Source organism: Erigeron canadensis, chromosome 3 (genome assembly GCF_010389155.1).
Source record: "Erigeron canadensis isolate Cc75 chromosome 3, C_canadensis_v1, whole genome shotgun sequence".
Classification (NCBI taxonomy): domain Eukaryota; kingdom Viridiplantae; phylum Streptophyta; class Magnoliopsida; order Asterales; family Asteraceae; genus Erigeron; species Erigeron canadensis.
The window spans coordinates 2,819,456-2,951,547 of NC_057763.1; the positions used below are offsets into that span (position 1 = coordinate 2,819,456).

Here is a 132,092-nt window from a genome sequence, read left to right on the forward strand (position 1 = left end):
ACCCGTGACATAAGATGGGACAAAACATGATTACAAAACACTTAATACCCCTATAAGTGTCGTTGTAAGTCCCATAAATCTAGGAATTGTACTTGTAATGCAGTTACTGATCGTTACTTACTTTTTGAGTACGTCGTTTCCAGTAGATCAAGTGATGAAATGATGGTATTTCAATTGGTAACTAGCCTTAATGAAATTAATTGTTAAATGATTATACATTGGGTAATTATATTTCTTAAGGATTATTATCGAAAATACTGATTTTTGAGCTCAAATACTGTTTTGTAGATGGCAATAAATCCTTCACAAATCGGCTTTCAGGTAGATGCTAGAAAGAGAAAAACTTTCTAGAACCAACTTCAATGATTGGTATCGTCAGCTGAGAATCGTTCTAAGAGTTGAAAAGAAAACCGATGTCCTTGAAAATTAGATGCCCGCTATCCCTGATGCCAGTGCCACTGCTGCACAGTTGGCAAAATTCAATACTCAGTACGATAGACATAATAAGGTTGCTTGTTTGATGCTAGGCAGCATGACTCCCGAGCTTCAAAAACAATTTGAAACTTATAATCCGTATGATATGATCAGAGAACTTAAGTCTATGTACGAAAAGCAAGCAGGAGTTGAATTGTTTGGAAAGGCCAAACTATGCATATCATGTACGAAAAGCATGATTTGAAACACGAGTATGGGAAACCGGTGAGCGCTCATGTACTTAAGATGAAGAGTTACTTTGAGCACTTAGAAAGGCCAAACTATGCATATCCTCAACCTATTGCTATTGGCATGATTCTTAAGTCCCTTTCAAAGGATTTTGAGAGTTTTGTGCGCACTTACAATATGCACAACATGAGCAAAACTATAGCTGAACTTTATGCCATGTTGATTGAGTTTGAAGAAATCTGAGATACCCCAAGTTCTTATGATCAAGGGGGAAAGGTTCAGAAAGGAAAACAACCGAAAGCTAAGATCAAGGTGCTTCAGCCTCCAAACCTAAAAAGACCCTTCGGCCAAAAAGGAGCATCCTGCTAAAGACCAGTCTTGTCATCACTGTGCTGAAGTGGGATATTGGAATAGGATAATTGTCCTAAGTATCTAGCTGAGTTGATGGAGAAAAAGAAGCAAGCTAGTTTAGCCAATTCTTCAGGCATCTTCACAATTGAATTATATTCCTTTTCTAAGCGTAATTCGTGGGTTTATGACACTGGTTGTGTAGCTCATATCTGTAATACTTTACATGGGCTTAGAGGAAGGAAGAAACTGAAGCCAGGAGCTTTACAACTGTTTGTGGGCAATTGTCTACCGACAGCTATAGTATAAATAGGAGACTTTCATTTAGCTTTACCTACTGGTTTAGTTATTGTATTAGGCAGTTGTCACTATGCATCATCTATTACTAGAAGTGTAATTTCAGTTTCATTGTTGAAAGACAACGGATTCATTAATGATTATGGTATTTCAGTTTCTAGAAATAATGTTCATATTTTTAATGCTATTGCTTGTAATGGTATTTATGAAATTGATATGCGTGGTTGTGATTCAAATGATTATTCAATGTATAATGTTAGCAAAAGAATCAAGCCTAACTTGGACTCTACCTATCTTTGGCATTCTCGTCTTGCTCATGTTGTCAAGAAATGCATTGAAAGACTTCAACGTGAAAGGATCTTACAATCAAATGATGAAGAATCATTTGACAAATTTGTGCTTGTGTTTCCGGCAAGATGACAAGAAAACCTTTTCCGCATAAACCGGAGAGGGCTAAAAAACTACTTGGACTTATACATACTGATGTATGTGGCCCATTTAGACATGTGTTAAGGAAAGGTGCTAGCTACTTCATCACTTTTACGGATAATTTCAGTCGTTATGGTAATGTTTACTTGCTTAAACATAAACATGAAGTCTTTGAAGAATTCAAAGAGTTAAAAACGAAGTAGAAAATCAACTCAGTAAAACTATCAAGAGTCTTCATTCGGATCGAGGTGGAGACTACTTAAGCCAAGAGTTTAATGATTATCTAAAAACTTGTGAAATTACTCAACAGTTTACTCCTCCATATACTCCACAACATAATGGAGTATTTGAGAGTAAATCGAACCTTGTTGGACATGGTGAGATCGATGATGAACCTTACGACTCTCCCATTTTTATTTTGGGATTATGCTCTAGAGACTATTGTACGCATTCTCAATTTGGTTCCAACCAAGAAGGTTGACAAAACAACGCATGAATTGTGGCATGGAAGTGTCCCTAATTTGTCTTACTTAAGAGTGTGGGAATGTGAGGCACTTGTGAAGTGAGGTACGCCTGACAAATTTCTACCTAGATCAGTTAAGTGCATCTTTGTAGGATACCCAAAGGAAACGATGGGTTACTACTTCTACTTTCCTACCGAAAACACTGTTAAAGTTGCTAGATATGCTGAGTTCTTTGAAAAGAATCTCATCACTTAAGAAAACAGTGGGAGGATTGTCGAACTTGATGAGACTGAAAAGGAAGATGTGTCACCTTCTGAAAACACTAGCGATCATCAACTTGGGGGGGGGGGGGTGATGTTCAAAGTGATGAACCACAAGTTGAAGATGACGTGATTCCAATTCATAGGTCCTCAAGGATAATACGTGCTCGTGAAAGATTGAATCTTAATATTGAGACTGAAGAACACGTATTGGGAGAATTAAATGAACCTCCTAATTTCAATGCTGCATTATCAGATCCAGGATCTGACAAATGGCTTGAAGCTGCGAATATTGAAATGAAATCTATGAAAGATAATCAAGTCTGGAGTTTGGTTGATCTTCCACCTAATGGTAGAACCGTTGGGTGTAAGTAGATCTTCAAGAAGAAGACCGACATGGATGGAAATGTACACACCTACAAAGCTCGTCTCGTGGCGAAAGGCCATACTCAGCTCTATAGAGTTGACTATGAGGAAATCTTCTCTCCCGTAGCGGAAATTAGAGCTATTAGGATGATCTTATCCATAGCAGCGTACTATGACTATAAGATATGGCAAATGGTTGTCAAAACCGCTTTCCTGAATGTTTATCTAGATGAGGACGTTTATATGGTACATCAAGAAGGTTTTGTTGATCCAAAATATCCCAACAAAGTGTTCAAGCTACAGAGGCCCATTTATGGACTAAAGCAAGCATCAAGAAGTTGGAATAAAATGTTTGATGAGGAAATCAAAATGTTTGGTTTTGCTCAAAATCCCGATGAGCCATCTGTATATCGCAAAGCTAGTGGGAGTAATGTTACTTTCCTTGTCTTATATGTAGATGACATATTGATAATAGGAAATCACATTCCAATGTTGCAAGATGTAAAATCCAATCTTGGAGAGTGTTTTGCTATGAAAGACTTGGGAGAAGCAGCATTTATTCTCGAAATCAATATCTATAGAGATAGAAGTAAACGGTTGATTGGACTAAGTCAAAGTGCTTATATTAATAAGATCTTGAAGCGATTCGAGATGGAGAATTTTAAGCGTGGTTTCGTACCCATGTAGGAAGGACTTGGCTTATCTAGCAAACAAGGTGCCTCTACACCTGAGGAGGTAGAACGTATGCAGCGGGTTCCTTATGCTTCGGATGTGGGATCTATTATGTATGCGATAAGATGCACTAGACATGGCATAGCGTTCGCGCAAAATATTGTTAGCCGATATCAGCAGAATCCAGGTGAAGATCACTGGACTGCTGTGAAGAACATTCTTAAGTACATGTGGGCTACTAAAGATTTATTTATGGTGTATGAAGGAAATCCTGATGCAGAGCTCAAAGTGACTGGATACAGTGATGCTGGATTTCAGACTGATAGAGATGATACAAAATCTTAGTTTTGTAAGAGCAAAATCTCAGTGATGCTGGATTTCAGACTGATAGAGATGATACAAAATCTCAGTTTTAAATGGAGGCGCGATGGATTGGAAGAGCAAGAAGCAAACCACAGTTTCTATGTCTGTGACAGAGTCTGAGTACATTGCTGCCTCAGAAGCCGCCATGGAATAAGTCTGGAATGAATGTTTATTTTTGGACTTAACGTGATGCCCTCAAATAACACACCTTTAGATATGTATTGTGACAATACTATGCAATCATCATTGCCAATGAACCCGAAGTTCAGAAAGGTGCCAAACATTATAGTAGACGATATCACTATGTTTGTGAGCAAATCAAACCAGGAGAAATCAAGTTACTCAAAGTTCACACAGATTATAAATTAGCTAATCCGTTTACAAAGGCTTTTTCAAAAGGAAAACTCGATAAGCATGCCGAGGGCATAAGACTTAAATTAGCTAGTTATATCATATAAATGTGTGATTGGTATTTGGATTAGGGATGTTGAACAATTATTATTTTAATAAATGAATTAAAGTACTTGGTATGTTTGTTTTCATTTCAATATATTATTGTATCCTATATTTGCATATTTAAATCCATGAATATGTAATATTCTAAATGTCCATTGTTGATTAACTATATGGGAATATAGTTAAACTAAGACAAATCTGAGTGAATGGTAATATTCTTAAGAATATTTGAAGATGATCCTACCAAACTCACATGATATCCATAAGATGCGTGTTGGACTACCCCACTTAATGAATCATCACTTTGTGGATCGACGTCATTAAGTGAAATTCGTGAAATAGTTGCTTTATTTATCCTTAAACTTGAGATACAAGCAGGTTATGCATGTATGGATTGCATTTTCTTGATATAGTTCTAACTATCCTGAATAAGGTAGTAACAAAGGGCTATTTTCAGAAATGTAGTGAAATGACATGACTAACACATGTAGTCAAAATAGGATTTATTCCTTCAACTTGCAATTGAAGAATGATACCATTTGGCGCACTCATTGATTAATTAAGATGTTTGTATGGTCATACCCAAATGAATTCCAGATGTGTCTCGATTAATTTGGTAATCTTAGTTAGTTGTAGAAATGAAAAACAAAATCGTTGAATTATGAAATGACTTTGATCCATATTCATAATTAACAAAGGTATCTAAAACAAAGGGATAATAAACACTGAAACTGTTTCAAAATACTTTAAGAAACTATACTTAAATATTTCTGGGAGCATTGGCGTGCTGGTAGACGCTAACCAATGTTATTGTCTTTATTATAAAATGCTCAAGTGAGAGCTATTGGTATATGATCACGTTAATATAAACGCATGTCCAGAAAATGTTTAAGCCTACGGGGTCACACGAAATGACACGTATACTCTATGTAAATATGTTTACGAAATGATTAATAAACATACAGTAAAAGTTAAATAAATGACTATTAATTAAAAGAGGGGATTTAAATGTAAATCAGGAATTAATGTTATTTCCTAATTTCAAGGAGGGGGGGGGGGGACGGTTTGGTGAGGGGATTCGTAATTCCTTTCAAACTTGCTCACCAAGTAATAAACCCAAACAATTAATCACTATAAATAGGGGTTAAGGATTTTTACATACACATACAAGACAATTAGATTTGTAATTATTCCTCTCTCTTTCTCTCTCTCTCTCCCTCTCTCTCTCTCTCTCTCTCTTGTTCGATCAACTACAAGAAGAAAAAGGGTTTTCAGGTTCTTTGTTTGGTTCGACTTTTAGGAGAAAAACACAAGGGTTTGCGAGTTCGTGATCGGGTACTAGAACACATACATAGGGGTATCAAGTGTATGCTCGTAGATGGATTTTACTTTAAACCATAATCAATAATAATAATAATCATCATCATTATTACTATTGAAAGCTAAGCTAAAAGGTACACATTCACTTTTATACTTTGTTAATTAATTATATTACATATGATTATTTCCCCTGCGTATTCGTGTAATTGTTCTTGATAATAGTTATAAATCCTAACATAAGAATACATGCAATAGTTCTCATGTAGAATTAGTAACAATCTGTATTCCTGTAAAACTAGCAACTATATGTAATATTAGGCTTTAATATCTCAATTGCGTTCCTGTCTTCTCAACTCTTAAGTGAAAATTGGACTAACCAATTATACTGGCAAAATGGCAATTACTCAAATTAAATTTTGATTTTGTGTGAGTCTGATTGTAATTGTAATATCTAATATGAGTAATATCCCATTTCACTTGAATTTCTTAGGTTTTCAAATTGGCTTGTACAAATCAATAGAAAACTTACACCCACAAAAAGAGTTTTTTGGGTAATTTTGTTATAAATATTAAAAGCCAATAAAGTAGGATGAATATCCTCTAAAGTTGTGTTTAACTTTACAGGTAAAGTAAGTTACATCTTGACCTTTGGATTAAAATCAAAGGTCAAGATTCAAATATGACTTTTGAATCTTGGCTTTTGATTTTAATCCAAAGTTCAAGATGTTAACTTTACCAATAAAGTTGAGTTTTAACTTTAGATAATCTCAATCCAATAAAGTATGGGTGTATCAGTTATGAAACCGAAGCTGTATCCTCTTTCTTTCTTTCCTTTTCGGCAAGCAAAGAATGACAGAATTGTATTCTTTAAACGGTATTGGGTTACACTCTAAAGGCGAATTTTCTACTCAAAAATGTGTTCTTTCATTTGTGAAAATAAAGTGGTACTGGTCTATAGATTAACCGAATAGTGTTTGAATATATAAGATTGTAGTCGATAAGACGATAACTCAATGAAAAACTAATATGCAATACAGCCCGTTAATACTCTTGGGCTTAGCTAATCTTATCCAAAACACATTGATCGATATTGGCCCAATAACCTAATGTTATCCACAGCCTATTACAAATGTTAATAAGTCCAATACCTAGTTAAGTTTAAACCAACAACTCAACAAGAACTAAAGCCTAATGTAGATAACTAAATAATCATCACAGCTAACTAGCATGTTACCCATACAATGCGGCGGTTTTCGTGACGGTGACGGTGTGGTGGTGGGGGTTGGCTGTTGCTGGTAGTGGCAGCGTCGAATGAAGTTAGATAATTGATGTAAAAGGTTAATGTGGATATTTTAAAAAAGACTGATAGTGATATATACCCATTTTGGATATTTTAGTTATTTCCCTCCATGTAACTTTCAACATAAGGGCTATTTTCTTTATTATATAATATAGATGATTCAAGCATATAAACAAATAAGCATGAAGAAAAGTGGAAATTTGGCTATATATTTTTTTGTATAAAAAGTAAATTATTGAGTCTTCACTTTTTTTTTTATTAATTAAGATCATAATATGTGACTGTTTAACCCCTAAATTTAGATATCGAACAATTCAACCCAATTCAATTATTACTACAGTATTGTTATTGTTATTGGTAGTATTATTTGTTCTTGTTGTTGATGATGTTCATTCATGTTAAATAAGGGTTCCATTTAAGTACGGTAGAATGCACCGTATTATGGTGTACTAATTTTTAATTAAAACTTAACTTTTTTCTGTCTCATTATACTTTTCAATGGTTTTTAACATATTTTAATTTATGCTATTGCCCTTATAACAGTGTATTATGATGTACATGATATAATTAAAATTTTCGTTTTGTCCATCAAACTTTAAATGCTTTATTTATTTAAGCTATATAGATGGTTTTGAAACGGGTCAACTCATTGTAGACATGCTATAGAAAAAATGACCCGTCAACATGCAATAATTGGCAAATGTTGAAAGATCACAAATATTTATATAATATGTTTGATTTTCCAAGTGCAAGAGTGAATGAAGCAGCAGCCCATGAGAAATATATGAAGTTTATCTGTTCTTTGCAGCCACTATGCAAACTGATCAACTATTTAATGCATTGCCGATCGACCGGTCATTTTCTGCATCTCGTCACATTTTCAAATATATATGCTATATTGGGTACGTGTTTGGTATGATGGAATGGAAAGGGGAGAAAGGAATGGGAAAGACTTCTCTTGTTTGTTTGCGACAAAAAAAAGGAATTAAAAAGGAGAAAAGGGAATCAATTCCATTCTCTCCATTCTCTACAAATTGTAGATAATGGGTGAGAATGGAAAAAAAAAATTTTTTTTTTTTGAAGAAGTTATATGTAATAAATGTATTATTATTTAAAATTTTATTTTTTATATATATTGATTCTCTGTAGGTACCAGACAACGGAATTCATTCTCTTTCCAAATACTCATTCTCTTTCTCACTATTTCCATTCTCTATCACATTTTCATTCTCTATGATTCCTTTCTACCAAACACCCGTATAGTTTATAATTTGTTTTTTCTTATAGCTATATGCATGTTGTCATTTATTTCTTTAAGCCAAATGTAATAAGCTTACACGTAATATTGGTAGTCTATATAGATACTAGTGGTCAGGCCTGTCTAATGGACGGGTAGTCTCAAAATATATTAATCAAAAGCTAAAAAATTGGATTTCAAATATATTAAATAGATATACCGAAATCAACTTGAAAATTTACTAGCTGAATAGCCACTCCATCGGTCAAAATACTCCAAAAATTATCCGCCCAACGAAGAAACATACGAAAATTAACTCCATATAAATTTTGATTTCAGTTTACCCTTTTTTTTTCCAACTTTAGTTAAATAAAAAATTTACAGTTTCTTATATTCTAAAAGTATAAAGTATATATATAAAAGTATAATTAAATATAAATTAGGTTAAAGTGTAAATTGGTGATGAAAAATCAAAAAGTGTAAGTTAATTATTTTAAATTGGGTTAAAGTGTAAATTGGTAATGGGAAACTAAAAAGTGTAAATTAATTGTTTTAGATTGGGGTTAAAGTGTAAATTGGTGATGAAAAACCAAAAATTGTAAATTAATTTAGATTAATATTAAAAAAATAGAGGATTAATAAGGAATGAAGATTAGACTCAAAGAGGTGGATTAGGGGTGTCAAGTATACCTTAACCCCTCTTTTAGTTATATTATATAGATTGATAGATAGATATACCATTCCTAATTTAGATGTAGGCCTATGGTTAGAGGCTAACGAACTATTCGCCGGAGCCTAATTAATGACCTCTTTGGTTTGGACATACGAGCCGCAGCCATATCATAAGGTTGTAGAATGTAGAGGGCATCAAGATTAATTGGTATACCAGATGACACATATCTGAACCATCTCTGAGACAATTTTTTCTCGACATAAATACGAGAGAAAATTTATTACACTACGGTCCATGTCGAATAACGGCTTCCTGCTGCTCTGATGTCATTTCCTGAGACCAACTTTTAGATCCATCCTCAGACCCTAAAGTAGATATCCTTCCTCGGACCTCCATTCAAGGCTAATAACAAATACGTACACACAATCCACCCCCTAAATAGTGTGAAGCAATTATTGTGATACTTTACACCAACTGGAACCGTCAACGAGTTAAAATCAATAACTAATATCTTCTAATACGAGGTAAACCCCCTTGAATTTAGGTGTAACTATACACTTAAACAAGTGGTGCCATCCACACTCACAATAATATATAATCTTGTAACAAAAATTGCAGGAGAGGAGCCGAGATCACCTCCGGGTTTCGAAACATCCCGCAATGCACCTTCCATAAATCGTAACACAACAATTATCCACCCACCGCCAGGCAACTACAAGCAATAGAGCCGTTTCTCAGGGAATACCTTCAGCGCATAGATTTGCGCAACGTTCAATCTTGGTTGATATACCATGAATATATGACGATAATAAAAGTGTAGACGAAGAAATATAGGCAGAGCCACCTCCTCAAAGAGCATCGAGAAACAGAACGGGACCAGAGTACACATCAATGACGCACTGGAGAGGCATTTCACCAATAATAGCTAAGGGGATTAGCAGCAAGCTCCACACTTACCACCCCCTAGCGGTATGTCCATGCTACGGGGAAAAATATAATTCGGCTGATCATATGCGACCTCGTACTTCATTTACAATCTGACACGTACTTCATTTGCGACCTCACAAATTCATCTAAAGCCCTCGTATTTCATTTGAGACCTCATATTTCATTTGTGACCTCGTATTTCAATTGTGACCTGTTAGAATATATGAACATAAACACATAACAAATCACGAGTACGCAGTGGAATAGAAATGTATATGCAATCTAGTCGAAACCGAAAACCAAAACCTTAGTTGCCGTTGAACAAACTAATTACAATAAATGCTATATGATTTAATATTAATATAAACATCACTTTGAAAACAAAATCTCAAAGTCTAGATGTCTTTGGTTTGTTGTTTTCGACCGAGAGAGAAAAGAAAAGATATTTTGGGTTTTACAAATTTAATTATTATACAAAACCTTTGAACCTTAATCCTTATTATTTTTTTTGAAAGGTGTATTTCGACTTAGACATGGCTGAAGGCAATTTTAAACAACTATCGTTGAACCTCGCGAGATGCTGAGCATAAGCTGCAGTCTCTTAGCCCCCCTCCTTGTAGAAAATTTCTAGATGGGAAACCCATGTATTGTGTCAGCCGAGACTCGAACCCACAACCTTAGGAGAAAACCCACCGGGGCCCCACATAGTGAAATGTGTAAACACCCCTGGCCACTGAGGTTTAAGCCGGTGGTTCCTTAACCCCTATTTTTAAGGATTACGAGTAATATTTAAGGTTTAATTACTTAGTGACCAAGTTTGTAAAGGATTAAGAAAACCTCTACAATTTTTGGCCCACCCCATTAGTGTAATTAGGAAACTTCCTTATTTCTAATTTTCACTTTAATCATTCTCTTTTAATTAATTAATAAACACTATTAATCTTTTAATAGTTTATATTAATTATTTCATGATCAAATTAGTCAATATATTACTTTAATACATTAATTAATTACATAGAGTTTACGTGTTATTTTTGTGTAACTCTGTAGGCTTAAATAATTACCGGACATGCATTTATATAACGTAATCACATACCAACATGACCTTGTATTTTAATTGTTAACTCATATTTCATTCGTGTCCTTATATTTCAGGTGTGACCTCGTATTTCAGTTACTACCTCGTATTTCATTTCTGACCTCGTATTCCAGTCATGACCTCATGTTTTAGATGTGACCTCGTATTTTATCTACTACCTCGCAAATTCATTTAAGACCTTGTAAATTATTTGGGGCCTCGGATTTGAGACCTTTTATTTAAATCCTCGTAAAAGTCAATCTGGTCAAACATCTTCTCAAAAACAAGTTAATTTTCAAAAAGTAAAACTCATTATTTGGTCAACTTAGGTCGTAAAAGTCAATCTGGTCAAACATCTTCTCAAAAACAAGTTAAATATCAAAAAGTAAAACTCATTATTTGGTCAACTTGGTGAAACCAGTAAATTTTGATCAAAGTCAAACTAGTAAGTTTTTGGACAACTTGGTGATCAACACTTGGTTGCACGTTATGAGAACACGCATAGCTTCTATAATGAATGCATACTTTTATATGATAACTTGAAACAATTGTACTGCATACCGGTTACTTTCCTTTTAGACACTTTGTGTAAAATAAATTGTTGCTAGCATTCAGCTGAGTTTCTTCGTAGCCCCAATTTTGTACGTCTTCTCAGGGTGAAAGGATTACTCGTTGTTTTCTAGTGCCGTATGATTTCCATCTTCTTGGCTATACATTGTCTGTACTATATGATGCAATGTGTGGTTCTAAATTTCCGTGTGGTTCCGTTAGTAGCTAGGTATACCGTAAGGGCACAATATTCTGTGTAGATTTGTCATTGTGCTTCTATTGTACGATCATTAGTAAGTCTATAGCCTGTTTTTCTATGTGGATCTATTATGGTAACTTGCATCGGTACAACTTATAGTTTTTTAAAACTTATGAAATCATCAATCATTGTGTTGACGTTTTTGAGTATCCTTTGAGGTTGTCAACTGAATGAAGTTAGAGAATAGCATGGTGGCTAGCAGATTGTGGACTTTAGGATTGGTAGCTGCATTACCTATATATTTATCTTACGTATGTGATTATGTTTAGATTATGGTATTATGACTGACTTTCATCCCTTGGAAATGGAATAATAATGGATCCTCTAACATTAATGACAATATGAAATTGTTCATTTTTAAATGTTTGTAAATGAAGATTCAGAGGTCAAAGTCAAAGCTTTGAGATCTCACATTGATATTTTTCCGTTGTAGTCTCTTGATCGGTCTACTATAGGTGGATAAAGATTGTGTCGAAAGCAATAAATACTTTTATATTGACGTTTACTGTTTGACAAAATTCTTACCTTATTTAATCTTTCTTCTTGTGAGTTAGAGATTTCTTCGGTTAGACCGGCGACCATTCATCATTCGTAACACAATGCAGATGAAGTCGGCTCAACCGGTATATAATTTTTTGGTTTCTTTTCACATGTCTTGAGTTCGACTTTCTAGTTCTAGAATGACATATATGTGGGGTTACGTTTTTTTCAATTATATATATTGCGTAGTCGGTAGTCAAGACTAGTACGTGTAAGGTCTCACCCCTGAATGTCTAATAACGAGTTATTATTAAAAAATAAAATTTGACCATCATCACAATTTAATACATGTGTTTTAGAAAGTACTTTTTTCGTGCAAAATTGATAATTGAAAGTGTAACTATATTAAAGATATATAACGTTTTATTTAATATTTTTTAGACACGTAAGAAAATATATTTTGCATGCTTTGGGTTTTGAGCCTCATAAATTCTTCAATGTGTTTGTTAGGATGTGAAACATGCTAGATGAGGTCACCACCTTTTTTCATAGCATGTTCGTGCATCTCCTTGTGTTCATGTCAAAAAATGATGTGGGGACTAAAAAAATTCAATAAACACTCGTATATGATATGTTTTGTGAACACAGATCGTAATCAATTTATTTTTATGTGAGTTTTATTTCTCATGATGAAGATAGATTTATAAATAAATTATATCTACCAAATATTAATGAAATTCTATAAAAGTAAGTAGGCAACGGTTAGTAAGAACGAAAAAGAAAATGAAGAGAAAATGATGAAATCTCAAAATAGAATATCAAGGAGATCATCTTAATCAAAATGCACGAGTATTTTCGAGTTATAATCCCCAAAATGCAGGATATGAAATCTCTAGTTACCAAAAATAGTGAAGTTATAATATATCACATGATCTATATATACATAGATGTCATATCTGTTATATGGAAATTTGGAAAAGTATAAATATAAGATATTCATATAAATATTCTTTTACCATCAATTATATATATATATATATATATATATATATATATATATATATGGCTACTATAGCCAAGAGAAAAAAATCATTTTAAAAGTAGATCTTGACCATTGAAAATATAAAGAAAAACAATCTAAGCCCTTGAAATAAAAAATCAAAGTCATGGTTTTATAAATATAGAAACTTGGTCAAATTCCTGCATAGTCTACGTGATTGACCCTTAAACATAAAATTTAGATTCAAATTTTACTAATACATGGAAAGTATATTATGAGTTTATGTTGTCTTGAGTTCATAATTTCGCATTATAGATGGAAATAAAATTTCGGTGAAAGAAAAGAAATAAATTATTCAAAAATTTCATGCTAATCAACTTCACTTTTTATTATTATTAACTACATTGGTGCTCGCACAATGCAGCGGCGGTAACGGCGACGGTGATGGTGTAATTAGTAACGTAAAAGTAATTTTATTGCGGTCGAAGATGTGATGAATTGTTGCGTGAGATATGAAAGGTGAGATGTGATGAATTGTTGCGTGAGATATGAAAGGTGGGGGGGGGGGGAAGAATTTGAGTTAGGGTTTTTGCAATGTGTTTCTGCATGAGAGAGAGATAAAGGTTGAATATTTTTTCAGGGCATTTTAGTCACAATCTATAAAATATAAATAAAGATATATTAAGATGGATGGTAAATGTATTATTTCAAGTTCTTAAAATTAAGGAGGGGAAGGGGTTTGTTTTATAAAGGAGTATAGATAGTTTTAATAGTAATTGTGTTTTTTAGACAAAGTTTCTTAATGGTAATTACCTAAGTGATGGTGTAATTAGTAACGTAAAAGTAATTTTATTGCGGTCGAAGATGTGATGAATTGTTGCGTGAGTTATAAAAGGTGGGAGGAGGGCAAGAATTTGAGTTAGGTTTTTGTTATGTGTTTTTGCGTGAGACAGAGATAAAGGTTGAATATTTTTTAAGGGATTTTAGTCACAGTCTATAAAATATATATAAAGATGTATTAAGATGGAGGGTAAATGTATCATTTCAGGTTCTTAAAATTAAGGAGGGGAAGAGGATTTGTTTTATAAAGGAGTATAGATAGTTTTAATAATAATTATGTTTTTTACACAGAGTTTCTTAATGGTAATTACCTAAAACTATTAAAAACTTTAAATAAAATTAAGTAGATATATATAACTCGGTTTCGAGTATTGGGTTTTTTATCTTAAGAGGTTTTCCATGAGTAGTGGTTGGAAACTCAGCAAATCATTGATTAAAATTGTCTCCAATACGTCTGAATCGAAACTAACATTACAAATATATAAATGCCCAATCTTCATTAATATCACATTTAAGTCTAAGAATGACAAAAATACATGCATCTGATGGAGAATGTGTTACTCGAACTCATTTTAATAGGGGAATCTCTGAGTTGACCGAAGGATGGGTACGGGTATAAAGATGTAATTTCATTCCCCGACGAAGATGGAGACAGAGATGGAAAACCATAGATCCCCGATCTCCATACCCAAACCTGAATAAACTATATATTTTTAATAAAATCACATTATGTTGTTTAAATTTATTAGAATCACTTAAGTATAAAACTTCTTTATTTAAAACTTTTTATGTATGACACTTTATATATCATTTATATAATTTTTTTAATATGGAATTTAACGTAAGATTATTTTATCTATACTACTATATAAAAATTATATACCCCATGTTGAAAAATTTACATTTTTGAGACATGCGAAATTATATATATATATATATATATATATATATATGTTGAAAAGATTATTTTATATATATATATATATATATTGTTGGTAGAACATAGAGAAAAAAATCATTGTAAAAGTAAATCTTGACCAACGAAAATAGCTAACTAATCAATCCTAACCATTCAAATTATAAGTCTATAAACATGGTAACTTTCAAATTAGATTAAATACAACAGTTCAACTAACGAAAGGGACACGGCAAAACATTTATAAAGTTTAAAAGTCAAATTACAAATAAGGTAAGTCTTAAATTATATTAACAATGCAACTATATAAAGACACGACATTTCTTATTAACCTTTGTCAAAATTCCTAATTAATACTTTCTATCTTTATAAATAAGTGGAAGATATTTTCCATAACATTATAAATACCAAAAACTTTTTCTTCTCACTTTAAATCATTATATTAATTTTCTAGCAACAACATGAAGATCGAATGTTTATGTATTTTTAATTTCACATTCATCATAAGATATTATTGTATTATATATTTATAAATATGTTGTTATTCATGTATTTTTATAGGACTTTAAAAACATCAAACACTTCAATACTGACAATAAAAATGAAGTTTCATTTCACTTGAATGACGATATCGACTTGGAGGAGGACCTCACCTTTTCAAGTAATGAGGATTTGAAAAAAGAAAGCGATGATTCATTGACAAGGAAGCAAAAGCGTGAGGCAAACTTGGAAGCAATGAAATCGCACGAGGTTATCGATGTTTTAAGATGTTAATTTTATATATATTCCACGTTTCATTTATTTTATACATTTGTTGTTTTGTTTGTAGCCTCATTTAATTACAAGGCCACATTTACAATCGAACCCATGACTTTTGTCTTTAGAGACAAAGGCTCCAGCTACTGACCCAACCCAGTTGGTTCATAAGGAAAAAACATGATTGATTTTTCTAAACATACAAATTCATACAAGTTGCCTAGAAGTACTTTATAGTGGACTATTCGTTTATTAGTTTGGAGTATTACGAGAAGACAAACTAATTATCATGTATAAATATTTAAAAAATCACACTTTACTAATCACAATTTGACCACCTGTAATAATCACATGGATTGTTATTACAGATAGTTTATGCTAACTAAAAAAATTTCCATGCTGAAGTTTATAGCTAAATGAGAAAAACAATAAATGTTTAAAAAGAAAATGAGGATAAAAAATGGGTATTCTGGTGAAAGAAAAGAAATAAAGAATCAAATGTTCATGCTAATTGGTACTAATAGTCACCTCAATTTATTTGGTGTTAGTGTCTTGCCGTGATACATCTATCATCTCAATTAAAAAAATATATATCAACCATAGATCCATGTTAAATTCAATTATAAAAAAAAAATTTCTTTCTGAAAATCTAATACTACATCATTCTATTTTATCCCAAGAATTTCCTCAAATGTCTATATCAGTCTTTCAAAATCTTTTATGTTATTTTAAAGATCTTGATTGATATCAAACTTGCATTCAATATTCATATAACATAAAATTTTGGATTTTGATAATATAAGTAGGTACAAAATAAAAGATATTAAAATCGGCAACTAATGATAGATTAAATCAATTCCATTTATTAATTGATACTATACTATATAGTAACTGATAATAAAGTCAATAGGTTCGGGTCAATGGTTTTGGGTTGGCGGATAAAAATTTTCAAACCTAACCCAACACACTAGAAGTTACTTATGAAAACGGATGAACGTAATAACGGTTCACTTCACCAAATGTCGACTTAAAATTTATAATGCACGGGTAAATAACTTTACATAGAACAACTACCAGAATAAATATATAAATATAACTATAATATAATTATAACGAGTTTAGGCTAATGGGTTCGGGTTGGTGGGTTAAAAATCACAACCAAGATCTACGAGCCTGTCAACCCGAAGCCAACAACCAACCCAAAAGAAATCGAGTTGGCAAGTTAAATAAGTTGGTGGGTTGATTTCAAGTCACATGGGTCGGTGGGTTGGCAGGTTGACGGGTTAAATAGTTTGGTGGGTTGATTTAGATAATATGAGTTAATGGATTAACGGGTTGATTTCACTAAAAATAGGTTGTAGGTTGTGAGATCAAATGAGTTGGTAAGTCAACCTATTAAAATTGGGTTAGGGGTTGATCTTTTAACCAAAAATGTCAACTCGACCCAACCCAAAAAACTCAAGTTGACAGGTTAACATATCAGAATTCAAAACCCTAACCAAATTTTTGGGTCGATTTCAAGTCGAACTTCGGATAAGGTCGAGTATTGACAATTTTAATACTTATCAAACCGACTGTATATATTTTACATCAAAAAGTATACAAGATTTAAGACTTTATTTTAACATACACTCGATTTAATACAATTTTGTATTTTGGGGTAAAAGTTCTAAGGTTTATTTGATAACCCGGTCACCGACAGGGTATTAATCTAGTTACTTATGTACTATACTTATAGCGGCAGTGGGGGTTGTTACGGCGGCGGGTGTCAGAGGTGATTGCGACAGGTGGCGGCAGTCAGAGGCGGTATCAGGAAAAAATTCCAAAGGAGGCAAACTTAGAAAACTTATGAAAAATAAATTTAAAAGGGGGTAAAATGTTAAAAACCTATAGAAAATTTTTAAAAATTGATGAAAAAATTAAAACTACATGACAAAATTTAAATTTGGAGGGGGGCATTGACCCTTGCCCCCCCCCCCCTTAGTACCGCCTCTGGTGGCAGTAGTGTCGGCAGAATTGGTGGTGATGGGGGCGCAGTGACGGCGACGATGTTGGTGAATGTAAACTAATTGATGTTATAGATTGTAGTGTAGTTATTTTAAAGTTTAGAGGTCTATATTGTAAATTATTTCATTAAGGGTATTATAGGTATATTAGGTGAAGATATTCAGATTTTTAAATTAGTGTATAAATAAGAGGGGTATTATTGGTTTTTCAAAGACTGGAAAGTTAAGGGACAAAAAAAGTTATTTACTTTATTAGGTATTTTGTGTTTTAATAAATTTTAACTAAATTGATAACATTTCTATATAAGTAGATCTCATAATTCTCCCAGCAATTACAAGTTACGTGTATCTTCCAATAACACTAAACCAGCCCCTTAAATTCCATTTTGAACAACTGTAAACATTAAATGGAGTTCGCAATTGTTATCATGGTAATTTTTTTTTTTAATATTTCCATCGTTTTTTATGGTATTTTTTCATAATCTCAACAGCAGGGCCAGAAGGAGTAAAAATAGAATCATGATCTGTATGAGCCTGTGTACCTGAATGAGTATCTGGGCCAGTAGGAGTATCTATATGAATCTGAAGAGGTCTCTGAGGGACTGTAGCTGTTACAGTAGGAAATTTAACTGGTGCTGATGGATCTATAGTGGCTATGGTAGATGTAGCTACTGTTGAAGTTTTACCCTTTGAATCCTGGGTCTTCTTAGGAACATAAATGACTTTGGGCTTAGGGATAGCAAATGATTGAGGCTTTTTGGGCCTCCTTTTTCTTCACTTGGGCTTCTGGAACCCATCTTCTGCCTAAGTCATTAGTGGATCAACCTGATTGGCCCCTGTTGGGCCATCCTTAGTCCCTAATGGACCAACATGTGAAGTTGGTGCTACTGTAGCCATTCGTACATCCATTTCTTTCTGTGTCCTTGGTCTTACACTACAATTATCAAATTTATGTCTGTATATCTTGCAGTGTGAGCACCTAGAAGGTAACCAATGATATTCAAGTCTGAACCTTCCAACATAATCAAATATCTCAGCCTCAGCAAACACTGGAAAATCTTTCTCAGAAGAGAACTCAACCAAAACTCTAGCAAAAACTGCCCCACCTTTCTGATTTTCACACATCTCGACAGTATATCTATCAACAGCAATAGGAACACCAATAGAACTGACCAGATGGCTAAGAATATCATAAGTCCACATAACAGCTGACAAATCATAAATATTAACCCAAAGGGCAACCTTATTTAGAACTGGTTTGTGAAACCAAATTTCAGGCTCCCATTTCCTAAACATAATGGGGATATCATTGAATAACCATGGACCATTCTCAAATAAATGAAACTGACCCTATTCAGACTTGAATTTAAACAGAAAGAAATCCTGGTCATTCAACATCACATCCTCCAAACCAAACTTTTTCCACAAACGATTAGCATGAAATTGCATTAAAAGGGAAAGTAGGACGTTTTCCAATGAAATGACCAACTAGAGTGTTATCCCAAGATTCACTTTGTTTTAATAAAAGATCTCTTGGAATAACAGCTCTGGAGACACCTGAATCAATAACAAAAGGAGGAATGAACCTTAATGTACCTTTCTTACGACTGTTTGTAGCATCCTGAAAGATAGAAGCATAAGAGTGAGGCTGCTGAGTTTTGGGGCTATCTGGATGTCCACCAAGATCATTCGGAGAACCATCATGCTTAGGAACATCATTTGAGACATCAAGAATGTCATTGGCATGGTCTGTAGTTGGCTTAAAATAAGTAGTACCAGGAGGAAACTTAGGAGGATCCGGCATAGGGGAAACATGAGTAGCACCACCTTTTGCATGGAAATCATGCAAAGATGACTCAGCAGTAGAATTATGGCCACCACCATTCGGATCATTCAAATCCCTCTCAACATCAACCTGCAATACAACATTCTTATCCCACGATTCTGTAACAACCCTCAAATTTCGATTAGGATAATTTACTTGGACTTATCTAGGTCTTTATCCCTAGAGGTTTATTAAGAGAATTGACCTTTTAGACATTCAAAGCATAGTGATAATTGCCCTATGGTACGGTGAGATGCCTTAGAAATGCCATAAACAATAACTGTTATCATTCAAGGCAATCTCAAGCAATAAATTAGTTCTAAAAGAACTTAATAAAATACCGTGGAACAAAATGTTTTATTATTAACCAGTCAAGTTATATAAACAATAATGTAAGATTCACAAGTTGAGTTAGCGGTTAAGAATCCTCATGAATGTCCAACAATATAGTCATCGAGCAAATTAAAGTGTAGGTAAGCACAAATACATAATAACCATCATAACCATATAATAACAAACTCTTATGTACAAAATGCATGTCTAATATGAATACAAATATGTTGTTAATGGGATTATGTAACAAATTTTAAAACACAAAGGTATGCATATATATATATACACAACACATAAACATGTATATATATCCCCATATTTTTTTTTTTTGAAAACCTTTAAAAGCTAGTAAACATTAAAATACATGCACCTTTACTACCTACTATTACATATAATACTTACATACACCACATATATACATACTTACACTTAAAATACAAATTTTAAACAAAAATCCCTTTCATTTTCCTTTACAAAAACCGGCCCCCCTCCCCCATAAGCCTTTACCCAATCAAAAATTAGTTGCATGCATTATTCTTACACTTCCAAGGCATTTCATACCCAAAGTCACACTCTAACTCCTTCTTCACACAACTTAATCACTCTAACCCTTCCCAACACACACACAAACACCTTTTCTCTCTCATTTCTTCTCAAATTTTCTGCATTCTCTCCTCCTCTTCTTCTTCTCCATTTCAGTTCAAAGAAAGCAACAAAAAGGTAAGAAAAATCAATCTAAAGTTATAGTAATAATAAGGGTTTTTAAAGGAGTAAACAAGGGTTGATTCAAGTAAGGGTTAAGGGTTATTTTAAGCTTGGATTAAGGTTCATATGGGGCTTAGAGGACCACGAAATTTTCTGCCCAAATTCATCTCCAAAACCGAATGCAAGAAGGGTATAAATCTTCATCTCTTTGTTTAATCTATCTTGTTTTTGTATATACTAAAAGATCTTTATCAAAGACCATGTTTTTCTTTGATTTTCCTCTTGAAAATACACTTGATGAAGGCAAGTTGATAGAATCTTCTTCCTCATGCTCATGCATGTTGAAATCTAGAAGAAAGATTCAAGGATTCAACTAGTTTAAGACCCAAAGGTGTTGTCATAGGTTAAATAAATTTTAAAGTGATTTTTCCTTTGAAATATGGTCATATTTTTATATATTTTGATGAATATATTTCTGGAGTTTTCCATAAAAATATGTTTTAAGTTGTTGAATTGATGATGGATAAAGATTTGTTGTTAAAAAGATGAGATGATTACATGCATGCTTGGATTTGCACTAGTTTAAGTTGTTTTGATTTGAGATTTGAGATGGGTCTTTAATTGATGATTTCATATATATTTTGATGTTAAAATACATGTTAATAATCTGGGATTTATGAAGTTAGTACAAGAAATAAGGATTTTATAAGAATTCAAAACCAAACAATGCATAAAAGTCACTAACCGAAATCACAAGAACACAAATATAAATTCATCACCTTCATCACATGATTTGTCCATAAAATATGAAATAAAATCTGGAGAAAACACTAATGAAAGATTAAGAGATGAATTAGGATGAACAAAATGTATTGGGTTTGCCAAAATAAGTATTGGGTGAAGCCATAAAGTAAAGACATGCATTGGGCAAACAAAGTAAGCTGACAGAATCCATCTGCTGTCTTTGAACGGGAAAACTGGGCAAGTGAGGGCATTTTCAAGAAAAACTATCAAAATAAAAGTTGTAGAAAAATGAGTTAAGATTAACCTCCAACTGGAATTACTCAAAAATACTGAACCAAACGAAAGATATGATTTTTCTACTGAAACTGGTCAAAACTGTAATTTTGTATGAATATTTTATAAACTTTAACAATTTTTATCTCCTAATCCATAACGTTCCAGGAAGTCATACTTGGTGGAAAGTAATTTCAATGTGTTGTGAACTTAAAATAAAATCATGGGATTTTTCTAACAATCAGAACATCAAGAACTTTTATAAAAGTTCTGATGTCGCAAGCAGTGCCCATTCGGGACAGTTTGTGTTTGGATAATTTTTATGGACACCAAACATCATCTAAAAATTCACCAAAAATTCACAAAAATACTAGATACATATAAGTCACTGTGTAAAAATCATGAAGGTCCAAATAATTCGTATTGACCCCAAAATAGTAGCTAACATTTCTTAAAAATAAAGTATAAAACAGAAAATTTGTAAGTAATCTTATAAATGGCATAATGGGCTATGTAATGAACTAAGAACCATAATGGGCTAACCCGGCCCAAATAATGAACCCATAAGGAACACAAATCAGTAGGCCCACTTGGCCCAATAAGCCTTATAGCCCAATAACCACTATGACCCAGTATGCACCTAACCCAAATAAGGTAAAGCCCAATAACTAATGTAAGCCCAAAACATTTAAAAGCCCATGACACTTAAGGCCCAATTGATAATGGCCCATAACACTTAAACGAAATTCATGAGATAAGTGTAATCAAAATAAAACAAAAGTTAATTAAGTGAGATTGACATAAGTAATTATGTTAACCAAGCTATATATTGATATTACAAATGTTAATTCACGCTAAAATCGGTTACACAACAAATGATGAATAAGGATAACATAACTTAATATGATATTTCTACATGATGACCTAAGATGCCAAGTGAAACCACAAATGAAGCCAAGTTACCAAAAATCTAACAACTTATAACTACGCTTGTCATTAAAGTAACATTTTTACACCATCAATCACTACAACCAAAACAATGCGAATGTTGGCAATATACTTGGATTCCACAATTGATAGCAACATAATGAAAGTGGCATTTCTAAGTGATGGCTTAAGATAGGAACTTACGTGTATTAGTCCTATCGTAGGGATAGTCTTGGCTTTCAAATGTGATTGAGAAACGTGACGGATGTATGATGGAGCGATTGATGGGAAGTACCCATCAATTTTATATAAACCCATTATATATTTACTAGACATAGGGATTTCAGTTATCGTCAATTATCATATCATGAATAATACATGATCAGTAACGGTCATACTAACGTGGTTCTAACAGTTCGGTTTTTTGTATTTTCATAAACAATAATTAGACACGTTAATTTATTATTAAATAAATCTTCATATAAAATTGATGGTTTGTTGCAATTGTTAAAGAACAAAAAATAATGCAAAACTTTTTCAATGAAAAAGCTCGTATATATTGATCTATTGCACACATTACCCTATAGTTAGTTAAATAATGAATAAATAATTCAAACTTCACAATTTATAATTTGTTTTGAGGTTTTAAAAAAATAAAATTTCACTAGTAACTTTGAAATTTAAAACTCCATGATTCAAGCACACTGTTCCGTTCCGTTGTTTGTTTTCTTTTTTTTTAATATATTCACACTAGCTAATCAACCCGGGTTTACTGATAAAGGTTTTGCAAATAAACCGAATGATACCAGGATAACTTTAAAATATATTGTCATATTAAAAATTATTATATAAAAAACGAAACTAAACGGAAACAATAGTATTGTAATTGTGGACCACACACGTTAAAACACATTCGGTTGGCAAAAACAAAAACAAAAACGTTATCTAGAAAGAAAATAAAAAAACACCATAGTTTTTAGTCTATTATAACGAAAAAATAGGGTGATTAAAACTTACATAATAATGTGAAAATTTAATAAAAATCTATATTAATGATACATATTTAAGAAAAAGATATTTTGAATTTTAAATAAAAAGATATGATGATGTCATAATTAAATTAAAAAGGATGTGTAGTAATACAATTTAAAAAAAATTTTAATCAACCCGGATGCAATCCGACAAGTTGCAAATATATTTTGTTATAATAAATTCAAAAATAAAATTTGTTATAAGAGGCAGACATTGACCTTAACATTATCAAATATTGAATTCAGTAATGAACAAAATATCATAACTATAAATTTGTAATTAATAAAAATTGTTATAGGTGTTGACATTAATTAGACTATAAAAGCTTCAAAGTATAATAATATTAGCATCATCATCACTATGTAATAATAAAATATAACCTATAACCTATAAAAACAAATCATAATTTACGTATTTATAATCATAAACTCAATACACCAGCAAGGTAAACTAATAGACATGTAATTATGCATTTTAATTTCAAAATAAATTATATATATATATATCGCCGGTAGAGTAGAGAGAAAAAAATAAATATTGTATTTTGATCTTAGCCATTTAAATTGATAAACAAACAAATCTCAACCATTGAAATTAAAAGTCAAACTTTACCTATTTTATGTTACTATACGAATGGATTATTACTGCATGTTTTAATGTGTTCTATATATGTCGTGCTTGATCGAATAGCTAGCTGAACTGCTGAAGAGTACAATGCACCAAGAAGGCAAGAAATTAACATGAAAAAATAAAAAAAAAACACCTAAAAGGTTTTTTCTTTTTTAATAAAAGAAATAATAGTCATCTTTTTTTAACAATCATTTAGGAGATACGTCACCTATACAATATTAAAACTTTGCACATATTTTAGATAACGAGATGTAAATCATTACTTGCAACAGACAGAGTTGTAAATATTGGATTTATCAGCCGATATATCGGTTATCGGGTCTTTACTAATAAAAAAATAAATTAACGAGGCAATTTCTTGTCTTGATCAAACTTTGGTCAAACTCAACACTTATCGGTAAATATCGGACTTTTTGGTCAATTTTGGTAAAAGAAAAATAAATGACCACTTTTTTTGTAAACTGGGTTTTGATCAAAATATTAGGATTTATATATTACTTCAACTTTTTATAGTTAATTTTTAATTATATGTGATTAAAAATTATATGTTCGAAACTGAAACAACCAAATCCTATCATTTGAATCTCAAAATCATCATCCATAAACAAACACATATTCATAATATTTACAATCAACATACCAAAAAACTCAATAAAAGCAAAGGTACACATACAATTTAATTAAGACCTTAATATGAATATACCAAAAAATACGGCCGATCAACGCAACCCTAGCTAATTATAAATCCCCAATAATCAAAACCCTCCCAATTTCATAACTCAAAAAAGCATCAAGACAGGCATATTGGACCTGTTCCGGAGACAGCCTTTCCTCTTCCCAATCACTCCACGTAATCTGCTTCGGTTTATAAAAAAGCTTCTCAAGAAACCTTCTTGTTAAACCCTTCAACCCTTCATAAACAAGCCCAAAGTCACCACACACTTGTGCAGCCAACTCCCCCAAATCCGAAAACCGCGAAACACCAAGATCATAATCATGACCTAACTCGATAACGTTGTCCCAAATCCCTACACCCGTAAACGTATAGTTCGGGTTACGAAGAAAGTTTGCCAGGGATTGTGGGACGTAAGACGAGTTGAGTATCTGATAAATAAGACATTGACTTCCAACGCATAGTTGCAACGTCGCGACGGGGTTTTGGACGTCTATGGTTGGGTTTGGAAGCCGCTCGACGTCCAGCCCGACAATGAGACGGTCGAGACGACCACGGTGCATGTGTTCGATTCTGGAAATCCAATCGTCGACCCGGTTGGGAGATCTGGTTACTAGAGTGATTATGGTATCGTTGTAGAAATTTACTTCGTATTCGTCGTGATCGTAGATCTTGATCGACATATTCGGGTTTAAAGAAAACGGAGATTTTTGTAACATATATATTTGTCCAACTTAATTATTGGGAATATTAGATTTGCTTAAAGAGTCTTTATTTATATAAAGAATTTTTAAGAGGGTTTATAATTAACAGTCGAATTAACGGTTTAAAGTTACCGAATATAATCTATGGGTATTTTATTTACTATTTTCAAACTTTAGTAACATGCACATTTTTTTTTTTAAAGAACGACATTCTAATTTACTACTAAATTACACGTATGTCAGAGATGAAACTCATGACTCTTGAAAAATCCTTATTAATCTACCCCTACAAATGTAGGACTTGAGACCAAGTGGATCCCCCAAAGTCAAATACCTTACCAACGGGTCACTGACCCCATTGACAACATGCCCAATTTATTATTAACACTCTTTTGGAATTTTGGTATTTAAGTAATGTTTTAAAAACTTGGTAACTATGTAAATAGGAAATGATAATCCTACCATTTATTTTGATGTTTTTACCACAATATTGCATTACTGACTTGTACAGTTTACTACATATATTGTACCTAATAATAGATTGATTGAAAACAACGGTACTAATATCATTTCTCATGTAAATATATCACTTTGGACTTTTGGTATCTGAAATATGGTTTTAAAAACTCAGTAACTATATAAAAATATTTTACAGATTATTTCTGGAAGTTACCTTAATGGTTTGAAGATAAAAGAAGAAGGAAAGGAACTCGAAACCGTCAAACCTGTCAAACTTGGATGGCTTACATGGTTTGGTTTTGATCTGGTTTGACAACACAATTCGTCTGGTTTGGTTTGATATATGTTGAAACCAGAAATGACACTTTGGTTTGAGATTTAGTCAAAACTGGACCAAACTGGACCACAGACACCTCTAACCTGTATGAGCCATGTGATGCCAGTACAATCCTTCATCCTAATCCTCATATGATCTGGGCACCTCGAAGGATTGAACTCGTGCCTTTAGAACTTTACATGTGGGCTCTAGTTTAGTTTTTTTAATTATATTTTATTTTACAAATCCCACTTCTATATTACTCTATAAAACAAACTACCTCATCCCCATTAAGTAATTAAGATCTTCAAATAACCATATTACCCTTCTTATTTATTTACTAATTTAAACATCTTCACTTATAATACCCTTAATGAAATAAATTACAACATATATCCTCCAATCCTTAAATAACCATATTAACCTCTCGGTCTTACACCAATTAGTTTACGTTAACCACCGCGCCACCACCACTGTTTCCGCCGCACATCGCCGCCACCACTGGCGTTGTAACCACACCTTCATCATTAACGCCGCATCATCTAAAATCTAGCTCTAAAAATTGCACTTCCTTATTACCCTGATTATGATTTCTTTATTGTAATTGAAGTCCCACTTTCTTCTTGATTTCCAACCCCTGCCTTTTTCACAATTGAGACACAAAACATCTTTTCTTGTTAAGTTCGTTTCATCTTGAATCAATTTATTCATCAAATATGGCGAAAAACACAAAATCCAAAAATAAGGAAAGAAGATGCACGAAGAATATTGCCACATTGTTGTCTTTGATGGGTTTTCATGATGATGACCCTGCTGCTACTATCAAGATCATGCGCCAAAAACTGAAAAAGATTCAAGAAAGGGCGAAATTAACCCGATTCTGCTGTTAGGAAAGTTATAGTCAAATGGGGCGGAAAAAGTACAATGGTTTCTCTCAAACCAGCAGCAAGAATTTTTTCTGATTCTAATGTTGTTGAGCAGATTGCAAATTCAAGAAACACAAATAATAATAATAATGATGATGGCGGCGGGTTGTTCAGAAAATTACTCTTCTTTTTTCTATTTTCCTGCGTAATACGCGAGATAACTATATGGAGTTTTCATATTACTAATTATTAATAGTTATATATGAAGGGGGTGTTTGGTATTGCGCTTACAAAACAAAATCTGCGTTTCGAAAAAGCATGTAAGTATATGCTTCTCCAAAACTGCGTTTCCATAGCCAAAAATCACTTTTTCATACAATCATTTTTTTAGATTATTTGCGTTTTATAAATGTAATAATCAGATAATCATTTTATAACGTAATCCCAAACACCCTCTAAGTAAATTACACAAAAAAGTATCCAACTTTTTCAATTTTAAAATTAAGGTATTCAACTTTTTTTCGATCTATAAACGGTATCTAACTCTCCAAAACATCAAAAATAAAACTTTTTTGACCTCTTTTAAATGCAGTTTTCGTACATGAAGAAGCCACTGGGGTGTTCAAAACCATGTACATCTAAACCCGTAATACAATCCGATTTTATCTAAAATATCCGACTTGTTGAATTCGGATATCGAAATCCACTATCCAAAATTTTGGATATCCAACTTTGAAAATTCATGGGAACCACCGCTCTTATATTCTGCCACAGAAACAACACAAATAAATAAGTCGTCACATAACAATTAAGTAGGAAACTTAAAATACAATAAAGTAGAATATTTGAATTTTCGGATAGTGGATTCCAATATCCGAATATTGCTCGAAAAGTTTGATACTCGATGTTTGGAGATATCCAAATTCTTAGATACAGTTGGATCGGATTACAGGGTCGGATTCGAATAATTTTGAACACGTCTAATGGTTTTTCCATGTACGAAAACTTCACGAAAATCGCAACTAAAAACTATCATTATTTTGAAAGTTGGATACTTTTTATTGATCAAGAAAAACTTAGATACCTTTAATTTTCAAATCAACAAAGTTGGATACCTTTCTATGCAATTTTCCCTTCTATATAATACATGTTAATATATAATTGAAATTATTACTAAAAAGTATTACATATTGAAAGTTAGTAAATATGTATGACATATTGTTGTATAATGACGGTATAAAGTTAAATATACATACTATTTGCTTAAAATGATGATATTATCATTTGAAATGATTAGTTTGTATATGTTTTTAACAAACGAGTTATATATTTGTATAATAACGTTAAGAATTAAATATAGATAACACATTTTTAATTACTATAATAAAATCTTAAAAGAAATTTATCTATAATTCTATACAAAAATCATATACCCTTGTTTAAAAGTTACGTCTTTATCATATAAAAATAACCAATATGCTTTCTTATCTATTTACATCATTCATTTCTTTACCCTAAAATATATATATTACTCCCATTTTATCAATTATCTTACATCAAATACCTACATTATAGAATGTATAGACTCATGTTGAAAAATTAAATTTTTATGATATACAAAATAACCAATATGCCCCTCTTATCTATTTACATCATGCATTCCTTTAAATTATATATATATAATACTCCCATTATATCAATTATCTCATATCCTTTAACTACATTACTCATGTTGACGTCACCACTACCGGTCATCACTACACCGCCACCGTAACATTACGCAAATATCTTTTTAGTTATCTCTCAAATTTTACCATTACTTTTTTCAAAGACCTTTATATTGTGTGGAAAAAGTATTAGTGTGTTATAGTTAAGAAAAACAATATTGGAAACGTGATAAAGGAATACTAAGACACTTAATATAAAACGGAGCATTACCTAAATAACAAATAATTAATTTAAACTAAAATAATCAAAAGATTCATAACTTTAACAATTAATATTTCAACTTAATAATTAAAATATACACATGATAAAGAAAGGAAAGTTGCTTACGCCAACATGTAGTTTTTATATTTATTTATGGTTTATGATATGATTTTAGGGTTTTTTTTCCTAGTTATATAAAGTAAAAATTTTAATATTGTCATTTATAAAGATAAAATAATTAAAGTTGATTTAATGGCTCTTAATCAAAGTTATTTTGACTGACCAAGTTTTTTTTTTTCGACTTTGATAGTAAATATCTTTATATGTGTTTTATATTAATTTATCAAAGTTATATTAATGAAAAGTACATTTAAAACTCAATCAATTTATATATGTTATATCAAGTTTTATATAACACAAATAAAAAAAATATACGGTCAAAGTTGAAATAAAAAGACTAAAAAAGTAATAATAAGTCATTTAATATGAAACGGATGGAGTATTACCTAATACAAATAATTAATTTAAACTAAAATAATCAAAAGATTCATAAATTAAATAATTAATATTTTAACTTAATAATTAAGATATACACATGATAAAGGAAGGAAGGAAAGTTCCTTCGACAACATATAGTTTTTGTATTTATTTATATTTTATGATATGATTTTAAGGGGATTTTTGTCTAATCATATAAAGTGAAAGTATTAATATTGTCATTCTATAAAGATGAAATAATTAAATGTGATCTAATGGCTCTTAATCAAAGTTAGAATTCATCCAAGAGTTCCTATTTGTTTAGGAATGCATTTAAGACATTGTTATATATATATTGGTGGATTGTTTAATATACATTTTTTTAAACATGGTAACTATTAATTTTAATGCATGGTAGTTATTTACAAAACTCCTATCTAATTTACGGTAATAAAATTTACATTTAATTTGTGTCCATATGTCAACACACCTACTATGTCAAATTAAATTAAATGGAACATATGAATCTCTGCATACAAAAACATAACAAGACGTCAAGACCAAATTATTAATGGATCTGTGCATACGTTATTATTGATATACACATAGCCGAATTTTAACCTTATGTTTCTTATTCATATTATAAATGTATATATCAAATTATCAATCACAAGCGCATTTTTATGAAATCAAGATTTATCCAAAATCAAAACAAAATGCTAAACAAACAATAAAATCAAGAACCCATTAGGATTTGAAGCGGGTTTCCACAATATAATCAAAAAAATAGGAGAAAAGTTAAAATCTCTATTTAAGAAGATAAGGAGAATCTGTATTACCAAATCATGTTCAAGCTTGTGATTGTTGTTGCACTAAATTCTTTTGATCTTCTGCAAGTTTCCGTGTGTCTTTCCTGCGTACAAACAAAATCGTTTTAAAAATATAACCTATAAACACCTTTTAAAAGAACATAAACCCCTCCTAAAAAACATAAGATACGAAAATGCACAAAAAACAACACAAACAATTAACATATATTTGTTGTTGTGTCTTTATTGAATACAAAATATATTCCGTGCTAAACCGTATTTTTGTTGAAAGTTTGTGACTTTTTGTTTTGTTTTTGTTTGACGCTTTTCAATTCAAAGCCCAAAAAGATGGTATATTTATATCTACTAGTCCTAATACCCGTATGATGTACGGTAGCTATTTATATTGTATCATAAATTTTTTTTAATGTTTGCTTATATATGATTCGTGAGTAAAAATATATTTCGGTTAAAGTAATCGATGATCGAAACTAAATTATAACAAACAGTAATGATAAATATAATATAATTTTAGTTACAATTTTGGATTTACCTTAAAATTTTAGAACCACATCAAAATCGGAACTTGTAAGCATACCGGATGATGGCAAATAGCTTTATGATTTCGGATCGTAAACTCAAATTATTGAAGTTTTCATGTTAATAACTTATTAATATTAATAACAGTAATAATAGTTGAAAAATTAAGAACAAAAAGTGACAATTTATCAATGAGAAAACGATCAATCAATAATGTTATAATTTCTTTTGTATTAATAGGCCAAGAGTTGGAGTTTAATTCTCAAAGAAATTGAACTTATATACAACTAAAAAGCTAATTTAACTAAATAAATAAATTAAAAGAACACATGTCGATCAAGGATTACGTCACGTGTCGTTTCAAGAATATGTTAATCCTGTTTTAGTTTATTGATAAATATAATGATAATGATATATGTTGATGTACAGTTTACATGAAGTTGGCTATTTGAATTAGATTACAGTTTTGATTTATTGGAGCCAAAAGTGACACCACAACAATTGGAAGTTACGCGATAGAATTTTTTCAGTAAAGGCCTAGAGGGTAATGATAAAGAAAGTATTTCATTTATAATAATAGCAATATATATAGTTTTCCAGTAAGAACAAATTTAAAATGAGAATAGTAAGAACGATTTATGTCCATTTGATGAAATAAACTAAAAACTAAGATGATTAAGGGTATTTTTGAAATATCTAATGAAATTAACGGTTAAAATGTCATTTTACATGCATTTTAAAGGATAAAAGGGTAACTAAAATTTTTTTAAAAAAAAGTTTTAAAAAAATGCATGCAAATTTAGCACACGTTCATGCGGTTGTCATAACAAAAAGCAGTTACCACTTTTAAAATAAAATTGTGCATCCACTTTTAGAATAAATAAGTTGTGCATCCACTTTTACAAATAGGTTGTGCATCCATTTATATAATAGTTTCTGCATCCAATTTGTGCATCCATTTTTATAATAATTTCTGCAGCCATTTTTATATTATTGTTTGCATCCAAATTGTTACAATTTTAGAATAAATAACAAGTTGTGCATCCAATTTGGAAAAGGCGTTGGAAACTTGGAACGTGAAATTGAATCTGGAATAACGATTTAACAGACGCAAATATTTGATCAAATTTGAATAGGCAGTTAACTTTATATAATCAAAAAACTGCTTGTAAAATCATATAAATTAATTATATTTTGTAATTGTCTTAATTACCCTTTTTAATGTTTGCTTATTTATAATTTTCCTATTGGTTCTTACTATTTCTTATATTAATTCTATTCTCATTGGATGGGTCTCCTATATATATATATATATATAGTAAAGTTATTTTGAGAATTTTTTTTTTTGCGAGAACCTTTGAGAACTTTTCAAATCAAGCTCAATCGATGATTGTTCTTTACATGAAAACTGTTTTTTGATTATTTTTTGAATAACTTATGTGTAATTTTAAAGTTTATAATTGTGTGGAGGTATGGTTTATCATCCGTTATACAATTATGCGGAGATTTGGATTCAAGATCACATGTGCACGTATATTGCTATGATCACATGTATGCAAGTCGATCACATGTAATCATAACAATATTCATACACATATGATCAACAATCCAAATCTTCATATAATTGTATAACGGATAATAATCCATGCCTCCACACAATTATAAACTTTAAAATTACACATAAGTTATTCAGAAAACAATCAAAAAACAATTTTCATGTAAAGAATAATCATCGGTTGGGATTAATTTGAAAAGTTTTCAAAGGTTCTCGCAAAAAAAAAAGGTTCTCAAAATAACTTTTCACTATATATATATATATATATATATATATATATATGTATATACGTAAGAACAATTTTAAAATAAGAACGGTGAGAACACTTAAAAACATCATTTTGATGCATTAAAAGTTCATAAAACTAACATAGTGCATAACTAATTATCATTATTTAAGTGTTTAACAACACATTGATCCGTTAAAATCGGTAAAATCACGTTTTTTGTTGGATGCATAATTTTGATGAATGTGCATCCAAGATGGATGCACAAAACAAAAAACATGATTTTTTCTCGATTTTGACATACCAATATGTTATTAAACGCTTAAATAATGATAATTAGTTATACAATATGTTAGTTTTATGGACTTTTAATGGATCAAAATGTAGTTTTTAAGTGTTCTCATGTGTTCTTATTTTAAAACTGTTCTTATTTGATTGCTCCATATATATATATATATAATTTTACTAATATGTAGAATTTGGGATTTTGAGAATATATACAAGCTTTGAATTGATTTTATTTTATTTTTTAATCTTTTTATGTAATTTTATTCAATGCAATAAATTTAGATAAATAAGGTTGGTTTGGGAGTAACTTCGTTTTTAATTTTTTTTTTTTAAACTTGTTTTTTTGCCTTTTTATTTTCTTTTATTTTCCTTCTTTTTTAATTAAATTATTCCAAAAAAGATAATACAAAAAGATAGAAATGAATAATTTCTAATTTAAGTCAGTGAGCTATATAGGGTACGGTACGAACTTTATCCTTAAGATATTAATAAAGGGTAGTTGGTGAGAGTGATAAGTCATAGGGGTGATCAAGTTGATAGGGTTACCGGGTCGACATTTTACAACCTTAACCCAGTTTTCTAGGTCGGTTTCAAGTCGAATTGCGGATAAGGTCGAACATTGACAATCTTAATATATATCAAACCGACTCTATATATATTATATCGAAAAGTGTATAAGATTTAAGATTTTATTTTAATATTATATGCTCAATTTTATAATTAACTTCAGTTTTGAGTAAAAAACTATAAAGTTTACTTGGTAACCCGGTAACCGACCGGGTATTAATCTAGTTGTTACCTGGAGATAGATATATAGAAGATATCCTTAAATTTAATATATAAATATTTTATCAAGACTTAAGTGAAAATTCTAAACTATGATGACTAAATAAAGAAAATGCTAAATTAGAATAATTATATTTTTGTAATGTGACATCATCTTTAATTATATAGAATGTAGGGAAGAATTACAATATGACACAGAAGATTTTTCCTTTATTGAGGAAGATGATGATGATGATAATAATGATGAGTTTGTGATACCGGGGTTATGATAATGATGATGATAAATCTCGTTTTTTTCGCCCTTGAAGATCTGGGTTTTTTTTTATACAGAGAGAATCATAAATGAATAGATGTAGATGAGAGATAAGTAATGATGAAGAAAATGGTCAACCATGTACAAATTTTGTAAGTTTGTGGGTAATATATATTAATAAAATAAAGTATAATGGACAACCATGTACAAATAAAAAGGTACGTTAGTCTTCCCGTGATTAATCCCTTTAAAAAAAATAAGGGACTCATAGTGTAAATTAATTAATTAGGGATAAAATGGTCATTTTGTAACTCTTTTTTTCAATAAGGATGTAAATTTTTATATAGTAGTATAAATGATCTTCAGATGAATTGTAAAATTAAATTAATGAATGAATTTGTGAACAAAACTGAAGTTATAAATAAATTATATTGTATAATATGTATATATAATAACCAAAAACATTTCATTATTAAAAAGTAAAAGATATAAGTATTAATAATTAAGTAGTAATTAAGTTAGATAAATATATAAAGAGTAATGAAATGGTCATGGATATGAATTTCATTTCTAGAAAAAAGAATAATAGTTAAAAGGTCTTGATTTAACATCAAAGATATTATTAAAAGAATAAAGGGTATAATATATATTGAAAAGAAAGTGGTGTTAATACTTAATAAAATAATACGGATGAAGAGACAATATGCTTTTTTGATAATTTTATTATTAAACTAAATAAACATGTTTTATTAATATTATAGGATCATTATACAAAAATATAACCTACATCTTTTTACGAACAATATAACAATTTTCATATAATATCTTATTATCTTTAGCAATTAGTGTATATATTTAAATTTACTACATGATTATATAAAATATAAAATACATATCCTACTAATCTTTTTTATACATAATACTTTTTGAAAAATAATATTATCATATTTCAACATATTTTTTATAAATACCTATTGTTTCGGTCAAAAATTACCTAATATAATTTTAGAAAGGATTTTAGACAACTCAAAAACCGAAGATTTGTAAGTGGGGTTTGGTGTTTTAGGATCTTCAATTAAAAGTAAAGTTTTCTTAAGGATAATGACTAAAACTTAGAATTTTTACTAAAAAGAGTTTTGAGAAAGCATTTGAGACAGAAATGCTTTGAGTAACTAAGAAAACTGTTAAAGGTTAAAGCTAAATACTGAAAATTAAAGCTAGGATCTTAAAGAAAAAACGAAAAGCACAACGACGCCAGAATTTTGTTGACGAGGAAAAAACCTTGATCCAATTAAGTGATATTATGTAAAAAAAACACCTGGGAGGATTCAATCGATCCTTCCTTAGTTCTTTTATTATTTTGGTTGATTACAATACAATGAGAGTGAGAGTGATTTAATCGAACTAATGAACTAGAAAGAAAGCAAGTATACAATGAGTAAGTGTGTGAGAATACAAGTGTGAGAGAAGTTATCATAATCTCGATCAATCACCTCGTATTTATAATGTAAATTCCTAACTAACTATCCGAAAAATTTGGGATCCTCCGTGTGATACTGTTCAACGTGTTGAAGATGAAAAATGGACGTTGAGTCTTCCTTGACACGTTTATTCTTCGAGTTTGTTGCGATATCCAAGGGATTGCACGTTTCTTTTCTTTCTTAAGAGGCTGGATAAGTGTAAATATTTATTTTCGACCGTTAGCTTATTCCTGAATATCCTGAATGATGATCCCTAATTCAGGATCTTGCAAAACATAAAAGCATTATCGTGTACAACAAAAACGCACGTTAGTAATATCTCTTAATCATGATCATAAATATAAAAAATCTGACTCCAAACGGTTATTATGAAAACTTAATATTTTTATCCCGGCGTATTACGGGGAAAATATTCTAGTATATGATAAACTAATATATTTCTCATTAGTTAAGATCTCATTCTCTCTAGACCAACACTACAATCAAAGTTTGACTTCTTATGTTGCTTCGGACTTTTGAGTTAACTTTAATCAGATTATATTCATTGCTAGCTATATACAAGTTATCTCTATTCTCTTTTCTAACATGTTGCTTTAGAATCGAGATTTTGTGATCGTTGTATTTTTTGACTGTATGTATCTTTGATCTTTAGTAACTTGGTAGCGATCTTATATATCAACATATATGCTTTTTTGTTGTACAATAACAAAAAAACTATACAAAATTAAAATGAAAAATAAAAATAAAATCAGTTATGATGTCATGAGCTTTGTTGAAACACTTGTAAAAATTTTATGAACTTGATCCATAAGATCTTTGTTTAAGTGAATTTCTAGGAACGATGTTGTTATCTAATATTAAGGGTATTTATCGGTTTGGTTTTCGGTTTCGGTCTATTTGGTTCAGATTTTTCGGTTTTTTTATTTTTATTATTTAAAACCAAAATCGAACCAAAACCTAATTCAAAATAAAAACCATACCAAAACCAAATTAGAATTCGGTTCGGTTTCTGTTTAAAACTGAAAAAGCCACATATGAAAAACACAAATTCACCATATTTTGTTTATCTAAATTATGTTCAACCAAATTAGGTTCATAATTTTAATTTTCACTAAAGTAGTATATTTATACTTCAAGTACAATATGGATAAATAAGTGATATAACTGAAACAACCAAACTCTTGTTTGTCATCATTATTAAAAATTCTTTATCAAGTCCTTTATTATTTGTTAATTAAATTTTTCTAATTTCAAAAAAAAAAAGTTAATATAATAAACAAATAGACATAAAAAATAGAAAATACATTAGTAACCATCTATACAAAAAAAATATATGCATAAATTATTTTTAATAATACATAATAGTAATATAAGTTATTTGATTTTTTCGGTTTAACCAAATTCATTATTATATACCCATAATCAAATCAAAGGCCAAATATTTAATTCGGTTTCGGTTACAAACCAAACCCAAAACTAAATGCAAAAACGATTTGTTTTTTTTCTTATTTTTTAAATGGTTCGGTTTACGATTTAACCAGGTAAAAAGCAAACCGTCAACACCCCTATCTAATATATAATAAACGAGTAACTTTAGTTCATGATTGTAGAAATATGAAGAAGTTGAAGTTTAATTATAAATATTAAATCAAAACGATAACTTTACATACTTATTTTTATAGGGTGATTTTAATTTAATAATTCAATTTTATATATTAATTATGAAAAATAATTCTTATATTTTATAGCATATCAAATAGTTATATTATTAATATAATTGGAAAAAAATTCTTAAATTCTATATTATCTATAAAAAAACAATTTATTTCTAATAGCATTTTTTTTTGTTTTATGTCATACATTGTTATCAACTTATGATTTTATGTAGATTTTTTAACATATAACGTAATAAATATTGGTTATATGTCATTGAGCGTGTATATCGTTAGTATTTTATGGTATACAAATAAAAAGAATTAATGATATGTATATGGTGCCAAGATTAATCAAGAAATAAAAAAAAAAAAGTAACATGTCATCATATATATGTCTACCAGCATAATACGCGGGATAATAATTTAGTTTATTTCTTTATAAAAGAGAAGAGATGTTGACGTTTAACTAATGATTTAAAACCTAATTACCAAAAGTTAGTATTTATCATTGGTAAAATCATATATGAAAGTAAGAAATTTTAGTTTTAAAAAGCTACCAAATAATTAGACATACAATTAAGTCAATAGTCTTAAACTGTTCAATAAACTATATCAGAGGTCATTGATTTTCAATATGATAATGATAACATATCAAACAAACCATTTTAATATTGTAAATGATGCTTCTGCTTTGGTCATCACAAACCTCGACCGTAATATATATCAGTAGGACCTACATAGATTACAAGTTAGCCAATGATAATTATGTGGTATAATTCAAAATCTTACTCACGAATCCTCTAGATTTTCAGATTAAAATAAAACTAAAAAAAAATAAAATTCAGAAAATGACGTGAAACCCGCCGATCATCTCGAATTCACTAGATATATACCAGACTACCAATACTCGGTACATAAGTAGATTTCATATGGGTTTTTATTGTATATAGAGAAATTAAAATGATAATATTATATGATTACATGAAATAATTTTAACAACTCATAAAATGTGAAGTAAAACTTGGGTTATTAATGTATTTTAACAAACACTTAAACCTGTGAAATATTTGTCACACAATCAAAGTAAATGTACAGGTTAACTATTTTTCTTCAGGCGAGCTTTAATGCAGTTTCAGGTCTATATTTATAGCAAAGTTCAAGCTTATGTATACTTTGGCAGCATAAACGTGGTTGAGACCGTTTAAGGAATTCTTACCAAACGTTTCTTAAGACGAGTTGTCAAATTGATCTTGAGCATTGTGTTGATTTGACTGGTTTGTATCAATCTTAATTAACAACCTTAAGGTACTTTTTTTTACTTTTAGCAATCACAAGTGTCTTACTAGCTTGCAAACAGACTAATCTCAAAAACTGAGTCGTTTTGCAAGCCTAGAGTCAAATCATGTGAACCTCCATGGAACCTTTTATGTACTTTATACGCAACATATATGGATGAGTAATATGTTGTATAAAGTGCATAAAATAACTCATTGTAAGCAGTGCAAAAGTGTCATAAAGACTTTACACTCGGCGTTGATTTAGTCTTCAGATCTGGCAAGACAATCTTCCGGAATCCGGCACTGCAAAAAGTTATACATATTTCACCTAAAAGATATAATTACTTAATAAAAAGCATTTGTATATTTTAGTTTTATATCATTTTTTTTCTTAACAATTGAAAGTTAACTTTATAACATAAAAATACAAAAGCATAAACTTTTTGAAAAAAGAAAAAACCAAAACCAAATCCAACGATTTTGGTTTTATAAAACCAAATGGATTGGTTCAGGTTTCGATTTTAAGCAAAAACCGAGTCAATCCGACTCATGATCACCCCTAGTTTTTACTAGGGTTGTCAATCAGGTCGGCAAGGTAGGGTTGACGGGTTGAAAATCACTTACCCTAAACCAACTCATTAACAGTTTCACGTCAAATTGAAATAGTTGTCATTTTGGCCCATTGACTTTTCGTGACTATTGAAATTTTGACACTTAGTGATTATTATTTTACTAATAAAATATCGAGTTGTTGTCATATGTGTTTTAGCATAAGGTGGCTGATTAAACTGTTATGCCTTAGTTTAGTATTCGCGAAGTGCTAACTAGCTAGTTGATGTTCGGTGGTATAAGAGTGTGTGTGGGTAGTGGCCTTCCCCACCTCCATTCTTTCCTTATCTTTTTCTTTTACACACTCTCTCTCTCTCTCTCTCTCTCTCTCTCTTCCTCTCTTTTCTCACTACTAAAAACAAAAAAACATCATCTTTGTATTGCTCACCAAAATATCAAATTCAAGGCTTTGTGGAGTAATCAAATTATTAGAAAATCATTCCATAACAGAAATCATATCTAAAAGGTCATGATTCTTGGGTTTAATCAAGTGTTCATCCTCTCTCTAGCTTTAAGATAGAATTTGGTTGTTCAAGGGACTTTGGTAAGTGTTTTCATCTTCAAATTACTTTTTTATGTCGCTACAAGTCATGGATTACTAAATATTACAAACTTGGTCAATTCTTGGTGTTATTCAACAATATAAATCAAAAATTAGGTTTTGAAATAGAGGTTTGTGATTTTGAAAGTGGGGATATGAAAAGCAAGTGATTTTTATGCTTAATTTTACTAGAAAAGTTGTTGTGTTAAAGTTTGGAGCGTTGATTTTGATGTTTGGTTGGTCGATTTGAGGTCAAAAACCCGTTTCTAATGATTCCTGGTGTAACGATTTGAAGTTTGGATAAAGGAACAACGGTCAAGTCCCGACGAGCCTTTGTAAAACAAAACGTAATGATTCCACCTTAGTTGGATCAAAACCTTATAAAATGGACATAATAAAGCATTTATAGTAACATTAGGTCAATACTCATAAGACCTTACCTTTTGAGATGTTTTAGAATTAATATGATACGTGTATGATAGGTTTTGGCTATCGTGGACATCGGTTAGACTTTCTTTCGTCTTAGGATTTTAATGCGCGCATTGGGTGAGTTTGTAGTCACTATTACTTTCATGCATTAGTGGTGCAAGATACTCACTGTGTGCTTACGTGCTATGACGTAGATTAAGCTTATGTTGATATTACGTGCATATGATTTTTGTGTTGCTACATGTTTATAGGTAGACGTGTAACATAGTGGTAACAATGTGAATATTGTTAAACGTGTAAGTTGTTGTAGCCTATACTAAGATGATCTTTTGACGTTATATATGATACTTGTTGATGTACTTATATAATAATTAGAATATGATATGTAATATGATAGGTAAACCGAATTCCGACATGCATCTAATGTGTTAGTGGTGTGGAGGGAAAGCCGATGGTATATCATGTATACAAACAACTAATAACTGGATGTAGAGGTTAAATTCGGTAACATCCGCCGTTTTTACTGGTCAACGTTATGAGACTCATAAATTTGAAACGAGTCAAACTGAAATGAAGTAATTTTTGTAATGAAGAGGTAGGCATATGAATAGTCGTTAGAAGCGTAATTTCAAAATAGATAATAAGATGTCAACGAAGTATTTGAACAATACTCAAGTTCAAAGTTTAACTAAACGAATCAGTTCTCGGGAGAAGCCGGAAGTGGACGCGAGAGTGCTAGAGGGGAACAAAACATTTCCTCCATTCATTCCTTCCCTCATTTCTCACACTCATTTCTCTCTCTACTCCTTCTTTCTCTCCTCCCTCTCTCTAGAAGTCCAATAACATCTTCATCATCATATCTTCTTATTTTCTTCTCAAAAATTTGGATTCATCGTCATCATAATAAATAAATTGACTAGTAAATGGTATATCAATAACACAAATCTTCAAAGATTCAAGATTTCCATTTTTATTTGGTGTGTTCTTCATCTACAAAGCCTCAAATCCGAATTTGATCATTTAAGGGACTTTGGTAAGCGTTTTCCATCTTTAAATTACTTGTTTATGTTGTTACAGGTCTTAGATTACTAGCTATTTACAAAATTTGGTCATTTTTTGTGTTCTTGGAACAAAATGAGTAAAATTAGGTTTTGAAAGTCGGGTTTGTGATTTTGAAAGTAGGTTTGTGAAAAGAATGGATGTTTATGCATGATTATATTTATATTTGGTTGTGTTAAAGTTTGGTAGCCGAATTTGGCTTTTAAGTTGGTCGAATTTAGTGTCAAAACCCGTTTTTGGGGAAGAACGTGCCAAGACGCGCCACATGCATTCACACATGTGCCACATTTTTTGTGTAAAACCTGAACAGAGACAAGGCAAATATGCGTCACATGCATTCATGCATGTGCCACATATTTGTCCTAAATACTGAAAGAGCTAAATATGTGCCACATATTTGTCCTAAATCTTGAAAGAGCTAAATATGTGCCACATGCATTTCGTAAGTGCCACATATTTGCTAGTTGTGTATATTTTGTGTTCTAAAGTGTCCTTTGGTATTGTGGCATAGTATAAATATTTAGACTTTATTGTTGGTATACCTTTGTGATTTGATGTTATAAAGTAGGTTGTGATCATCGTGGAAGTTTGGGTTGTACGCATCTATCTTTGGAGGTTCTTTGCTCGTCACAAGTTAGTTCGTAGCCCCTAATATCTGCATGCTTTAGGGGTGGAAAGATACTCGCTATGTGTTTATGTCTTCTGCCGTAAATTTAGCTTATGTTAATTTTATGTGCATACGTTTTTGTGTTTAAACATGTCATAGGTATACGCGTAACGTGATTGATAACGATGTTAATGTAGTTGAACGTATAAGATTGTTGTAGCCTATATTAGAATGATATTTTGATGTGGTATATGATATTTGATGTGTTTATATGATTAGAGATTGGTGGGTTTTCGGTATTCTTAATGGGTGTTGGTCGGGTGGAGAGAAAGCCGATGGTATCACCTGTATACAACAACTACCAATACCTAAAGAGCATATTGGAAACCTATGCCCATTTGGTGATTTAGTTAATTGGAAAGTGTACTCATTGTTAAATGTGAACGTGTTTTTATGTGGATGCATCATTGTTGATTAAACATTGAAAGTATTGTTATGTTAACATCGTGTTGTGTATATGTATAATGGTTGTTGAATGATAAATCTAAATATTGTGGATTGACGAATCCACCCCTGGGTATGATCATATCATCTCGCGGGTAGTTGGGCCTTGTGTTGTTGAATGATAAATGTTGTGGGCTGTTGAACCTTGCATTGTTGAATGATATAATGTCCCGGGTTGTTGAACCTTGCATTGTTAAATGATAAATGTCACGGGTTGTTGAACCTTGCATTGTTGAATGTTATGGTGTATATACGTATATATGTATGTTGTTGATGAGGCGTTGTTGTTGAACATGTTATGTGATCCTACAAATTTACCAACCTCGTGTTGATGTTTTTGGGTATGTTTTCAGGTATAAGAGAAATCGCTTGCAAGCTAGGATTTGATGCCTATAGAGGGACCTAAAGATCGTTTAATTGCATTCTAGATCTTTAGATTCGGGCACGATGTCTCAGTTTGTTTTCCCTTCTAACGGGATTTGTATGTTGTATCTTGATTTGTGTATGACAACTTATAGCCTTGTATAAACATCATGTAGTTTCTCTGTATAATATCCATTTGCAAGCTTGTTTCAGTTGCATCTCACGTTTCCGCCACTGGTGGGGTGTTACAAATTCGAACCATACTCTAATTTAAAAAAACAAGGTACTGTTATACTTGGTGTGGTATATATTCATTGTGATACTTGGTTAATGGACGTAGTTCCCATTGGTGATTCTAGTGTTTTATTTGTTGATGGATTTGTTGTTGTGTATCATAGGCCTATATCTATGGTATTGTGCTATTTTATGTGGTACAATATGTGGTTGATAGTAATGCTTGGGTTTGCCTTAAGGTGATTTATCCTGTCTAGCTTGATTCGTTGTGGCAACTATTGGTTAACCAATGTGAGCACCTACCAAGTGCATTGTGTAACAACCCTCAATTTTCAAATAGGATTACTTACTTATATTTATCTAGGTATCGATCCCTAGAGGTTTGTTAAGAGAATTGACTTTCTAGATATTCAAAGCATAGTGATAATTGCCCTCTAGTTCAATAGAATGCCAAAGGAAGTCAATTGCCTTAGAAATGCCATAAACAATAACTATAATCATTCAAGACAATCTTAAGCTATAAATTAGTTCTAATTGAACTTGATGAAATGTCAATGAACCAAAAAAAAAAAACTTCATTTCGAGAAGTCAAACTATATAAATAATATGGTAAGACTCACAACTTGTGACAAAATCAACCTATCTTACAAATGTCCAACAATGTAATTAATCCAGCACATAAAAGTGCTTGAAAAATAATAATAAGTATATTTATGTCTAATATGAATAGAAACTTATAAACAAAGAGTTAAGTAACAAATTAGAAAACAAATATATAAACATACATACATATATATATATATATACCCTTACATAAAACTCCTACAACTATTATGTTTATAACAAAAGACACATATACTTACACAATCTATCCATCTCCATTCAATTTATACAAAAGCTATCCATTTTATGAACCTAGACATGATTTTGAATCTCATTTGCATACACACTTTCACCTAGCTAATCCATGACCCCCTACCACTTAACTTGACCAATGAGCATCCTCCCAACCCACTCTTTCTCCCTCTCTCATGGCTAAACACCCCCCTTTCCCTCACACACCACATTAGTTAACCAATAGCCACCTTTCCACCACTTCCTTGCTCCAATTACCAAGCCCCCTACTCTTTTTCTTGCCCTTATTCACGTGCTCTCTCCCCCTCCCTCTCTCATTTTCAGATTTTTATCACATAACCCAACACACACACCTTAAGTATGCTCTCAAAACACTCTCCAACTCTCTCAAATTTTCTGCACACTTTCTTCATCTTTTTCGGTTTATACAAGCCAACAAGAAGCTCGAATCTAACTAATCTAATGTAATAATAAGTTTCATTAATCATCCGACAACTAGTATCATGTATGATGGAAGCATAGAGTCGATTTGGAGGCAACAAGGGTACGAAATCAGCCCCCAAAGTGGCTGGTCGGACAGCAACAGAAAAAGGGGCAAAACAACTTCAATCTACTTCTTTTCTTTTGATTGTTGATCATCAAAGGATACCCAAATTGTTCCTTTGTTTGTTCTTCATATTTTCCTTCATTTTGTAGCTCATATTCCCTTCTTTTCAAGCTTGTTACAGCCAACAAATAACTCTTGGGCAGCTATCAAGAACAAGACCCAACAACACTCTTGATCTTCTTGTTTTGATCTTCAAAGGTTGTTAGCTTCAACTCTCTTGAATCTCACCTTACTAATCCTTGATTTCTTAAACTAAAAACACATAGATCTATGCATGCATGCACATTTAAAATACTGATTTTAAAGAAAGAATTAAGAATGCATGAGATAATAATGAATTTAGTGTAAAAGTGTTAGATCATCACATGTATGTTAAGATTTGCACTAGTTTTGGTTGATTTTGATTTGGGATATGAGATGGATGAATAATGACTTTGAATTTGATAAGAAATCTGTGTATTTGGTGTTAAAATCATAGGAAAAGAAGTATCAAACATGTTACAGGTGAAATAAAGTGTAAATTAAGCAATAAAGCCTATTGGTGAGTTGATATAATCAAGAACAATCTGACAGAATTAATCTTCTGTCTTATAACGGATAAAATGGGCATGTGAGAGCATTTTCAAGCAAAACTTTCAAAATAAAAGTTGTAGAGGAACGAGTTAAGAATAACCACCAACTGGAATTACTCAAAAATACTGAACCAAACGAAAGATATGATTTTTCTATTGAAACTGGTCAAAACTGTAATTTTGTCTGAATATTTTGTGAACTTTGACAATTTTTAACTCCTAAACCAAAATGCTCCAGAAGGTAATACTTGGTGGAAAGTAATTTCAATGTGTCCATGACATAAAATAAATTTTTGGTATTTTTCTGAAGGTCATATCATTAAGAACTTTTATAAAACATTTCAAGTCGCACAACAGCAACCATTCTGACCAGTTTTAGTTTGGAAATTTTTAGAGGTAGCAAACAATGTTTAAAAATGAAGTAAAAATTCACAAAATTATAAGACACATATAGGTTGCTACAAAAAAATCAGGAAGGTTCAAATAATTCGTCTTGACCCCAAAATAGTAGCTAACATTTCGTAAAAATAAAGTATAAAACAGAAAATTTGTAAGTACTCTTATAAATGGCATAATGGGCTATGTAATGAACTAAGAACCATAATGGGCTAACCCGGACCAAATAACCAACCCATAAAACCACAAATCAGTAGGCCCACCTAGCCTAATAAGGTATATGGCCCAATAACCAATATAATCCATTAAGCACATAACCCAAATAGGGTGAAGCCCAACAACTAATGTAAGCCCAAAACATTTAAAAACCCATGACACTTTAGACCTAATTGATAATGGCCCATAACACTTAAACGAATTTCATGAACCAAGCAATCACAAGACAAATCGAGAAATATACGAGTTGAAAATAAGTGTAATCAAAATAAAACAAAGATAATTAAGTGAGATAAACATAAGTAATTATGTTAACCAAACTATATATTGATATCACAAATGCTAATTCGTGCTAAAATCGGTTACACATCAAATGATGAATAAGGATAATATAACTTAATATGGCATTTCTATATGATAACCTAATATGCCAAGTGAAACCACAAATGAAGCCAAGTTACCGAGAACCTAACAACTTATAACTACGCATGTAATGAAAGTAACCTTTTACACCATCAATCTCTACAACCAAAACGATGCGAGTGTTCCCAATATACTTGGATCCCACAATTGATAGCAATATAATGAAAAAGACATTTCTAAGTGATAGCTTAAAATAGGAACTTACGTATATTAGTCCTATCGTAGGGATAGTCTTGGCTTGAAATATGATGGAAGAACATAATGGATATATGGTCAAGGAAGCTATAGATGGGAAGTACCCATTTTGGATAGATGAGTATAATATGCGGCATACCAAGGTGAGTCATAGCCCCCTTTTCAACTATTTTATGTGTTTAACTATCGTGGTGAAAAGCATGATATATAAATGAAATTGCTTTTATATACATATATATGCAATGATTCTTGATAATATGATTATGAAATGAAATTGTCTCGTATGTTCAATGTGATAAATGTTCTATGATGAGCTTGAGTTCTGTCAACCCGTTTTCTTTCGGTACACTTCTATTTACTCCGAAAATGGAGGCCTGTAGTTAGATAGTTATGCAACTAGGAGTCGTCCACCCACCCAGAGTGTAACGGTGGAAGGTTGGTTGCCTTTGTGACGACCTTCACTTCCAGTCCGACCATAGCAGTGTTCTAGCTACTTTAAATTTAAATGGTCGTCTACATGGCACAACCCTATTTATGAATAAAGCACTTGATTGACAGTTTGTGCTGTGAAATGAATTATATATTGTTGGACTTGAAAAAATGGTAGTAGTAGTGGCTCAAGCATTTACTCATCAAAAATTACTTGAAGTATGCCCTTGTGGCTAAATGAAATTGATATTATTATGTTGAATATTATGAATTGAACATACGGTTTGGGTATTGGACCCTATATGGAATCTTGAAAGTTGATGAATTTGGTGATAATGGAATATTGATAACCGAATTATTTTAGGTATGATATACGATAAATCGATTGATATATTTTCTCTCATAATGATTTTGATAAATGAAAACTTTATAAGTTACCATGTGTTCTTCCAAGTCTTGAAATGACATTATAGTATTTGGAAAGCTTGATGGTTTGATATGAGAATTTTGTCGGTCTTATGGTTTGGGAATTTTGAAATGTAACAATAATATACTTTCTAAGTGTTAAAATGGTCATGTACCAAGATTTATATAAAAACCTATGCACTCACCAACTACGTTTTCGTAGTTGACACTTTTTCTTCATGGTTTTCAGGAAATAAGCTTAAGCATTGAGGATTTATATGCTTCATAATTATTTGCATTGCACTTTGGAGTGAAAGATCAAACCTTGTGATAGGCAATGGAATCCGCCTTGATCATTGTAGTTTACTATTTCATGTGCTTGTTATTTGGTTCGTGGACTTAATATCCAAGTATGGTGGACGCATTTGTACTTGAAAATTGGTTCACATGTTTGTACATTGTAAATTCTTTTTATCAAATAAAGCTATGGTGAATGTTATTTGTAATCCTTTGTTTTGAATACTCGACTTTCTGTACATCTCATTGTTCCGCCTTACTTAGGGTGTTACACATTGTCAGCTTACCCTCCCTTGTGGAATCCCCCGGAGTAGGATGCGGCACTAAAACCCCCATTGTTGTTGGGAATCCGGTGTAGAGCTCGGGGAGACCGTTTGAGACGGTTCTTATGTGTTTTTATTGTTATCCACGTTATTGTGTGTTCTTGTGGTGGATAATGTGGACGAGCTTGAGCTTTGTTGTTGAGTCCTTCTTATTTAATGTGTTCATACTTCATATTTTGTGTAGTTTTTGTGATTTCGGTGTAGCTTTTGGATGAGATTCTTGTAAAAATTCTGATGACTTGGAATATCTCTTAGTGTGGGACTCCTATTGCTCAGGTATTCGATACTTACCTACTTATAGACGTATTCATGTATATATATGTGTGTATACAAACTAGTATCGAAGTTACGACTCAATTTGAAACTATGTGATCCTACGAACTCACTGGTGCTGACATTTTGAGTATCTTTTCTTGTATACAGGAAATCGCTTGCAAGCTAGGAGTTGATGCTTATAGTTAGACTTAAGGATCGATTGGTTGAATTGAGTAGGTCAAAAAGAGTTGTTTTTGGGTCATGAAATGGGTTGGTGGGTTGACATGTCAAATGAAGGGTGGAGATCCTCTCAAGTTAAAATTAATTTTGTGGGTCAAGTTAAAAGAATCTCAACCTTTTAGAAAATCAAAGGTTAAGATTTAAAGCTAATCTTTTAACTTTGACCTTTGATTTTAATACAAGGATTAGGATTTCGCCAACTTGACTAGTCAAGTTGAGGAACTTGAGGGAATCCCTACCCCTAAATGAATTAGTTTTGTGTCAAGTGAGTCGGTACTAATTAGGTTATTCGGGCTAGCGTGACAGATATACCAAACCGGAGTTAGGTTTTGAATCGGGTCAAAGTATGCACAATCAAGGTTATACTGGCTGATAAAGTTGTTAAATATACGGAGTATTATATTTAAATTTACCTTAATATATTATTATTTGGTTTATATATTATATGAATAAATGAAGAGGTAGATGTTCATTTGAATCCTTAATTTTTCATGAAACCCAAGGACCAAATCCTAGCCATTTGATCATCTCAATCAATGGCTAAAATTGAAACTTATGTCTTAATTGAAAAAAAACACAGAGGGGCATATATGTAAATTCGCTTAATAAATAAAAAACTTTATTTTCCTTTTTCCTCCTTCTGATGGAAACACACACACACACACACAAACACAAACACATACACATACTCTCTCCCTCTCTTCTCCTCCTTAGACGGTGACCACCACCACCACCACCATATCCGACCGCCGCCACCACCACCACTATAATCTTGATCTTCATCTCAAACCATTGGCAACAACAACAACAAGTGGAAGATGATGTTTTAGATTTTATTTGAGTAATATTTTATGTTTTTTATATAAAAAATTGATAAACAAACCATATTTATCCATGATTTGTAGTTTTTTCCTCTTATTTTTGTTTTTTATATGATAAAAAGTTGTATCTTTAGTTGTTGTTGCTTAAATTTTTTATAATGAGTTTTGCCCACAAAGTGTTTGATGAAATGTTTAAACCAAAATGTATGTACTAAATCAAATTTAATTATATACGTATTTACTGATTGTACAGTCAATCATACTTGATTGTACATAGATCTATTTTAAAATATGAATTTGTTAAATTTGTGTTTTGTAACTTTGTTTGTACAATCAAATTTGATTTTGTATTGAGGTTTTAGTTACTTATGTTATTATGCCTACAATCATATTTGATTTTATTCCTACAGTGTGAAAATCCTATAAATAATGAACTACGCATACATTGTGAAAAACCTATTCAAAATCAAAAATGATTTTACGCATACATTGGGGAAAACCTATATAAAATCATATATGATTGTTTATAACACATTGAGACAAAACCAAATGAGTTCCATACAAATAAAACCATTTAAAATCAAAAATGATTTTACCCATAGAGTGTCAAAACCCTATACAAAATCATATATGATTTTATTCATACATCTAGAAAAAAAAAGTGAGTTCGGTATCATTAAACATATTCAAAATCAAATATGATTTTGTATATGCTTCTATACAAATAAACTTATTCAAAATCAAAATTGATTTTAAGCATAAATTATGAAAAATTTATTCAAAATCATATATGATTTTACATATAAATTTAAGACAAGGGAAATGAGTTCTATACAAATAAACCTATTTAAAATCAATTTTGATTGATTTTATGTATACAATGTGAAAAACTTATACAAAATCATATATGATTTTACTCATACATTGTCAAGAAAATATACAAAATCAAATATGTTTTTGTGTAGCACATTGAGTTAAACCAAATGGCTTCCTTAAAAAGAAATTTATTCAAAATCATTTTTGATTTTACTCATAAAGTCTGAAAACTTATTCAAAATCAACTATTCAAAATCAAAAATGATTTTACGCATACATTGGGGAAAAGCTATACAAAATCATATATGATTTTATGATTTTGTATAGCACATTGAGACAAAACAAAATGAGTTACATACCAAGAAAGCCTTTTAAAATCAAAAAATGATTTTAAGCATACAGTTTGAAGGCCCCAGTGATCACACTTCCCCCTCGGATTAACTTTTAGCCCCTAAGGGTTTAGAGTTTAGGGTTTTAGAATACAACTTCTCTAAATAGTATGCATAAAATCAAAAATAATTTTGCAATGATTTTTAACATTATACATGTGAGATCATTTTTGATTATAAATTAAGCTTTAGTTTAGGGTTTGAAGTGGTATGGTTAGCCACGACTTCAAATCATAAACTAAAGCACGGGTCGCAGGCCCCCGCAATCACACTTCCCCTATCGGATTAGCTTTTAGCCCCAAGGATTTAGCTTTTAGGGTTTTATAATGCCACTTTTCTAAATTGTATGCATAAAATCATAAATGATTTTGCATTGATTTTTAACATTATGCATGTGAAATCATTTTTGATTAGCAATTAAGCTTTAGTTTATGGTTTGAAGTCGTAAAAAAGATTTACGACTTTAAACTGTAAACTAAAGCGCGGGCCGCAGGCCCCCGTAATCACACTTCCCCCCTCGGACTAGCTTTTAGCCCCTAAGGGTTTAGCTTTTAGGGTTTTAGAATGCAACTTTTCTAAAATGTATGCATAAAATCAAAAATGATTTTGCATTGATTTTTAACATTATACATGTGAAATTATTTTTGATTAGAAATTAAGCTTTAGTTTAGGGTTTGAAGTTGTACGGTTAGCCGGTAGGCTAACCCTGCGACTTCAAACCATTAACTAAAGCGCGGGGCCGAAGGACCCCGTAATAAAGCTTTAGTTTAGGGTTTGAAATCATAGGGTTAGCCTAAAGCGCGGGCCGCAGACCCTCGTAATCACACTTCCCCCTCGGATTAGCTTTTAGCCCCAAAGGGTTTAGCTTTTAGGGTTTTAGAATGCAACTTTTTTAAAATGTATGCATAAAATCATATGTGATTTTGTATAACTTTTCTCAATGTATGTGTAAAATCATTTTTTATTTAAATAGTTGATTTTGAATAGGTTTGCAAACTTTATGAGTAAAATCAAAAATGATTTTGAATGAATCTTCTTTTTAAGGAAGCCATTTAGTTTGACTCAATATGGATTTTATACGTAGAGTATGAAAAACGTATACAAAATCATATATGATTTTACGCATACATTTGTCAAGAAAATTTTAAATAGGTTTATTTGTATAGAACTCATTTGCCTTGTTTCAAATTTATACGTAAAATCATATATGATTTTGAATAAATTTTTCATAGTGTATGCTTAAAATCAATTTTGATTTTGAATAGGTTTATTTGTACGGAAACATATACAAAATCATATATGATTTTGAATATGTTTAATGGTACCGAACTCACTTTTTTTGTCTAGATGTATGAATCAAATCATATATGATTTTGTATAGGTTTTGACACTCTATGGGTAAAATCATTTTTGATTTTAAATGGTTTTCTTTGTATGGAACTCATTTGGTTTTGTCTCAATGTGTTATAAAAAATCATATATGATTTCGTATAGGTTTTCCCCAATGTATGCGTAATATCATTTTTGATTTTGAATAGTTGATTTTGAATAGGTTTTTCACAATGTATGCGTAAAATCATTTTTGATTTTGAATAGTTCATTATATATAGGATTTTCACCCTGTAAGAGTAAAATCAAATATGAATATAGGCATAAGAACACAAGTAACTAAAACTCAATACAAAATTAAATTTGATTGTACAAAACAAAGTTACAAAACACAAATCTATAGAATCTATATAAAAAAACAAATATGATTTCACACATACAGTTACAAAAACAGAAATCTCTATAATCTCTATACATAATCAAATATGATTATGAACATAAAAGTAAACAATAACATATAACAAATCGAATTTGATGTTACTCATACATTTCCACAAAACAAATGGAGTTTATATCCACAAACCTATACACCAACAAATTTAATTCAGAATCATAAAGTTGGTTAAATCATATTATCAAACATTGATTTAGACATTTCATCAAACACCTTATGCAATACTCAATCAAATGTGATTTGATATTAAATCATATATAAGAAACTTTGGTTTAGACATTTTATCAAACACATTGTATGCGATATTGTACCAAACAACAAAGTCAATTGAATAACTAATAAAATTTAACAAGTTCAAATGTTAGAATAGATCTAATCACATATTCTCAAATTACATTTGATTATCACATGAGATTCGAATTTACATTGAAAAAAACCATATATTTGTATTCAATAAATATTCCATTGTTTATTAACATCTTCAAGATCCATTGATGAAGATGGATGGAGATGACGAAGACGACGATGACAACGATGGTTGTACTTTCGATTGGAACGTTGTGGTGACTTGAAGATGGTGGTGGTAGTGTGGATGGTGGTAATGGTGCTGGTGATTTTCCAAACAAAGGGGGGGGGGGGAGGGGAGAAAGAAAGAGATGTGTGTGGAAGCTAGCAGGTGATTAAAATGATATGTCAAATGACAAAACTACCCCTTCGTGTACTTTTTTTAGTTTTTAATTGACCATTGATCATTTTTATCCAATAGCTAAGATGTGGTCCTTAGATCTCACCAAATTTTAAAGATTTAAGGGAATACAACTCTAAATGAAGAATATGTTTCATGAAGTTCAAAGACAAATTTGTTTTCATCGGTTATCAAACTAGTTAGAATTATGGTTCAAAAAATCTACCAATTCAAATTTAACTGTGTTAGATATTTAATGCTTTATATTTTTTTTATTTTTATTTTTTTAGACTTAATTTCTCCTCTCCTGGCTATAAATGCATCTTCATAACTTCTTTTTTGGTGCCAATCCACTCTCATTACCTTACGTTTCTCCCACCGATCCACCATTCAGCCACCTTGATCTCTGGCCAAACCCATGGCTGGTATCGAATTCAGGGCTGTTCTTATTAGAGTCTTCATGGCTTTGTTTAGTTGCACCTTTGCTTTCGGTTCGTTTTTCTTATCCCCTCCACACAATCCAACTTTATATATCATTACGTTACATATATTTTTAAAAGGGTTATGCTAAAAGCAGCTATTAAGGTGTATTAAATAGAATTACACCAAACATTTGATAAGAAGAGTATCATTATTTTTATGCACCTAAAGTGCATCTCTAAGAATTACATTTAGCATTTTTCAAAATATAATCAAATTAAATACTTTTGAGATTTGAACTCATATATAAAGTATGGTCTATATGACAACGTGTGCCGGCCTTTGTGGTACAGGCCATTAGGCCAAAAGTCTTAACGGATTTTTGAATATGGGGATGCAGGTGGGGCGGTAGTTGGGATAATCACCGGTGCAATGAAAGGACAAACAACGGAAACCGGTTTGGTTCGTGGAGCCGCTGTGGGTGCAGTCACTGGTGCACTCACAGCTTTGCAACTTGTCGATATGATGGCTAATGGCGAACCATTTTCAAAGGTTTAATTTTTTTTGAACCACATGCAAGGATGTTTAAAGTTCTTTTATCCAGATTGTTTATCATATCTAATTTATTTTTGACATACCAAACGATTTCGATAGTAGCATTTTTGATTGCTAAATTAAACCGTTTATCTTCTTATAACATTTTGATAAAGTAGATAAGCATTTTGAAAGTATTTCAAATATACATAATTTTGTGTTAGTTTGTCTTAGAGTGGTTTTTGCATAAGCTAGATTGTATTGAAATGATTGTTTATTTGAGTAAAAAATTATTACATAAGCACTTATTATGTATTTCATTTCAATTTATACACTTTGTGAAAGTACAATGAACTACAACGATAACAACAAACAATTTATCCAAACTCGTTTTCCACAAAATATAAAGAGGTGAGATGTAGATGGTCAAACATTTGTAAAGGTGGAAAAAATATATATATTTTTTAATCCAGCTATTTTATAAGGAAAAGAAAATCAATCTTGAACACTCTATACTACTATTTGACTATTGGTATGAAAAAAGATTTTGAGCAACTAGTATGTACTTTGACCGATAGTCATTATTAACATGTGGTGGTTATATATACAGGCAGCACTGATAGAGAGCCTTCTAAGTGGGAAAGTGTTCACTGAGTGGGTCAGTCCTGCTGTGCTTAAAGCTTATCAATGGCAGGTAAGTTATAAAACATTCCTAAAATATGATTGAAAAATATTTATACACATGGTGGGGTTAGTCTTATGATATTTTGTTTCAATTTTAAGTAGTCAAAACAATAGATTCTAGAATCTTCTTAAGCATTCATAAATGGAATTGTGTTGTTATATTATATACATGTTCAAAACTTGGTTTCGTTTTATCCTTTTTTTTTTAGATAGTATATACCCGGAACTTCATTTGGGTCTGAAAATATAAATTGCCTCTTTCAAAGTTACAAAAATTGCTAGAACTGCCTTTTAACATTGTAATATGATGTATGACGTGGGTAATTAAGAGCATTTATATATAAGCATACTACGGAAATCATAGGCCGTGCAGGTTGCACAGCCTGTGAAACTTATTTTTATTATTATTAAGATACGTTGGTAAAAATAACTAAAGTTGAGTCGCTGTTGGATTTAAATATCGGAGTCGGTAGTTTTTTATTTTTGTCAATCTTGCTGAAATTAAGTTCTCGAGTCGGTAGTTGTAGCCAAGGGGAGGACATTTTTGTCAACCTTCTTCGACGTAGTTTTTATTTTTAAATACCCTTTTAAAATATTCTCAAATATATATCTTTTGCTAAAGTTAAAAAAATATATATATTGAGGCAAAATAAAATAGACCGTTAGCTTTTGTGATGGTGGACTTAATTTTTTTTTGATTATTTCGACTTCACTAACATCATAGAATCCAACTTATATTGTTGCGCAAGCTATAGTTACAATAAAATTTTCACAATTCTAACTTAAAAGAAAAAAAATTGCATCATGAATGAGCTCTCGTATTCTAAACAATAAAGGTTTTGAACATCATGCTCCAAATGAGGTCAATATAAATATATAATTTAAAGTCCTAATGTGTTAATTTTGAGGCATAGTATTTGCAAAAATTCACCTGGACACTAGTCTGGCTGGAGAATTAGTGAGTAACAAATGATACATGGGATCAGGGACTCGGGGAGTATTTATCGACTTTTTCTTTTTCTTTTTTTCTTTTGGTATTTGCAAAAATTTTTGATGATGTGGTTATCTTTGAGTTGAAAGATTAGAGCTATGTGTGAAGCTTTTACAAGAATATATAGGTTGTTTTATATATAAATAATAAGAAAGATTTATAGAACAATATATCAATGATCTCTATAATTATATATCCCGTTCTATTCAAGCATGTTATTTTAGAACTTAGATGAATAAGTAGGAAAATTGAGATACATTTTATTTGTCTTTTTGGGGAGAACTTCTGATAAATCTCACATTTTGATTGCATTTTCAGGATAATTCAAAGGAAATCAAGAAACATAATCCCATAAATTGGAAGTGTAGTTAGTTGTCCTAGAATTTGGAAAAGAATGCCAAATTTGATGTGGATTTTTTTATAATATAAATATATATATACTATACACAATTACGTGACGTTTTGTTTAATTTCCATTCTCAATAATTGTTCTATGAAATAGACGATATTCATTTTTCCAAAGTTAACTTTTACTTGAAATAACTGAAAGTCTTAGAATATGATGTATATTGCAGACTGGTGCTACGGAAATAAGTTTTACAGACATATTTGACGTAGAGGTCAATGGGTCAAGAGGACTATCCGAAGACGCTATAAACGAGCTACCAAAACGTGTATTCAAGAAGCCATCTAAGACAAATCTAACAGATGACGAATGCAACGAGACAAACTGTGCGATTTGTTTGCAAGATTTCGAGAACAATGAAGAAGGAAGAGAGCTACCAAGTTGTAGACACGTATTTCACTTAAAATGCATAGACGAATGGCTTGTTAGGCAGGGTTCCTGCCCTATTTGTAGAAGGGAGGTTTAGCCTTTTAGTGAAATAAAAAAAAATGAAAGGGACTAGTTTCACATAAATTAGAAACTTACCAATGCAAACAAAACTCTTGCACATAAACATATAGCTTGTCATGTGGTTAATTTGGTTTAATGACTTATTTACTATCTTAGTAGAAAGTGTAATGTTATGTTTTTATTTCTCTTGGACTCTATTTAGAAATAGTTAGCTTTAAAATATACATTTTGGGAATTATATATGCATATAATAAGATACACTCCAAAGCTAGTTATATGTTAGGCATGTCAACAAACATACTAAAATGTGTTTGAAAACACATAATAAAACCAAACTTATGCAATTCCATCTTTCACGATGTATGGGTAAAGTGAAATGTATAGTAGAGAATCTTACTCCTAATCTAAGTTAAAGTAGCCGCTTCCAGGAGGACTTTCGGCTTTTTATAAGACGGGATCAAACATTTGACCTCTGGTTCCAAAAACAAAGAATCTTCCTCTTGACCCAACACTATTTACAATATGAGGGTATGGAGTATGTAGTTGTTAGATACCTAACTTGGGTGTAGAATCTCTCACATCTTGTTTTTTTAATCCATGAAAAAGCATGAGGGCCCAAACATTTATATATATATATTAAAATATTAGTATGTAAGGGTTCTACATCCAAGCTTGAATATCTAACAGCCACATACTCCATTTTCTTTTACAATATTTGAAACAAAAATAAACTATTAGATAGGATGATGAACAAAATTTATTGAATGCGTGTTTGGTTGATGTTGTTATATATAAATGCGTTTAGGTCGTGAAATAGAAAGACCATAATTTAATTTGAAGTAGAATACCACAAGGTAGTAATATATAGTGTAACGATTTGCCAACCTAAATGGAAATCAATTTGGTGACGTACGATTATTGTCAATGTTTTTGTTACATACCACCCGTTTCAAGAATTGTCCTTTTACTCACCGCCATCTTGATTGTCATAAATTGAGTAATATGTCATGTGACCATTCTCTAAAAAATATCTAAATGCGTGTATTTATAACTTTATATAAGATAATTAAAGGTGAAGAATATATAGTTCTGAGAATATGATTTCAAGTTATATATGAAACCCAATGAAAATAAGTGAATGGGACATGGTGGTCAATGAGGTCCATGAAAATCATATGGATTATACGGAATGAGTCGATGGGTATCGAATTGTATTATCGGGGTTAAGGTTTCCTCTATTATCTTTTTTACTGTAATTTTGTGGGTTGAGATTTGAGATGCTTCTCTTTTCAAATCCGGTAGTTAAATGTAATTATCTTGTTTGGTTCTAGTTCTCCGCTAGAATTGTTAATACTATCTTTGTTGATCGAAAAAAAAAAAAAAATGAAAAAAGCTATAGTGTATAGGGCGGCCGGTGGCCCTATTTAATTTGCATTCCGAGGTTGCATGGTTTATAATTTTTGTGGCAAGATTTTCCATCATATAATTTCTTGAATAAAATCATATATAGTTCTTGTTTTTTAACTTAACCCAGACAACGATCTAAGATATATGTTAGGATGAATAAGATCATATATATAGTCTATACAAATAAGTTTTCACTTTTCACACGAGTTAGTATATGTTAATGTTACGATGTCTTAATATTTATTAGAGTTAATTACTTAAATGGTACCTAACGTTGCTTGATATTGCTGGTTTCATACCTAACGTTTAGTCATTACAGTACTTGTTTTTTGAATGGTGAATTTCACTTGATCGCGATTCGACAACGGGAGGTCTAGCATACGTTGTCTTAACCAGGTCTGTGCAAGAGAGATCCTTCGAAGCATAAATGCCTATTTCAATAACCAATGAGATGAAAAAACCCTACTAATCTGCCCGAAGACACAACGAGTAATAGGGCTAAACCCTTGCCTCCTCCAAGATTCGATACCGGTAGTTCGTAGGATGTCAATAGCGCGGACCCGGTTAAGACAACGTATGCTAGACCTCCCGCTGTTGAATCGCGACACGAAGCTTCAAGAAAAATTCACCTTTCCAAAAAAAGTAATAACTAAACGTTAGGTATGAAACCAGCAATATGGAGCAAACGTTAGATACCATTTAAGGAGTTAAGAAACACGAAATTACATTTTTACCCCTCACGTTCAAATCACGTGGGGGTGTTTTGACGGCCAGCTAACGGCGTTTTTGGGTCTAGGTATGGTCCGAGTGGAATTTTGACAACGTTGGGTATGATCCATATAATAACTAAAGATAAGGTATGAAACCAGTAATATCAAACAAACATTAGATACCATTTAATTAATTAAGTCATTTGGTTATGTTGATTCTCTCTTCCACATAAGATAGTTTGTAGGAACACATTCGTGATTTACATGTTATATATGTATCTTATTATAGGATCATAAACTAGAAGTAAACATCAATGTTTGGACTAATACATCACAGTATATTGTTTCAGGGGTGCAGGTTCGCATGTTGATATTCAGGTGGACACTAAAAGGAAGATGCTAAACAGCGATAGAGTGCCCTGTCACACTGATGAAGACGGTAGACGGACTTGCCCTGCTTATGGGAAAACAACTTGCGTCAAGGGGGGATGTTTTTGCTCTGCACCTCCCATGCAAGAATCATCGGTTTCTCACCTATTAAGCATAAACCAGAAAGCTGTACTTTATTATGATAATGATGAAATGTAAGAACGAAAGGTTTTGCTAGTCTTTTAATGAGCCTCTTTATCCAAAAGAAACCTAAAAAGGATCGTTTTGTATTCAAAATTATCATATGTAAGGTTGGAAATTTAAATACCAAGCTAAGCAATTTGACTAAAATCAAGGCATGAAGGTATATTAAATGAATCAAAAGCCACTGTATATTGCTTCGTTTTCCCTTCAGCATGCTTCGTTTTCCCTTCAGCTAGCTAGCAAAGCAAGCATAAGATTCATTCGGGTTCCATGTTTAGTATCATGGATTAGGACAAAACTGGTCAATATGATTGCCCGCTCCATGCGCAGCGCTCCACTAGCTCCACTTGCGAGCTTCCAGATACCAAAAGGATTACAATACTTGATGGAAAGACATATACAGAGACATTTAGCCAAAATGCCTGAGAAGTGAGAACAATTCTGACTTTCCTTTTTTGTTGGGGGTGAAATCTATGTCATTGTCACTTTACACATAAACCAAATGAATCTCAAGAGACCATCCCCTGCTCCACTTTGTACACGGTATATTGTTTCATTTTCTCTTAATATTGATTCTTATTATCATTCCGAGTTTCATTCATTTCTTCTTCTTAGTAGCAGATTTCCTCTACCCTTTTTGAATTCTCCTCCACTCTCCTGCCAAAAGAATAGAATTTTCAGCCACGCTGGTAAAAGAACCTTCACATACTTAATTAAAGGTATATTGCCTTTTTAGTAAAACATTTAGAACAGGCTGATGTGATAATTTTAAGCACAAAACAATCAGCATAAGTTTTAGTTAAATAGTTGACGCATACAGCACAATTACCTGTTTGTATCGCATGTATGCAACTCGGCCGCTTAGCTCTTGACCGGTTCTACCAACATAAACCTGAAGATAACAGAGGACTGGTTCAATGATATAAACAATTAACCAAATAGGTGTACCTTAAAACATCTAAACTACAAATTTAACAATCTTTTGAGAATTTTCATTATCTTCCTATACACTCAAGTCTAAAGTCTAAACCACAAACAATAACATTATCTTCCTCTGTTAACTTTTCAAAGCAAAAAAAAAAAAAAGTTCCCAAACCCATAAATCTCAACAACTGAAGACCAAGAAAGCAGTAGGTACATGCAAAAATAGATCAGCACAGTTATTTATGCATCAAAACCTACATAGAAATACAAATTGGATGGCTTCCTACTACCCTAAGATCCATAGGCGGAAGTTAAGTAATGGGCAGAATTAGTACTGTTTGGGTTGACTTGTAAACATTTTTATCTGGTTTTTGATAAATAATTAGCACTATATATGATTATCTTATAGAAATTACAGCGGTATTCTAATCTTGTAAATTATACGGTAAGAGGCTGACTGCATATAGAATATACTCGAGGCAATTTCCGATATATAACCCATGTTTAAAAGCTAAAATGTTAATGTTACCCATTTGATCTATTTGAGCTTGCAACCTGTACTTAAATCCATTCCAACAAAGCACGTGAAATGACTGTCATAGCATAACTGGCTAAGTGCCTGGTAAAGTATCCAATTATATTCCAATGTCAATATAGAGTATCCTACTTCAAATGGAACTAATGTGTATCCAACGTTCAACTAATGCTATTGTATGTATATGACCTCTTCAGGACTTGTAAACTCGTGACGCCACGCCAACTTTGATAAAATGATAACCTATACGGATGTCAAGCCAGCAAAAAGAATATACAGTGGCAATAACTGAAAGTTGGATACGTAAAATAAGAGCATTCAATATATATTTGAATGCATATCTAAGCACTTAATCCAAGGAAATTTGAAACAATCATAATACCAGATTTGTAAAGAAAGTTGAAACAGCAATCATAACAAATCTAGATAACAATTCACTTACTTTCTTTCCATCCGATCCTGTTAGCCAACGGCCTGGAGTTTGACGGGCTGCATGACCCTTTCTTTTTGCACCTCTTTTTGTTGTGGCTTTATTAACACAAAGCTTCGGGTTTACCCAACCTTGAGACGTCTCTTCAGCCTTTAACTTCCTTGAAGATTTTCTGCCGCTTGAGCTTTGCTTGTCGTTAGTATTTGTAGCAGACTGTTTTGTGCTTTCACCATAGCTGAACTGTCTCCTAAAAAGCATAAGAAGTGTGTCAATGGATACATAAGCTATATAAATACTAATTTGATTCCAATTCTTACATACTTACCTATAATCGATATTTGATGCACCGGGCTGGTCAAGATCTCTGTTTAATGGGTTGCCCAAAGGGGAAAAATTAGGCAGGCGACTTCGAACAAGCTCTTGGATCCTTAAATCATCATGAAAATAATAACGATGAGCAGGGAGATAAGAGTCATCCACATTTACGGAACTTCTTTTAGCATGGTTGCTTTGATTAGTTTGTTCAATAGCATCACTTTCATGTTTTATGGGTCCGAAATATTCATTTTTCCAAAAGTCATCCATGGCAAGCGTTGGGACACATTCATCTACGTTCCGCTGCCTTCTTTTCACTGGCCGATTACATTTCTTATCATTATCATCGCTGTCACTGACACAAGGATGATCAGAATCCAAGTCAGAATCAATCAACTGAAACCTTTTAAGAGGAGTGACAGTGAACTTGGAAAACACCCGACTACTGCAGCTTGTCGAATTTTGGTTTCTATTTTCTATTTTATTTAATGGCAACTTTGAACTTGTACAGACAGCATTATTATTATTATGCTGAATATCAAGATGTTCATCTGACATCATCAAGAAAAACAATTAAGCATTAGTCCTTTATTTACTTCACAATATCCTAACGCACTTTTTCATTTGTCCTGATTTAATCAGTGTAATTTAACCTATAACCTAACTTGTCACATTTGCTTTTTTTTGGGTTATTTGCATTTGCCCCAAATTTGTGACTTATTTTGGGACTTATGAACTTACCTATCAATTTCTACTGAATGAGCACCTTTGTCACAAATAGCACAAGGTATCGGGTTCATAGGCAGTGGGCCAGTTTTGGTTGGCAGTTATCAACCTTTTATGACAAAATTACTATTAGGAAATAAGAATAGAAGAAAAAAAAAAAGAGGGGGGAAGAAGAAAAATACCTCCTATAAAAAGAGCATCCGAAGATGATGTGAAACGTGGGAGGCGGTTAAGTTTGGGATATTGAAGAGGATCCGAAGAATGGAGAGGAGTTTGAGTTTGAGTTTGAGGGTCATCAAAATCAAGACCTAAATAGAATGAAGGTGCTTCAAATGCATCCATCATTTCCCAAATCCAAACTATACACTAGAGGCTGGCTTGTTTGTTTTATATGGATTTATTATCAAAAATCATCAGTTTAATTAATTGATAAAACACCTTATTTATAATTTTTTTAGGCAAATTATATTATCTAATGTCTGTCCATCGGACAGATAGTCTCAAAATATATAAATCAAATGTTTTAAAAAAAAAAAAAAATCGAAAGCATAATAATATCTAACATGAACGAATTAATGGGCATCATTATATGTAACACCAATCTAAATTTACAATGAGGTTTAAGACTTGATGGGTTTAGATCTGTTGGTCTGGTTCGGGATTCTGTCAATGAGCGTGTTTAAATTATTTAAGTCACCATATTTGCCCCCTTAGAGTTATAACATAAGCCAAATACAACATTTTAAAGATATTAACTAATAATTTTGTCGTAGATAATGATGTCCTCATTGGATAAGAAAGCATATTCTTCCATGTAAACCCGAATCGAACAGTTTCCGGTATATAACAACAAAACATAAATTGCTGGGAAAAAAAAACTAAAGCATAAAGAAACCCTAATTAATTTACAAAATAAACAAACTCATATCAAAGAAAAATTACATAAAAACCTTTCATGATGACGGGTGGCTATAGTTTCTGTCGTTGCACCCGATGGTTGTGAAACCAAAATATAAGACCACATACACAATAATATCTACTGAATAAATAATAATGTCTAAAAATACATGTCAAATATACATAGTTAGTGCGGATAATTCAAATTTAGATAAACCAAATTTTATTTTTTAAAAAAAATTGAATAGCACAACAAAGTAAATTTTAAAAAATGAATAACAATAATAATAACATAAGAATTCAATATCAAATAATAAAATTTAAACATGAACAAAGTATACGCTTTTTTTTTTGAGTAAGTCGAAATTTTTTTTTTTTTGAGAATGCGTGAAGGTTATGGAACCTTTTTTTTTAAAATACGTGAGGTTTTTTTCCAATGTTATATATATATATATATATATCATATAATCATTTTAGGAAAAATTTTAAGGATAAAAAAATTTGTTTCTTATTTCTTTTAATGCAATTAAAAAAATATAGAAAAAAAAAATAGGAGAATGCTCTATAAAGCTTAACCCCGCCAGTTTAAATAAAACATGAAATAAGCCACAATATAAACATTAAGCAGAATGGACAAATATATAAAAATAAATTTATGAAAAGAGTACCAAACGTTAGATTACATAATGGTATGGTAAAGTAGTTGTGTGTATGTAGATAAATACAATTTGTATGTACTACCTCGAAGAAAATATGGCGGCGGCTTTTTTTCAACTTCCTCTTTATTGCCAAACTTGTTACTTTTATTTATGTGAGGATTTCTCTAGGCTGTATATATAAAGTAATAACTTTTAGAAGAGTTTTTGTAACACCCTGCTTTATAAAAATGTGAATTTCAAAAAATTTTCAAAATAAAACATAACCCCGTTAAGTAAAGTGTGGGAGCATCGTTTAAAAATCTCAATTGATTTCTAATGGAACCAATAAAACATAATAAATGTCTTAAAAAGGTGTTACCAACCAGTATCATCACAATAATGTAAATGAAATCCACAATAAAATTCAATAAAGACAATCAACGTAATAAAAGCCAAAAGGGCTAAAGAAATTATGTCTACTTAAATAGTGCAACTATGGGTAACTAAAGCCAACGTCCAAAGCTCCAATAATAGCTACCCATCTCACAAGCAAGCTATCAGCCACTGATCAATGCCTAACCTGAGGGCACAACACATTTTCACAAAACAAGTGTCAGCTATTAAAGCTGAGTAAGATAACAGGTTAGTATAAATAAAAGGATTGCCAATTAAAACACTTTAATAAATCAACTCATGCATATATAAAGGCACAAACAACAAAACAACATAAACTGCATAATAAGGATTATCAAATCCTATAATGTGCCTAGCAATTCTCCATAGCCACCAATATCTACATAACTACATAAGCTGCATAAATCACCAAAAGGTTATGCCATAATAAACTACATAAAAAGGTTGTGTGAGGCGGCTAAATAGCCAAATACGGATCCCCACACCCGACTTGATGGGTAGACCTTACGGTGGTCCATCTATGTCGTTATGGATAGGCAAAACCAAATCCATGAGTATTCCGTTAACACCAGGTGGTCAACCATGACACCCGAAATACTCTAAACACCAGGTTGTATTCACAAGAGAACCTGATCGGGGTTCCAAGTGACGTCATAGCACACTCCGCCTAAATAGACGTCATGTGGGTTAAGCTTAACTCTTACACCAATGCTCGAGACTTTCACCAAAAGATATATTAAAATATATCACACCAAAATCTACATAATATTTTAGGGCCCTTAAACGTGCACGTGACATGGCAACTTAAATCATGTCTAGTGTACTATGCGTACAAGTCCACATAAATCATTTACCACACAAACAACAAGCTGCATATATCAACAATACAACATTAAAATCATTTCTACCCAAGCATGCTTTAACAACACCCAATAAACCTCCCACATATATCTCACACCCAATATATGCATGAGATAGTTGAAACAACATAAAAGAGGAGTTTAATTATTAAAACTAAGTTTTGTTGTGTCCCCAGGTGTCAAAAGTAAGTTATCTTACCTTTTGCAGCTTCACAAATCATAAATACCAATAATTTACCAAGCTTGTTATGTATTCCAAAAACCTATAAACGAACAATAAATACATAAACCGAAGCGACAAAGCATGCGATATCCAAAATAAAACTTCACACCATAAACTCTAAAAATTGGAATCTCTCATGAAACAACACTTCTGTTGTTCACTTGATTCTCAAAATCACAAACCATTTTTAATATTACTACTTTATATAGTAACAAACAACGGCAACTAAGGACCATTAATATATTATACTGTTATCTTGAAGAACTTATAAAATTTAATAATGCTTTGACACCTTGCTGTTCGACATGAACAAAACCATGAGACCAATTTAACTCTTTATTGCATTTTGGGATATTGAGCAGTGTAAAATATAAACCACTAGACTCTTTCCATTTTTCTTTCATTCTGCATATGTACTTTCAAGACAACAAAATAATACTCCTAGTTACTAGTACTATCCTGTCATGATGTTGAAGCTTTTTTTTTTTTTTTTCCATTACTACTCTCTTGACACAATGCACCCACTATACTCCTCATGTACATTTATACAGTACTATATATATATATATTATTATTATTAAATATATGTGTCATAACTAGACTTAAGAAACAACAGTAAATTACTAATGATATTTTACTTTTGTCGGCACAATAAAAAAAACACAATCCCCATCACTTTTAATATTTAAGTATTTGGGGGTTTCTTTTATCTTTTTGTTCTCTGCACCTATATCTCAATACAATATAAGATGTATTCTATTTTTATTTTTTTTATGACATCAATGACTAAATAAAGTTACCCACAATCAAATACAACGAAATACTGTTACAAATATATAATTATATATTACCCTTTCTTGATAGATCACGATTAACTCCTTCCTCCCCTTTATGCTTGAAATCGGTGACCCACACACAAACCCAAACAAAGTTTCTGTCTCTTTTTTTTTTTTATTCGACGGCTGCAATGAACTAAAGTAGGGATATATCTTTTTCCTCTAAACCTTGCTGGACACATGCACCACAATATCAAAATAAAAGGCTCGGGCCTTTCTTTATTCTCTTAATTGGGCCGACTAAAAATATGAGGCTCCCTAATAATTTATTTGTATTCTACTACATCAACGAAAGGTTAACAAGTTCAGCTAATCACTAATTAGTAGGAGTTTCCTATACCCACACTTCAGGCCCACATGCTACATAATTACGCTTTAGCTTCGCTTAATGCCTAAAAGAAATACACCACAAGACAAGCGCTAGTGATAAACATTTATCGACATTTTAATCACACTAAAAAGAACACATATATGCCGACTTATCTGCACAAAGTTTCTACTTAAATATCACATAATTATCCACATAAATTACACGTATTATTCTACTTAGCACATAGTTATCCACATAAACACATAATTTAACACCATAATTAACCACATAAAATATATGCAACTTAACGGTAGGTTAACATTCACTAACGGTTAAACTTAACGGAATTGAATAAAATAGTTCGGGATGTTACAATTACCTCCTCCTTAGAAGGATTCTGTCCCCAGAATCTACTCAGCAACAAATAAATGTGGGTAACGATCCCTCATCACTGCTTCAATCTCCCATGTCAAGCTTTCTCCTTTATTGTGCCTCCATTTGACCAACACTAGGTCGATTTGCTTCCTACGAAGCTTCTTCTGCTTTCGACCGAGAATCGCAACCGGTTCATCCACCATTTTCTTCTTTGGATCAATACTAATATCTTCCAAAGGAATTACACTCATCTCGTCTGCCAAACACTTTCTCAAGTAACAAACATGAAAAGTGTTATGAATACCATCTAACTCAGGAGGAAGATCCAACTTGTAGGCTTGCTGATTCACCCGCTCCAAGACTTTAAATGGCCCAATAAAACGAGGACTCAACTTACCCCGTTTATCAAACCGAATAATACCCTTCCAGGCTGAGACTTTCAGCATAACCATGTCTCCCTCCTTAAACTCCATAGGTCGTCTCTTTTGATCTGCATAAGTCTTTTGACGATCTCTAGCAACTTTAAGCGCTTCTTTAGCAATATTTACCTTATCAGCAGTTATCTGAACGATTTCCGACCCAGCAAATTGTTTTTCACCAGATTCTAACCAACAACTAGGAGTCCTACATTTCCGCCCTTACAACATCTCAAACGGCGGCATCCCAATGCTCGAATGATAACTGTTGTTATAAGCAAACTCTACCAACGGCAAATGACCATCCCAAGCACCACCATACTCAATCACACAAGCTCTCAACATATCCTCTAACATCTGAATGGTCCTCTCGCTCTGTCCATCAGTCTGAGGATGATAAGCGGTACTCAAATGAATTCTAGTACCTAACTCTTGATGCAATCCCTTCCAAAAGTTAGAGTTAAATCGACTGTCTCGATCTGAAACAATAGATAAAGGCACCCCATGCTTCGACACAATCTCATCCACATATAACTCAGCCAACTTATTAAGTGGTGCTGTCTCACGTGTAGCTAAGAAATGAGCACTCTTGGTCAATCTATCCACTATGACCCATATCATATCATTGCCTTTAGGTGTCCTGGGTAATTTTGTTATGAAATCCATGGTAATGTGATCCCACTTCCACTCTGGAATCTCTAACTGTTGTAACTTACCATAAGGCTTTTGGTGTTCAGCCTTGACTTGAGCACAAGTCACACACCTCTGAACAAACTCAGCCACATCTAACTTCATAACAGGCCACCAATACAATGGCTTAAGATCACGATACATCTTAGTTGCACCCGGATGAACTGAATATCTCGATCTATGAGCTTCTTCAAGTATCAACTCTCGTATACCCCCGACTTTAGGCACCCAAATCCTACCATTCAAGGTCTGAAAACCCCGACTATTCACCACCATTTCAATTCTCTTCTTTTTACCTATTTCTTCATTATCAACATTAGCCGGTAACAAAGCCTCAACTTGGGCCAACTTGATACGCTCAAGCAACCCAGATTTCACCTCGGTAACCATGGAATTAAGTCGACATGCGGGACCCTGTCCTTTTCTACTCAAAGCATCAGCTACTACATTAGTTTTCCCCGGATGATATTTAATTTCACAATCATAGTCTTTTAACAACTCCATCCAACGCCTCTGTCTCGCATTCAAGTCTTGTTGGTTAAAGACATACTGCAAGCTCTTATGATCAGTGAATAAAGTACACTTTGTGCCATAAAGATAATGTCTCCATAACTTCAAAGCGAAAACTACCGCTGCAAGCTCCAAATCATGAGTCGGATAATTCTTCTCATGTGGCTTTAACTGGCGTGAAGCATATGCAATTACCTTACCACGCTGCATCAAGACACAACCCAAACCAGTACCAGAAGCATCGCTATAAACAACCATATCCTCAGAACCTTCCAGCAAGGCAAGAATAGGAGCTTCACACAATTTCTTCTTCAAGGTCCGAAAAGATTTTTCTTGTGAATCTGTCCACAAGAATTTCACCCCTTTCTTTGTCAATTCCGTCATAGGCTTAGCAATACGAGAGAAATCCTGAATGAACCTCCTGTAATAGCCAGCTAAACCCAAAAATGACTTAATCTCTGTCGGTGACTTAGGCTGTTCCCACTTCATTACAGCCTCAATTTTTGAAGGATCAACTTTCAAACCTTCACTGGAGATGACATGCCCAAGGAAATGAACTTCCTTAAGCCAGAATTCGCACTTGGAGAATTTAGCATATAGCTTCTCCTCCCTGAGAACCTCAAGAACAGTCCTCAAGTGCTCACGATGCTCCTCTTTTAATTATAATATATATTATATTATATTAGATTATGTCCTATGTAATCACAATACCCCTTTAACATATTTTCAACTTAAAAAATTATTACGGAGTAAAATCTATAACGATTATTTATCATCTTTTTTTTTATATAAGTGTATTTTACCTCATACGCGTATGATGTGTGCTAATCGCATAACGAAAGGGTCCCGTACTAAGCGGATCTTATATAGCATTTCTCACCATACCACCTCCTTAACTGGAAAATACCGTCGAGGAGAACATACCAAGGCTCGAACTCGAGACCTTGGAGTAACTCCCCTGGGGCCCTGCATAGCAGGTTTAGTGAAACACCCCTGGCCACTAGGGTTTAACCCAGTGGCTTGATTATTTATAATCTGAAGCTTAAATTTAGCTAAGAGTAAAATCTATAATGATTATTACTATTATAATTATAGGGTTTTTCTAAACGAAGCTAAGATGCATTTAATAGTGTACACCTATTATAAAATTGTATAAAAAGATACAATCATTTTATGCACATTAAGTTAAGCCCTAAGAGCTTTACCTAGCGTTTTCCATTTAAAAAGGAGTATTTTATCTATAAGTCTTTTTACTCGATCTTACCAACATATTATCTTTTATAGTGTATTCTCGAGATTTTTTTAAAAGAAGGAGAAAAAGGAGAAAAGGAATGAATGGAAGAGAAGGAGTATATTTTCCTTCCTTCTGTATTATCCCAAAAATAGAAGGAAAGAATTTTAAACAAATTGTATCAAATTCTCTTTTCAATTCTTCCCTTTATTTCATCTTCTTGTCTTAAGTGAAACTCAAGAACACAGCATTAAGAAATTGAATTGACAATGTTTTGTATTTATTTTGAGATAATAAGGTTGGTTTTTATTTAGACAATAGGCTTAAGGATCTACATATAAAAATATACCGAGGACTTCTGTGTAAATAAAAAGAAAGTTGCATGATGTGATTGAGCTAATTAGATGGCATCTAAATAATTGAAAAAAAAAAAAAAAAAAAAAAAAAAAAACAAACTCTCTGCCTATTAAAGGTAGATTTTTATAAGCGCATTTATAAACCTTACAATACAGGAATGAGTCATGTCAATTTCACCCTTCTCATAAGGTTTAAAAGATGGAAAGATATTTCAAGATCAAAAACCTCACAGACGTGTCACTCAAAGAATTCAAACCCAAACTATGTATAAAACCGGAAGTACATCAATCGGCAAGTTATTATATTGTGAAAATAACTTAAATACCCAAAAATCATCTTAGATGTACCAAAATACCTTAGTTTTCTTGAATTTTCACAAGATACCCACAAAATCAAAATTAGATGCCCAAAATTGCAAATCTCATTTGCGATTTGCGGTTTTGAATTTTATGCATTTTTAATTAATCAATTTTGTATTTATAATATAGTAAGTACTACTAGGATATATATTAACTAATATATTGTTAGACTAACTATTATATTTGATTTATTATATTAATATTATTAATTAAAAAATGTAATTAAATGTAAATTGGTGATAGATAACAAAATGTGTAAAAATTAAAAACAAAAGTTACTTGAAGAAATCAAAAGTTATAGTTTGTTGGTGAGTTAATAGAGCAACAATCTTTTTTTAAAAAGATATAATTTAATCATGTTAAAAAGTAACGCTCTTTGTTATGTTTTCTTTAAAATTAGATTTAAATAAGTAATAACAATTTATTTTAAATTTAATGAACTGTATTTATTTTTAAAGAATGTGTTCTTATGTGATTTTAATATCTGAAATTAGCAAATGAGTTGGTAATTAAAATAGTTTATGGGATCAACAAATATGCTTCTAACATCATATTTCTACCATGATTTTTAAGGATTTCAAACATATGATTTTCCAAAAGAAAGCAGTATTTTAGTTTTTCCCTTAGTTTATTTACTAAAAAAACTAAAAAGAAATTAGCTGAATGTATTGAATGTTTTAAAAGAATACACAAAAATGTAATATCTTTATATAAAAATCCTTTTTCGCAACAAATCATTTCCAAAATTCGAGTTAATTATTTTATTAATTTCAACGATATAAATCGAAAGCTGCTTACAACAAACCATTTGCAAAATTCGATGACATATAGTATAGTAATTAAGTGCGTAAGCCTACAAAAGAAAACCTTTTGAAACCAAGTTCTATCCCTCGCCACTTCTAAGGAACATGGTACACTTCTTCCGCAAAAAGACTTCTAGTCAAATATAACTGAAGGCAAAATGACTCAGAAATGTGACATTTAAATATCAAACTTGCACTTTTTTTTTGAAAGGCATCGAACTTGCACTTAATATCTTGCTTATTACTAGATGTAACCTTTTCACTAAACAAGTTCACATTTAGAAGCTTAAGAACCTGATCATCACACTAGACCTTGATATTATGACATAGACTGTAAAACCATCATAGCAACCGATATATTAGCCTTCAGGATGGTTGCTAAACGGTATTGGCATTCTGGTACTGGATGTCAGATGATACAAATACTAATTTGAAACCCGTCTGTATTCGTATAAAGGTTTGAATTGCAACAAGCCAATGTGTTACAGTCAGAATATGAAAGGGCCACCAAAACACATCAACCACCTATCTATATTGACTCACAGTATGCTAGCCACAACACCAACCAGCCATTGTGTATGCTCAGTACGAAATTCCTAGTTGATATGAGAAAATGTTTGTTTTTAACACCACAAACTAATACTTTTCAACCCAGTTTCAGTGCTGCAAATGATTTAGCAACGTCAATTGCTTCATCTACATTATCTATGCCGGGTCCCTGAAAAGAAGCATATAGTGACATGAGCAAGCTATAAAGGATATTAGGCAACTTCTGAACCATTTGGCCCGAATTATTTCCGACATTTTTTATATTTTACCATTTCACCCATGAGATAAAATAAAACCCATTGTCAACCCATTTATAAGTAAAACACTTGAAATAGCTACCCCATATATCTAATTAGAAGCTAAATAATCCATCATACCTGGCCTGCAGCAAGACCACCTTTCCCACCACCACCTTTGCCTTTTAGAGGGTTGAGTGCTGCATCCAGCCAATCTTTAACCTTCAAGTGGTTGCTTTGATCGCTGTTGACTGGCACCCCTGCACAAACTAAGGCCTTCTTCGATTGTTCATCAGTGCTGATAACCATCACTGCCATTCCCTACCCACCACAAAAACCATGTTTAGATAATAAAAGTATTAAGAAAACAACCACAAAGCCAGAGTTTTTAAACAACCCTCTGCTCCATGACTTTAACAACTGCATCACGAATAGCAGCAGCATCCGATCCTACTCCAACATGTGTAATGCAAAAGGCCTTGCCCTCAGAAGCGGCAGCTTCTGCTGATTTAGTGGCAGCTTCAACAGCTTTACGTATGTTCTCCTCCTCAGTTTTCTTTTTTGCTTTATTTACTTGATCCTGAAATCAAAACACAAACAATTACGATCCATTTATAGTAGATATAGTCATTTAGGTGACGTGTGTGAGAGAGCACATATAGTCACTGTAAAGAATAATATCTTACCGAAAGAATAAGCACTTTTGCCTTGAGATCAGCCTTTTTTGCGCTAGGAATAGCAGCGGAGTCTACTTGACCATTTAACAATTTCACTTTCTGGAATAACAAAAGCATGTCAGATATCATAGAATTTCAAAAAATACATGACAAAACAAATTAAGCAGAAGCAAATAAAATCATTGATCAAGTCTTTAGAAGTGACAATCCTGCATTTTCGATTTGGACTGTGCACAGATATGATGAAGATAAAAATGCTACATAAAAAAATATGAATGTTTAATATTAAAAATGGCAAATAAACAGGACCAGATTGCTTGGGTGTGATTTGAAACATGATGGTCTGACTGGGTATACCTAAACACTTCCTATCGAAAACATGAAAATAATCAATGTGCTATTATGATTACAAGTTTCATTATATAGCAATTTATAAAATTTGTATTCACGCAATTATGTAAAATACCCTTCACGTGGCTCTCACCCCATTGTACCAACTGACCTTTTCATTTTAAGAAAATCCTTTGATATTAATTCAAGGATCATATCTATTTGACCCATTAGAGATGATTAAAAAAAAAGAACAAATCGACCTACTCGAAATAAACGCTATAAAATATTCCCCCATGTATTACTATATAATAAAACGCCAACCTCCTTAAGAAGGCTTCCTTCTAGTTTCGATGCGAGGTCAACCTCCTGCTCAAGTTCCTGAGCCTTTTTCATAGCCTCAAAAGCATGATCTGTCGTTACAGCAGTAACTCTACGAATCCCCTTGGCAATTCCCTCCTCGGACAAAAGTGCAAATGCCTTCGCCTCTCTAGTATTTGAAATGTGGGTCCCTAAGAACATTTTGAAGTTCAATATACATAACAAACAAAAAGGAGCTTTGTAAAAATCAGAAAATCTTGAAAATGTGTGTACCTCCACAGAGCTCTGCAGATATGGACAACCATTTTTTATCTTCAGGATCGGCAAGGAGATCATCAACTTGTTGACCAATTGCAATAATTCTAACCGGATCAGGATACACCTTTACCAGAATAAAAATATATTAGCACCAGCCAGACGGAGAATATTCATAATAGTAAGGTTGCAATCAACCCTTTACCCGTAATAATTAACTCTGGATAAGTTTTATCCAGAAAGAGTAAATCAAAGATAAATACACTTGAAAAACATGACCCAAAAGTACCTTATAATGCCAAAAACTGCCTAATTTATTTCCAAAAAAAATAATACAATTAAGATAATATATAAATGTAATCATGATTTATACGGGTCAACGCAACCCGTAAAAAAAGGGGGTTTGACATCTAACCCCCCGTCCCCAAAATGTCAAAAAGATTAGTTACAAATGAACAAATAACTCAGACCACTCACTTCACCAAAAACAGCTCGTAATCCATTTATTCGCATTGCATCAGCAAGGCTTGCCTCCTTCGCAGAAACATCTAACTCAGCTTTAATTTGTTCATTCACAATAGATTCAATTCTGCGAAGTTCCTCCGGCTTTACAGGCTTCCCTGTAAAAGTATGAAAGTAAATATACACAACTGTGGTAGAAAAAAAAAAACAGAAGAAGAAGAAAGTACTAACGGGCATACCATGGGAGAAGTCGTATCTTAGTTTTTCTGGAAGAACAATGGATCCTTTCTGGTCAACATGAGTTCCTAGGACTTCCTGCAAATACATTGGAATGTAAAATCTTCAACTATGACCAATAATAAAGATATGGAAGTGATGTTTTTAGATTACCCTGAGTGCAAAATTTAACATGTGTGTACAGGTGTGGTTTGGAGCAATCCGCTGCCGCCTTTCATAATCAACCTGTAGAAGATCTCCAAAAGGTCAAAAAAGTTCCAAGACAATACAAGCGCCAAATGGGTAGGTATGACACCGGGTTAAAGTGGGTAGATTTGGTTTGTTTGCCCATAACATATTTGATCAAAAACATTATGTTTATTCTTTTTATTTAACCCTTTGTAATATATCACAACCAAACCAACTCATTAATTAGTAAGTGATCAAAATAGCCAGCTCTAACCATAGATACAAAATCTACTACACATAACACATGTCAGCCTCTTTACCTTGCATATAACTTCATCACCAACATGAAACTTGGCAGACCCAGTAACTTTACCCAGATGTATCACAAAACCACCATAAACTTGAACATCGCTCACTACAAACGGTCCAAGAGGGCCTTCGAGTAGTCCAGTATCAAATATCTAGAATCCCACTAAACCATGTTAGATTTTAAAGCACATACTTCTACCACAATATATGGTTCAACAAATTTGGAAAATATCTAGCACTAACCTGACCACCTTGTTCGGCATAGAAACTTGTGCTCTCAAGAACTATACCAACATCAACGCCAGCATCAACATGTTCAACATATTCACGGCCCGTGTAAATCGCTTTTATCACACTTTCGTGGTCCTGAAATTAGTTAAAATGACGGCATACTTCATCATCCCACCTCAAAAGATAATATATTCTTAGAAACAGATTGCAACACCTATGTAATGACTAGAGTAACCTTGCAAAGAGTATCTCTACAAATGCTTAATGATAAGCTCGCAGGATATGTAAGTTTACAGGCTCATCAACATACCTCAAACCATGTATACTTATAACTATCGTTTGTTGTAGCCACGCCTCTATTATGCAGTATTGAAGTAGCTTCTGCATCCATGACAATCGCACCAGCATTACCCTATGAAAATATAAGTGTAATTTTAGTGAATTGGATAAACTTAGCAAGATGCCTGCCATTTTAGATAAAAATTACAGTGAACACAAGAATAATTATAAATCAGCCTCAGTTTTTCATATTTAGTTGGTACAAATAAAAGATAGCAAAGCAAAATGATTAACCTTATTCTGGGCATTCCTGGATTTTTCTCTTGCTTCATCCATAGCAGTATTAAAACCCTCAACATCAACCACAAGCCCTCTTTCTTCTGCCATCAGCTGAAAGAAGAAACTTCAATGTTTATAATGCAATAGATGTTAAAAAAGATGCAACGAAGCAAGGAAGCAAAACCTTCCACACACCTGCGTCAAATCCAATGGAAATCCATAGGTATCCCACAGCACAAATGCATCCTGCAACCAAGATTTGTTTTCAAAAAGAGAATCGAAAAACAGACAACTAAGAGCCTAGAAATTATTGGATTTGCGTCTAATAAAAAAAAATGCCCTTACATAAATAAGCAAATGAAGAAAAAACATCCTAAACCATCATTATATCAAAAGGCGATAAAAAAAAAAAGATAACTTTGAGCAAGTGTAACAGAATAATAAACGATTAAAAAAAAAAAAGATAACTTTGAGCAAGTGTGTAACAGAATAATAAATGATAATAATAATAATAATAATAATAATAATAATAATAAAACAAATACATGCAACATAAAAACTTGCCTGTCCACTGAATGACTTTCCCTTAACATCTTGAACAGTCCTCTTAAACTTCTCAATTCCCTATGAACAACCACAACCACTTAGTCCTTACATAAATCTTGTAGTTTCTTTTTCTATTCCGCTTCTCTTATTAAGATCAACAAATATTTTATAAAAAGAATTCGATCAAGATAGAAAAGAACCCAGTAGATTTGTAGAATTGTAGTCTAAATTCATGAAAAGAACGATTGAAATCAACTCATTCATTAGTTTTAAATCTTAACTCTACCCTTTCTGTGTAAAACAGATGAATAGTATGATTCCGTCGTTAAAAAAGGTTACAAACAATAGATCAAACTTACATGAAGTAATGTCCTTCCAAAACTTGCTTCCTCGTCTGCTATGACCTCTCTAATATGTTCCTCTTGTGCTTTTAGCTCAGGGAAAACATGGCCCATTACATCCACTACAACTTTCACTAATCTGATTATATCATGACAAAGGTTACCAGAAATTACAAATAAAAACATAACAGTTTGATCGATGTACAAATGCATAAATAAATCCTAGTAAAAAATATCATGTATATAAAATTGAAGAATATTTTGATATCTACCCGTTGAAGAATCCTTGCTGGGCTTTCAATACTTCTGTTCCATAGCGTACGGCTCGCCTAAGAATTCGTCGCAAAACATACTCACGCCCTTCATTACCTGTAAGACAAAAATTTTATCATAACGTTGTCTGACACAATTAATTACTGAATATTTACTAAAGAGGTAAACATAATACAAAACCACGGATGCTATTTTTTATGACGGATAGAGAGAAATAATGCTATTAAACAGTAAGGTGAAACAGAGCAGGCCATTATAACAACCTGGACGAGAACCGTCTGCAATAGCAAATGAAAGAGTTCTTATATGGTCAGCAACAACTCTATAAGCCATATCAATTCCGTCTGAATCATCTGGCCCGACTTTGCCTGAATATGGCCTAGCACCAGTTGCCTACCCAAATGCCATCGGAAAAAGTTAGTAATAACACACTGAAAAGGTATGAACATAAAAAACAATTCTTGTATGCATTATTATTTACCTGCTGGATAGAATCAAAAATAGGTATAAACACATCAGTATCATAGTTGCTCATCTTGTTCTGAAGAATTGAAGTCAATCTTTCAAAACCCATGCCAGTATCCACATGTTGAGCAGGCAACGGTTTTAAGGAGCCATCGGCTTCCCTGTTAAACTGTAGATTAAAAATTTAAAACTATTAGAAAATGTACGTTTACAGGAACACAAAGCTACACGAAACAAATTTCAGGAGCTTCACCTGAATAAACACGTTATTCCATATTTCGATCAAAGTAGGGTCGTCATTGTTTACCAACTCTGCGGCCTCACGACCACCAATTCTATCGAAATGTATTTCAGTACAGGGTCCACAAGGTCCAGTATCACCCATTTCCCAAAAGTTATCCTGCAACAAAAATTAACCAAGTAAAAAAGCATGAATGGTTACTCCAGAGTAATGTTTCCGGAATTTGGTAGCAGGCTTGACTCCCAACACTTTTGCTTTTATTCAGAACCAGTGTTGTTAAAGGCGAGCGCCTCTTGCGCCTAGGCGCAAAAGGCGGGCGAGGCGCACCTCCGGCGCCTGAAACCCTAGGCCCAAGTCGACCATGAAAAAGGCAGTCAACGGCGGTCAAAATGGTCAAGATTCGACCAAATCATTCAAGATCCGGCCAAATCGTGGCTAGATTTAATGTTTTCCGGCCAAAATGAGTGACCATAGTCGTTTAAGAAAAAAGAAGAGAGTGAAAATATAAAATTGGGGGAAGAAAAAATTATATTTTTTTATATATGTTTATAATAGTCTAATAATTTTAAGTTTTTGGTTGAAAAGTTAATATTTTTTTTAAGATATTTGGTTTTATAACCGACATCTGATTTTTTTACTATTACTTTTCACTATATATAAATATTTTATATTTATTTACTTAGTGCGCTTTTTTTTTCCTGGTGTGCGCTTTTTTTGCGCCTCTCGCCTTCGCCCTATTTGGGGTCTTTGCGCTTTGAGGTCGCCTTCGCTTTTGACAACTATGTTCAGAACTGTGTAATATATGATCAATTGATCACAATATATACCCTTACAACAATGATCTAAATTTTAATTTTAGATAATTAGGTCGTAAGTCATATTAAGAAATATATATTCAGCAACTAGTTCGAGACGTGTGTTACATATAACTTATGATATGAAAACCTTACATTTACATGATCATGTATATGCATGAAGCATATGATACACACACTCAACTACCAAAGGCACCTATTATAAAATAAGCCCATGGTCCATATTCTATACTTGAAACCAATGTTTTAAACCCGATTCGAACCGGTCAGTGGGACCGGTTTGGCCGGGGTCCGGAGTGAGGTCCGGATTTTAAATCCTGTATTTTTAGCTTTTCCGAACAGTTCAAGCAGTTTTAGGTCTTTTATTCTTTTAGAAAAATTTTCTGAAGAGCAATGCTACACTCACAACAAATTACAAACACAATTTTACAAAATGATGTGGCAACTTGGGTGTAGCAATTACATATAAAGCTATCTTCTCTTTCCTCATTCTTTCTCTTAATTTTATTGGTAACACATCACTTTGTAGAGATTTGTTTGTAACTTGTTAGTAAACTTAGCATTTCTCTTTTTTGAAACTTTTATTATGATGTGTATACTTGAATGCTACTTTTAGTTGTTTATGAACTTCAAAACTTGTATTTTCTTTGGATTATAACTATTCGGTATAATGTTTGAGTTGATTGTAATTATATTTTGATTATCTTCATTGGATTGTAACAAGTTTATTAGTACTTTTATCAAGTAAATAAATAAAATACCCAACCGGTTGGACCTTCAGTTGTGTTAAATAAGCAATACTAATCAGAAAAGAAACTGAATAAACTAGTCAAAAAAATACATACTTTACAACCAAATGGCAAAACTCGTGCAGGAGGCAGATACTTTAGCCATATATTTTTAGCTTCGCTATCAGCAGGAAGGCCCAATTTCTCGTCACCACCAAAATAAGTAGCATATATTCGATCAGCGGGTAGCTTATAAACCTGTATATTGACATTAAATAATTAAATAAGAAAATAAAAACAACAGTGTCATTAATGCACACGCAAGTCTAGTTTTTGTATAATGAGATAAACAACGATGCCATTACCATTGTGAGAAGCTCCCATGCCCATCCAATGGCTTCCTCTTTAAAATAATCACCAAACGACCAATTACCCAACATCTCAAAGAAGGTGTGATGATAAGTGTCTTTACCAACATCATCAAGATCGTTATGTTTCCCACCTGCCCGAATACACTTCTGTGTATTGCAGGCACGGGTGAGCTTGCTCAATTGAGTGTTTGGGTCAGCAGTACCCAAAAAAATCGGCTTATACTGATTCATACCTATATATTACAATACAATCAAAAAAACAAAAAAATTCAATATCTACATCTATACTATACTATAAAGCAAATAGTGTTTCAACTTTCAACTTTCAATTTCAACAATGTACACATAATAATGCATGATGTATCATCACCAATGCCTACAACTTTCTCTCTCCTCCATAAATCATTTTATTTCTCTAATTCTTTTAAAATCTTTTATCTCAAAAACTCGTACATCGATAAATTATAAAAACTATATGGGTGTTCTTAAAATTTCATGTTCTTTCATTAGAGATGTCATTCGATATACTTTCGACGAATTTTTAAATATGAGGGCGGATCCCGTACGGCTAAGGCATTTGGCTATCACACTCTATGACCTATACCCCACCATCCCACCACTACTAACTCCAACGTTCTCGTCTGAACTTAAAAACATCACCACTAAGTGTGAACTCATAATAAGATTCAAACCGTACAGAAAATAATCTAAAAGCAACATGTATTGGGCACAAATTTTGAATTAAAGTCCGCGAACAACAACGATACTCAATCAAGTCAACGGCAAAGTAGGCAAACAAATACTATACAAAATAAATTAAGTCAAACTGAGCTAAATATAGTCGAAAATCGCGAAAAACGAAACGAACCGGCATTAGCGAATAAAAGCGTAGGATCATTAACAGGAACAACAGGACTAGATTTCCAATACACATGATTCCGCTGTTCAAAAAACTCTATAAACGTTTTTCTAACTTTATTCGCCGGCCACTCAACTTCCGCCGCCGATTGAGACCCCATACTGCTATCTATAACCGTCGCAACCGTCGATATATTTAATAAATTACAAACCCTAGGTTTTGAATTGTAATAATAATAATGATTAATAATTGGAAGTGAAAATAAGAAAGGAAATGAACGGCGATTGAACGGTGATGATGATGATAATAGGTTTAATTTGCTAGTGAATTGAGCCTTCATACATATTTGTACGGACGGCGGCGGTGATTTTGGTGTGACGGCGGCGGTGTGTGTGAGTGTGTGAATGAATCTTTGTATAGGCGGATAGGATAAATAAGGGAAGTTGGCCACTAAATTTAATTAATTGGAATAAGGATTAAAAAATTAAGGAGAGTGTGGAAGGATTCTTGTGAAACGACGTGGTATTGTATGAATTGGACCATCGGTCAGATGTTAGGGTTTTGACTTAGAGTGTTAATAATAAAACAATTTTTGGCCGGCCTAATTAAATCGTTCGTTTTATATTTGACATGACCAAATATTTTTCAAAAACATAAGTTTAGCATCCGTTATTATATTTGGGTTCATTGGATTTCAAGATTTTGTGGTTAATATGTTTGGTTAATATCAACACTAACAACGACCTGTCGGGGAGGTAAACTATAAACAATATTACTTTTACTCAAAGATAACACCTTCTTTCATGAGGACATCCGGTCACAAAAAAATAAAGGTCATAAAGTGTAAGGTGTTTAGATATCATAAATGTCGACTGAGAACATGATAATATATACCTATATATTGCGTCCGACTACCTTGGGAGTAGGGAAGAGTAGCCAACATGCGACCCAAACAATACATTAGCACAGGTTCGACGAATACATATACAACAGCAACCATATTGAACATATTAAACAACTTTAAAATGTAGAAACATAATAAACAAAGTCTCCAACAATAAACTCAAACATGTGGTAAGATTGCAATCATGGCAAACATGCATATAAATAGGGATTGACTAAGAATTTTTAGGGGCCCAAGAAAGTTAACGATGGTTGATATCATTGTTTATTTGTTTCTGTGACTGGCTGGGAGGGGGTTAAGAAGAGTTCTTGCACATCCCACTTGTTTTTGTTACTCTCACCACACATACTTGGTTCCATGCATGCATCTATGTGTATTATGATTTTATGTTGATTTTTAATATGTTCAAATGCTCTATTAACTATATAATGTCAAATGTGCAATAAAGTGTGGTAAGTTTGCTACTTTTTTGCTTTTCTTAATGTTGTCAGGTGATACTTGGCCAACAAGTATGGTAACCAAACTCTTTTCCCTTTCACTCTCTTACTTTTGCCTCTTTTTGGGCAGGTGACCTTATGGAAACAGTTTCTCTATCTTTTAGTTGTAACATCCCAAACGTTTGACTATTTGACTTTCCGTTAGTTAACGTTAAGTCCGTTATATTTATGTGTCCTATATGGGAATATGTGAATAAATGCATACATGATTATTATGATATGATTAATATGATGATTAATGAAAGTAATTGAAGTAAAGTTAAGTAGTAAAGTGCTTGTTAAAATGTTAAGACTCAAGATAAAGATTTAAGCTAAGAAAGTTAAGTTTAGAAGTTGAGGGGTCCTAAGTGTAACTTTAGGAGTTGATGGCCAGGGTTTTAAGTGTAATTACGTAACCCTAATTATCACAAAATCAGATTTGCGTGTGTGAGAACCCAAAGCCGCCTCCTTTTCCCTCTCAACGCAATTCTCCATCCAAATCTCTCCATTTCTTGGTGTTTGATTGAAGTTTGATCAAGATCTTTCAATATTGTGATCATCTACAGGTAATATAGGTGATTTCCCTTTAGTTTGTGATCATATGAATCAATTGTATAGATTTAATTCAGGTCTTAGGGTTTGGAGAATGGATTGGGTTGTTGGTAATCATTTGTGGTTAATTGATCGAGTTTTGATGTTAGGAATGGTTATTTGATGTGACCTAATGATCCATTTTGTTAACAACTCGTTCATGGAGCAATTGATGGTGCCAAATCATCAATTAGGTTTTAAAAGAGTCCTTTTCTGGTGTAAAACCCGTTTTTGGAAAAATAGACCAAAAGAGACTAACTACTTGGGGTAATAGTCTAGAAATAGACAAAATTTGAAAATAGTCAAAAAGAGACTAACTACCGGGGGTAATAGTCTAGAAATAGACAAAAGTTGAGAATAGTCAAAAAGAGGCTAACTACTTAGGATAATAGTCTCAAAGTAGACAAAAAGAGACAACCTACCCGGGTAATAGTCAAAAAGAGACTATTATTTGGAATGATGGTAATTAAATGATATGTGACTCGTATATAGACTGTAGGTCAGTTTAGTCTCGTTACACTCGTTAACTACTCCTTTGTTGATTATAGGTAGTCAGAAATACTTGCAAAGCTCGGTAATATACGTTATCATATGTTGTGTGCTTTCACGAGGTAAGATAACATCTTTTGTCACCTGATGGTACAACAAAACACGTTTTCATAAGTTAAACCTTCCAATTGAATATGTATGCACATTTTATGATTATGGCTAATTATGGGAAGTTGCTAAGAGATATTATACTTACCAATTATGATGTATGACATACTTATGCAGGTTGCAAAGATGTGAGGTAAGTATACATGTTATGAAATGATGAAACGTTTATGTGATGTGATGATGAAAATATGCAATGATTATGCGAAATTAGGGATGGCAAAAAAAACCCGACCCGACGGGGAAACCCGATACCCGACGAGAATACCCGATACCCGAACCCGTTCGGGCAGGGACTGGGGCATGTCCACCCCGACCCGACCCGATATCAATGCCTATATATATATATACTTACAAGTGATTGGTTTTGAATTTATATTTCACCTTTGTAATTACAATGTTTCACACTTATATCAACTAATTTGTATCTACATTCCACGCTTGTATATGCATTTCTCAAAACATCAAGAGCATGTAAAATCATTTCTCAAATTAAACAAGATTTTGGTAATTATTATTGAAAAATAATTATTCTTATCGGGTCGGATTTCGGGTTTTGGGGCATTATTTCCCCCCGACGGGATCCCCGATAAGGTACCCGATGGGTATCGGGTTCGGGTTTGACACTACCCGCCCCAAATCCGACTCATTGCCATTCCAATGCGAAATGGTTGTATTCATGGCTTGAACACCTAGTCATTAGACTTATGATTAGGATTGTCATGTTCACGTGCACGTTAAGGGCCCTAAAGTAAAAGATGATATGTGAATAGCTTAGGTGAAAGTGTAACCTAAACTAATATAAGGATAAGAAGTCTCGAGCAAAAGTAAAGTCTTGTGTTAAGCTTAACCCATGCTAGCTCCTCGGGGCTAGTGCGTACGTGGTCACGTGGTTTGGGAATCATGATACCGTGGCATAGGTATGTTTGAGTATTCCAGGTGGAGTAACTAACCACTAATGCGTAAAGGCATAAACGGTTTATTCAATTGAAAATGACTTTGTCAATTCCTTAACGACGCCGATGGACCACCTTATGGTTTACCCATCATATCGGGTGTGAGGACTCCATGTATGGTATATGACCGCCTACACACAACCCCACATCCCTATGTAAGTGGCGTAAGTCACTTAGCCTACGTCTAGGCAAAGAAATAAATAAAAGAAAGAAAGATAAAGAAAGTAAAGCTAGGCACAATTAGGAATACGATGATCCTAATGTGTTATGTTATGATATGTTATGTATGTATGTGATATTAACGATTAACGATGATTTTGTAATATATTTAATTGGCAAATGTTTTCAAATTCATGTTATCTTACTTAGCTAATTTTATTAGCCAACACTTGTTCTTTGAAAATGTTGTGCCTTCAGGATAATCAAGTTTAAGCTAGGTGAAGATTAGCTTGGTGAGACTTGAGTAGAAAGAATAAAGAAGCTTAGCAAAGATATTGAATGCTTAGACTTCCTTTTAGCCTTATGTTTTTAGCTATTTTGGATTATGTTACAAATTTGTAATAATGGGCATTCATGTTGGTACCAATACTTGGATTTATTTTTATTGTTTCGATGATGCTAGTGGTAACACCAATTTTAAAGGTACCATCCGTTACGGATGGGAAAGATTTTATAAGTGATCCTTTCCGCTCATTTTAAACGTCGTTTGACAAAGTTTTTTGAAAATCCAAGTTTTTAAATGATGGGTGTTACATTAGTAGAGATAAGACTATCTATATCTCACCTCACTCATATTACGTATGCAGTATTGAGCCTTGTTGTTGTAAGTTTGAACAACAGTTGGTCTAAGATTAACTCTAGACCGATGTTGTGTCATATGAAATCGGCTTGTTTGACCCAGTTTGATGGAAATCGGTTATTAAATAAATATATCTTTTCTTTCAATTGAATAAATGGAAACCAATTAACATTTACACATCATGTTAACTTTTTTTTACTTACTTAAAGGTCTTTGGTATTTATAACTTACACCCTTTAATATTTAATAATATTAATACAACATCAAAGCTATATTCAATTGTGTTTTTGAGATTGATTTATGAAATAAAATAAAAGATTGAAAGTTAAGTTTGTTTCTTTTCAAATCACTGCAAATATGAGGAGAACGCTTTTTTAGATAGAACAATTAGATTATTCTTTCAAACTATATCATTATTAAAATCTCATTATTAAAATCAAGAGTTTCATCCTTATTAAAATTCCATGAAACTTTTTTTTTTTTAAATCAACTAACATATCTACAACATCTTCATTTTTATTAATTGCATAAAAATCCTTGATTTTAATGATTTACATTCCTTAATCTTTAAAAAATCTAATAAGGTTAAATATTAAGAAGAAAACAAAAAAAAAACATATAAACCCTATACTTGTGTAACACACATTTAAAAAAAACTTAGTCAAGTGTTGATATTTATTAAAGAAAAAAAAATGTTATTAAACTAACAAATAACAACCATAATTGGCAATTCTTCTACATTTTATTATATATATTTTACAAGTTCTATACAAAAAATTATGAACTAACAATTAAATTAGGTTATTCTTATGATCGTTTTTAAGATACAATTTTATTCAATCTTGAACCAAGGAACTCTTATAAAATTATTTGATCTCACGACCACCAAACGTGTGGTTTCCAAACTATTGTGTCAACAAGATAGTACAAAAACTCATAATAATTAAACTAACAAGAACCAAATCACACTCAGGGTATGTTTCGTCATCCTAAATCGTTTAACGATGAAATGTGGAATGAACAAGTTAATGGAATGGATACGGTAATCGAATGAGTTATTATTATTCCAATGTCGTGTTTAGTAGTCATACTAGAACTGAATGAAATGTAAATGTATGCAACTTAGTAGTCATGTGAATAAAATGATGAATGAAATGAAAAATAGCTAGTTTTTCCATAAATTTCTTGATTGGTCCTTAGCATGTCGAGATCCAACTCAAACGTTCAAAAACCAGTAGAAGAAGATAACACACATGCTCTTTTAGTATCATTAACTTCCCGTAGTTAGGGATTTTGTAGGATTATAAAAGACGTGATGAACAATTTACTTTTGAAATATCGATGAGAAAAAATGAAGAGACAAAAAAAAAGTTAAGTCTAGAACAAATTACATACCCTTCCAAAACTTACTATTTCTCTTCGAAAATAAAAATGAGGGACTTTTTTCTATCTATACTTATATCATTTTGCTCTCTTATATGATGATTTGAAGTATCTATTCTACTTTTTACCCCTCTTTTTTTAGTGTCTTTTCATTTCGTTATTGATGCACCACAAATACCCATGATTAAATACTTTAGTACATGTATCATTCAACTTTTAACATAATATCCGCACGTTGCGGCGGAATTTGTTTTTTTTTAACAACATTAAAAATTTTATTTAAAAAAGCTAGTAAGAAACTAGCAAGTACAATACACGATCCAATAGACAAATAAAAGTAAGAACGACAATAAAACTTAATGAATCAAGACAAACACGCAACACATCGATGACTAAAATCTAAAGAAAGATCCCAGCACAAAGCAAAAAGAATGGTCTCCCATGAACGAAGCCAAACACCCGTTGCATCATACCATGATTGCAAAGAGATCTAACCAACATCCTTTGTGGGTGAATTTGTTTTAGGGGTAACAATTTGTTATAAGTCAAATATAGTAATTTAGTGTTGTAGTGTGCGGAAAGGCATTTTAGAGACGATAAATATATTAAAAGGGGCTTTTAGGGGAAAAATATGCTTAATTTATTAAGACATACCATTAAAAAAAATCAAAATGTTTTATAAAGGAGTAAAGAAGTAAAGATAAAGATATCTTATATTTAGTCGTTGTCGTCGACACCACGACGACTCGTCGCAGCCACCACCATCGTCGTCATGTTTGGAATTGCGTTTTGAATGGATTATTGGATTATTGTGGTTGTAAAACAGAATTAAGTAGTAAAAGTGCTTGATTATAAAAATCATTATATGTGTTTATCTAGAAAAAACACGATTTCACGAAAATAAACAAAAACATAATCTGTCTGTCCCAATTTAAATGTCCAAGTTTGACTGTCTAAGTCTTTTTTTTGCAACTTTGACCATTAATATTATTATTTGTGTTTTATAATATTTGACGAAAGTTATATCATTATAAAATACATTGAAAACTTAATCGATTCATATATATTACATCAAGTTTTACATAACACAAATAGAATTCTAGATGGTCAAAGTTAACCATGAAAGACCAAAAATGTCAAAGTATGATATTTAAATTGGGACAGAGGGAGTATTTTTTTTAAAACGTAATCTTATAAACACAAGATTTAATTTTGAAAACTTAACCCAAAGAGTCCTTAAAATGGGACATTTCATTCCAACCATAATTAGAGTCTATTAAAAAGATGCTCACCTTCAAAGGGAGGCAAAGTACACGTTTGACCCATCTTAATAGAAGGTAGTAGAAAATATGTCAGCCCAAAATTAGCTAACACACAAATTTCTCTCTTATATTAATAGTGATGAAGTGATAATAAAAAAAAAAACGCCGTAATTATCTCCCCCAACTACACAAAAAAACACAAACATCATTTCAGTCTCCTCACTCTCAACAACACCAAAAATTTAGGGTTTCAAATCTCTCTGTTTCTATCTAAAACCCTAACGGTACACTTTTATTTCCTCAAATTTACATCATTATATCATTTTATGTATTTATATACTTATATTATACATCTGTATCTATATATGTTAACATTTTTACTGCATTTTGATAGTTTTTTATTTGACAAATTGATGCAGAAATGAGTGATTTATAGACCAAATGAAGCTCGAATAACCGGAATTGGTAGTTATTTGAGTTTATTTTTTTTGTATTTATTACTTTCTTGATTTAATGATAATTTGTTGTGTTTTGCATCGTACTCCATCTTTGTATTGCTTTTATTTTTGGCATGTGGTTGACTTTGTTTATAGGATTTAATCTTTCGTAATTTTCGGATGCTCAGTTAAGGTTATACTATGTGTTTTTATTGTCGTTTAAATGATGTGATTAGATGATTACATTCGGACTATGTTGTTATTGTAGTATTGTGTTGGGTGCGGATAATGAAGAGTGTTAATTAATGCGTGATTGGCCAACGGAAATTAATAGATATAGTTATGTATGTATACATGCATATCAACTGAGGAATAAATACATTTTGAAACAAATGTGATATATTCGGATGTATATTTAGTAGTAGTGCTGATGTCTTGAAGACCATTGACTTTCGGGAAAAGTACACTAGTTGATTTGCTACAAATTGGTAAAATGGTAAGCTATAGCTGTGAAACCCTGAAAAGTCTTTCTACAATCCTAGTAGTAGATGATTGTAAAAGCCAACAAATTAAGAATTGGTAACCCCACGGTAAGGGTTGTCTGACACTTATCCGGGTTTGCAAAAAGTCTTAAGTCGGTTTAGGTGTTTAACTGTTCACCCTGTTGTATTGGGAACAAACTCACATTTGAAAGATTTGTCGGCGATTTTATCGGGCAAAAATGGTATTGATCTAAGAGCTTTGAGTATCGTAAGTCATCATAGGAGGGGATGTAGTAGATCAATTGGGGTGGGGTATAAATGATTCTAGATGATGATGATGATCATAAGGTATGACTTGGTGTTTGACTAGAGAATACCAAGTTGTAAGTAACATTGATTTGGTGCAAATAGATGAACCTATTTATCTGATATATGTTTGGAGAAACATTCTTGTTCACAAGATATGTGATGATTGCTGTGTTGTAGCCTTGCTGATTTTTAATTCATTAAATCTTCTATTATATATATTGCAATAGGACTAACTAAGTAAGTAAATCTCATATTTTTCTTGAAAGTATTGCAATAGGACTAACTAAGTAAGTAAATCTCATATTTTTCTTGAAAGTTTGTTTCATTATGTTACTTGTGGAAATTTGTATTAATATAAAGGATGTATTGGAATTTGGTATTGTGCTTATGCTTTTCTCTTTTGTTATAAATTTGTGTATTATATGCAGATAAAAGCTTCAGACTTTTGAAGGAAAATCTATATATCATCATAGCTGCAGAATATGGACCCGGTGAACCATGAAGTGACGCACGATGCCTCACCAATGGGTACAGAAAAACGAAAACGCGGCCGCCCACGAAAGGATCCTAGTGAAAAGCGAGCTCAAAAGATGCGCTCACAAACTGCTGCTCGTATGCCTTCTGGTTTTGTACAATTGAACAAAGCTCCACGGGTTGACCCGATCAATGATCCAACTGAAGTTATGATTGGACAGACTGTCACTGGTGTTGTTGAAGCAACTTTTGATGCTGGTTACCTACTCGCTGTCAGGATCGGGAACTCAAATATTACATTGAGGGGTGCTGTTTTCAAACCGGGACACACTGCTCCTGTCACACCTGAAAATGACGTGGCACCTCATGCTGAAATGATCAGAAGAACCGAAGTTCCATTCCCAGCAGAGCTTCTGCCTAAGCGTAGACGCAAACGTCGATCAAAAGAGAAAAGTATGCAGCTTGTGGCTTATGCAGGGAACGGAGGCGACCCGGTGCGTCCTAATTCACCACCTAAAGGGAACTATGTTCTAGCCCCTTCAGTCCCATCAGTTGGTGCGAGAGGAACTGTTGTCCCCGTCGTTCTTCAACCACTTAACCTATCAAATGGTTTATCGACCAATCAACCCGCACCTCATTTGAGGGCTGCACAAGGCAAGCCAGTGCACTCAGTTCTGCCATTGGCGGTTTGCCCACCGAATGGCTCAACAAGCCAAGTATCTGAGTCTCAAACTAGCTCCCCGTTTACAGTTACACCCACGGGGTCCGGAAATGATAACGCTTCTTTCAGACAAACAGAAGCAGCTAAGGCGAATAAATCAAATGATGCGCATGATCCAGTTGTGAAAACAGAATTAGATGTTGGGGACATGAATGAGCCTCTTTTTGTCGAACCCCTGCAAACTCGACACACAGTTCATCATTTCCAACCTCCACCTGGAATGGGAGCTGTGATGCACAGTGGAACTGGGAGAATGACGGAGCTTTTGCAGGTAAAATGTCATAAGTGTCCATTTTCATAGCTACGTTATGTTTCTTAAAATAACTGGTAAGCATATATTGGATTACAAAATTACAAAATCAAATTGAAAAAGATGAACAAAGACATTGGAAAAAGTGTAGTATTAGATTTGGCAAATTATACCTTGCTACCAATGAATGAATTGATTCAATGATTTAGGTTATGTTATATATCTAAAGGCTGAAAAAGGTTGAATGCGTGCAAAATGTATATTAATGCATGTGTTCATCGGTGAAAAATGGTTTCTGGTTGAACCCATCTCGACACAACCTTTAACATCGAAACTGATTTATTTAAGTTATTGGTTTTAGGCTGTTCAGCAGAATATCGGTGGTGATGACCACGGTTCTCGAAATGGACATCCAGCCGGAGTTTATAACATGAGTCGTAACAGAGATGATGAAACTGGTCAGGCCGGAAGGATGTAAGCTAAGTCGATATATGGTATTTTCTCCAGATATTGAATGCTATCAAGATTTGTTTGGGGGTTGACCGCAAGTGCAGAAAACGTTCGTGGACTTTGTTTTCATCTTATAGTGCAAAAGAACAGCTAGTGTTAGGATCAGTTTGTTTACTGTCATAGAGAAGCCCTTGTTTATGTTTTCTGAAATGAGAAAGATTGGCTTGCTAACTTTGTTAAACTTTGGTAAAAATTAGAAGTTTCGTAAGTAATGTATGCAAGAAAAGATGATTTCTTTTTCATTTCATTAAACAAGTAGTGTTTTGAATAAGGTTATGTTTGTGTTGTGTACTTGCCCTTTTTTCAGGTTGGTATGAGCCGAGCAGAGTTGATGCATTTTTTCTATAGAATGAGTAGTTGAACAACATGAAATGTAACTCAGTCTCAAACTTGCTATAAAAGAATCAATATAACCATTCTGTAATCATCCTGTATTTGAATTATACAAAAAGAACAAAACAGAATGAAGGTGACAAACCCCTTGGTTCCACCTTAAAATTTTCACTCGTATAGACATGGAACCGGAAACTGGGAAAAAGAGCAAGAAAACCCACTATTCAAAAGAAAAGAAAAAAAAGTCAAAACTTGATGAAGGCCTTTTCACCCGTCTAAAATCATATAAATCTTGAAACCTCTATTTTATCTTCACTTCTAAGAAAACTTTGATACAAAGTAACCGTTGGATCCGGGGACCGACATTGGGCGGATCATAGGGTAAGGTGGTTGCGAAATGGGAATGTGGCTTGGCAAAACAAAAGGTGCCTGACCACCACCTGCGGCTATAAAAGGAGGAGTTGCACATAACTGTAATGCTTGACCTGCTGCATTTACTGCAACAAAGATAAACATTTGAAGATGCTTAGATGCGTATTATAAGAATAGACAGAAAGCAGGGTTCAACCGTGGTTAAGCTGTTCGAAGTTGTATTAGTCTTGCTGGAAATTTATAAATGAACATTTTTAAGAAAACACAAAATATTTCAGCCACTTGCATCTTTAAATTTTAAAAACTGATTTAAAACTGAATCAAGACTTTGAAAATTAATGGCAAACTTAAAAATTGAAAGTCCATCCGACTATGGATAGGGATTCTCTAAAGTTGTACCAACTTCATAGGTGAGTTGGACAACTCTTGACCCTTGGATTGAAATCAGAGGTCAAGATTCAAAACTCAAATTTGAATCTTGACCTTTGATTTTTATCCAAAGGTTGAGATTCCTCCAACTTCACCCTATGAAGTTGGTATAACTTTAGAGGATCTTTATCCATCCGACTATAGAGCTAAAGTAAAGCTATTATACCTTGGTGTTTAGGGACATGGATTTGGTGGGGAGTTAAGATGGAGCATGTAGACATCTGAGGGAAGCCAGTTGTGCTCGGGACGATGTCCTTCATAAACAATCATGTAATTATCAAGATGTATAACAAAATAGAAGTATAAACAAGTGAAATAGCTATAGTAAACATCACAAGAAACTTAAATCAAACTGCTTATAGCAAAAATCTTACCTGAGAAACTGGATGAACGTAGACAACCGGTCCCAATCTTCCAACCATTACCTGTCAAATTCCATACAAAATTTTATCAAAAGTTCAAAACACCTCTCATGATCAAAAATCTTAAAATAATATTTAAGATAAAAAATAAAAAATTTTACATTCTGAGGACTTGGCTGGACATAAGTAGGGGCCGTCTGAACTTGATGATATTGCCCACCATTTCTGACTGGCTGAGCCCTGTGCATATATCCGATAACCTAAAACCAAAATATAAACATAAAACTCGTGCAAAATTCATGCTAACTATTAGAGGTGGCAAAAAGCTTGGGTTGGATGTTGGTAATATGTCAAAAACGGTATTCGGATAATTCAGTGCAAGTCAGTATGGGTGACAGGTTGGGATGACACAAAACACCTTTTGTCTATACCTTTCAATTTCTTTATAGATAGCTAGTGTGTCGTATACGATACTATTTCAGCAATAATAAGTTTATTCGTTACAAATGGTTTAAAAGCTTCGATGTACTAACACATACTTTTGGCACCAAATTCTTTTAAACCAACTTTTTTGAATTTTACAAGCTTGACATTTAGCAATATTGCATACCCTGATTTAACTCATTCACGAGTAAGTTGGACAATTTTGCCACCTCAAAATACAAAAGCTGTAAGTTTTCATCTAGACTTACTGGCTGAGGATGTTGTACATCATTGCCTCCATATGGAAGAAACTTAAGGGGCAGGGAACGAGGAGCATACGGGCTGATTTCAACTTCCGGCTGTTGGGTGGCAACCGGGACAGCTTGATAACTGTCGTGAATGTATGCAAGATTTGTATTGTTAGCAATTGCTGGAGGGGTCGTTGATCTCTTATTTGGAAATGATGGAGAAAATATCTTTGCTTGAGGGTTAAGTTTAAACTCCTGAACGAAAGAAAATGAATATTAAAATGAGCAAAAGATTCACTCTTCACCTCAAATTTTTAAACGCTACCATATTACTAATTCCTACATACCTTAGAAGCTCGATTTGAGATTTTTGAAGTGACGGTTTCACTTGGAGCTGATGAGCTGACTAATGGTTCTGAAGAGACTGTGGAAGGAGCACTGACTATAGACGTTTTAGCTTGCACTTGATGAGCATTGGTAGGGTGAGAGATTTCGGGTCTAAGTCCATTAGCAAACCCATTTTCAGTTCCGGATGAGCATCTGCTACAATAAATGGGAGTAACGATGAATTTGAATAAGATTCATTAACAAACACTACAAAACTCATTATATATTATTAAGAGCTGTTTACATTTGCACATTAAAACTGATTATCTAGGCAATGACAATAAATTGTTGTTGATCTTTCAACAAACAGATTCTACTTCTAGAAGTCAGGTACTCAGGTGTTCGTGTATTTATAGTTTCCAAATGAATACATTTCTATATATGTCCCATGAGACCACATACTCTTTCATGCTCTCACCCCAACGGCCAACCATGGTTCTTTCATGGAACTTTCGGCATGCTATTGCATTATATTACGCCATATGTTTCATGAAACTATATATTAATATATACAATATCATAAAAGCTTTACAAAAGCCCTACCTTGTTTGATTAGCATGCGCTTGACCAACATTTGGCTTGTTAGATATTTTGTTTCCTTCTGCCAATGGAGTTCCATTAGAAGGTGGAGTGCATGCAACAGCCACTGTATTGTCTCCAGTTTCATGTCCTGCAGAACCATTGGCTGGAAGCAAAACTTTCTGTGAACAATACAATATAAGTATATCAGAACATCTTAGAATATGGAAATAATCATAAAAAGTATAGAGTGATGAGTAGACACCTTTGGTACCACTTGAACAAGATCCTTTGAATGGATTACAAGTGTTTCTATGACATCCTCACTCGCCACATTCGATTTACAGGTCCCTTTCTTGATCATCTTTGCAGACTTCAATACGATTGCTAAACCAATAAAAAATGAAACTTAGAATCAAACAAATACGCAAGATTACTTTGATGGATTAAAGAGCAAGTAAGCTACAATCAATAATAAGAACAAAAATAGAAACATGTACTAATAAAGTAATACAGGTGTTGGATGTGTCTTTAAAAGTGAATATGCAAGTTCTGATCTAGAGTCGTGATAATCAATTTCTAGTATTAAGATACCAATCAAGTCCCATATGACCAGAGACGGTACCGGAAAAAAAATCCCAGAGGGGGCAAAATTAAAAAATCCGTGAAATAAAAATATATAAGGGGTCAAAATGTTAAAAACCTATAAGAAATTTTTTAAAATCGATAAAAAATTTGAAAATACATGACAAAATTTAAATTTTGAGGGGGGCATTTGCCCCCTTTTGCCCCCCATGTGGTACCGCCCCTGTATATGACACCACAATTCTACCAAGAAACCCCACAATCAATAATTCAGGAAAAAAAAGAACAACAAAAACAAATAAACCCCACTAACAAAAAATCAAGAACCCTTTTTGTTGATAAATAGCTACTTCTGAAAATAATTGGCAACAACCTATTAATAGATTCATCTTAATGCATATAGTAAAGAGACTGGCATAAAATCATGATACCCCTTCACAAGAAATAAAGAGCATCCTTTTTTTGTGTGATTAGTATTTCAAGATCAAAACTTGAAAAACAAAACCTAGTTTCAAGAACTATTGGAACAGCCCATTAACAGATTCAGATCACAATTCAATAAAGTAAGGACGAAATAGACATAGCATCAAGAAAAAGCCTTTTTTTATTACTTTCAATTGCAAATGGCATTACAAGATCAAATTTTGATTTAAAAAAGCCCCACTTTTAGCAACAATTATCGATAACCCGTAACCAGATTCGGATCATTATTCAATAAGCCAAATGAAAAACATAAAACCAACATATTTACAAAATATCATCAGGATTTTGAGATCAGATTTTGATAACAAAAACTTACATTTCAACAACAATTGGCGATAACCCATAACTAGATTCAGATCATAATTCAATATATTTGACAAAAAAACACATAAAATCAATTAAAAAACCCTACTTTTCTTCTCTTTTTTAATGGCATTACAAGATCAACAATTGGCAACAGCCAATGAATTGATTCAAATCACAATGCGATGTAGATAGTCTTGCCCATATCCGCGGATAAAATCAAGAAAAGCCTTTTTTTTTATTCATTGGCATTACAAGATTAAATTTTAATAACAAATACTTACTTTCAACAACTAGTAGCAACAACCCATTAACAGATTCAGATCACAATTCAATAAAGTCAATTAAAAAAAACACATAAAATCAATAAGAAAAAAGAAAACCTACTTTTTCAATTCTTTTTCAATGGCATTGCAAGATCAAATTTTGATAACATAAACTAACTTTCAACAACAATTGAAAGCAACCCATTAACAGATTCAGATCATAATTCAATAAATTAAAAAACTTTTATGAAAAAGCAACATATACCATAATGGTCATCAACAGAAGCAGTGTGAAAGATTCCAGAATAAACAGAGCCATCTTTGATATGAACATCAACAGAGAGACCAATGAGACACATAGTTGTCAACAACAAAGCATCATTAACATGTTTTGATGATGATGATCTTTTATCTTGTTCTTGTTTTTCTTGAAATTGTTGTCTATTCTTGCAGCCCATTTAACGATCTTTGATTATGATTGGGGTTAAGTATATATATAGATTGTATGTATGTGTATATGTATATAAGATCTATGAAATACGTATATAGTGTGGGTTGAGAGATTAGATTAGATGTAGTGTTTTGAAGGGTGACAGATAGATACACTTTGGTTTGGTCTGATATGTATATGGGTTCGCAAAACCCAAATCAAAATTGAAGATTGGTTTTTATAGGAGGGTTGGTTTCCTGAGGGGCGGCTCCATGTTGATATGTGGAAGTTTGAACTTTTTAATGAAATTATGAATAATGAATTTTAGGGTAAGTTTTTTATATCCATTAAATAAAGGTGGTGTGTATATATGTAGCCAGACACACTTTGGTTTGGTGTAAGTTAGAATCCTAATATAAGTACACCAGAAATGTAAGTCCCAAATGGATGGTAAACTCGACTAACAAACAATTCTGATCTGAAATGAGATCAATTCAGAATGACGATCCAGATATGGATTAAACAATAAAAGTAAATGATTGAAGTAAATTACAAGAAACTAAAATTGTTTGAAACTATATAAATAATATATATAAGACAAGTATGTAGCATCGAGAAATGATGTACTTTTTAATGTATTTTATTCGTTGATACTAGTGCTCAGGCCCGTCCATTAGACGGGTAGTCTCAAGCTATATAAATCTTATAATAATCGTGAAACAAAAAGTGTATTACCAATATCACAACTTAATGAATGCGAAAGCTAAAAAATAAACATATGAAAATTAATTCCATATAAATATTGATTCCAGTTTACTTTTCTTTTTACAACTTTTGTTAAATAAAAAGAGAAACAAAAAGTGTATGACCAATATCACAACTTAATCAATACGAAAGCTAAGGAAGAAACATATGAAAATTAACTCTATATAAATATTGATTTCAGTTTACTTTTTTTTCCCCAACTTTAGTTAAATAAAAAGAGAAACAAAAAGTGTATGACCAATGTCACAACTTAATCAATACGAAAGCTAAGGAAGAAACATATGAAAATTAACTCCATATAAATATTGATTTCAGTTTACCTTTTTTTTTCAACTTTAGTTAAATAAAAAGAGAAACAAAAAATGTATGATTAATATCACAACTTAATCAATACGAAAGCTAAAGAAGAAACATATGAAAATTAACTCTATATAAATATTGATTTCAGTTTACCCTTCATTCTCAACTTTAGTTAAATAAAAGCGGAAACAAAAATTTTTTTGGTAGTTGATCCCATCTTTTTTTTTATCGTAGGTTTTTTTAATAATAAAGATTTTCTTATAAGATTTTTTTTAAAGGTCGACCATTTTTTATTAAATAAATATTAAAAAATAGAAGATTAATAATGAGGGGATATTAGGCTAAAGGAGGGAGATTAGGAGTGCCAAGTGTAACCCCAACCCTTTCTTTTAGTTATATTATAGATAAACAAAATACAAAGGTTCTTGTGGAACAAAGATAAACACCAAAGTGAAGTATCTAAACAACCTTGAAATACAAGTGATCTAATAACTTGGAAATACTCGTAAAAAAGTTGCAATGCCAAAGTTTCGAGCAGCTTGCAAATTGTGAGAAGCTTTGTATTTATAGGCAAAGTCCATGATGATGTGGACAAGTCTGTACAATACACAGTTGGAAAACATTTAAGGAATTCAAATTCATTACTTAACATGTGTATTTTAAGGTTAAGTGTGAAAGTCATTTGATGTGACATTTCACACTTTATTCCCAACCTTTGACTCAACCAAAAAGCTTTCCCAGAGATATTGTTATTATCCGGGTAAAGGTTGGTAAAGTAGAAAAGGTTTCCTCATAATCAGTGTAAAATGTTGTAAGTACTTTACACTACGGATGGTTTTCGGTACGGAACCGTACCGAAACCGAATAATACCGATACCGAAAACATCCTAAAGTGAGAACCGAATACCGTACCGATTACATAAATACGGTACCGGTTCGCTACCGGTACCGGTATTTCGGTTTTTTTCCCGATTAGTACCGAATTTTCATGAGCATTTCGGGTTTGACGGGGTAACTACATGCAAACCATCATAATTTAATCTGATGTAACTATGTAAGTTTGTTATTTACATAAATTCATTTATGTATGGAGAATGTAATTTAATTGATTAACAATGGTAAGAAAGTATGTTATCTTGTTCGATCAGAGCATATATTTGCATTTTAGTATACACTGCTGTAAGTCTTTAAATTAATTAGGTTCTTGTAATTTGCGATCCGTGTGTATATTTTGTGTACATATATGATGTGCAGGAGGATAACAATACCTACAGTAAAAGTTTCAATCAAAATACAGAAATAGAGATGCATAGTGGTATATAACAAATATATATACCATGCTTTTAAAAAATCGGTATCTATGTTCGGTACCGAACTGGTACCGAACCGTATAGTACCGAAACCGAAATCGTCCAAAATCAATAACCGATTCCGAAACCGAATCCCCGTCGGTACCGATTTTCGGTACCGGTACCGGTTCGGTTTCAGTTTTTTGGGATTTTCGCTCATGCCTACTTTACACTGAGATGCTTCAGTTTTCGATTAGGTAGAATCTTCTTTGGTCTCTGCTTTTGAGATGATTTCCTTATTTCAATCTCCAGTCTTCGACTTCAGAATGAATACTTTCAGTTTGGGTTGATCAGAACTGAAGTGAAGCTCCAATGAACTAATTCTGAAGAGGTTCAAAATTCTGTACAAGTATATTTCACTGAACTACAACTATTTCTTGGACAAATTATACTTGGTCGATTTTCGACCTAACAGATAAAAAGAGAGCTTTATTCGATGACAGCGGATTGAGTTTTATTTTTTTTCTTCTTTGCTAGTAAAGCTGGATCAATTTGGACATTTGAATTAAAATTAAGGGTCAAAATTCAAAATTATTTTTAAATGTTGACAATTGATTTTTGTAAGTTTAATTGATTAAATTTTTTTAATATATTTTTTTATAATATTGTATGAGTTGATCTTAGTTTATAGTTTATAGATCAACAAATGAGTGAGAGATATTGGTATAGATTAAGATATTAATATTACGATATACAGTAAAATCTCTATAATTTTATAGTGTTGGGACCAATAACTCTCATTAATTTAGTGAGTTATTAATTTATCGACTGTTAATTTACGATACTTCATTTAATTTTGGACTTGTTAAATTATTAATTTTATCGAGATATTACTTAATTGATTATTAACTTATAAAAGTTCTACTGTTTTATGGTTCTAAATTCAAATTCTACATATAAAGGGGTTACACTGGCAACATTGGTCAATAGGTTGATTAAGAAGTTTTTCATTATTTGAATATGATATTTCTTTGATGTGCTAAGTCTATATAATTATAAATTTGTAACATTTTTCAGATAAAATTAATTGTTAAATTAGTAAATTTAAATGTGAAAAATAAATAAAAACCTAAAAGATTATAATTTTAAAACATTAAACACATATATATTGTATTTCGTCTTTTAATATATTTTTTGTAGATAATCTATATTTTTTTATATTTGTTGCTCAGTTGTAACTAAAAATCAACTCTTGATAAATAAAAAATAGTTAATAACAATTTACATGAGCATTATACGCTTTATTTCTTATTCAAAACAATGTATTAATTTTCAAGAAATTCTTTTTTTTAAACTCAAAATTTAATAACTAAATATTTTGATTGAAAATAATATTTGAGATTAGTGAACGAATTAAAAATTTTAATTATTTAACTTTCTTGTTTAGATTTTAATATTTAGTAACTTTATTAAAATATTAAAAAATAGGTATATATAATTAATATATTTCATTATTATTTCTTAGTTACATACTTATTAATAATATAAGTTGGAAAAAATTACAAATAATATGTTAAAAATTTTATAATTAATTAAATGATGACAAAAATAATACAATTTCTCAAGTCGATAACTATAAAAATGCAATAACTTCTAAAGTGTAAATTAATAATTTGACGAGGATAAAAAGTATAAATTATTGATGGGAAATAAAAAATAATTTTTATTTTTAACTATGGTTTGTGACGAAAGCAAAACCTAATTTGATTAAATTGAGCCTGATAATTGGTTAAAAAATTATTAGGTCAGTTGTCGTTTATTATATATAAATATAAAGACAAAGATATAATATAAATTGATTAACATTTTTGGTTAAAAAAGATTTAGATACATATGGATATATTATATACTAGATATTTTACCCCGCGCGATGCGCGACTAGTTAAAAAGGTTATTTTATGCATTAATAAATAGCTATTGTATAGGCTTATTATGTTGAAATTGATTATGTTATAGTTAATGGTTAATTCCTGAATTACTCTGGTCATCTTTTGTCTTTTCTGATATATCGATATCACAGTCACTAAATCTACTATAGTGATTACACACCAACATTTAACCTAAAATATTTTAATATCATCAACAAATCAAACGTAAATCGATAATGTAGCATGATATCTATATATTCATCAAACGAAATAATATATACAAAGTAAATAACTAAACATGACAAAAATTTAGTCATATAAAATACACATAAATACAATACGAATAAGTAAAAAACTAATAAGATAAATAAGAGAAAATCATTATAGTTTTTGCTTTCAAATATGCTGAAAAGATGAAGAAAAAACCTTATGTAATGACGGGAAAAAATAATCCTAAACACAATTAGGAAATAAAGTATTTTATCTCCAACAATTAAGAAATTCATTCATAAAACTCAAAATAACTACTATTATCATTATAAAATATACATTTCTTTTGGGGCTAGAATAATCAATTTTGGTTAAGGTTTCGGCCAAGAGAACGAAGGAGAAACAACAAAATTGTTTGGTCGTGTATAACCTAATAATATTTTTAAATAAATTTTAAAATTTGATATAGTCTTCAAGGTTGTATATATTTTAATAAATAATATTATTTATGTCAAATATCATTGCCAATAATAGATGTATTGGACGTCTTCTTATATCTTAATATGGGTTTTGAGTTTTTTTTTTAATTTTGTGTATATAGTTTTGATTTAATATTTTATGTTATATTTAATAAAATAAATTACATTGGTTTGAGAATAAATAGAGGTTATAAGATAAATATTGTAAAAAAAGTATGGAGATGCCACGTATGATACAATCCTATGTGACAATGTTTAAAGCTAGCTTTAGGTTGAAAGAAGGGTTTAAAAGGCTAGGATTTTTACTGTTTTAATATATATATATATATTGGTATACAGCAGAAGAATAACTTTATAAATTAAAAACCAATTGAAAAATACTTCATGATTATGATAAATTAACAACGAAGAAAACTGTGAACCATAATATATGTATAGATAGATTATTAAGAATAACTTTATAAATTAAAAACAAATTAAAAAATACTTCATGATTATGATAAATTAACAACGAAGAAAACTGTGAAACATAATATATGTATAGATAGATTATTATAAAGGGCTATGTAATTTGAGGTGTACGTGTTGAACGTAATATATATAGTTTGATTATGAAGTGTATATAGTAAATAGAAAATGAAAAAAAAAAGAAGGAAACGGTAATAAAATATCATGGATTATGAGTCATGAATTATGAAGTGTTAATAGTTAAAATAAAAAAGTTAAAAAATGTTATACAATGTTAGTCGTGATTTTTTATATATGTTTGATTTATATAAATATAAATTATATATATATATATATGCTTTTTTTATATGCCATATTTAAAATATATGTATAATTATATTATATTATTTAATGAAAATCTATTAGTGTGAAAAAAATATGGAGGTGCCACGTAGGATAAATCCTATGTGGCATGTTTAGAGATAATTTTAATTTGAGGTGGATGACTTTAAAAAGTCAGGATAACTATTGTTTTATTATGTGTATATATATATATACTAAGTTTTTTACCCACGCGATGCGTGGATGTTGAATCGATTTTTCAAATCTTTTAATATTGATATTGATAGGTTTCTTCAAATTTTTTTAATATTGATATTGATAATCAATAAAATGTGATTCAGTCATCATAATTTTGATGTGTTATTTATTTTTGTAACCATATAAAATATATTTTAAAACAATTGATATATTTTCATTTAGAATTGGTTGATACGTTGAATATGGTATTTAAAATTTGATAAATTTACTATACGCTTATTCGTTTATTTATTAATACTATATACCTGTTACTTCATTATTTTTTGTTTGGCAAAGATTCTTATTTATTTATCTAGATGCTGATTGTTTTTATATTTTCAATTTTTTTTAATTTAAAAAATAATGTACAAATCCCGCGTATTACACGGGTAATAAGCTAGTATATTTTAAAACAATTGATATAAAATATATAAATAATTTTCATTTTAAACGAATTTTTCAATAATATAACTTTCATCAAGTATTATATAATACAAAAAATAATATTTGTGGTCAAAGTCAAGACAAAAAACTTTGAAAATCAATAATGGACAACTAAAATGGTACAAAAAGAGTAGATACTAACTATTACAATTTAGAAAGTAAAATAATCAACTAAATAAAATAAAATCCCCACATTAGCACAAATGATTTAATTATCAAGTAACTAAATCTATATTTATTTCCTTTAGATTCGTTATTCATGAAATTTGGATTTTAACATATGTAGTTATTTTATATCTCTATAAATTAATTAAAAAATATTCAAATCAAAAGAATAAAAAATCAAAATCAAAAGATACGAAGTATGCTTTAAATGGTTAGCAGATCAAATAATATCCATGATCTTTTGAATTTTGGTCGTATATTTAATATTTTATATTTATATTATTATTTCAATATAAGATAAATATTGTAAAAAAGTATAGAGATGCCACATAAGATTAAATCCTATGTGGCAATGTTATAAGCTTGTTTTGAGTTGTAGATGTTTTGGAATCGTTTGGTTAACTACTGTTTCAATAATTATATATATATATATATATTTAAACAGTAGGAATCCTAGTCTTTTAAGTCATTCTTCCTAAATCAAAGCTATGCTTAAATGTTTCCACATAAGATTTATCCTATGTGGCATCTCCATGTTTTATTTTAAATTATCAATTTTTTTATAGAAAATATAGTATAAATTAGAATTTGAATATAGAAACTATAAAATTGGATATATCGTATATGAAAAACAATATATTTATGGGATTGATCAACATTAATTTGGCAAGAATATTACAAATCCACAAATTCTTACATACCCTTTATTATTATTTATTTATTTTTATTTTTAATAAAATCGTCACTTTGTACGTACGATTACAAATTCTATATTACTAAATCCTTATATTTGTTAGAATTGTACGTACGATTACAAATTCATTTGTTATTGATTCCATTTGTATGTATTTAGGATGAATGGTAATATAATCTAATCACATTAGTAATTCTATAAAAAGGGTTTTTTTTAAGCTTTATTTTGTGTATGTATATAATTGCTATTTAATAAATAGTTAAACATTCATCAAGCTCTATGTAGTCAAAAGATTCAATCATCATGATGTGGAAATAATATACTACATATGAACTAATAGACGATAATAGATGTATCAAAATAGGTTGGTTCAGAGTCCAGACAACTTTACCTAATTCTTGATCATATACTCTGGGCACTCCAATAAATCGAATTCGCGTGTTTCAACTTTACATGTAGGTCTACACTACACTTCATTGTTTTGTTGACCTAATTGTATGTTGCGGGTATTCGACCAACTATAACAATTCTTTAAATTATAACCAAAGTCCTCAATGCCAAATTTCAACATGAATTTAGGTCTATTTGTATGTTAAAACATTATGCATGGAGTTCACATTACATAATCTATCATCCAAGGATTAGAGGTCATTATATTTTTCATGTTTCATAATATAGTTTATTATTATACTGCTTTAAAAAAAATCCGCACATCATGCGGGTAAAAGACCTAATGTATATATATATATTAAAAGGGTTTTATATTTTAATTGTGAGATATGTTAAAAATGAATACGTGGCTGTATGTATCTAAACTTTTGTATTAAACACATTATATACTAATTTTTTTAATACTTAATGTATAATGAATAAGTAAATCGCACTAAAGTTTTTTATGGATTAAAATATTAAGAGGTGAGATGTTTTATACCCAAACTTATATTTATAACAAACACCTCGTAATGCAAATTGTACTCTTGTACAAATTAGGTTGATGTATTCTCTTATCTATAATCTATAATACCTCGTAATGCAAATTGTACTCTCATCTTTAATCAATTAAAAATTTAAAAAGGGTATATTTTCCGTTCGTTTTTTACGTCCTCTATATACCCATATACTTAACTAGAAAAAAAAATACTTCTAAAATAATCCCTTCGCCTTTTTAAAAATAATTACACTAAAAGTTCACTTGTAGATTTTTTTTTTATATTTTTCTTAAAATTTATAGGCTATTTTACCAAACGGATTTATCATTTTCTTTATTTATTTATGGAGAAAAGTGAGGTAAATTATGCAGTATCTATCTTAGGTAAAACAATGAGATTAAATAAAATTCAACGGTTTATATAAAATTTAGGAAAAGTTATATATATTTATTAAATTAAAAGAGTTAATCTATAACTTTTTTTAATGTGACTGTATCGATCATAATAATATTAGTACCACATAAATTAATTAATTACCACAACTATGTGTTAACTATTTATCCAGAATGTTGTAAGTGTGATAAATTAATAAAGTTTGGACCAATATCACTTATTCACTTCCCTTTATTTATTACTTTTTCCTAATGATTTTTATATGAACACTTTATGAGTATTTCAGAACAAGGTAGAAAAACAGAATATAAACCCTAGCTGCTGCTACCCCTTAAACCCTAACAAAATCATCATCAATTCCCCAAACATGAAGAAACCCAAATCCAAACAAAACCGTATCCAAAACAGAACATCCGAGGTTCAAGAAATCGAACTCCTTTCAAAATGGATCGAATTCGGTAAACCCGAATCAGGTTCCAACCCATTATCCCTCCTTCCTTTACCCGCAAAGTCCCCGGTTGGCCGTATCGATGAAAACACGTTTTCGCAGTATGCCGGGTGTACTAAATTCGAACAACTTCCAGTTTCAAAGAAATTGAAAGATGGGTTAAGACAATCTGGGTATAAAGTTATGACTAGTATTCAAAGAGCTTCTTTGCCTCACTCGATTTGTGGCCGCGATATTCTCGGTGCTGCGAAAACGGGCTCCGGAAAGACCCTTGCTTTTATCATTCCTGTAAGTTGTGTTTTTTTCTTTTTTTTTTTTTTCATTTTTTGTTTTTGACAAATGATACATGAAGTTATGATATGAAATTTACTATTTTGGTGTGTGATATTTGTAATAATAGCTAATAAGTCACTCTTTTGGTACGTACCAAAAGAGCGTATGAATGGGTCAAGTTTAGAGTTGAGATTCACTATATCCGGCCATCTGCTGGAGAGGCCGTCACCTGACTAGAGAGTTATATTGAATTAGAGTCTGGTCTCGATGTCTAGCCGTAGTAGTTTGGATTTCCGATTAGCAACACTTGAGATTTTGCGGCTAATGTTGATTGTGTGTGCCTGAAATGATCACTGCTCCTTCATTATTGCGTCTATAATATACCAAAACCTGACTTGGCATCAGAAGTTTGTCATTTTGCATGCGGTTGAACTCAATTGTCCCATAAAGGCGTAGGTTGTCTAACAATCTAACCCTCAGGTGACGGAAGTGGTATTAGCACCTACATTTTGTGTGGTAGTCTCGAATTAGTTGTGTAATCTGTTGTCAAATATCGGATGACCATGAACAACTTATTACGTCTGCCAGAATCTATCTAATGTTCTGCTGTATGTATGATGGCATATAGATTGTCTTTGATATATTTAAACAATTAAACTGTATAAGCTGAAAGTTGGTGGTTTAAAATCTCTATAACCTAAAGGCTCGCTTTTTTGTCGTAAGAATTACTAATATTATGTTCTATGATTCTAAAAACTTTACTACTCTTTTAGGTTCTGGAGAAATTATACAAAGCAAGATGGGGATTAGAGGATGGTGTAGGTAGCATTATCATGTCTCCAACTAGGGAGTTAGCAGACCAGATTTTTGCTGTATTAAAATCAGTTGGAAAACACCACGGATTTAGTGCGGGTCTCTTAATTGGTGGTAACGAATATGATGAAGAGAAGGATCTTGTGAATCGAATGAATATATTGATCTGTACTCCTGGTCGACTTCTCAAGCATATGGACACAACTCCAAATTTTGATTGTTCACAACTACAGGTCATAATCTTAGTTCTCCACATTTTCTTCTTTTTGTTGTTTTCTTTCACATTCTAGTTTTTGTTTATCTCTTGTGTGCACTAGTAATCACAATCAATTTTTGATTTTGATTACGTGTAAAACGATTGGGTGTTCCAAAATGGGTAAATGGCAATATCGGCCCACATACAAAAGCTTGGTTTGATTAGCCCTACTTTTTTTTTTTTTACACAAAAATTGGATTTGTTTGGGTCACATCCTTTATTTGAACAGCAACGTTCAAAAACCTTCTCAAAGATTACAGATTATCCTGGCTGTTTGACATGTTTATAATAAGATCTAAAAGGAGTGAAGTGTAGCCGGTCAGACCTAACCGCTATGGACCTGTTTGACCTGTTCTCTTAAATTGATCACTTGGGCTTGTTACCCACCCTGCCCAGTTTTCCATCTGCAGTATAAAGGTTATTTTTTTACCGCTGGTCAGGGTTTACCTGCCCAATTCATTCTATTAGTAGTATATATAATTAATGTTTATATATGATGAATAACTTAACAATCTTGTTAAGATAGTTATCTGGTGTTTTAACATTCTATTCTAGGAGCTTTTAACCATTTGAATACACTTTTGGGCGTTGGTCGACCTTCGGGTTTACTCTTTTCCCATTTTACTCAGTTGATGTTGTATCTTATCAACCTGCCTTTTAGAGGTAATATATGACCCAAGTTCTCTGCCGCTCAACAAAAAATATGCCCCAAATGAATCCAATTTTGGGTGAATGGGTCGGGATTGGGGATGCTTCCATATTTTTGTCAGTTCGCTGATGTGGGTGTATACTTCATGTCAGTCAACAGGTTTTGGTACTTGATGAAGCAGATCGAATTCTTGATGCTGGTTTTAAGAAGGAAGTCAATGCTATAATTTCACAACTTCCAAAGCACAGACAAACCTTACTTTTCTCTGCAACACAAACAAAATCAGTTAAGGATCTTGCACGACTCAGTCTGAAGGACCCTGAATATGTTGCTGTTGATGAGGAAGCTATTGCTGCGACTCCTACTCGTCTTCAGCAGAAAGTCATACTTGTCCCCCTTGATCAAAAGCTAGACATGCTGTGGAGCTTCATTAAGGCTCATATAAACTCAAGAATCCTTGTTTTTCTATCCACCTGCAAGCAGGTGGCTATAATTATTCTTTTCTACCATTATTTTGCTTTTCTTATCAGCAGCTTTTTCTGTCCATTACCATATTTAATATTGTGGCATGGTTTGTTAGGTGAAGTTTGTGTATGAAACATTTAAGAAGCTGCGTCCTGGGATCCCTTTGAAGTGCCTGCATGGAAGGATGAAACAAATAAAACGGACGTTCATATTACAGCAGTTTGTTGAGCAACAATCAGTTCTATTTTCAACCGATGTGTCTTCAAGAGGTCTAGATTTCAACAAGGGGGTTGATTGGGTTGTTCAGGTAAACTAAAGTTTTCATTTTACGGTGGACATGGCAAGATTGGTTTATTGGGTAACAGGCTGAAATATGTCATATTTGTACAGGTTGAAATGTGCCAAGTTGGGCTTGGCTGACTTTCAAACAATTCTCCCCTTTCAAAGTTTACAATTAGTTTATGCATATGATAACAACAATTAATATTGCAAAAGATCCTGGCTAGAAAACTTTAGGACATTGGTTGCATTAAAGGTTTACTTTGTCTGGTTTTTTAACCTGTTTGATCCATTCGTTTGTTGATAATGTTTTTTTTTTTTTTACTTTTACACGATACACACAACACTAATCGGTTCATTCATAAGAAAATGGGTTATAAATGCGATACAACAAATTACCAACAAACTTCTACACAGTGATGTTGCCTCAATAAGATTATATGATGAAGATAGATAACAAAATAAATAATGTAGTTGGCCCACTTCATGTGCCACATCATTTTGTAAAATCTTTTTTACAAGAGAAGCATTTCTTGGTCTATTTTCCAGTCTTTATGGACGCTCTTAAAATATAAATCTATCTATTTTATTATTTCTTTCAGGTGGATTGCCCTGATGATGTCGCGGGTTACATACATAGAGTTGGCCGAACTGCCCGTTATGATTCTGCAGGGCGGTCAGTTTTATTTCTCTTGCCTTCCGAAATGAAGATGCTCGAGAGACTGAAGGAGAAAAAGATACCCATTCAGTTTGACAAGGTACTGTTTAGTGGAAAAATGGGCCGGTTGGTGAACGGTTCACGAAAATGCATATATTTTAATACGTATTTTTGCGGGTCATTGGGTTGCCCCAAAAGTTTTAAGTTACTTTTATTAATAAATTACTATGTTAAATATGGTTACTGAATTATCATTATTATTATTATATATTACAATGATTTGAAAATTGAACAAAATGATCTAGGAGGTTGCATGCTTTAAAAAACTACACTCTGGGCAACTTATGATCCATTTAACATCTTGACTGGTTTATTCTGTTTGCGAAGTTTTTGAATTATCCCATTCAACCCATTAAGAGGCTAACAATAATACAAATACCAACTATTATGTGTGTGTATTTGTTGGTGTTTGATAAATTGTGATGAATTTATGTATTTGAAATTTTAATATGCCACAGCCAAACACAAAACGGCTGCAATCAGTTTCTGGTTTATTAGCTGCTCTGCTAGCCAAGTACACGGTTCTGCAACCTTTAGCTGAAAGGGCCTTTAAAACATATGTAAAATCAATTTACAAACAGAGGGATAAAGAAGTTTTTGATGTGACAAAACTTCCTATTGATGAGTATTCAGCATCCTTGGGTTTGCCAATGACCCCACAACTCCGTTACCTCAACCGTAAAAATTTAGAAATAAAGGGCCCCACAGAATCTAATTTGGTACCCGAAAAGCCTGTGAAAAAAGATTTGATTAGACAAAAGTCAAGTAATGACTTGCTTGAGGAATCTGAAGATGATGAGACGCTCGAGTTACTTCGTAGAAAGGAAACTGCAAATGGCGAAGAAGGGAATGCGATAGCAGTTGACAGTTTGTATGTAACCTCGAACTATGTCATTGTTATTTTTCAGCAGAATGCGTCTACTGTGATGTGTATTTACCAATTTTTATGCCTTTTTTGACTCTTTCTGTAGGCCTATAACGAGAGTTCTTAAGAAAAAGAAGTTGAAGATCAATGTCCACAGACCAGTGGGGACTCGAGTTGTATTTGATGAAGAAGGGAACACGTTGCCACCACTCGCTACACTAGCGGACACGAGGACGGACTCTGCTCTACTTGATAAAGATAAAGGTAAGAAACACCCTTTATCTCTCAGAAGACTGTTTCAATTGTCGCCTTCATATGAAGTGATCCAAAAGGGATTTACCTGATGTCTTTTTACGTGTGATACAAATGTATTGCAGTACTGAAGAGGTTTGCAGACTTGAAAGAAGAGATGAAGTCACGTGATAAAGAGGACAAACAACTGGATCGTCAAAGGCGTAAAGATAAAAGAATCAAGGAGAAGATTAAATATAAGAGGGCAAGAGACGAGGAGGACGAGGATGAAGAGAATGATGACTTTTATGGGTCAGATAAAGACTCGAAGAATGCCAAAAGAAACAAGGTGTATTTCGATAGTGATAGTGATAACGAGAGTAGAGATAAGGTGGCATTGAAGACTGATGCTATCTCTTTAGCCGAGCAAGAGGAGCTTGCCCTTAAGCTATTGAGCTCTATGCATTCGTGAATTTTGATATACTAGTTTTTTAAGGTCCAAAATTTTTGTCCAAAAGTAAAAAAAGTGAAACCGCAGAATCTTGTTTCAAGTTGATGAGAGACGTATTTTGCGCCAGATTTTTGTTCGAATATCCGTGTTAAATTTTTTATTTTTTTTATTTTTTATGATCCTATATTTGAAGCATTAATGCAACCCTATATCATTTTCTCACGCCACATTAAACTATTAAAGTGGATACTGATTCTGCTGTCTTTCTATACAACTACCAACATATAAAATGTTAAGAGTGATCTGGACCATCCATTTCAAAAGCATAATCAAAGCCATCCATTCAAATCCATCCTTATCTATATTTTTCTTTGGAACATTCAAAAATATATTAATAAACGGCAAATCTAGAGAGAAACTAGAGGTACAGGAAATATGGATACAAGGGCGGAAATTGGAAAATAACTAAGCAAACAACAACAGGGAAATGAAGAGCTAAAAATTAAAATACATCCATCTCGTCCAGTCCATACGGTGTTTTGGGGATCTGTTAGAGAGCCACTGGTAGCTTATTCCTTTGAGGTCTTTTATAGCATAACGTAGTGACGGGGCTTTGTTGGTGAAGACGGCTTCGTTCCTAATCTTCGAAATCGTTCAGCAGAAAGCAAGGATAACCAGGTTGATGAGAGGTCGTTTTGAGCTGCCAATGAGTGGATCCTTGTGGTAGTTAGAACGGGTCTCTGATGGTTGAGGGTTGGAACAGGGGTAGTCTACACCAAGCAAGTAACTGAGCCCAAAGGGAGAAACAAGTGGTCAGTAGTCTCGTTACTGATGTTGCACATGGGACAGGTCGTTGATGACACATGGACGTGACGGAGTAGAAGCTGGTCAATTGTAGGGATTCGGTTCTTTTCCAGACGCCAACCAAAAACATTCACTTTTAGTGGTGCAATACGGTTCCAAGGGAACTCCCAATTGTGTGGACCATGCATCGTGGAATGGATGAAGTTCTTGAATGATTTAACAGAGAAAGTACCAGATGCATCAGGGTTCCAAATCCATGTGTCCTTAGTGTCGGTGAGGTTAACGCTAGTGAGTTGGCAAAGCAAATCTTGAAACTGATGAAACTCAGTGTGAGAGCGAAGTGGTCTTGACCAGCGCCATCTCCATTGGGAATATTGTCTTTCATTCGTCCATCGGTCTTTGATGTAACATCCTTTCTGGGATTCAAGCTTGAATAGGCCAGGATAACGAGTACAAAGCAGGGAGTCGCCAATCCAGGGGTCCATCCAGAAGCGTATATCCGATCCGTTTCCGACTTTACCTATGAACAAAAGCTCCAAGCAAACGTTTAAAGGGGTGAGGTGAGAGCCGAGGTTGGCAATAACCTTCCAGGCTCCTACCAAATTTGGCTTAAGGGGTAAGGGGGTGCAGTTACGATGACTAGCATGAATGGAGGTGATGACGTTAGCCCAAAGACTGTGAGGGTCTTTACGATAGCGCCACCACCATTTGGAGAGTAAAGCAAGGTTTTTGATATGTAAACTTCCCAACCCAAGACCGTCCGAATCGACTCAAATCTAGAAATTACCCAAGCCGGAGCCTTATATAGAGAGAAGTAGTACGAAAGGAGGCTATCAAGCACCGAGCGGATTAATGTGATTCTACCCCCAAGGGAGAGGGTGGAAGCTTTCCATTGGGAAAGGCGGGTTTCAAATGTTTGAATGACTGTGTCCAGTGGCGTTTCAAGTTCATATTTGCACCAACGGTTAAGCCAAGATATGATAGAGGGATTTGGCCGGTTTGGCAATTAAGGATGGCGGTGGAGGTGGAGATTGATTGATCAGGTAGATTAATGCCGAAAAAACTGGATTTTTGGAGATTGACTTTAAGTCCCAAGTAAAAGCATCTCAAGATTTTGGCAGTGTTTTCAATGTGGGTGGTCGACCAGGAGCCTAAAAGGATTACATCGTCTGCATAAAGCAGATGCGAGATAGACGACCCATTGTTTGGGAGTTTGAGCCCAGAAATTAGGCCCAAGTTAGTAGCACACTGGATAACATTGGTGAAGGCTTCCATTGTTATAATGAAAAGAAAGGGAGAAAGGGGGTCACCTTGGGGCATGCTATGTTCGCAATTAAATTCTGAGGTAGGGCATCCATTAACAAGAACAGTCGATCTCGTGGAGTGGATAGTTCCATTGATCCAAGAGACCCAAAGAGGTGGGAATTTCATTTGTTCCATGATTGGAAGGAGAAAATTCCAATTGACCGAATCAAAAGCCTTCTCAAAATCGATCTTGAAGTAGTAGGCTTCATGCTTGCACTTCTTTAGCCAGGTGATCATTTCATTAAGAATCAAGGGGCCATCAAGGATGTTGCGATCAACAAGAAAGGCAGATTGGGTTGGCGGGATAATCTTGGATATGACTCGCTTGAGACGGTTTGCTAGGGTTTTGGAGATGGTTTTTTTGATGCATCCAATTAATGTAATTGGACGGTAGTCATTTAATGATTGCACAAAAGACTTTTTAGGAATCAAAGTGATATATGAAGAGCTGCAGCCATGGCTGATTCGGCCGGTGTGATAAAAGTCGACCAGGATGTTGAGGAAGTCCATATTCAATTCATTCCAGTATTTTTTTGATAAAACCAAATTTGAAGCCGTCCGGTCCAGGTGCTTTGTCACTGTCACAGTCCCACACAGCCTGTGAAATTTCTTTGAGGGTGAATCGAGCAATTAGAAGGCTGGCGTCATTGGGGGTGAGAGTTTTAAGCCCTTGACATTGCAATCTGGGCCTAAATTTATTGGGCTCGGCGAAATTGTTCTTAAAGAAGTCTAGTGCAACTTGACGGATTGTAGGAGGGTCTATATGCCGATTCCCGTTAATATCAAGCCCATTGATGCGATTCCTGGCTTTGCGACAGTTGATGAAACGGTGGAAATAAGGAGTGTTTTCATCGCCACACTTTACCCATTTAGCACGGGATTTTTGATGTAAGTCTTTGGTTAATGAATGCTCCAAAATCTGCGGCTTCTCTTTGGTTTCAGCCCATAAAGCCAATTCATCATCGGAATAGTCACGGTGATTGATAATGGCATCGAGAGATTCAAGCTGGTTGGTGAGGGCAGTTTTATCGGCAGCTTCTTGGGATGAAGTGGAGCGTTGCCAAGCTTTGAGATCAGCCTTTAATTTTTTTAGTTTTAGGTTGAGGATTTGGTCAGGCCGACCCCAAAAAAATCCGCTATGTAGACTGTTTATCACAATTTCATCAATTCCCGGTTTAGAGAGCCAAGAATTGAAAAATCGGAATGGTGGTGGTCCGAAATCTAAGGTGGATGTGATGAGAGTTAAAGGACAGTGATTGGAGAGGGAGCGAGAGAGGGCTGTTAAAGCTGCTTCAGGCCATTTATCCATGAAGCTCGGGGAGACAAGAACACGATCGATTTTACTCTTCCTGCTCCCATTATTAGCAATGTAAGCATAAAGGTTTGCCACGTTTTGTTCTTGAATGGTCAACAATGTCAAGAGGTATTTTAACAACCTCTCAACAATGGTCGAAAAACATGGTCAAACATAAATATGTAGATAATATACATAAAATAACATAACGTAATTTTATGTATATTCCTTTCAAATCATATTTACGTTTGAAAAACATGGTCAACAATGTCAATAGGTATTTTAAACACCTCTCAACAATGGTTGCTTGAAATTAAAGAAACAAAGGAACCAGAAACAAAGAAAACAGAAGATATACAAAGAAACCCGGGAAACAAAGACATCATAAGAAACAAATGATTAACAAATCTAACCTAAAACAACAACCACTATCACTCTATCACTTTTTACCTTTTTTTTTCAACCCTTTCTACTACTGACATAATGTAAACATATTTGTGTTTTGTGACACTACCATATATGTATGATATATGTATGCAAAGTGAAAAACAAATTTGAATATTATTACTAAAAACATGAAGAAATTTTCATCAAAACAAGTATACTTCGTCATTTTTTAACATATATACCGGGTTTCTTGTTTGCTTTGAGTTTAGCTACAATCTTTAGAGAAGAAAAAGAAAATGGCTGCATCATGATAGAGTTTTGATTTGTTTTAGCAAATAGTTTGCTTTGTGAAGAAATTAAAGATAATTATGCTGCATGTTGGAACATTCGAATGTTTTAGAGTCATAGATGTAGTGGTAGTTATAAGAGTGGTAGTTATAAAAACTTACTATTAGAGTTCAAGTAGATTTTTTTTTTGAAGGCTTGTGCTTAATGATGGGACACGGAAAATATATATAAGTACAAAGAATTTGGGGAAGATGGTATCTTCTTGACATTGTACGTACAAGCTATTTGTCAATACAAATTTTTATAGTTTGACCCCTTTTATAGTTTCATCTGATTTGGAACCGTTTATTGTCCTCATTTTCCTCACAAGATCATGTTAAAACATATATAACTGCAGAGACAACAAATCGGAAAATAATGTACACATTGACTTCAACAAGTCATTAAAACATATAAAATCATAAAACCTAAAATCATACTGTTGAACTTCATGTTGTTAGGGTTTTTGAGATTTAAGAGGGTGTATTTTAAATGCTACAATCTAACTTAGGGTTTTGAAAAGAGTTATGTACGAAGGCCTTGAGCTGGGCCGATCATCATTTGGGCTTAATGTTTTAAAAACTATACTATATCAATTTTGATACTCTTTTAAAATTGAGCTAAAACCCAAATCTTTTTTTTTTAAATAGAAAAAACAACACAAACCGATTTTGATCTTTGATTCAATGAGATGATTTAGCAATTTTTTTTTTAATAAAAACATTTATTCAATGGTGGAGCCCGGATACGGCTTTGATTTAAAGGCTATCAACAAAACTTCCACCGGACTATAAAAAAATTCATTGCATTTGCACAATTGCACCTAAGGGGAGATTGGCACCACGGAACCCCTTGTCTCCGCCCCGAATTTAATTAAAAACAAAAACAGAACAAAAGGATAAATTCATGGTTGTATATCTCGGTTATCTTGGCCGATATATCGCTTCAGTGGTCGACCGAGATGCTATATTCCCAATATATCCCGGATAAATCCGATATATCCCCGACATATCCCAAATATCGCTTATCGGTGGTCAATCGAGACGATACAGAAAAGCGATATTTACCTTGAATAAGTTACAAACCTGCCAGATCGAAAGAAAAAAAATAATGACCTGATCGTAGATTCTTTTTTCGATGATAAGTCACCACCGCTAGGTATTGCAACCTTTAGCTGAAAGGGCCTCTAAAATATATGTGAAATCAATTTACAAACAGGAGAAGAAAGAAGTTTTTGATGTGACAAAACTTCCCATTGATGAGTATTTAGCATCATTGGGTCTGCCAGTTACCCCACCACTCCGTTACCTCAACCGTAAAAATTAGAAAAAAAGGGACCCACAGAATCCAATTTGGTAAAATGCCGGCCCTGTGAGGAAAGATTATTTGATTAGACAAAAGTCAAGTAATAACTTACTTGAGGAATCCGAAGATGATGATGAGACGCTCTAGTTACTTCATAGAAAGGATACTGCATGGCGCGCGGGGAAGGAAATGTAATAGCAGTTGACAATTTGTATGTAACCTCTCCACTTTATACGGAGTATATATTTTTTTTTTTAATAAATTGAACTATCTGATTGTTATTTTCTTTTCCTTATTGTATTCAGCAAAGTGCATCTACTGTGGTGATGCCTAGCTTTTTTGATTCTTTCTGTAGGCCTATAACGAGAGTTCTTAAAAAAAAGAAGTTGAAGATCAATGTCAAAGACCAGTGGGGACTCGAGTTATATTTAATGAAAAAGAGAACACGTTTTGCCGTTACTCGCTACACTAGCAGACACGAGGGCAGACTCTGCTCTACTTGATAAAGATAAAGGTAAGAAGCACCCTTTTTCTTCATGATGCTGTTTTATGATATCTTCTAGAATTGAATGTATTGCAATTATCACCTTTATTTGAAGTGATCCAAAAGGAATTTACCTGATGTTTTTTGTTAGAATGAAAAGATTGCGGTTCCCAAAATAAAAAGATTTCGACTTTGGCTACAAGCTAGAGATCAAAGCTCCGATTCTGTTTTATTTTATTTCTTTATTTATCTATCAAAATTATAGTATAAATAGGGGCTCAAAGATGTATTCACTATATATCAAAATTAATAACAAAACCTTACACAATGTAGTTTCCTATCTCCTTCTCGTATCAAATGCTGTATAAGCCTTATAGTCTTACTCATATTAGTCTATATCAATTGTTAACATTTTTATTGGCAAATAAATGTATTGCAGTACTGAAGAGGTTTGCAGATTTGAAAGAAGAGATGAAATCACGTGACAAAGAGGACAAACAACTGGATCGTCAAAGACGTAAAGAGAAGATCATATATATATAAGAGCAAGAGATGAGGATGAAGAGAATGATGACTTTTCTGGGTCAGATAAAGACTCCAAGAATGTCAAAAAAAACAAGGTGTATTTTGATAGTGATAGTGATATCGGGAGTAAAGATGAGGTAGCGTTGAAGACCGATGCAATCTCTTTAGCAGAGCAAGAGGAGTTTGCCCTTAAAATTATTGAGCTCTATCTATGCATTGATGAATTTTGATATAGTTTCTAAGGTCTAAGTTTTGTCCAAGTAAAAAAGGCGATTGGAAAAATTTGTTCCTAAGCTGATGAGAGAATTCTATTTTTGTGCCAGATTTTTGATCGAATGTTCGTGTTAAGTGCTTTATTGGATACTATATTGTTAGCATTAATGCAACCTATATTATATTCATAGGCAGCGTTGAAGCGGATACTGATTTGTGCTGTCATTGTGTTTTAATTGCCATAGGATTAATTATACCAATTTTGTCGAAGGTCGACTTTTGTGTTTCTGTTATCTAAAGAACTGGTATGAATTTCAATCTGGTTATAGTACAATGAGGAAAGTTATCAATGTAGAAAGGTATAAATCGATCCCATTTGACGGAACATTTTACTTGCAAGTTAGTGTGTTAATTAATCCATTTGAGGGAATACACGTTATGTAATTTGTCAATTCCATGTGGTACACAACTCTGAGTTCCCACTACAAATAACACAGGGCCATTCGATAAAACAGCAAGCACCGAGACTTAAAATAGAGTTTTCAAGGATACATGAAGAGATATCATAAGTTAGCATGCGAAACACATGTGGTTGATAGGCTGGTTAATTCGGCCACAAAGGTCAATAACGGGGAACAAAAAACAAAGTTAATTACTCAACCGATGGGATTGGGGAGTTGGTGATCACATATATGTTAATTAAACCATCAACGAATATGTTTATATATAATCAAATGCAAATTGGCTAGATTTACGTTATATTCATCTTTAAATAGTAGTTGAATGTTACGATATGAAGAACTTATCGAACCTGTCACACTGTCAGGCCTATGCCAGGGGAAGTTCATCAAAGTGAAGAGAATGAGAGAACACAACTATCCGAGATTCACTTAGGTTTTATGTGCATAAGCAAATATTGAAAATTGTCCGACGGGCATATGGAATTCACTCAGCAGCTAAGGTCACTCGACTTGATCTATTTAAAAGTTTGGTCATAGAAATCGTGCTTCAAGTGACTTGCATATGATCTTGAAGTCAAAGGCATGAACCCACCAAGACCATGATCATCTTCTACAAAATAGAAAAGATTACGGTCTTTTCCTTTGGTTAATTCAATTAAGTGTACAATAGATAGGTTTACTTAACACATCTTCTACAGATACCAATGTGTAAATGTTTTAACAAATCATAACATTTCTGGATGGGGCATTGGTGGGAGCATTTATGTAAAAAATAATACTCCGATCCCAAATAAAACTTTTTGTCATCTGGTGGAAGTTTATTATCATATAAGTAGTTGAATACAAACTCTTGGTCAAGAAGAGTGAGTGATACTGATATATAGACAGATTCTTGAACCGGAAAAGAGAAATCTTAGTTATTCTGTCCCACATCGCTAATGCAGAGAAGTAGAATGAGGATGAGTGGGTTATAAAAAAAAGGGGCCTGGAAGGGAAGAAGCATACCTTTCTCGGCCTTTTGGCTAAGATCAAGTGTAGTATCTGTTCTTATCAGTTTAATATCTGATATGTGGGTCATCGATCCACTCGATATTAATCTTATTTTTAATGTGGGAAGACCCATCACGCTAGCTTGCTAGTGGGGTTCTTCATGTGTCGCCTTGGTCTTACACTACTGCCAAGGCCTGGCACACCCCTCCAATTTATAGTCCAATTTTTCGATAGCTGATGATATAAGCTCTTTATATACTATCAAATCACAAATCATATATTTCAGTTTATGATTTATTCGTAGTAAATCATTAAAATATGAGTTGGCTGGATTGAGGGTTATATATAAGTTCGTTCATTTTTGGATGGTAGAGGCCTATGCCAGTTCATCAAAGTGAAGCGAATGAGAGAAGACAACTATCCGAGATTCACTTGGGTTGATTCACTTGGGTTTCTATGTACACAAGCAAATACTGAAAATAGTCCGACGGGCCTATGGGGTCACTCAACTTGGTCTCCTTAAAATGTTTGATCATAAAAATCGTGCTCCTGATGACTTGCATTTCTGAGCATCCTCATTAACCAGATTCTAAATGGGATTAGATTCTCTCCAAATATATTTCGAAATAGATATGCTTTCATAAAGAATAATAATTATCTCCAACATCTTTAAGCAGCACCGATCATGTGTTAATGCTGACAATGTGCTAACACTTATTTCGTGTTACACTATGCTGGCTTTTTTTTATCAGGAAGATAAAATGGGTAAAATTTCGCCCTAGCTTTCTGCTGAAGCTGTACCTAACTGAACCGGGGCATTTGCTCTATATCACTCCTGGAGTTCCCTTGATCGTTCGGGTAGGGAATTGATTGTAAAACTGTCCAGACGATAAATTTTGAGAAGATACTCGGTAGGATCCAAGACGGGCCACTCGCAACATGGACTTTATCAATTTGTGAAGCTGACACAGTGCCAACACTCGCAATATGCTTAAGCATGGACTCTGCTCTGCTCGACAAAGATAACAAATTGCAAAATCTTCGACATACAGAGGCTAGAACGGATCACCATACTTAAGCACAAAAATTATAGCAAACTAAAAAGTGTTCCACATATTGAGAGACAAAATTTACTATTCACAACTATAAACATCCTAGTCCAAAACCATCATTCACTGGCGCCGCCTTATATAGGGAAGAACTAATATACTTGTTTGACTTATGGGAGTCAAAACAGGAGTTTCAAATATTATTTACTTTAAACTGCACAAACTAAGTTTGACTTATGGCGAAGTCAAAACACACATTTTAAAATAATCCTTATAAAACATCACTTTATAGCTACCTTATCGCCAATTGAGCTTGTAACGTGCCATTGAGAGCTCTCTACGTTGTCTTCCTTACTTGTATCAATACTTGACTTTCCATCACTAGAGTCAAACAAATGAGTTGGAGTTTTTACAGCAGACGGTTTATGTGACTTGTTTTGCTTCTCCAGGGAACAGAAAGTTTTCTCTAGTTTCATTGTCATTTCAAAATTTTCAGATGCAGGAAAATTTATGTTATTACAGGAAACCTACGTACAAATTACTACACACTGGGCATTTATATGTATGATTTGAATGAAAATGTACATTTAAAAAATTTAAATAAAGACGATGTTTGGTTGTGATTCTCAATTTCACACTGGAAGTAGTAATTGTATAGAGATATTCTGATTTCTTATATAACTAATAAAATGACAGGCAGGACATCTATTTTACATATGGGAAGCGTCTCCTGGTACTTGTCTTGGCTAGTTCTTATATGTGTATCGTATGTGCTTATATGTGTGTACATTTTTCTACTATAAGTATTCTATAGCTCTTATTATATGTGCTTATATATGGGAAGCGTCTCCTGGTATTTGTCTTGGCTAGTTCTTATTATTAACGTATAACAAATATAATTGAAAGAGTTTTTTATTATTGATCGATCATAATACAATTGAGGGTAAATCCTCTATTTATATTGAAAACAATTACCTAAATAAGGTAATAATTCTAGACTAAGTAAATGTCCCTAACCCTTGACCGACTCTAATTCATATTCTCCAAGTCTTGGTTTATTTTAGAGAAGTGACGATATTCTATTCTGATCCCATTTATCTAACACTCCCCCTCAAGTTGAATACCGGGACTACCGAAATTTAACTTGCTTAGACATTTATGAAACAAGGATGTTCCCACTGCTTTAGTTAGAATATCAGCAAGTTGATCCTCAGATTTAACAAATGGCAATTTGATAATTCCACTCTCAAGCTATTCTTTTATAAAATGTCGATCAACTTCCACATGCTTGGTTCTATCATGTTGAATTGGATTCTCTGAAATTTAGATAGCAGCTTCATTATCACACATAATTTTAATACTTTCTTTTGGAGCAAAACCTATTTCAGTCATGAGCTTTTTCAGCCATAATGCCTCTGCTAATCCTCTAGCTATGCCTCTGAACTCAGCTTCAGCGCTAGATAAAGAAACAACCTTTTGTTTTTTACTTTTCCATGTAACAAAGTTGTCACCAACCATAGAAAAATATCTGGAGGTTGACCTTCTATTACCTTTGTCTCTTGCCTAGTCAGCATCCGTATATATCTGAATCTTGAGATGACAACTAGCTTTAAACAACACTCAATGTCCTGAAGTTCCTTTAAGATACCTGATAATTCGTAGAACTGCATTCATATGATCTTCTTGAGGTTGATGCATAAACTGACTTACAACACCAACAACATATGCTATATCTGGACGGGTATGAGCCAAATAAATAAGTTTACCTACCAACCTTTGATATCTATCTTTATCAGTAGCTATAGCTCCTGTCTTTACAAACAAGTTTGATTGATGACCATAGGCGAATCTGCTGGATTGCAATCAACCATTCCTGTTTCAGCTAGAAGATCCAGTACATACTTTTTCCGACAAATAAAAATCTCATGATCTGATCTTGAAACTTCTATTCCAAGAAAATACTTAAGTTCTCCCAAGTCTTTCATCTCAAATTCTGCAAACAAAGCTGATTTTAACTGCTTAATTTTTTTTTCATCATTTCCTGTGATAATCATGTCATCAACATAAATTATGATACATGTCACTAGATTCCCTCTATGACGAAGAAATAATGTGTGATCTGAATTACTTTGATGATATCCATACTTCTTCATAGCAAGAGTAAATCTTCCAAACCAAGCTCTAGGAGACTGCTTTAAACCATACAAGGACTTTTTCAATTTGCAGACTTCCCTGTGTTTAAAATCATGAGAGAAACCAGGAGGAGCATTCATATACACTTCTTCTTTTAATTTTCCATGCAAAAAAGCATTTTTTACATCAAACTGATAAAGAGACTATCCCTGATTTGCTGCTATTGAGAAAAGAACCCTTATCGTATCTAACTTTGCAACTGGAGAAAAGGTTTCTGAATAGTCGATGCCATATGTTTGAGTGTATCCTTTCGCTACAAGCCTTGCTTTGTATCTTTCTACATCCCCATTTAGCTTATATTTGATGGTATATATCCATCTGCAACCTACTGGTTTCTTTCCTGTATACACTTCTCCCATGTGTCATTTTTAATAAGAGCCTCCATTTCATTATCCATAGCATCCTTCCACTTCTTTACTTTCAATGCTTGCTCTACTCCTGATGGAAGTTCTTCAGAATATAACTTAGTTGCAAATGCTTTTGCTTCTGGAGACCAATACCCTTCTGCAAGATTAACTACAGGATATCTGGTAGAGCGAGAACTTCTTTCTGGAGAATATCGCTTTGCAGGTAAACCTCTTGTAGATCTTGGAGGAAGAACATATTTTTCTGGAGCACGTCTTGGAGGTAAATTTTCTACAGGTTCGGCCTCTTCTTCACCAACAAGTACAATATTTTCCTGCACTTCATTATCTGGAACATCCACATTATTCAAAGTATGATGGATTGGCTCAGAATTACTTACCTCAAATATCAGGTTTGGACTTGGGTTGTCACTTGGAGAGAAAGACTGTAAATCTTTAGTTTCGGAGGAGGGAGTACTCGAACTTGAAGTAATTTGAATCTCGGATAAATATTGAAGCCAACTCAGTGTCTCACTTTGATTATCCCCCTGACCACTGAGTTTCTGAGAATAAAAATACTTGGTTTTCAAAAAATCACAATTCATCGTAGTAAACATACGACGACTTTTTGGATTATAACACCTATATCCCTTTTGAGTTACCCCATATCCTACGAATATACACTTCTCGGCACAAGGTTCAAAGTTATTGCGATATGACTTTGGAATATGCACAAAAACTGTACACCCAAACACTCTAGGTTGTAAAGTAAGAACAGAAGGAAGTATATGATACTCAAAGAGAACCTTCAAAGGGGTTTTCATATCTAGAATCTTTGTAGGGAGACGATTAATCAAATAAGTAGAAGTAGCTAACGCTTCCGGCCAAAAACTTTTCGGGACTAGAGACTCAACAAGAAGGGCCCTAGTCATTTATAAGAGAAGCCTATTTTTCCTTTCTGCAACACCATTTTGTTCTGGAGTGTGAGGACACGTGGTTTGATGAATTATTCCCTTGGATTTAAAACACAAATTCATTTGTGAATTCACATATTCTCCTCCATTATCGGTTCTCATAATTTTGATAGATTTTTGAAATTGAGTTTGAACCATTGTATAGAATGCAATGAATCTATCAAAAACTTCATCTTTATTTTTCAAAAAATAAATCCAAGTCATTCTAGTACAATCATCAACAAAAATTATGAAACACTTAAAATTATGACCTCCAACAACTGGTGCAGGACCCCACACATCCGAATGAACCAAAGAAAAAGGAACCTGAACTCTTGTATTACTTGGTTTAAAAGTTTGTCTATGACTTTTGGCTAGAATGCAAGTCTCACAAACAATTTTTTTATTCAAAGGAAAAAGTTTTGGAAACAAAACATGCAAATAACTAACTGAAGGGTGTCCCAATCTTCTATGCCATAACCATGCTTCTCTTTCGCTTGTCCCATGAGCAAGCATAACAGTTCCACTTTCATTAACTTCATCGACATAATACAGTCCATCTCTCTCAGTGCCACGCCAAATAATCCCACCTGTCCTGATATCCTGTAAAAGACAAAAAGCTGGGTGCATGTAATGAAAGTAACCTTTTACACCATCAATCTCTACAACCAAAACGATGCCAATGTTAGCATTATACTTGTATCCCACAATTTATAGCAACCTGATGTGACTAATTTATACCCATTACCCACATCGTTATTGGCCATTTTACTATATGTTTTAAGTCGTTTTGTATGCATTTGGCGCGTTTATGGTGTTTGTTAGTGTTTACAGGCTTTAAACAGGATACGCGTTCATTTGGTACATTTTTGGATGATTATTGGCCCGGAAGTGCGTTATGATGATGAGAGTTGATTTGAGTGGAAGAGACGACAGAATTTGGCAAGTAATCAAGATCGAAATAAGTTGGCTCTGTATAAGCTCGTGACTGCGCCGCAGTGGAGGTTGCCATGCCCACTGCGCCGCAGTCCTGATCCACGGAAACTAATGGACAAACCCCTACTGCACCGCAGTGGGGATGGCAACAGAAGGACTGCGTCACAGTCTGGTTAAGAAGAAAGGAGGTCGTGGATTCATACTGCGCCGTAGTGGTGGTCACACAAGCCACTGCGCCGCAGTCAGCCGAAGTCAAAGTCAAACCACACCTCACTGCGCTGCAGTGAGGGCAAGCTCAACCCCACTGCGCCGCAGTGGGTGCATGGGAGAACAAGTCTTGTCTTGTTTTTGCATCAGATTTTGGAGGAGTATATAAGCAAAACCCTAGGTCGAAAATTAGGCATCAAAAATCTTTCTAGGAGCTGTTCTACAAGGGTTTTTCTTCCTCCAATCAAGATTATTTCTTAGGCGGATTCGTTGAAGATTCACGGGCATCCATCTAGATCGTATCTACTTATTGTCTTGCAATTTATTTTTCATCAAACGATTGGTACATCATGTTTCTCTTCTATTTTATTTATTATTGTGGATTGATCATGAGTGGCTAAACGTTTAATCATCTGCCTTGATGAAACGAGACGGATAATGTGATTGCAATATTTTTAATTCAAAAGAGTTTATTTAATTATCGTTGTTCTGTGATCTTGATGATGTTAATTCTTTTTATTAATTAATTTTGATATTGGTTGTCTATAATTCTTCGTTGGTGGTACCAGTTGAATGTGTATGTGATTTTAAAATGGTTACTTGTCTATAAGTAATTATCACTAGTTCATGGTATGATAGTGAATATCATTTTAAGAAAAGATTAATTTTGTCAACGTGATTGATATCGGTTGGTGGTACCACGTTATTGTCACATAGGTTAAATTGATAATTTGATAGTCAATAAAACTGATTATTAGAAGAATTGTCTTAGGTACCGGCTTGGGTAATTTAACTAGCAGTTAGGTGATTCGGTATTTTGTTCACGGTTGGTGGTACCACGTGAGTATCTTAATCTTGTCACGATTATCTTTAAACTCTAGAGAACTTGTTCTTCATTAAATGCAATTACATTTGAGGAATTTCAAGGTGGATGACTTTTAATTATATTGTCTAAAGTCTTTTTAAGTTTATGCAATTATTTTGCAAACCTATTTACTTTAATTGTCAAGAGGAATTTCAAAGCAACACCCATTTTCCAAACCATTTCATAAGCAACTAATCATTTCCAATCCCTGAGAACGAACTCAGACTTATCTCTTAACTATATTACAAATGATCGGGTCCACTGCCCGTGAGTGCGTAGTAGTGAGTTTTTAGGTAGTTTTAGTTTTTTAAATTTAAAGCTCGATTTTGCACATCACAACCTAATGAAAGTGGCATTTCTAAGTGATGGCTTAAGGTAGTAACTTATGTATATTAGTCCTCTCGTAGGGATAGGCTTGGCTTTGATATACGAATGAGGAGCATAAGGAATATATGATCAAGGAAGTTATAGATGGGAAGTACCCATTTTAGATATATGAATATAATGCGTGGCATATCAAGGTGAGTCATACCCCCTTTTCAAACTCTTTTATGTGTTTAACTTTCGGGGTGAAAAACATGATAAATAAATAAAATTGCTTTCTATATAAGAAATGATTCTTGATAGTATGATTATGAAATGGAATTATGATGTATGTTCAATGTGATAAATGTTATATGATGAGCTTGAGTTCTGTCAAACTGTTATATTTCGGTACACTACTATTTACCCCGAAAGGGGAGGCCTGTAGTTAGAGGGTTGCGCAACTAGGAGTCGTCCACTCACCCAGAGCGTAACGGTGGAATGTTGGTTGCCTTCGTAACGACCTTCACTTCCAGTCCGACCAGAGCAGTGCTCTATCTACTTAAAATTTAAACGGTCGTCTCCATGGCACGACCCCAATTGTAATTAAAGCACTTGATTGACAGCTTGTACTATGAAATGAAATAATATATTGTTGGGACTTGAAAAGGTAGTAGTAGTGGCGCAAACATTTACTCATCAAAGTTATGTAAATTATGCCCTTGTGGCTAAATCAAATTGATATTAATACGTTTGGATATTATGATTTGAACATACGGTGGGTATTGGACCCTATATGAAATCTTGAAAATTGTTGAAATTGGTGATATGAAAGAAATTGATGACCGAATGATTTGGTATGATATACAATTAATCGATTTGTATACTTTTTCTCTCATGATGATTTTGACAAATGAGGACTTTGAAATTTTACCATGGACTTTTCCAAAGTCTTGATATGACATTATGGTATTTGGGAAACTTGATAATATGATATGAGAATTTTGTCGGTCATATGGTTTGGGTATCTCAAAATGTAAAAGAAATCTGTTTTTCTAAGTATTAAAATGGTTATGTACCAAGATTTATATAAAAACCTATGCACTCACCAACTACGTTTTCGTAGTTGACACTTTTTCTTCATGCTTTTCAGGAATTAGTATAAGTTTTGAGGACTTATATGCATCATGATTGTTTGCATTGCACTTCGGAGTCAAAGATCAAACCTTGTGATGTGCAATGGAATTTGCCTTGATCATTGTAGTATACTACTTCGGAATTTGCCTTGATCATTGTAGTATACTACTTCACTAGCTAATTAAACCCGGTTTTAACCCGGGTCATCTAATTGAAAACTTTACAAATAGAAATACATAATTATCTATATTATTTGTTCATACACCCTTTGTTTAAAAAACTCCAACGATAACACTTTGTTTAGATATTGAAAATATGGGGTTAAAAGAGTAACATATAAAAACATGAATTTAGTTAAACCTTATTAATATGGAGATGATATCACATTAACAAAATTAGTATATATCAAGGATTCATGTAATAAAATATTGAGAAGCCATGTGAGCAAAGGAATGATGTCATAACAATTTTACTTTATTAATATAAGAAATATGAAAATATGGGGTTAAAAGAGTAACATATAAAAACATGAATTTAGTTAAACCTTATTAATAGGGAGATGACATCACATTAACAAAATTAGTATATATCAAGGATTCATGTAATAAAATATTGAGAAGCCATGTAAGCAAATAATGATGTCATAACAATTTTACTTTATTAATATAAGAGATGTGCTTGTAATTTGTTTTGTGGACTTAATATCCAAGTGTGGTAGACGTATTGTACTTGGGGATTGGTTCACATGCTTGTACATTTGTAAAGTTCTTCTATCAAATAAAGCTATGGTGAATGTTATTTATAATCCTTTTATTTGAATACTCGACTTTCTGTACATCTCATTGTTCCGCCTTAGTTGGGGTGTTACATGGTACAAGTAGAGAATCAATATATGAAAAATACAAAAATTTAAATAAATATTAAATTTAATACATATAACATCATTAAAACAAAAACAATTTTTCCCCATTCCCATCAATTCTGTACAACTTATAAAGAATGGAGGGAATGTAATCGATTTACATTTCTCGATTCCCTTTCCCATTCTCTATTGCAACCAAACATGAGAAGTCTTTCTCATTCTCTTTTTCACGATTTCCATTCCATTGTACCAAACACCTCTTATAGTAAAGAGAACTAGGATTAAGAGATTAGTCATATTTTTTCTTCCCAAAATACCTTTACTTAAACATAAAACCCTTATATACCCTCATTTCCCAATTCTATCTGATCATTACACACTCTCATCGACATTCTATCACCCTCCCCCGCTGCCCTCCTTCTCCACCGCCTCCTTCGATCTCCACCGTTGCCGCCCTCCTTCTCCACCACCTCTCAATCTCCACCACCACCACCACCTCCTCCCTTTTATATTGTCCTTACCTTCTAGCCGTCGCAACACGCGGACACTATGCTCGTATTGTAAAACATGTTTTAATTTACTTGAAGAAGTGTGGTGGGGGATTTGGATTAGAGGGGTGAGAAGACTGCAGGAAGATAGTTAATATAATTTAATTTGCTAAAATTTGTAAAATAAAAAGTGAAAAGTGGTAAATTATGTTGTAGTTTTGTTTATTAATTTTTTTTAGAAAACTATAACTTGATGATGTGTCTTTTTAAAAAATAAGAAAAATGAAAAACAATGTGTTTTTCTCAAGTAAACGCGAAGTTGGGTATATAAAGTAGGCTAATATTTTCTGATAAATTTTAACGTAGTTCAAAAACAATATGAAAAAAAAAAAAAAAAGTGAATAAATATAAAATAAATGGAAGTTTAAGGTCAGGGAGGGACTGCATGTGTTGATTGTTTGAAGTATATTGTGCAAGTGTAAGAAAAGAAAACATTAAGGACGATTTATGTAAAACGTTACTCCGTAAAAGAGAAAAAGGGAATGAGAACAGAAACAAGGAAAAAGAAGAGTCTAGAACTAACTAGGATCATCTATGATTCTAAAACCGATTGACCGACCTCCTTATTCCTTAAACCAAATTTGAGACGAAGTCCATGAAACCATCGCTATATATACATCATATACTCCGATTATTATCATTGAATTAAAAACATACAAACTCAAATCTTAATTAAAACCCTATTATTTTCTGTCGATTTATTTTTAAAAAATAAAACATGTCTGGAAAAGGAGAAGGTCCGGCAATCGGAATCGATCTTGGAACAACATATTCATGTGTCGGCGTATGGCAGCATGATCGGGTGGAGATAATCGCTAATGATCAGGGTAACAGAACGACGCCGTCTTATGTCGCTTTTACTGATACGGAACGTCTGATTGGAGATGCTGCCAAGAATCAGGTCGCCATGAACCCCATTAACACTGTTTTCGGTAATGCCCTACTGCCTTTTTTTTTTTGTTTTGTTTTTTTTGTTTTTAGGATTTATTATATTTTATGAACTATTAAAATATAATGTAGAACAGAGTGTGAAATCTGGTATAGGATAGGGTTTCGGGCTCATTATTGTTATCATTATTATGCTTAATTGTTTGTTAGCTATCCTGTACACCTATTATCATGATATCAAGTGTGTTTTAGGACTCATCATGTTATATGACCTAACTATTGGGTAGAAGATGAATATATATATATATATATATATATATATATATATATATCTGTGTTTGCTAATTTGGTTCTTTGGAACATTGTATATAGTGAAAAAAAGTAAGTAACTGCTCAGTGCCGCCTTCCGCGGGTTTTGAGCCCCAAAACCTCGACGGTGTATAAGATGTAGGCAGACCTTTCTCTACCAAAGTAGAGAGGTTGCTTCCAGTTTCTACCTAAATGGTAGAAAAGGCCCTCCAACCTTTGCATGGGATGAGGATCGAACCCATGACCTCTGTCTCCAGAGGCAAGGGTGTTTACCACTGATCCAACCATGCTGCTTAACATTGTATATAGTGACCTGATGTAATTGAGACCTATTAGTTCTGCTCGAAATTTGGTTTCGGCTCATATAACATAACTGCATTCCTTAATTTGTGGAGTTTGGTATTTGTATCAAAGTGTGGTTCAGGATAGGGTTTACAGAGTAACAAAATAATTGGGTTTTTCTTTACTTCAAAGTGTAGTTTTGGATAGGATAAATGTTGTTAATCGTAATTTTAATTAATTGGGTTTATCTGCTGTAAACTTAAAGATATGTTTTTTTTTAAGATACTGTTGAATGACTGTTAATCGGATTATTATTCATATTTTCCAGATGCTAAGCGTTTAATAGGAAGGAGGATCTCTGACCCATCAGTGCAGAGTGACATGAAGCACTGGCCATTTAAAGTTGTTACAGGCCCTGCAGACAAACCCATGATTGCGGTCTCCTACAAGAATGAGGAGAAACAATTCTCCGCTGAAGAAATCTCGTCCATGGTCTTAAACAAGATGAAGGAAATTGCTGAGGCTTACCTTGGGACCACTGTCAAAAACGCGGTGGTCACCGTCCCTGCCTATTTTAATGACTCGCAGCGTCAAGCCACCAAGGACGCTGGTGTCATCTCGGGTCTCAATGTTATGAGAATCATTAACGAGCCGACTGCAGCCGCTATTGCTTATGGGTTGGATAAGAAGGCTTCTAGTGTTGGGGAGAAGAATGTGTTGATTTTTGACTTGGGTGGTGGCACTTTTGATGTGTCTCTCCTCACCATCGAGGAGGGTATCTTTGAAGTAAAGTCCACTGCTGGAGATACGCATTTGGGTGGTGAGGATTTTGATAACCGGATGGTTAATCATTTTGTTCAGGAGTTCAAGAGGAAAAACAAGAAGGATATCAGTGGGAATCCAAGAGCTTTGAGGAGGTTGAGAACCGCTTGTGAAAGAGCAAAGAGGACTCTTTCCTCAACTGCTCAAACCACCATTGAAATTGATTCTTTGTATGAAGGTATTGATTTCTACTCAACAATCACTCGTGCTAGATTTGAAGAATTGAACATGGATTTGTTTAGAAAGTGTATGGAACCGGTTGAGAAGTGTTTGAGGGATGCCAAGATGGATAAGAGCAATGTTCATGATGTGGTTCTTGTTGGTGGCTCTACCCGCATTCCCAAAGTACAACAACTGTTGCAAGATTTCTTCAACGGCAAAGAGTTGTGCAAGAGCATCAACCCTGATGAAGCCGTGGCGTATGGTGCGGCGGTCCAAGCTGCCATTTTGAGTGGTGAGGGCAACGAAAAAGTACAAGATTTGCTGTTGCTGGATGTGACACCTCTGTCCCTGGGACTGGAGACCGCTGGTGGGGTGATGACAGTTTTGATACCAAGAAACACCACTATTCCCACTAAGAAAGAGCAGGTGTTTTCAACTTACTCTGATAATCAGCCGGGGGTTTTGATCCAGGTTTATGAGGGTGAAAGAACACGAACCAAAGACAACAATCTGTTAGGAAAGTTTGAGCTATCTGGAATCCCACCGGCTCCTCGAGGTGTTCCACAGATTACCGTGTGTTTTGACCTTGATGCCAATGGGATCTTGAACGTGTCGGCCGAGGACAAGACAACTGGACAGAAGAACAAGATCACCATTACAAATGACAAAGGGCGTCTGTCAAAGGAGGACATAGAAAAGATGGTGCAGGAGGCAGAGAAATACAAGGCAGAGGATGAAGAGGTCAAGAAAAAGGTTGAAGCCAAGAACGCCTTGGAGAACTATGCATATAACATGCGTAATACCATCAAAGACGACAAGATCAGCTCACAGCTTCCTGCAGATGATAAGAAGAAGGTGGAGGATGCAGTGGAGGCGGCAATTCAGTGGCTGGATGGGAACCAGTTGGCAGAGGTTGAAGAATTTGAGGACAAGATGAAGGAGTTGGAAGGTGTTTGCAACCCGATCATTGCTAGAATGTACCAAGGTGGTGCTGGTGGACCGGATATGGGCGGTATGGATGCTGACGGGCCTTCGACCAACGGATCAAGTGCAGGTGCTGGGCCAAAGATTGAAGAAGTGGATTAAGATTTTTAGATAGGGGATGTTGGATGTGGATTTTGTGTGGGGGATTTTTAGATTTGGAATTTTATTTTTTGCGTTGTAGATGTTTCATCCTAGTTTTTAGGGTGTTTTTTGTTATGTGAATTCTACTTTACCTAACTTTCGTGGTATTTTTTCTAATTATGCGCTATGTTAGTGTTGCTACAGATTAGTCACCTGCTCAGACTCGGCTGAAAGTGAATTAAACAGATGACTACTTGTTGCCAACTTCACATCAGACCCTCTTTTAATATTTTTCGAATAATGTTTCAGAAATACATTCTTCACACAAATTGAATCATCCAACCTAATCCATTAACTTTAACCCCTGGAAATCTAACGTTTTTTTGAACTTTGTTTTATGCAAGTATGAGAGAATTTTGTGTTTTCAACGGCTTCGACACACCATTTAACCAACTGTCATCTTAGCTTGATTGCTCGCTAAAGTCGGTTATATTATTAATTTTTCACTTCCAACTCTTAACCTCAGCTTTCGAGTGAAAATAGAACAACCAAGCAACCTAATACTCAGAAACCAACTTGACGATATCCAACGCTCAGAAACCAACTGTCGATCAAGAACAAAACACTTGAAACGGAGTTGGTCCATAATCGAGACACTGATTGCAGCGTAAATATTGGATGATGATCTGAAACGTTCCTATTGAGAACCATTAACATGGGGAATACTAAGAACTTTGCAGCTATAGAACATTGCTAGATTCCACACTCATTCTTTTCACCAATTTTTCAAAGCATTAGAATTACATGGGAATTCTAATCCCATGGTGTTGCCAAACATTAATCTTATATTCTTATGATTAATTGTGTGAAGCACTAAAAATTTTAAAAAAGTACATAAGCCATACCTTAGTTACAGATAAAGAACAGTAGTGCAATCTAACACTCATAACAGTAGGACTCGATTAAGACGAGAAGAAGGGCTAAATGAATTGCCAAAATTACACTCCAACCAGGCAACAACTTTGGAAGCAAAAAAAAGTTTTATGTTAACATGTCTAAAAATTTGATGCTAACACATGTGGTGCTTAGTGGTTAAGATTTACATTAGGAAAAATAACAATAATTTTATGCATTTTTTTTTCGAAACTTAATCATTAGTCATCATCAGTAACATATTTTTTAAAAAATATATTTAATACACTACCAAATAGTGAATATAATATAATGGAAGTTTATCAAGGTCATGTCACAGGGAAGGACATTAGTATAGATTGTATAATAAAGTATAGGGAAAAATTTATTAAAAGGTAACTTTTTTACTCAGAATTCTTAATAAGAGGAATCTATTTAGTTTTCATCTATTAAAAGGATTTCAGTTTCGAAAATTTCTCGATTAAGGTAATATCTTTAGTTTTTAACGTTAGATCTCCGTTAAGTGTTATGTCTAATGCATAAACAACAACAACATCATCATCATCGTCATCTTAAAATTAAATAGTGTATATTTATAGCTACCCATGTATGTATGTATGTAAGCATATCTTTGCTGACCAGAATAACAACAACAACAGGACCCAATCTCTGCGCGGGGTATGGGGGAGGTAAGCTGTAGACAGTCTTACCTCTACACAAAGGTAGAGAGACTGTTTCCATAGGGACCTCCGGCCACAAAGGGGTACAAGACGGAAAATGAGAAATGTTTAGAAAATCATACCTGTCTGCCGAGAATCTGAAACGAAGAAATACATGTCTGCTATGTCCAGCAACTATGTGGGTCGAAACCCTCAATTCATGATCATCATCTCAACTCCAAATCATATACACAAATAAATACACATCTATTTTTTAGATTCATAAATTCACAAACACAAATCCCTTATAGATATACAAAATCCCACATAAAACTTAAAAAAGAAGCAGCTTTTTTTGGTCCATTGCCGGATTTGTCGTGGGATATCTAAAATTTGATATTCTCTTCCTCTTCGTTTTTCAATTTCTTACAAAATCTTGCCTAGAAAGAATCATAAAGATGCAGGAAAAGTAAGCAAAAAATCACTAATAACTTTCATCGGGCCATCTCCGATGATGTTTCCGGCCAATGGAAATGTCTCAGTGAGTCGACAATGACCAACGGTGTTGAGTGATCGTAATCCATGGACGGAGGTGAATCACACAATTGATTT

At 32.9% G+C, this 132,092-nt stretch overlaps 8 protein-coding genes, 1 long non-coding RNA gene and 1 other non-coding gene across 15 annotated transcripts; 5 read left to right on the plus strand and 5 right to left on the minus strand.

Moving 5' to 3' along the window:
- Positions 1-52,833: 52,833 nt before the first annotated feature.
- LOC122594270 (NEP1-interacting protein-like 1) lies at positions 52,834-56,145 on the plus strand. The gene is made up of 4 exons (XM_043766744.1): positions 52,834-52,966; positions 53,296-53,447; positions 54,040-54,123; positions 55,680-56,145. Exons 1-4 carry the CDS (start codon positions 52,894-52,896, stop codon positions 55,974-55,976), a joined length of 606 nt encoding a protein of 201 aa, XP_043622679.1. The 5' UTR covers positions 52,834-52,893; the 3' UTR covers positions 55,977-56,145.
- A 2,117-nt stretch (positions 56,146-58,262) lies between these two features.
- Positions 58,263-61,924, minus strand: LOC122593142. Of its 4 annotated transcripts, none has more exons than XR_006322800.1 (5): positions 60,865-61,445; positions 60,552-60,786; positions 59,480-59,542; positions 58,775-59,307; positions 58,263-58,611 (listed from the first exon to the last, which is right to left on the minus strand). XR_006322800.1 is itself a non-coding variant. In XM_043765503.1 (5 exons), the coding sequence occupies exons 2-5, from the start codon at positions 61,122-61,124 to the stop codon at positions 59,245-59,247; spliced, it is 621 nt and encodes a 206-aa protein (XP_043621438.1). In that variant the 5' UTR covers positions 61,125-61,209; positions 61,763-61,924; the 3' UTR covers positions 58,337-59,244. The 4 variants fall into 4 exon arrangements, 2 of the variants coding, with proteins under 2 accessions (XP_043621438.1, XP_043621437.1); XR_006322801.1 differs by having other exon boundaries at positions 58,263-58,633; XM_043765503.1 differs by adding an exon at positions 61,763-61,924 and having other exon boundaries at positions 58,337-59,307; positions 60,865-61,209.
- A 1,558-nt stretch (positions 61,925-63,482) lies between these two features.
- Positions 63,483-65,603, minus strand: LOC122594669. Its single transcript, XR_006323061.1, has 3 exons — positions 65,464-65,603; positions 64,589-64,652; positions 63,483-63,695 (listed from the first exon to the last, which is right to left on the minus strand). It is a non-coding gene; the product is annotated as an uncharacterized LOC122594669 (long non-coding RNA).
- Positions 65,604-66,168: 565 nt separating this feature from the next.
- LOC122590859 lies at positions 66,169-66,606 on the minus strand. The gene has a single exon (XM_043763036.1). It carries the CDS (start codon positions 66,604-66,606, stop codon positions 66,169-66,171), a length of 438 nt encoding a protein of 145 aa, XP_043618971.1.
- Positions 66,607-70,925: 4,319 nt separating this feature from the next.
- Positions 70,926-79,897, minus strand: LOC122590572 (alanine--tRNA ligase). The gene is made up of 23 exons (XM_043762768.1): positions 79,481-79,897; positions 78,607-78,845; positions 78,359-78,499; positions 76,711-76,857; positions 76,474-76,626; positions 76,256-76,385; positions 75,992-76,088; positions 75,738-75,858; positions 75,397-75,456; positions 75,028-75,078; positions 74,848-74,943; positions 74,585-74,686; positions 74,287-74,409; positions 74,055-74,195; positions 73,720-73,791; positions 73,569-73,644; positions 73,345-73,487; positions 72,886-72,994; positions 72,616-72,803; positions 71,971-72,060; positions 71,682-71,864; positions 71,426-71,605; positions 70,926-71,217 (listed from the first exon to the last, which is right to left on the minus strand). The coding sequence occupies exons 1-23, from the start codon at positions 79,809-79,811 to the stop codon at positions 71,146-71,148; spliced, it is 3,045 nt and encodes a 1,014-aa protein (XP_043618703.1). The 5' UTR covers positions 79,812-79,897; the 3' UTR covers positions 70,926-71,145.
- Positions 79,898-86,624: 6,727 nt separating this feature from the next.
- On the plus strand, positions 86,625-89,970 carry LOC122591191. 2 transcript variants are annotated; one of them, XM_043763413.1, is made up of 4 exons: positions 86,625-86,780; positions 86,916-86,969; positions 88,153-89,190; positions 89,531-89,970. In XM_043763413.1, exons 3-4 carry the CDS (start codon positions 88,207-88,209, stop codon positions 89,645-89,647), a joined length of 1,101 nt encoding a protein of 366 aa, XP_043619348.1. In that variant the 5' UTR covers positions 86,625-86,780; positions 86,916-86,969; positions 88,153-88,206; the 3' UTR covers positions 89,648-89,970. The 2 variants fall into 2 exon arrangements, with proteins under 2 accessions (XP_043619348.1, XP_043619347.1); XM_043763412.1 differs by having other exon boundaries at positions 86,916-86,961.
- Positions 89,971-90,053: 83 nt separating this feature from the next.
- On the minus strand, positions 90,054-95,126 carry LOC122591190 (polyadenylate-binding protein-interacting protein 4). Of its 2 annotated transcripts, none has more exons than XM_043763409.1 (9): positions 94,655-95,126; positions 93,018-93,139; positions 92,777-92,934; positions 92,194-92,389; positions 91,868-92,101; positions 91,337-91,435; positions 91,188-91,238; positions 90,980-91,067; positions 90,054-90,509 (listed from the first exon to the last, which is right to left on the minus strand). In XM_043763409.1, the coding sequence occupies exons 1-9, from the start codon at positions 94,845-94,847 to the stop codon at positions 90,331-90,333; spliced, it is 1,320 nt and encodes a 439-aa protein (XP_043619344.1). In that variant the 5' UTR covers positions 94,848-95,126; the 3' UTR covers positions 90,054-90,330. The 2 variants fall into 2 exon arrangements, with proteins under 2 accessions (XP_043619344.1, XP_043619345.1); XM_043763410.1 differs by having other exon boundaries at positions 92,194-92,386; positions 94,655-95,124.
- An 8,598-nt stretch (positions 95,127-103,724) lies between these two features.
- On the plus strand, positions 103,725-109,029 carry LOC122594638 (DEAD-box ATP-dependent RNA helicase 32-like). Its single transcript, XM_043767069.1, has 8 exons — positions 103,725-104,177; positions 104,936-105,208; positions 106,040-106,363; positions 106,461-106,652; positions 107,227-107,382; positions 107,801-108,213; positions 108,314-108,471; positions 108,585-109,029. The coding sequence occupies exons 1-8, from the start codon at positions 103,809-103,811 to the stop codon at positions 108,908-108,910; spliced, it is 2,211 nt and encodes a 736-aa protein (XP_043623004.1). The 5' UTR covers positions 103,725-103,808; the 3' UTR covers positions 108,911-109,029.
- A 7,966-nt stretch (positions 109,030-116,995) lies between these two features.
- Positions 116,996-117,192, plus strand: LOC122594708. Its single transcript, XR_006323077.1, has one exon. It is a non-coding gene; the product is annotated as a U2 spliceosomal RNA (small nuclear RNA).
- A 9,773-nt stretch (positions 117,193-126,965) lies between these two features.
- Positions 126,966-130,065, plus strand: LOC122590992 (heat shock cognate 70 kDa protein). The gene is made up of 2 exons (XM_043763172.1): positions 126,966-127,313; positions 128,189-130,065. The coding sequence occupies exons 1-2, from the start codon at positions 127,100-127,102 to the stop codon at positions 129,928-129,930; spliced, it is 1,956 nt and encodes a 651-aa protein (XP_043619107.1). The 5' UTR covers positions 126,966-127,099; the 3' UTR covers positions 129,931-130,065.
- The last annotated feature ends 2,027 nt before the right edge of the window (positions 130,066-132,092 follow it).

Bases quoted from the DNA above. Each gene is read 5' to 3' on its own strand.
- LOC122594270 (XM_043766744.1), top strand. From the start codon at position 52,894: ATGGCTGGTATCGAATTCAGGGCTGTTCTTATTAGAGTCTTCATGGCT. The intron at 52,967-53,295 runs GTTCGTTTTTCT...ATGGGGATGCAG, and splicing joins TAGTTGCACCTTTGCTTTCG to GTGGGGCGGTAGTTGGGATA. The intron at 53,448-54,039 runs GTTTAATTTTTT...TTATATATACAG, and splicing joins ATGGCGAACCATTTTCAAAG to GCAGCACTGATAGAGAGCCT.
- LOC122593142 (XM_043765502.1), bottom strand. From the start codon at position 61,415: ATGATGTCAGATGAACATCTTGATATTCAGCATAATAATAATAATGCT. The intron at 60,787-60,864 runs GTAAGTATGTAA...TATGCTTTTTAG, and splicing joins GCATCAAATATCGATTATAG to GAGACAGTTCAGCTATGGTG. The intron at 59,543-60,551 runs GTAAGTGAATTG...TGTTATCTTCAG, and splicing joins CAGGATCGGATGGAAAGAAA to GTTTATGTTGGTAGAACCGG.
- LOC122590859 (XM_043763036.1), bottom strand. From the start codon at position 66,606: ATGGAGTTTAAGGAGGGAGACATGGTTATGCTGAAAGTCTCAGCCTGG.
- LOC122590572 (XM_043762768.1), bottom strand. From the start codon at position 79,811: ATGAAGGCTCAATTCACTAGCAAATTAAACCTATTATCATCATCATCA. The intron at 78,846-79,480 runs GTTCGTTTCGTT...TGTAATATATAG, and splicing joins GCTTTTATTCGCTAATGCCG to GTATGAATCAGTATAAGCCG. The intron at 74,196-74,286 runs GTTAGTGCTAGA...GTGGGATTCTAG, and splicing joins ATGCCGAACAAGGTGGTCAG to ATATTTGATACTGGACTACT.
- LOC122591191 (XM_043763413.1), top strand. From the start codon at position 88,207: ATGGACCCGGTGAACCATGAAGTGACGCACGATGCCTCACCAATGGGT. The intron at 89,191-89,530 runs GTAAAATGTCAT...TATTGGTTTTAG, and splicing joins GAATGACGGAGCTTTTGCAG to GCTGTTCAGCAGAATATCGG.
- LOC122591190 (XM_043763409.1), bottom strand. From the start codon at position 94,847: ATGGGCTGCAAGAATAGACAACAATTTCAAGAAAAACAAGAACAAGAT. The intron at 91,239-91,336 runs GTAAAATTTTTT...GGAATTTGACAG, and splicing joins TCCAGCCAAGTCCTCAGAAT to GTAATGGTTGGAAGATTGGG. The intron at 90,510-90,979 runs GTATAATAGCTT...TCTTTGTTGCAG, and splicing joins CCATGTCCCTAAACACCAAG to TAAATGCAGCAGGTCAAGCA.
- LOC122594638 (XM_043767069.1), top strand. From the start codon at position 103,809: ATGAAGAAACCCAAATCCAAACAAAACCGTATCCAAAACAGAACATCC. The intron at 105,209-106,039 runs GTCATAATCTTA...GTCAGTCAACAG, and splicing joins TTGATTGTTCACAACTACAG to GTTTTGGTACTTGATGAAGC. The intron at 107,383-107,800 runs GTACTGTTTAGT...AATATGCCACAG, and splicing joins TACCCATTCAGTTTGACAAG to CCAAACACAAAACGGCTGCA.
- LOC122590992 (XM_043763172.1), top strand. From the start codon at position 127,100: ATGTCTGGAAAAGGAGAAGGTCCGGCAATCGGAATCGATCTTGGAACA. The intron at 127,314-128,188 runs GTAATGCCCTAC...CATATTTTCCAG, and splicing joins CCCCATTAACACTGTTTTCG to ATGCTAAGCGTTTAATAGGA.